This window comes from Capricornis sumatraensis, chromosome 9 (genome assembly GCF_032405125.1).
Source record: "Capricornis sumatraensis isolate serow.1 chromosome 9, serow.2, whole genome shotgun sequence".
Taxonomy (NCBI): Eukaryota; Metazoa; Chordata; class Mammalia; order Artiodactyla; family Bovidae; genus Capricornis; species Capricornis sumatraensis.
Genome location: NC_091077.1, coordinates 51,498,657 through 51,624,776, shown reverse-complemented (window position 1 = coordinate 51,624,776; position 126,120 = coordinate 51,498,657). Strand labels below are relative to the sequence as shown.

Below are 126,120 nucleotides of genomic sequence, written 5' to 3'. Positions count from 1 at the left end.
CCGAGTCGCTCTGCCTGGCTTCGCTTCCTTGCCGCCGCCGCCGCTGGTCCAGGGGGAGGGAAGAGGAAGCAGAAGGCGAGGGGGAGGAGTGCTCAGCAAGTCCGGCTCCGATTCCGCACCGAGGTGGCGGACGGCGACCGACCCAGTCAGCCCAGACGCTCCAACCACTCCAGCCCCAGCTCCTGCACCCCGGACCCGCCAGATCCCCGCAGACCGCGGGAACACGGCCACTCCCTTTCTCCCTGCCCCCACTGTCCTGTTCAGCCCGTCTCCACGGTCCCTCGGCTGCTGCACCGGTCTTGTAAGCAGATTCTAGCAAAGACTGCTAAATCGCTAGGACTCGAGCTATCAGCTCCCAGGAAAAGATTTCCAAGCGCAGTTCAAGAAAATACACAGAGGGCCTCAGCTAAGTACTGGTATCTGGGCGGCGGCTTCACGTTCAAAGAAACAAACGCGAGAGAGGCACTCTGGAGGATGACGGGGATTATTTTTCTGACCCCAGCATTTTCCCTGAATACTCCTAAATACTGCAGAAAGTGTTTAACTTCTAGAGCAGAGGGAGGGGGTGGGAAGTGCAGACCTAAAACTAGCATCCTGGGATCCAGCACTCGATTCTGCTCCTAGCTGAATGGCCTTTGAGTGTGTGCCTTGCCAAATAACCAATATTTCAGGTTTTAAAATTCTTTAAAATATTGGTTCCATGAGGCTGCAGGCTAAGCTCTTACTTGACCACTTTTGATCATAGTGGGGAGAATCTGGTCAAATTTTAAAGAGTTTCTTCCTTCAAGCTTTTCCTCATTTTACTTCAAATCTTTTTCATTTATCACCCAAAACATTTTCTTTGTTCTTCCAAGTGATTTAATTTTTTTCTTTAATGGATGACAATGTCAAGAGCCTGCAAAACCATTACATCAAGATTGTTACTCTCGATTTCCCAAGCCTGTCCAGAAGTTGGAATCCATTAATGCATTGCAGTGAAAAGTCTGCTGTTATTAAGCAAAATGTGGGAGGTTAGGATTTATCTTACACTACCAGGCAGCAGTTTCAATGGCTGCAGCTCACATTCCACAAATACGAGGCTCCTCTACACCTGCTGGTCTCTGCAGGTGTAATACACCCCTTGTATTGCTGCAGAGGCAACAAAAGGATAACCAGTTGCCTTCAGTGAACAGAAAGGCAGAAGGATCAGAAGAAGCCTGTCTGTGCTGTGTCATTGCCTCTTCTCTGTTCTGAGCATCCACTTTCCCCAGGCCTTCTCATCTATTCTACAAGAGTTTAAAACTCATTGCCCCACTTGTTTCGAAAAAAAAAAAAAAAAAAGCACTCCTCTTTTTTCAGCATCCTCTCACCCCTTGATCTTCTGCTGTGGGTCATTTCCTAGCTATGAACTGCAACAAAACTAGAACAAGACCTGACATTTGACATGCTTTGCTCCTTCAGGGGGTGAAGGGGCCAAGGCACCCAGGTTTCAAAGGCCTGGACTAGGGCATCTCTTCTCCCCACACACGGGTACACCCTCTGACAGCTCCACAACCTAACTCATTTTACTCCAGAGACGCTCCCAGCTTCCTTCTCTCTCTTCCTTCTGTGTCTTCTATGTGCTGCTTCTTATTTGCCCTCTTTGTTCCCTCAAGGGTGCAGAGAGGGAAGCAATTTCCATCGCATTCTATCTCCTTTCCTAGGCTTCTGACTTCTCCCTCTGTCAGCTTCCTTCCAAAATGTCCCTATAGTAACTCTGTCTGTATTTGCTGTGGTAATTTGATCTCAGAAAGCCTTAAACTTTCAAGTGCATGAATTGTAGGTCTGGCCTATGTCTTCACCCATTACTTATTTCTGAAAATAAATGGCTTATAAGTGGAATCAAGTTAGGAGTTGTCAGGAAGAATGACCTTTTCTTCCCTCATCTCCTCCCAGGCTTTCATAGTCACTGCCACCTCTGCCCACAACTCGGGAACCTGGTCACTAGGCACTGCCCATACATGGACCTGTGCCCCTGACAAGATCACAGGCTCTTAAGAAGAGATGAAAATGACAGACGCTTGGTAATGTTTTTAATGGAAGCCCCCAAGCGTCAACTCAGGAGAAAAATCAGGCCTCTCCTCTTAGTAATCTTGTCATCTTCCAGCAAGGACATCTGCCAGGTTGTCCATCTTGATGTGTCAGGATCATAAGCTTCAACTAGTGCTTACTCCCTCAGTGGCTGAGAAGGCAAACAGCACCAGTGCAAAGCAGCCACCTTTTCAAAGATGTACTGAAGAGATGGTGTACTCTGTATCTGGCATTACAATGACTTAGTTCCTCATATACTGTACATGTCTCATGCCAACCTTACTAGTTATTGGAATGGGACTGTTTAGACTGCTGGCAGGTGCCCTGTCCATGAATATTAGTACTAATGCCTCAGCCACACCACTATGCACTCCTTCCTTTCCTCAGACCTTCAAGAACCTCTACAGAAAAGCAGAGTAGCACAGTGTAGTAATACAGATTTTGAAGTCAGTCACACCCCTGCCAATGACTAACCATGTGGCCTTGGTCATGTTCTATAACTTAAGCTTTAGCTTACTCATTATAATTGGGGAAGACAATTTTAAGTAAACTCATAGAATCATTACAATTACATGAAACGATATATATAAAACAATCTTAGGGAGATTAAAGAGGTACATACTTCCTGTTAAAAAATAAGTCACAGGTATGAAACATACAATATGGGAATATAGTCAATAATAATGTGATATCTCTGTATAGTGACAAATGCTAACTAGGCTTATTGTGGTGATCATTTTGTAACACAGAGAAATATTGAATCGCTATGTTGTGTACCAGAAATTAACATAGTGTTGTATGTCAATTATACTTCACAAACACACAAACTCATAGAAGAAGAAATCAGATTTATGGTTACCAGAGGTGAGAGGGTAGGAGACGGGGAGTTAGATGAAGCCAGTTAGAAGATGGGCTGCATACAAACCGCCAGTTATAAGGTAAGCACTAGGGATATAATGTATAAGATGATAAATAATATAATTGATACTGCTATATATTATATATGAAGGCTGTTAAGAGAGTAAATCCTAAGAGTTCTCATCATGAGGAAAGAAATTTTCTTTTTCTTTAATTTTCTATCTATATGAGAAAATGGATGGTCATTAAACATTATAGTAATTATTTCATGATGTATGTAACAAATCATCATGCTGTACACCTTAAACTTATACAATGCTGTATGTCAGTTATAGCTCAATAAAACTGGAAAGAGAAAAACAACCTACATAGTAATTGACAAGTGTTATTATCATTATTATTGTTATTATCAAAATGCAATAACTTCTTATCATCAGATAACCTCCTTAGTTGACAGTCTGTATATAGCATGGCCCTTTAAAGTATCAAAGATTAGCACCTGTAACTATGCCAGACAGGAAGTCGGTGATGATGGGGAAGATGAATGTGTACCAAAGTTAAGCTTATCCTATATTTTGAAAACAAAAACCAGTCCTTTTCTATATCACCAAAGAAAAGGGACTTAGGTCATGAGAATTCCTTCAAGGGATTTGTTTCCTCACAGGAGATTCACCTTTTTTAAGATATGTGAAGATACGCTAGCAACAGAGTACAGAACTGTTGCCAAACATGCTGTAATGTCTAACGCCCAGTGTAGAGATTGGCACAGAGATACTTAATAATGTTTCTTGAACAGAACTAAATTTACAACTTCACTGTACAATTATCTCAAATAAAAATAGCTTCATCTTTTCTCTCCGCCTTTCCAAATCTTATCTATATTTCAAGATCCATCTTAAAACCTACCTAATCCAGGAAACATTGTCTATTCTAAACATAAGGTCTTTTTATCTCTCTAAATGCTGACATTCAGAATTCTAAATGTGTCATTTTTTAATTCATCCAAATGCTTTAATATTATTTCTTTATCTTAATTATAACCAACCTACAAGCAGAAGCCATGTTGTATGTGTCTGTATCTTTTTCACAGTGTAGGAAACCTCTCAATAAATAAGTGATGGGCGTTTCCGCTTCCTCAGATCCTTTTTTAGCAGATATAAGAAGAGCTACCGCTTCCCTTTTTTCCCCCAGATCTCATGGTGAGAGGGTTCAACAGTCCGCAATGACTTAACTTCCTTTAAAATTTGAAATTCAAAATATTTCAAACCTGGAACTAATTGTAAAGTTGCTGGACTCTTTAAGAAAGGATCTGTTCAGAATTATTATATTATCACTCTTTCTACTTTATAATTATAAATTATTTAAAAAAGATATTCCCTGCTCATAACTAAGAAAGAAAGTAACATGATATGAGAAGCACCACACACACACACAAAAAAACAAAAAACCATGATTTTGTTTACCCCCATGTTAGCCAAGAACTCTGAAATAGTCTCCCTTAATTATATCCCTTAATTGTATCTGTGAAATGCATCTATCGTGACGTCATTGGACACAGGAGCGAAACCAATCAGAACACAACCCAGTTAAGCCTCTGAGAAAATACTGGTGCTCAGTGAACTCTCCTAATTCACATACATTTTCCTTTATTATCAGTGTCATTACAAGTCATTTTACTTTGGGGAAGCAAACAATCTAGAGTCTTCTGACCACAAGGTGTTCTCATTAGTTGGATCAGGCTTTGGGCTGACCATTATGGGAATATCAGTCAAATAGGGAAGGTTATAATTTTCAGCTTTAAGGTGTGTATTTTTGTTGTTCCACCAACTGAGCACATGATGTATAATTTAAAAACAGAGACAAATGAACATCCCAATGTTTAGTGTGGTCCAAAATAGTTTTAAAATTCCATCTTGTTATAAAGGAACTGCATTTCTGATCTTTATACATCTTGAAAAGGAAAATGTTTACAAATATGATTATAGCATTCTTTACAGGTACAGCATCCAATGATTGGAGAGATTAAAAAAGATTTTTCATTTAACATGATGGTTGAATTTTTTCCACAGTCCCTTTCCTCCAGAGGGAATGCATTAGCTTTTAGGGAAAGATCCTCTAAGTCTTTAGTTCTAAGAAATTAATATACTGTTGATTCGAGACTGAGGCATCTGAAAATTGCTTAGAATAAACAAAGGAATTCAAACTATCTTTGGATAAATAATAAAAAGGGAGAAATATACTAGAGCTTGGGGGCAGATAGTGTAATATAACAGATACAATCAAAGTATTCAATTAGAGAGCTTTGCTTCTCTATCACTATTTTCAATTGAGATGGCCTACCAAAAATCACAGAATGTTAAAGGTTGAGAGAAATTTAGAAAGTATCTCACTCAAATTCTTTACTTTTCATTGAGCAAAATGTTTAAGTGGAACTTGAACCTCAAGATCAGTGAGGAGATAGGAAACATAAAAGTGCTATAAGTGAGCCAAGTAATAAATGATTTTCTAGAGTTCTAGAGGAACTTACAGATGTGACTAGAGTACCAAATTTCCTGTTTTTTAAAAAGTGCCACTGAGTCTGATATAAATTCCTTCAAAACTATTGTTACTAAAGTAACTGTTTTTGAGCACTTAGAGACAAAGGCATTCATACTAGGGACCACTTTGGCTTAACTGAAAACTGGTAACATCAAACCAACCACATAAACTTTTAAAACAATTCCACATGGGCATTTTAGATTTTCAGTTGCTAGAATAATTGACAAGGAAAATGCTACAGGCACAGTCTATTTGGAATTCATGAAGACATTAAATAAAGTCCCCCAATATATCCTTACAGACAAAAAGAAGGAAGAAAGGCTATGGACAGTATAATTAGATGATTTCATAATTATTTGGATAACAGTGACAAAAAGTGTTTATTAATGGAATGTTTCAGCCTGAAAGGAGAATTCTTGTAGGTGACTGCAGAGATTTACCATTGATCTTAGCACTTAGTTATTCAACATTTTATCAATGACTCAAAGCAAGGAAGCATCAATTGTCCAGGCCAATGCAGCAACAAGCTGACCTTTCTGGAATGAGAATACCAACTGCCTGGAGTAAGACATGTTTCTAATTCACTAAAATTAGAACCAATATTCTATTTGAGACTCAATGCATGCCAGAAATTGGTAAGTTTGTATTTAAGTTAATTTCTGGCTTCCGGTATTGCCATTAAAACCTGTTCCAAGTTTCCATTCATCACTCAAGGCCTTTTATTTTAATAGAAAAACTTGTTTTGGCCCTGTTTCTCCTCTTCAATTCTTGGGATTTTAGCCATAGAATAAAATAAGATGGTAATTTGGCACTAAAAAAATACCCTTGTTCCCAAGTGGATTTTAGCCAAAGCAGTCATCGATTTGTACACTTTTTTTTTTCAAAAAATATAGATATTGGTGAGGTACCTGGAACTGGAACTGTTTTCCAGGATTGACCTAAGCTTGGTCTAAATGAAGGTCACAGTGTCTTCTTTCTATACCCATTGTGTTTGCTGCTTGGAGAAAACAAACATACACCTCCACCTAAAAAGAGTGGATTCTCAAAAGTATCTATCCATATATACAGAATATCAAGTAATTATTGGCTTTTTGGTTCCTTCTTGCCATGTTGATGCCTTAGCACTACATTTACATATTGTTTCTATACATATTCGGAGAAGGCAATGGCACCCCACTCCAGTACTCTTGCCTGGAAAATCCCATGGATGGAGGAGCCTGGTGGGCTGCAGTCCATGGGGTTGCTGAGAGTCGAACACGACTGAGCGACTTCACTTTCACTTTTCACTTTCATGCATTGGAGAAGGACACGGCAACCCACTCCAGTATTCTTGCCTGGAGAATCCCAGGGATGGGGGAGCCTGGTGGGCTGCCGTCTATGGGGTCACACAGAGTCGGACACGACTAAAGCGACGCAGCAGCAGCAGCAGCAGCAGCTATACATATTATTTCATTTAATGCTCACAAGAGCACAGTCCCCAATCAAGTTGGTACTGATGAAGAAACTAGATACCCAAAAGGTGAAGAAATTTAACAGAATCTTCAGGAAGCTCTTTTCCATGCCCTTTTTTCTTGAGCTAGAAGTACCACCTCTGACCACTACACAGGCACTCTTAATTAAGAATTATGAAAAAAAAAAAAAGAATTATGTTACTGCCTCCAGCAAAAAGTTCCAAGTATTTTATATGAGCTCCTATCCAATTCCTTTTACAACTATAATTTTTTGATCTTTTACAGACTTCAGTTGGAATATATATATATATATATATACACACATGTGTGTGCGTGCTAAGTCGCTTCAGTCATGTCTGACTCTGTGCGACCCTATGGACTGTAGCCTGCCAGGTTCCTCTATCCATGGGATTCTCCAGTCAAGAATACTGGAGTGGGTTGTCAGGCCCTCCAGGGGATCTTCCCAACCCAGGGATCAAACCTGTATCTCTTATGTCTCCTGCATTGGCAGGCAGGTTATTTACCACTAGTGCCACCTGGGAAGCCTAAACACACACACACACACACACACACACACACACACACACACACACACACACACACACACAATGGTTGGCCTTAGCAAAACTGCGATATGAAACAGATTTGTGTTTCATTTCTTCTTTCAGTTCCATCTTCCCACCTACAGTATTGTGCCTAAGTAATTGAGTTTTACAAATGAACCTCTTTTTTGGCCATACTACATGGTTTGCAGGATCTCATCTACAATATTCTGCCTAAGTAATGGGGTTTTACAAATAAATTGGATTAGGGATCTTAGTTCCCTGACCAGGGGATGAACCTGGGCCCCCTGAAATGGAAACACAGCATCCTAACCACTGGACCGCCAGGGAATTCCCAGACTTTTCTAATATCTCGTTCATGTATTTGTTGTGATGGATATTGTTACATAAATTCTTCAGCAGTTATGTGTACATTATAAGGTGGGTAAAATATAAATTCTCTAAATTAGCCAAGTTGAGATGTATCCTGTGATATGAAAAGATCTTTAAGGTATTTTGATGAGCAATTACTGTTATCTAAAACTTTTACCAAAGTTAGAAACCTCTCAAAGTTACAAGAGACTTATAGATTCTTCATTTTTGTGGTATCCTCAGAACTTTTTACAATGCATCTTTTAGGTAGTAAGATTCTAGGATTAAACTCCAGTAGCAATTATAGACCCAACTCCACTTGAAGGTTTTTAATCACATTATATGCTTAGGTCATGCACCTAGGGAGGGTCCTCTTATAATAATCCTGCTTAATGTAAAACCAGACTCTTAAGATTCAAGATCTGGCTCTACCGTTTATTATGTATCCTTGGGAAAGGTTTTTGCGCTCTCTCGCGCACGCTCTCTCTCTCTCTCTGTAGATCTCAGTAAAATAGGGGAAAACAGTACTTACTACCAACAGTTTCTGCTAGGCATTTATTGAGATAAAGCATGTAAATTTTCCATTTTATGCATTTTCAATGATTATTAGCCAGAAAGAAAGAGGGCACAACATAGGGATAGAAGTCTCATAAAATTATCAAAATAACCTGAGGAGAAAGAAGGGATGAGTGAAAAGAGCAAAACCCCAAGTTTCTGCATTCTCTTTTTGCATTCTTGACTGATGGAATTCAGGAGAAAAATCTAGTACTGAGAAGGAAAATCTAGTACTGGTTCTATTTATTTAGCATCTCTGATCTAATGGTCTCAAAGATCTTAAAATCACAGGATCCCCACCAGCTTGCCTACCCTCCATGGCTGACAAGGAAGCAGCCTTTGATGACGCAGTAGAAGAATGTGTGATCAATGAAGAATATAAAATATGGAAAAAGAACACTCCTTTTCTTTACAATTTGGTGATGACCCATGCTCTGGAGTGGCCTAGCCTAACTGCACAGTGGCTTCCAGATGTAACCAGACCAGAAGGGAAAGATTTCAGTATTGATCGACTTCTCCTGGGGACACACACACGTCAGATGAACAAAACCACCTTGTGATAGCCAGCATGCAGCTCCCTAACGATGATGTTCAGTTTGATGCTTCACACTACAACAGTGGAAAAGGAGAATTTGGAGGTTTTGGCTCAGTTAGTGGACAAATTGTATTAGAAATCAAGATCAACCTTGAAGGAGAGGTAAACAGGGCATGCTATATGGCCCAGAACCCTTGCATCATTGCAACAAAGACCCCATCCAGTGATGTTCTTGGTTTTGGCTATACAAAACATCCTTCTAAACTAGACCCTTCTGGAGAGTGCAACCCAGACTTGCGTCTCTGTGGACATCAGAAGAAGGCTACAGGCTTTCTTGGAACCCAAATCTCAGTGGGCACCTACTGAGTGCTTCATATGATCACACCATTTGCCTGTGGGACATCAGTGCTGTTCCAAAGAAAGGGAAAGTTGTGGATGTGAAGACCATCTTCACAGGGCACACAGCAGTAGTAGATGTCTCCTGGCATCTGCTCCATGAGTCCTCTTTGGATCAGTTGCTGATGATCAGAAACTCATGATCTGGGATATTCGTTCTAACAATACTTCCAAGCCAAGCCACCCAGTTGATGCTCACACTGCTGAAGTGAACTGCCTTTCTTTCAATCCTTATAGTGAGTTCATTCTTGCCACAGGATCAGCTGACAAGACTGTTGCTCTGTGGGATCTGAGAAATCTGAAACTTAAGTTGCATTCCTTTGACTCACGTAACGATTCCAGGTTCAGTGGTCGCCTCACAATGAGACTATTTTGGCTTCCAGTGGTACTGACCGTAGACTGAATGTCTGGGATTTAAGCAAAATTAGAGAGGGACAATCCCCAGAAGATGCACAAGATGGGCCACCAGAATTGTTGTTTGTTTATGGTGGTCACATTGCCAAGATATCTGCTTTCTCCTGGAATCCCAACGAACCTTGGGTGATTTGTTCTATATCAGAAGATACTATCATGCAAGTGTGGCAAATGGCAGAGAACATTTATAATGATGAAGACCCTGAAGAAAGTGTGGCTCCAGAAAGACAAGGATCTTAGATCATGTCTGCACTTCTTGTGATTTTTGGACTCCCCTGTTCTTTCTCTCTACTCTGAGATTGATTTAACACTGGTTTTGAGACACAGACTTACTTTGGTTATCCCTCTATAATAAATTCTATCAACAATGTTATTAGTCCAAACAGAAGGTGTTTTCTAAATATTAACTGTTGGCTTCTTGATTCAGCAGAGCCACAGACATATATTTAAATTTTCTTTAGGAATTTTCTAGTAAGAGAGGTCTAAGTTCAGTTCAGTTCAGTTCAGTCACTCAGTCGTGTCCGACTCTTTGTGACCCCATGGATCGCAGCACGCCAGGCCTCCCTGTTCATCACCAACTCCCGGATTTCACTCAAACTCACATCCATCGAGTCAGTGATGCCATCCAGCCATCTCATCCTCTGTCGTCCCCTTCTCCTCCTGCCCCCAATCCCTCCCAGCATCAGAGTCTTTTCCAGTGAGTCAGCTCTTTGCATGAAGTGGCCAAAGTACTGGAGTTTCAGCTTCAGCATCATTCCTTCCAAAAAGTAGCCACAAAAAAGAGGGAATATCGTGTGTGGTTATTTTTCTTATGCTATATGCCCAGGTTTTTCAGACTCATTTAAGTAAAGGCTAGAGTGAGTAAGAAATAGAGCCAAGTGAGGTAAGTGTCTGAGCCATGAAGTATAAATACTACAAGACGTTGTTTTTATTCAGGAAATAGAGGAGATTCAAGTCATACAAATTCCTACATGCTGAACTTTCCAGGATGCACATTTTCTTACATAGACCAGTCTCCTCTCAGTTTCTTCAGTTAAGTCAAAACAATGTGTTCCTCCTTCCCCATATATTTTTGCTTGTTGGTGTATTTCTTGAGCTGTTTTAATATTATTTCTTTACTTTCTGTGAAATGGTTTTTTTTTAAAATTTGGGACTACCAAGTTGTAAAGATGTATGTTTTTACTTGATAGTTATACCACACGTAGACTGTCCAGTTAAGTTGAGAAGAGTGAATCAATAGCTTGTATTTGTTTTTAAAATGAAATTAATCCTGGATAAGAGTTACTTTTTTTTCTTTTAAGGAGTTAGTCCTTGACCACTAGTTTGATACCACCTCAATTTTGGGTGACCTGTTTCACAGCAGGCCTGTTACTCTCCATGACTAACTGTGTAAGTGCTTCTAATGGAATAAATTGCTTTTCTACATTAAAAAAAGATCTTAATATCATTTAATTTATACATCTACAACTTGAAGTGGGTTAATATCTACTTTAGGCTTCCAGCCCTGAGCAGAAAAATATGTATACACACATGCATACCAAACTTTCCAATTAGTTAACACTTTAACTTGAGACTTTTTCTTTATCTAAATCTATTGGGAAATTTTTCAATAAACTCAGTAAACCAAAGACAATAAGACGGTAACTGTAATGAAGATATAAAACTGAAGCACAGAATGGTTTGATAATTTACTAGGTATAAGAGGTGGTTTCAAGCAGATCTGGGGTGGGGGGGAATCTCACTTTCTCCCTTTCCAGTTCAACGTTACATCTATTATAACAGAACTGTCACCCTAAGATATTCAATATCCTTTATAATTAAAATTTCATCATAGCCTCCCATGATTGGTTTTCTGCTATACTCTCAAGCTAGACTAGTATTCCTCTGATCCAATTATCATAAGCCCATTTGAAATCTCAACTGTATATGAGACATTTATTGGTTCATAAATCAATGTATACATAGGATATATTAGACAGATAAGCCTCCTAGGATATGTAGATTTAGTGCTCCTTAAGCTAGCAGGAGTTGAAGAATAAAGAGGATTTTCATATTACAAAAAAGTCCTTCTTTCCAAGTGTCAGCAATGATGTGTTAAGAAAGTAGCTGCAACCCTGAAAAAAATCAGACCGTGAGTTTCTTGAGTATACATCCCTGGATGAGAAACTAGCTATAATTCTGAGAACTTGGAAATTTTAGGTTGGGGGTAGGGACAGAAAATTAAATTATCATGGATTATTCCCTATGCTTATTCTCCCCCCAATATATTTTTTTAAATCATGGGAAATTTAATAATGTTACAATACATAGCCAAATTAAATTATCAAATTTAATTCTCATTAAAGAATTTGTATATGTATCAAGGTTACTGAGCTAACATTAAAAAGCAAATGGAATAAACCCTATAGGAAAGCAGGAGCACTTTATAATCCTCCATCAATCCTCATTCATCATTTATCTTAATGGCAGAAAAGTCTGAATATCCAGATAAAAAAAATTCTTTTGTTCCCTGATTTAGATGAGTTTAGTAACCTTAAACGTTAGCATACATAAGAATTTCTCTTTAAAGTGGTACCATAACCCTGTATGCGAGACAGCAAAAGAGACACAGATGTATAGAACAGACTCTTGGATTCTGTGGGAGAGGGTGAGGGTGGGATGATTTGGGAGAATGGTATCGAAACATGTATACTATCATGTAAGAAACGAATCGCCAGTCTAGGTTCAATACAGGATACAGGATACTTGGGGCTGGTGCACTGGGATGACCCAGAGAGATGATATGGGGAGGGTGGTGGGAGGGGGGTTCAGGATTGGGAACTCATGTATACCCATGGCGGATTCATGTCAATGTATGGCAAAACCAATACAGTATTGTAAAGTAAAATAATAATAATAATAATAAATTAAATAAAAGTATCACAAAAAATTAAAAAATTTAAAAAAATAAAGTGGTACCAATACAACTAGGGAAAAAATACTTGGAAAGATTTACGTGATTTGCAAGTTTTCACTAATTAAACATGTTATTCACCACACACATACACTTTGGACCCTAACCCTAGAGTAATATGTGATGGCACTATATTTCCATTTATTTTATCTCTGTGCTATTTTACTATTAAGGCTCAGAATTTGTAAACAAGAAAATTGCCTTATGTTAGTGTGTCAGAATCTTATTTGCAGAAATAATTCAGAGCTGAACAATCTCACTCATTCTTATTAAAAGAAAAATTCTTTTTTCTGATATTGGGAACCTTTTCATTCATTCAACATTTATTGAAAATTTACTTTGTGACAAGAACTAAACACTAAACCTCTGATGCCCTTTCCTGGTATCTCATATACACTTTTAATTTATTTATTATATTAAAATTATATTATAATCAACTAAGGAAAAACATCTGGGGATCACTAGCAAGTAAAAGTATATTTGTTTATACTGCTGTAAAAAGCTTTTATTGTATATGTATACGCATATTCACATACATATACAATACATGTGTGTATACATATACAATGCATACATGTGTGTATATAGTCACTTTTTGAATAAGTAAATATAGTATGTCCATATATTTTAGGTTTTAAAAAGATGTAAATTTTGGTTATATTTCCTGCATGAAATATTTTTATTTTTTCCTTGGTCTATTTATTTTATTTAGGTTCAATAACATTAAAAAATACATGTGGCTTATACAAAACTCAATTCATCCAGAAAAGGCAAAAAAAGTGAAAGTCCTTTCAAATCCCATTCTCCTGTACATCATTAATAGATAATTGTATATTCCTCCAGACTTTTATGTATACATGTACATATTTATGTATACATAAATATGTACATTATATATATTACCCAAGTGTAACCACATTCTACATACTACTGTTTATTTTTACTTAACATTTATGATGTCACCACAGATAACTCTGGGGGGTTTGTTTATTTGTTTTGTTTTTTGGCCCTGTGATGCTACCTGCGAAATCCCAGTTCTCTGAGCCAGATTGAACCCGGGTCCTTGGCAGTGAAAGCACAGAGTCCCAACCACTCAACAGCCAGGGAATTCCCCAGATAACTTTGTTTTACTCCTGGTAATGGCTGTATAATATTCAGCCATTATGAATATTTCATAATTTATTTTTACTATATGATTGAATATTTAGGTATATTTCTGAAAGTATGTGCATGTATGTATGTGCTTATGTCTTTATTTTGAGAGGTGCTTAGTTAGAAGTATGGACATATAAATTTTACTCAGACATGGCAAAATACTGTCCAAAATTTCTGTGCCAATTTACACTCACAATCAATGGTAAAAGTGCCAATTCACCTCTAATTTGTCTTTAAAATTCTTAGTTCATAATACAGTAAAGAAACACAGAATCATGTTCACAGCAATATTTTGTTTTCCTTATAAAAGTTCTCATAATTATTTCATATTACTCCTATAAATTATACCTAAATTCTCATTGAGAAAGTCAGTTTACTTCTTTGAATTTATTTCACTTAAGCTGACTTGTTTCATCATACTGTTTTTACTTATTTATTTTTATCTTTTGGTCGCACTGCATGGCATGTGGAATCTTAGTTCCCCAACCAGAACCTGTGCCTTCTGCACTGGCAGTGTGAAGTCTTAACCACTGGACCACAAGGGAAGTCCCCACATCACAGTGTTTTTATGTCACTTTTACCCTATATCCGGTAGGGTTGAAAGTTGTTCCTTTAAGAATATACATTCCTTAACCGTGTAAATCTTAATTATATTGAATTTGTTAACAGTGCTTTCAGGTCTACTAGATCCTTCTACTTTTCTGTCTGTTCATTCTATTAATTTTTGAGAGCTTGATATTGAAACTCCAACTAAAAATCTTAATTTATCTACTTAAAAAATAATTATAATATATAGTGGAACTGTATGTAACTTTGTTCTGTATTTTCCAAGTCTCTTGTAAATGTGTTAATAATTTGATAATTTAAAAAATAAAGACTATTTAAGGAAAGCAAATACATTTCTTGATATCTAACTCTCTCAAACATTCATTCAACCCTTTATCTGGAGATTAAAAAATTATTAAATTTAATTCTGGATTAATGTGATATTTCAGCAAAATCTTTAAAAAAAAAGGTCTGAAGCTCAATCCAGTATACCTAACTAAGCTCATAATAGGCCTTCTGAACAAATACATATAGTAACTTTCTGAGGGCTCTTGAGAGTAAACAAAAGCAAGGAGATCTGGTGGGGAGCCAAAATTTGGAGAAAGGGTTTAGCGTGGTGTGAGCTTCCTTCTTTTGTTGCTTTGCTCTGAGGACAGGCCATGGTTGTGGCACAACATGAGGAAGCTAAAGCTCTGACAGATAGACCTCATTTTCTCAGGCATGAGGAATAATGAAGAGTCAGTAGCAACCACAGCAATTGGAGGAGAGAAGGATCCTTAAGTGGAGAGAGCCAGATAAAGTGAATTCTTCACACATCTCTGTAGACCCCCGAACCACATATAGAAAACCAAGGCTAGAGCTAAAAGAACGAAACTTAAATTTGAACTATTGCCCATCACAAGCCAAAGAAGTTTTGTATTTTCAGTCTAATCATTTATTCTCTCCTAAAACAAAAACATGAACACCCTTCAGAAAAATGTAACACAGTGCAGAGTCTCCACAACACTTATCCAGGATACAATTCAAAATTACGTAGCATACAAACAACTAGTAAAATGTGATGTATTTTCAAAGGTAAAGACCACCAGGAAACCAAACCTGAGATGATGCAGGAGTTGGAATTACTTTAAGGTAGCTACTCTAACTATATTTAATAACATGAAGAACACCATACCGGTAATGAATGAAAATAAAGAAAATCTGAGCATAGAAAATATTAAAAAAGAACCAAGTGAAAATACTAGCACTAAAATATCATGTCTGAAATAAAAATTCATTGAGTAGGCTTAATAGAAGAGTGGAGATAATAGAAGCAAAAGTCACTGAACCTGAAATTAGAGTAAGAAAATGATCAAATCTGAAGGAGAGAGAGAAAGAATTTAAATCAAATAAGCAGAGCTTCACAGACCTAATAGAATATAGGATATATAGAGAATATAGGACATATATTCCTATATATGAGGATATAAAAATATGACTATTAAGGACAAAAGTTAAACTCTACAATGATAAAACCAGAAAATATTCAAAAGTTTCATATGGAGGTGATAGAGTTCAGAAAGAGAGAAAACAGAGAATATAGCCAAAAAATATTTGGCTCTATTAGGAATTAAGGACAAAAATTTTTCCAGATTTGGTGAAAGACAGAAATTTACAGGTTTAGTAAACTCAGGTAATCCCAAACAGGAAAAATATGAAGAAAACCACAAGCAAGCACATCATAGTCAAATTTCTGAACCAAAGATAAGTAGAAAACCTTGAAATCAGTACACCTCACCCAAAAAAAAAGGTAACAAAAACAATCGTATCATAGAAAGGTAACAATGACTTAAATGACTGTAGACTTCTCATCAGAAAACACAGAGGTTAAGGACTTCCCCGGTGGCACAGTGGGTAAGAATCCACCTGCAGGAGACACAGGTTCAATCCTTGATCTGGGAAGATTCCACATGCTGCAGAACAACTAAGCCCACGTGTCACAACTATTAGCCAGCACTCTAGAGACGGTGCTCTGCAACAAGAGTAGCTACCACAATGCAAAGCCCTTGCACAGCAATGAAGAGTAGCCCCTGCTCTCCACAACTAGAGAAAACCCATGCAAAGCAAAGAAGACCCAGCGCAGCCAAAAATAAATAAAAGGAAACACAGAGGTTAAAAGACGATGGAATAAAATCTTTAAAATGCTGAAAGAAAGAAAAAACTATCAATTCAGAACTCTTTATCAGTCAAAAATGCAATAGAAATAAATACATTTTCCAATAAAAAAACTAAGAGAAATCACTGCAGCAGATACACATTAAACTTTTCCAGGCTGAAGTGAAAAGATACTACGGGGAAATCAGACTCTTTGGAAACAAGGAACTGCACTGAAAATGGTAAATGTCTGGATGAATAAAAATGACTTTTTATCTTCTTAACTTCTCTAAAGCACATAATGACTAAGCAAAAAATATAACTGTATCTTGTGTCTTGGGTCAATATTGTACAAGTTTAATACAAATGAAAACTATAGTGTAAGCAATGGCATGAGAGGAGCTGAACAGTTTTATATGGTTACAGGTTACTATGTTTTATGAAAGTAGAACACAAGTAACTCTAAGTAGACTGATAAAAGTTAAGATACATACTATAATCCTTACAGCAACAACTAAAATATGCAAATAGATTTAACTAAAAATACCTATATCCAAAAATTAAACAGAATTCTAAAGAATATTCAAATAATTAAAAGAGACAAGGAAAACCAGAAGAACAAATTCAGAGTGGAAGATGAAAGACAATATATTGCTGCTAAGTCGCTTCAGTCGTGTCCGACTCTGTGCGACCCCATAGATGGCAGCCCACCAGGCTCCCCCATCCCTGGGATTCTCCAGGCAAGAATACTGGAGTGGGTTGCCATGTCCTTCTCCAATGCATGAAAGTGAAAAGTGAAAGTGAAGTCGCTAAGTCGTGTCCGACTCTCAGCAACCCCATGGACTGCAGCCCACCAGGCTCCTCCATCCATGGGATTTTCCAGGCAAGAGTACTGGAGTGGGGTGCCATTGCCTTCTCCAAGACAATATATTAGAGAACACAAATTCAAACATATCAACAATCACACAAATTAACTTCAGTCAAAAGATAACAGTTACCAAGATGAATAAAAGAACAAGAACAAAACATATTCTTTGTACAAGGGCACATTTTAAATGTAAAGAAACAGAAAGTAAATGGATGAGAAGAGATATGCCATGCACACAGTAAATATGAGATTGGAATGGCCAATTTAATATCAGATAAAATATACTTCAAAAAAGAGTATTCAGTTCAGTTCACTTGCTCAGTCATGTCCGACTCTTTGTGACCCCATGAACTGCAGCACATCAGGCCTCCCTGTCCATCACCAATTCCTGGAGTTCACCCAAACTCATGTCCATTGAGTCGGTGATGCCATCCAGCCATCTCATCCTCTGTAGTCCACTTCTCCTCCTGCCCTCAATCCTTCCCAGCATCAGTGTCTTTTCAAATGAGTCAGCTCTTTGCATCAGGTGGCCAAAGTATCAGAGCTTCAGCTTCAACATCAGTCCTTTCAATGAACACCCAGGACTGATCTCCTTTAGGATGGACTGGTTGGATCTCCTTGCAGTCCAAGGGACTCTCAAGAGTCTTCTCCAACACCACAGTTCAAAAGCATCAATTCTTCTGCACTCAGCCCTCTTTATAGTCCAACTCTCACATCCATACATGACTACTGGAAAAACCATAGCCTTGACTAGACGGACTTTTGTTGACAAAGTAATGTCCCTGCTTTTTAATACGCTGTCTAGGTTGGTCATAACTTTCCTCCCAAGGAGTAAGTGTCTTTTAATTTCATGGCTGCAATCACCATCTACAGTGATTTTGGAGCCCCCCAAAATAAAGTCAGCCACTGTTTCCACTGTTTCCCCATCTATTTGCCACAAAGTAATGGGACCGGATGCCATGATCTTAGTTTTCTGAATGTTGAGCTTTAAGCCAACTTTTTCACTCTCGTCTTTCATGTTCATCAAGAGGCTTTTTTAGTTCTTCACTTTCTGCCATAAGGGTGGTGTCATCTGCATATCTGAGGTTATAGATATTTCTCCTGGCAATCTTGATTCCAGCTTGTGCTTCATCCAGCCCAGCATTTCTCATGATGTACTCTGCATATTAAGTTAAATAAGCAGGGTGACAATATACAGCTTTGACGTACTCCTTTTCCTATTGGAACCAGTCTGTTGTTCCATGTCCAGTTCTAACTGTTGGTTCCTATCTGCATATAGGTTTCTCAAGAGGCAGGTCAGATGGTCTGGTATTTCCATCTCTTGAAGAATTTTCCACAGTTTATTGTGATCCACACAGTCAAAGGCTTTGGTGTAGTCCATAAAGCAGAAATAGATGTTTTTCTGGAGCTCTCTTGCTTTTTTGATGATCCAGCAGATGTTGGTAATTTGATCTCTGGTTCCTCTGCCTTTTCTAGAACAGCTTGAACATCTGGAAGTTCATGGTTCATGTATTGCTGAAGCCTGGCTTGGAGAATTTTGAGCATTACTTTACTAGCATGTGAGATGAGTGCAATTGTGTGCTAGTTTGAGCATTCTTTGGCATTGCCTTTCTTTGGGATTGGAATGAAAACTGACCTCTTCCAGTCCTGTGGCCACTGCTGAGTTCTCCAAATTTGCTGGCATATTGAGTGCAGCACTTTGACAGCATCATCTTTCAGGATTTGAAATAGCTCAACTGGAATTCCATCACCTCCACTAGCTTTGTTCGTAGAGATGCTTCCTAAGGCCCACTTGACTTCGCATTCCAGGATGTCTCGCTCTAAGTGAGCGATCACATCATCATGATTATCTGGGTCATGAAGATGTTTTTTGTACAGTTCTTCTGTGTATTCTTGCCACCTCTTCTTAATCTCTTCTGCTTCTGTTAGGTCCATACCATTTCTGCCCTTTATTGAGCCCATCTTTGCATGAAATGTTCCTTTGGTATGTCTAATTTTCTTGAAGAGATCTCTAGTCTTTCCCATTCTATTGTTTTCCACTATTTCTTTGCGTTCATTGCTGAGAAAGGCTTTCTTATCTCTCCTTGCTATTCGTTGGAACTCTGCATTCAAATGGGTATATCTTTCCTTTTCTCCTTTGCTTTTTGCTTCTCTTCTTTTCACAGGTATTTGTAAGGCCTCCTCAGATAGCCATTTTGCTTTTTTGCATTTCTTTTTCTTGGTGATGGTCTTGATCCCTGTCTCCTGTACAATGTCACGAACCTCCGTCCATAGTTCATCAGGCACTCTGTCTATCAGATCTAGTCTCTTAAATCTATTTCTTACTTCCACTATATAATCATAAGGGATTTGATTGAGGTCATACCTGAATGGTCTAGTGGTTTTCCCCACTATCTTCAATTTAAGTCTGAATTTCTCAATAAGGAATTCATGATCTGAGCAACAAAGAGATATTTCAAAAAAATATAAAGATCAGTAAATCAGGAAGATTGTAATAATTATAAATGTGCACATATGCCTAATAGTAGAGCCTCACAATGTATGAAGCAAAATGGACACAATTAAAGGGAGAACTATAATAATAATAAATACTTTAACACTACTCTCAGAGCAACTGATACAACTACACAAAAATATCAGTGAAGACCTAAATAATTACTTATAACTTATAAATCACTACACCTGACAACTGCAGAATACACATTCTTTTAAAGTACATTTGGTACATTCACCAAGATAGACGGTATACTGAGACATAAAAAGAAAGTGAAATTGCTCAGTCATGTCCAGCTCTTTGCGACCTCATGGACTGTAGCCCACCAGGCTCCTCCGTCCATGGAATTTTCCAGGCAAGAGTACTGGAAGTGGGTTGCCATTTCCTTCTCCATGGGATCTTCCTGACCCAGGGATGGAAGCCTGGTCTCAGGCATTGCAGTCAAACGCTTTACCATCTGAGTCACCAGGGAATAAAAATAAACCTCAAAAGACTGAAATTGGGCAGAGTATCTGCTTTGAACAAAACAGAATTAAATAGAAATCAGAAGTAATAAGATAGCTAGGAAAACCACAAATACTTGTAAACTTAAAGACACTCCTAAGTAATCAATGGGCAAAAGAATAAATCAGAGGGAAATTGAACATATTTTAAAATGAGCAAAAATAAATATACAGTATATAAAAATTTGTTGAACACAAATAAACAGTTTTCAGAGGGGAATTTGTAGCCTTAATTTTTTTCTATTAGAAAGAATTTTAAATTAGATATAGAATATACCTAAAGGATATAGAAAAATACACCCAAAAATGTAAGAAGGAGCAAAGTAAACCCAAAGTCATAGAAGAATGCAAATAATAAAGATGAAGAAATTAATAAAACAGAAAGCAGAAAAATAATAGAAAATGTATCAGAAAGTCAAAAGCTGGCTCTTTGAAAAGATCGACAAACTTCAAGCTAGACTGATCAAGAAAAAAATAGAACACAAATCATCAATATCAGGAATAAAAGGAATGCTATCACTATAGACTACACAGACATTAAAAGATGAGAGATACTATTAATAATTTTGTGCTAACAAACATAACAAATTGGAATAAACAGACAAATTCTTTGAAAAATACATCTTAAGACTAACTCAAGATGAAACAATTATATGAATAGTGTTTTCATTTTTAATTTAAAAATCTATCAAAGAAATTGAAGTCTTTCTATTGGGTCAGATAATAGCACAGCCTGACAAAGATATCACAACAGAAAGAACAGAAAAGAAAAAAAATGAGAAAATCACATATAGATATCTTGTACAAATACAGGTATAAAAATAACAAAATATTAGCAAATCTAATCCAACAATATGCTTAAAGACAATAATCATGTCTAAAGGTTTATCCCAGGAATGAAAGGTTGTTTCAACATTCAAAAACAATCAGTATAATTTACCATATTCGTAGGTTAAAGAAGAAAACTTTATTTTCACTTCAATTGATGTGGAAAAAATTTTTGACAAAATTCCGTAACTACTCATGATAAAATTCTGAACAATCCAGAGAGAGGAATTTCCTCAATTTGATAAAACATTTATAAAAAAATCTGACTTCCATAATACTTAATGATGAAATATTGAATACTTATGCCCTATAGTTGGAAATTGGAGAAGGCAATGGCAACCCACTCCAGTACTCTTGCCTGGAAAATCTCATGGACAGAGGAGCCTGGTGGGCTGCAGTCCATGGGATCGCTGAGGGTCGGACACGACTGAGCGACTTCACTTTCACTTTTCACTTTCATGCACTGGAGAAGGCAATGGCAACCCACTCCAGTGTTCTTGCCTGGAGAATCCCAGGGACAGGGTAGCCTGGTGGGCTGCCATCTATGGGGTCGCACAGAGTCGGACACGACTGAAGTGACTTAGCAAAGTTGGAAATAAAGCAAGGATGCTTGCTCTTATCACTTCTATTCACTATTGTACTATATGTCCTAGCCATTGGTATTAAGTAATAAATAAAAATATTAAATGTAATCCTGGAAGAAAGAAGTAAGAATCTCTATTTCCAGATGATATAATTAGAAAATCCTAAGAAATCTTATACAGCTCATTACAAACTTATAAAATTACAATATCAAAACAATTTACTACTGGTGAAAGAAAAAACATACAGATCAAAGGGATGAAACAGAGTCCAGAATAAGGTCAACAAAATATGGTCCATTGATTTTTTTGTAAACATGCCATGATAATTGAAAAGAGTAGGTCTTTTCAATAAATGGTCTTTGAATGGAGAAAAATAAATCTACATTACCTCATACCATCCAAAGATATTAGCTTGAATGGCTCACAGAACTAAATCTAAAAGCTTCTAGAAGAAAACACAGAGAAAATTCTTTGTCAACTTGGAATAAGCAGTTTTCTAAGGAGAATACAAAAGACATAAATCATAAAACAAAAAATAGTTTGCCCTCATCAAAATTTAAAACTTTGGTCTTCAGAGGACACTATTAAGAAAATGAATGGGTAAGACACAGAATGGGAGAGAGTATCTGCAGTACATATATCTGATATAGGACTTGTATATAGATTTTTACAATTCAGTAATAATGAGGCACACAAACCAATAAAAAAGGGGAAAATAATTTTAACATACTCCTTAGGAGAAGACATACAAGTGGAGGCACATTTTTAAAAATGCACAAAATCATTAGGGAAATGCTAATTAAAACCACAACTGAATAATGGTTCACACTCATTAGAATGGTTGTGATAAAGGACCTTTTTTAAAAAGATTGACCAAATGTTTGTGAAGATGTGGAGCAACTGGAACCCCCATATGGTTGCTGATGAACATGTAAAATGATGCACACTTTTACAAACAATGTGTCAGCTTCTTAAAACATACACCTACCAGAGAACATAGCCAGTCTACACAGAAGTCTTTTTCTTAATAGCTAGAAATTAGAAAAAACATTCCATTGACAGGTGACTAGGCAATAAAAATGTGATATATCCATACAATGGTATACTACTCAATGATGAAAAGGAATGAACTACTGAAAATACCCAGCAACATGAATGAATCTCAAAATCATTATGCTGAGCTAAAGAAGGTAGATACAAAAACTTGTTACTGAACAATTCCATTTATATATTATTCTAGAAAATGCAATCAATTTATAGTAACTGAAAGCAGATCAGTGGTTCTTTGAGGCCTGAGTTGGAGGGAGAAATAACTGCAAAAGAACCACAGAAAACTTTTAGGAGTGGTGAAAATATTCTATACCTTTAGGTTAGTGATAATTTCAAGAATGTAAACAATCATTAAAACACATTGAATCAGGGAATTTAAAAAATAAACCAGTGACTATAATAATAATAAAAAAACACAGGCTCACAGATGTAGAGAACAAATTAGTGGGTAGCAGTGGGGAGAAGGGAGGAGGGAAGGGCAAAGTAGGGACAGATGATTAAGAGGAAGAAATTCCTATGTATAAAACAAATAAGCTACAAGGATGTACAGTACAACACAGGAAATAGATCCAATATTTTATAATAATTATAAATGGAACAAATCCTTTAAAAATTATAAATCACTATGTTGTACACCTGAAAATTATATAATATTGCATATAATAAACCTCAATTTTTAAAAACAAAACTCACTGAATCAAATACTTTAAATGGATATAGTCTATTAAGATATAGCTATATCTATACTATACATTATAACTATACATTATAGTTATTAAGGTAACTATAATAAGTTGATAAAAAATAAAGCCATAAAATATCACTATAAAATTTTAAGGTTCTTAAACAAGTATGGAAACTGGCCTTATGTTTTCATCCTGACCAAATTATCTGGAATACTGGAGTGGGCACTATCCCTTCTCCAGGGGATCTTCCCAACCCAGAGATCGAGCCCAGGTCTCCCACATTGCAGGCAGATTGTTTAACAACTGAGCTACTAGGGAAGCCTTGAAGTACTTGATAACAACCTTTACAGTAAAAAAGGAATTATTCCCTTTCCTTAAGGGCTTCCCAGGTGGCACTAGTGGTAAATAACCCACATATAATTAACTGCTTGTCTAAATTTAGATTAATATCTTGTGGATCCTGGTGATTTTAGAGTTTTCATATAATATTTTAAATATTATTTTAGCTGTATAACAAAATCTATTGATGTTATAAGGAGAAAATAAAATTTTCAAACACAAAAATGTGATTTAAGTTTCTTCTGTTCTTGTATTTCCAAAAACCCTCAAATAAGCTGTTAAACAGGAGAATATTCAGCCATCACATGGACCAAAAAAAAAACCTCTTAAAATAAATTCCATCAAACCATTCTAGGGCACAACCTTCAATTGGGCATTTCAAGAGAACTATAGATAAAATATTAACTTACAAATGAATCACAGAAGGAATAAATAGTGGATTTCAGAGAAGAGGCAAATTTAAGTGAGGCAGATGGCAGCTGATATGTACGTAAACTATAGATTAAATTTTCACAATTTATTCCTCTGTTCATCTAAATAGGTAGAATAATATCATAGCTACAAATATTAACGTGAACTACTATCAACTCTTCACTTACTATATAGACTTTTGTAAATCTTCTTGCTTGGTGATAAAATCTCTTATATGAATAAAATGTTTCTGAGCCCACGGGTCATAGATTATGAAAGACACCATAAAAGAGGCAAACACTAGTGTTATGTCCTCAAAATTATAAGGTTCTTTGCTTTCCACAGAAGTAAAAAGAGTGCCATGACAATTCAGACCTATTTGATTTTCAGTTGAATGAAAGTTGAAAGGCATTACAAGTCATCAATTGTGATTCAGAATGAATCCAAATGCATGGCTATAATCTTCTGAGATTATAATCATAATCCTTGATGGTAGAGGACAGGTGCTTGGGAGGAACATTTAATCTTACACACATTAATAATTAACAATCTTGCTCAGGCTACTATCATTAATCTAAAGAAGATATCTTTTAAATGTTTTGATGGAGATATAGAATATGCCCTCCTTTCTAAGAGAGGAAGCCAAATATAAAACTGTTATAAAAATATAAAGCCAAATATAAAGCCAAATATAAAATCTATTATATGACATTTTTCAAGTCAAAACAGCAGGAATGGGAAACTATTAACAGTTATGTTATTTACATCCTGGGTGTCTGTGTTATTTCTAGTTACTGATTCGGGGAATAGACAAAATCTGGCTCAGCTAATTAATTGCAATTATTATTGGACATGACTGAACAGTATTTTCCAAAATAGTTCCAAATGTGGCTAGAAATAGGGACAAAAAATAATATGTCTGAGTAAGAATAATTCATGACCCACAACTATTACAGAAATAGATCCAGCAAAAAGGGCTAAAAGTACTAATTAGTAATTAGACTTTGAGAAGTCAAGGATTATGTTGTAACACCTAAGATAACCACCAAAATGATAATAAAAAGAATTTTTAAAGTTTAAAAAACACAAAACATGTCAACTTTCAAGCTAATAGCAGGATGTCTTCTATGCATCTTCCTAAGGAATTTATCTGAAAATCAAGCAAAGATCAATGTACAAACTTGTTCACAGCAGTGACATTTATAATAAACACTAGAATCAAATGTTCAGCATAGGAAAATTATCTATGATGAACTATCATACAGTCATCTAAAATGTTGACCTCTATAACAAAAAAGAAACAGATTCATAGAGAACAAACTAGCGCTACCAGCGGGAAGAGAGAAGAGGAGAGGGGCAAGATATGGGTAGGGGATTAAGGGCTACAGACTATATAAAACAGGTAAACTACAAGGATATGTTGTATAACACAGAGAATAGAGCAAGTATTTTACAATAACTATAAATGGAATACAGCATTTAAAAACTGTGAATTACTATGTTATTCATCTGAAACATACATTATTGTATATCAACTATATCTCAATAAAAATGTAATCATTTAAAAATGCCTATACTTTCCCAAATTTTACTATATTCTATAATATATAAATTATTTATATATTATTTCAACTATTTTTTAAAATACACATGGAACATTGTTTTTTTTTAAAGAGCTGTAAACATAATTGTGACTGTACTTAGGTTTTAGAACTATAGGTAATTTCTTTTTATAAAACATCTACAATGATCATGTGGTACTATTTAATAGAAAAGTTATTTTTAAACCTTTTTCTCAACCTTATCAGCTACCTATTTCTTCATGATAAAATCTGATATTCTAAACATTAAAGAATCTTACCTGATTCTTATGTATTTTTCTAGCCTCAACTTCTTCTTTGCTTACACATATACAGTATATTCTGACCAAATAAAAGTATTTTCAGTTTCTCTTATGCTTTCTCATTCCTCCAGGGCTTTATGGATTTTGCTCTGCCTGAAATACTCATTCACAAATCTACCTCCTTGCTCCCCAAATCATCCATTAATCCTCTACTATAGCAATATCTTACATGGGAAGATCTCTCTACATGTCCCCACCCTCAACCAAACAACATACTAAGTTAGTTGCTTTCCCTCTGCATTCCAGGGTAGCATGTATTTGTTTCATTGTTGGTCTAATCTGTTTGTATTATAATTGATGGTTTACCTATTTATTGTTGAGATATATTTCACTATTATGGATTATATCTTATCTGTCTCGACATTTTGAGTGTCTCATGCTTTAAAAAGTATGTCAGATGGAGTGACTAGAATAAAGAAATATGGAAATTGTATGTCAAGCAAAGTCACAAGTACCACCTTCAATAAAATTTGATTATCTGAATGTTTTTGTTTGCTTTTTATTGAAATATGGTTGATTTACAATGTCATGTTAGTGTCAGGTATACAGCACAGTGATTCAGTTACATAGATGTAATGTGTGTGTGTGTGTGTGTGTGTGTGTGTTCTTTTTCAGACAATAGGTTATTGTCTGAATATTTTAAGTGAAAGCATGTGCTCTCTTGGTTCATAGTAGATCTAATGTACAAATTACTTTTTTCACCAAAATCAGTAATTGCTGGTTCTTTACCACTAGCACCACCTGGGAAGTCCAAAATAGTAATAAAAGATTTAAATCCCCCTATAAAACATTGACTTCCCTGTTGGCTCAGACAGTAAAAGCATCTGCCTAAAAAGCGGGAGACCCAGGTTTGATCCCTGGGTCAGGAAGATCCTCTGGAGAAGGAAATGGCAACCCACTCCAGTATTCTTGCCTGGAAAATCCCATGGACGGAGGAGCCTGGCAGGCTACAGTCCGTGGGGTTGCAAAGAGTCGGACATGACTGAGCAACTTCACAACAATAAAACATTTCAATACTACTTAGATGCTAATATCCTGGTGATAAAATTGTATACTAGGGAATCCTGGGTAATGGAAGCTTAAATTATTCAGAGCAGCCATCTTACTGAAAGCAAGTAAATATTCTAGATAAAATATTAAAACAATTATCTTAAAAGCACTGAAAATCTGATAAGAGTGAGAACTGCTAAGACTAAGTCAGGAGGAAACTTAAACCCAGAGAGGTGAGCAGAATTTTGAACTTGCTTTTTGTTTTGAAAGCATCTTCCAACATAAACTTGGTTGTAAATCCAGATAATTTGTAGGATAAGGAAGACAGAAATTAAGGACCAGAAAGTACATAAGAAGAGCAATCTTATAGGATCTCCAAACTACAGTAATCTGGAACCCAAGGACCATACCCTCCAGGAGATGGTGTAACAAAACTAAACCTATCCACTGCTGGGAAATTTCACTTGGAGCCAACCAAAACAGAAGGAAAACAGGAAAGGAAAAAAAAACTTACAAGGTTGTGGTTGGACACTGGATATCCTGTAGATTTTCAGCTGGGTATACATAGAGCCTAAGCCTCCAAAGATCCTCAAATCTTGAACGTAAGGTAGCATACAACTAGTATTATTCAGACACTGGCATGTGTGTGTTCAGTCACTTCAGTAGTGTATGACTCTCTGTGACCCCATGGACTGGACTGTAGCCTGCCAGGCTCCTCTGTCCATAGGATTCTCCAGGCAAGAAAACTGGAGTGGGTTGCCATACTCTTCCCCAGGAGATTTTCCTGACCTAAGGATTAAACCAGTATCTCCTGCATTTCCTCCATTGCAGACAGATTCTTAATGCCTGAGCCACCTGTGAAGCCCCTCAGACACTGGCAGATGTAAATAAAAATCTATCTTGAAGGTACTTTCATACAAGATCTCAGGATATCCTAAGAAATATTATTGTCAGGGTAATGACCATCAGAAGTCAGGGGAAATCTGGAACACATGGAAATATGGAGCTGTGATAAAAAACTATTTGATGCAGCACTCAGCAGAAACATACTTTCAGAATGCAGACTGTAGAAATATTAGAGATTTAATATATTTAAAGAAATAAAAAGCAAGTTTGAAAATCTTTTCAGAGATGTAAAATAAATTTAAAATAACCCAGCAGATATGAACAATAATATTAGAATTTTTAAATGAAAAACAGAATAACTAAAAATAAAATTCAAGGGACACTTCTAGTAGAATATTAGGCACAAAAGAAGACAAAATTAGCAAAACTGAAAGAAAAATAATAAGAAATTACTCACAAAAGAGCACAATAAGACAACAGTGAAACCCAAAAAGTAGGTGATAAATTTAATATGCCAAAGTGAAGGAAATGCTTACCTAGAATTCTATACCCAAGGAAAAATATCTATCAAGAATGACATCATAGGCAAACAACAACTAAAACAGTTCATTACCAACAGAAGTAGAGATAGAGAGTTATTTCATAATGTTAGAAGTTTCCACTTAACAGGAAAATATTACAAATCTAAATTGGGTTAAGTATCTAAATAAAATAAAAAGCCTCAAAATATATGAAGTAAAAATGTGACAAAAATCCAAGAAGAAATAAACAGTTCATTTACAATGAGACATTTTAACATAACTTTTTCAGTCACATAAAGTAAGCAAATAAAGAGAGTAAAAAAGAATGCAGAATATTTGAACAACACAACTGGCAAAAGACTTAACAGACATATACAGAGTACTTTTACAGGCAATTTCATAATATTACCCCTTTCATAAACACAGACATTCGTGAACATTTACAAAAATCAACCATTCACAGCCTGACATACTGTCAGACACGACTGAGCAACTAAGCATGCATGCATGAAAACTTGTCATGGATTCATTGAGATTTCTTTTATGGTCCAGATTACACTTAATTTTCTTACCTGCACCACATGCTCATGTGTATTTTAAAGACTTTTCATTCTGCAGTTACTGGGTGGTTTTGTATGCTCGTTAACCCTCTTATTCAAATTCTCTGTATCCTCATTGTTGTATTTTTTTGTTTTTTTTTGTTTGTTTTTTTTTGTCTCCTTACTCTGTTTCTGAACAAAGTATGTTAAAATTTCCCATTCTGGTTATAGATTTCTCTATTTCTCCTTAAAGTTTAATTGTTTTTGCTTAAGGTACTTAAACATGATGTTATCAACACATTAAATTTTATGATTGTTTTATCTTCCTAATGGACTAACCCTTTTATTATTACATAATGCCCCATCACTTCATGGGAAATAGATGGGGAAATAGTGTCAGACTTCATTTTGGGGGGCTCCAAAATCACTGCAGATGGTGACTGCAGCCATGAAATTAAAAGACGCTTACTCCTTGGAAGAAAAGTTACGACCAACCTAGATAGCATATTCAAAAGCAGAGACTTGACTTTGCCGACTAAGGTCCGTCTAGTCAAGGCTATGGTTTCTCCTGTGGTCATGTATGTATGTGAGAGTTGGACTGTGAAGAAGGCAGAGAGCCGAAGAATTGACGCTTTTGAACTGTGGTGTTGGAGAAGACTCTTGAGAGTCTGTTGGACTGCAAGGAGATCCAACCAGTCCATTCTGAAGGAGATCAGCCCTGGGATTTCTTTGGAAGGAATGATGCTAAAGTGGAAACTCCAGTACTTTGGCCACCTCATGAGAAGAGTTGACTCATTGGAAAAGACTGATGCTGGGAGGGATTGGGGGCAGGAGAAGGGGACAACAGAGGATGAGATGGCTGGATGGCATCACTGACTCGATGGGCGTGAGTCTGAGTGAACTCTGGGAGTTGGTGATGGACAGGGAGGCCTGGTGTGCTGCGATTCATGGGGTCGCAAAGAGTTGGACATAACTGAGTGACTGAACTGAACTGAATGCCCCTATTTATATCTATAAGGCTTCTTGCCTTCAGGTCCACTATAAGTGATACCTTAGAGTTAGCTATACAGTTTCCTTTTGATAAGTGTTTACACGGTATGTCTCTTTCCATTCTTTTACTTCCCACTTTTTTTTTATCCTTTTTGTAAAAGTGTATCTCTGATAACTGACATATGGGAGTATAATTTCTAACCAGTATGACCATTTTTAAAATTGGAATGTTTAGTCTATCTACATCTAATGTAACTACTGATATACCTGGATTTTAATCTCTACTTGTATTTATCTAATTTGCCTTTCCCCTACTTCTAGCCTTCGTTTGGACTAATTAAGTATATTTTTATCCATCTTCTCTCTGCTACTAACTTATTGTCTACTTTTCTTTACTATCTTAAATGGATTTTCTTAGAAAATACAACATTCATCCTGGACTTATTAAAGTCTAATATAATTTTTACTTTCACTACTTTCAGGACAATGTAATGGCCTTAAACCCTTTTAATTCCATTTACCTCTTTCCATATTTTTGTTGTTGTCCTCATATATTTTAGTTCTTCTTATATTTTAAATTCTACTGTGCATTATTATTGTTTTAGTCAGTTAATATTTACTTCCTCTTCTTCCCTCTTTTTCCCCTTCCTTCCTTCCTATATTTCTGAGCTTCTAATTAGGAAAACTTCCCATAAAGAAATCACTTACTATTTCCCTCAGTGCAGATCTGATTGGGATGCATTTCCTCAACTTTGTTTCATTTGAAAATATTTTTATTTACTTCTTTTTTTAATATATATTTATTTTAATTGGAGGTTAATTACTTTACAATATTGTATTGGTTTTCAAGGATATTTTTGCTGGGTATAAAATTCTAGGTTTTTCAGGTTTTCTTAAATCCCTTGAAGATGTCATTTCATTGTTTTCTGTCTTTTATTTTTCCATTGAGACTTCAGTTGTCCATCTTCCTAGCGCTCATTTAAAGGTAATGTTTTCTTTTTATTTTCTGGCAGTCAAAATATGGCTCACTGAAAAGCCTAATAAAACCAACACATCTACGGCAAAGCTTATCCAAAAAAAAGAGAAATAAAAAATACCACACTAGCAATACAAAAAGAAACATATGGTTCCTATGATTTCAAAATAATAAGAAGAAATATTATAAAATAGCATTAAGCCCACACTCTATAAATGTATTTTCACATTTATTTGAATGCACAAAATTATTGAAAAACACAATGAAGCAATTGTTATAACTAGAAACAGAAGATCTGTATAGTTTCATATCTATAACAGATATTTATTTATAATTAAAAACTTTAATGCAGAGAATGCTAGTCCAAAAAGGCTTCATTCTGAATTCTTCCAAATGTTTACAGGAGGGAAAGAAACCACTGATTTACATACACAAAGTTTCCAAAGAACTGGAAAAAAGGTAATACCTCTCAGTTTACTATATGAGACCAGCATAGTTTTGATACCAAAACCTGACAAAAACTTTATAAGAATGAAAGATTACAAGTCAATTTCTATCGTATACACATTTTTAAAATTCTAAGCAAAATGTTAAGAAACTAAATCTAGTGATATAAAAAGAATAATACATCACAACAGACCTACATTTATGCTAAGAATGCAAGATTGGTTTGTTACTATTAAATCAACCAATATCTGGAGACAAATAAAAACAGAAACTGTGATCTAAAAATCTAAGGGACACAGCAAAAGCAGTTCTAAAAGGGAACTCTACAGAGATACAAGCCTACCTCAGAAAACAAGAAAAATTTCAAATAAAACCTAACCTTACACTGAAAGGAACTATAAAAGAATAACAAACAAGACCCAAAGTTAGCAGAAGGAAAGAAATCATAAAGACCAGAGAAGAAATAAATAGAATAGAGTCTAAAAAAAAAAGGAAAGATGAATGAAACTAAGAGCTAGCTCTTTGAAAAGATAAACAAAATTGATAAACGTTTAGCTAGAATCATCAAGAAAAAGAGAGGAGCCAAATAAATAAAATCAGAAATGAAAAAAAAGTGACAACTGATATCAGAAATACAAAGAATCACAAGAGACTGCTATGAACAATTATATGTAAATAAAATAGACAATCTAGATGAAATGAATAAAGCAAAAATAAACAAATGGGACGACACCAAACTAAAAACATTTTGCACAGGAAAGGAATCTACTGACAAAATGAAAAAGTCACCTACTGAATGGGAGAAGATATTAATATTTGCAAATGATATATCCAATAAGTGACTAATATCCAAAATACAAAAAGAACACATATAACTCAATATCCAAAAAATGACCTGATTAAAAAATGGGCAGAGGATCTGAATAGGTGTTTTTCCAAAGAAGACATGAAGATGGCCAACAGATACAAGAAAAGATGTTCAAAATCACTAATCAGCAGGGAAATGCAAATCAAAACCACACTGAGATATCACCTCATACTTGTCAGAATGACTATTATTAAAAAGACAGCAAATAAGAAAGAAGTATTCACAAGCATGTGAAGAAAATTGAACCCTGATGCACTGTTCATAGGAATGTAAATTGGTGTACCATTATGGAAAACAGTATGATGTTTCCTCAAAAGATTAAAAACAGAACTACCATATAATCCAACAATTCCACTTCTGGACACTTTTCTAAAGAAAATGAAAACACTAATTTGAAAAGATATATGGACCCCCTATGTTCATTGCGGCATTGATCACTATTAATATCCAAGATATGGAAGCAACCTAAGTGTCCACCAATAGATGAATGAATAAAGAAGATGTGGTGTGTGTGTACACATATATAATGGAATATTAGTCATAGAAAAGAATAAAATCTTGCCATTCATGACAATCTGGGTGGATAGTGAGGTTGTTATGCTAAGTGAAATATGTCAGACAACAACAAAAACTGCATGATTCCACTTACATTTGAAAAACAAATATAAAAAAAAAACAATGAATAAACAAAATAGAATCAAAATCACAGATATAGAGAAGAAACAAGTGGTTGCCAGAAGGGAGGAGGGTGGGAGATGAGTAAACCAGGTAAATTAAGGGAAATTAGGAGGTACAAACTTTCAGCTATACAGAATAAATGAGTCACAGGCAAAAAAATGTACACTATGGGAAACACAGTCAGTAATAATATAATACCTTTGTATGGGGACAAATGGTAACTAGACTTATTATGGTGACCATTTCATAACATATAGAAATATCAAGTCACTATGTTGTACACCAGGAATTAAAACAGTGCTGTAGGTTAATTATACTTCAAAAACAAACTCATAGAAAAAGAGATCAGATTTGTGATTACCAGAGGTAGGGGTAGGGAAGAGGGGGAATTGGACAAAGGTGGTTCAAAAATACTTAATCTTAAAAAGCCCTAATTTTGAAAGCAATTTCAAACAAATGAATCTAACTCTATGTAGCTTGTGGCTTAACTACACAGAGATGAACTATTCCAAGATACTTTAAAACATGACAGTTTATACAAGAGGCTTCCTTGATGGCTCAGTGGTAAAGAATCTGCCTGCCAATGCAGGAGACATGGGTCTGATCCCTAGGTAGAGAGGATCCCCTGGAGAAGGAAATGGCAAACCACTCCACTATTCTTGCCTGGGAAATCTCATGGACAGAGGCTACAGTCCATGGGGTCGCAAAAGAGTTGGACACAACTTAGCAACTAAACAACAATTTGTACAAGCCTAGTAAAATGCAGCCTACAAATGAAAAGAATGGCAAAAACATTAAACTGTTACTGTAACCACATTGTTGGTGTAGTGCTGGTACTGTTTTCTGAGTCTGTTCTTTGAGTAGTGTGTTGTAATAAATTAGTAATTATGTTGATATAAATGAACACTAAGATTTTTATGGTGAGAGAAAGGAGATACAAATGTAAGAGTAATGAAATTAACTAAAAACCTTAACTTGAATTGGAAAGATTAGTATGAATTTGTGATTTTACTTTTAAAAAAATACATATCCCTTAGTTCAGTAACTGAAAATACCTAGAAACGTTGACTCATTCCTGTAGGAATGAGCACACCTACCACCCAGATTATATGTCTGAATAATATCTCCCACAAAAAAGAATTGAAGGATCCTTGGGGAATGGTTGATTCCAGGTCCGAGGCAGGAAATTTACAAAATGAATCTGGGTATTTATAACACCAGAGAGCAGACATTCTCTTAAAAATGAATGAAATGAATCCCTCACTGCAAGGAAAATGAATGATAGCATTTGTTGCAAATACTAAAATTTAAGATTTTGAGTGACAGTTATAATTTTGGAAAACTTTCCTCTACCATGGTGAGCCTGTAGCTTCCCAATAATAAAAGACCATCTGATGAGAGCAATGGTGGTATTGATAAATATCATTTTTATTGCATAATAAAATGTATCCACATTTGGAAGATCTGTATAACTCAGAGAGCCAACATTTCCCAAACAACCAATTGTTGTTGTTGTTGTTTAGTCATTAAGTCATGTCTGACTCTTTACGACCCCATGGATTGTAGTCTTCCAGGCTCCTCTATCCATGGGATTTCCCAGGCAAGAATACATAAGTGGGTTACCATTGCCTTCCCCAAACAACCAATAAACCTGATTTTAAAAGTATATAGTGGAAGGAAGGGACAAATGGTCTAAGCACTTTAAGATTCACCTTGTAGACTTTCCATATTCACTTACTACATGAAAAAAAGAAACCTAGCTCAAATCTAGAGTTTAAATTTTAAAAATGAGATATGAGTACATACCACTATAATGATGAAAATGTAAAAGGCTGGTAATACTAGTAATACTAATTATTCAAGAATGTGGAGTAACTGTGTGGAGTAACTTAAAACTCTTAAGCTGGTGGGAGAATAACTTGAAACAACTAATTTGGGAAACCACTGGCAGTATCTATTAAAGTTGAGAACACTCATACTACAAAAACAAGCAATTTTTACTACTAGATACACTGTTAACAGAAATGCTATGCTAACATGTGCACCAAAAGACATAGGGAAAATATCCATAGCAGAATTGTCTCTAATAGCAAAAATAAACTTGAAAAAATGTCCATCAACAGAAAAATGGATAAATAAATTGTGATATACTCATACAACATGATAAACAGCAGTTTAATGGATGGATTCTTGCTACACACAGCAGGCCAGATGAATGTCACATGTATAATACTGAATTAAATTAGCCAGACACAAAACCATAAGAATACTATATGATCCTATTTTTATGACATTGAAACTCATTACAATAGTGATATTTTCAGATGAGAGTAATGAGGTATTAGTGGTTCAGTCATGTCCAACTCTTTGCAACCCCCATGGACTATAAACCACCAGGCTCCTCAGTTTATGGAATTCTCTGGGCAAGAATACTGGAGGGGGTAGCCATTCCCTTATCCCGGGATCTTCCCAACCCAGGGATCAAACCTAGGTCTCCTGCATTGCAGGCGGATTCTTTACTGTCTGAGCCACCAGGGAAGCCCAATGATAGAGGAGGCTGAGGGGGGCTTGGGGTGCTGGTAATGCTCTTCTACTTCCTTATCTTCATGGTGATCACATGATTGTGTTGGCTTTGATTATTCAGCAAGCTGTACATGTATGATATATGAACTTTTATGTATGCTAATATATGATATATGAACTTTTATGTATGTCATACTTCAAATAACATTTTAAAAATAAGATTTACATGAATCAGCTAGTACTAAGTGGAAATTTTGGGGCTTTAAATTCATAAATCCATACATTAGAAACAACAAAACCTGAAAAACAAAAAGCTAGAAATCAAATAGCAAACTGATTATAAAGAAATATGAGAAGGTAAATAATGTTAAGAGCAGAAGTCAATGAAATAGAAAGAAAATATACAAGAAAGAGAATCTCCAAAACTTAGTTAGTCCTTGAAAAGGCTATTATAATAAGTGACTGCCAAGTCTAACCAGGAAAAATGAGAGCTGACAGTAACATTAGGATTGGAAAGAAGAATATCACTACAGATCCTGTAAATGTTAAAAGATTACAAAGAGGACATTATAAAAAAAACTTTATGCCATATTTAGTGTATATTTTAGCTTAAATATTTGAAAATTTAGCTAAAATTAATGTATTTCTGGAAAAGAGAATTTATAGAAATGAAACAAGAAGAATAAAATTACTAATATTTCTTTTATAGTAAAGAAACGTGATTTCATGATTTAAAACTTTCTTACAAAGAAAACTTAAGGCCCAGAGAATATCCTTAGTGAATTCTATGAAGTATTTGAGAAAGATATGTCACCAATCTTAACATGACCAGAGACTAGAAAGAAAGGAGAGGAAAAAAGAAAAACACTTCCAACTTGTTTAATTAGGCCAGCATAACCTTGATAGCAAATCCTTAAAAGAAAGGAAAATGACATGCCAATCTCAAGTGATGAATACATTATTAAGATGTCTTTATTGGTTGTTTTCATTTTATAAGAACATCATTTTGATTCTAAACAAAACAGCTGTAATCTTTGCTTAAAGATTCCAAAGAGTAAGCATAATGTACCTGAATTCAGAGAGTACGTTTTTGAGGTATGTCAATAGAGTTCAGTTATGAAAATAGTGTATGTGTACATGGCAATCAGATGGCTCTATGAACAGCCAACAATTTGAGTTGGGACAGAAAGGCTTTTCTCTTTCTCTGCAGCACAGAAGACTACATGATCTCATATTCATCCCTAGATTCTAAGACAAGTCCCAGATGAATACATAATGACCTTCTGTGTTTTAAGATTGAGGAGGAAATTCTTATCCTAATTATTTTTCACATGGGACTTCCTTGGTGGCTCAGATGGTAAAGTGTCTGCCTACAATATGGGAGACCCGGGTTCAATCCCTGGGTCAGGAAGATCTCCTGGAGAAGGAAATGGCAACCCACTACAGTATCCTTGCCTTATTATTGCCAATTATTTTTCATAAATGCAGTATAAAAGAGACATGTAACTTATTTATATCTTGACCCATTCTCTTCTCATCAATTAAAATTGGGAACAAAGTGAGTAACCACCTTTATCATTAAGTTTTGGTTTTAAAGAATAATCCTTACCAATAAATTCTTCACTTCCCATGCTTTAGTCAGAATCCTAGATTGTGATCTATATTCATTTGACATTCTGCCAAATGATATTTCTGATATTCACATTATACGCATTTGAGCAATATAAAAACCTCTTAGTAATTCAGTCTACTTTCATCCCAACCCAGCTAAAGAGTATTTAGACTGAAATATTACTGCAAATATTGAAGGCAATGAAAATCAATAGGTCATTAACATTATCATACATGCTGTCAAAACTTTCCCACTCATACATCTCCCCAAAGCATTGCTTTTCTCTTTTCTATTCAAGTTATGATGCTCTTCTCTCCTTTTCATTAGTTTGAGGTTTCCATATTATACAAAGAATACTATGGTGCTGTCTCCATATATTTGAATCTGAACATATTTCATATAGCCTGCATGCTTCCTTAGATTCTGCACTGTAAAGTTTTTCAAAGTGTGGTTATCAGCTTCAAAGTCAAAATAGACATAAGGAAATATCCAGTTAACCTATGGGCAAGTCTACTTGGGGAATATACGTTAGCAAATAAAAACACCCAGAAAGCCAAAAATAGGCTACCATCCTGTTAACAAATGACACTGCAAAGGGGAAATATCTTATGCCCCATAGATCCTGGCAAAAGAGGAGTTGCTTTAATTTGGTTTAGTTTAATTTAGACTGGTATGTTAAAAATATAATTTTCATGTGAAATTTTTAATAAAGTCAGTTTATGCTGTTGTGCATTTTTGGGACACTAATATTTACTATCTTTAAAAAACTGCCAATGCAGTTTTTAATAGGAAGTAGATATGTCACAGATATCATCTAAAAAATTAAATTATCAAGAATCTTAACAGAAAAAAATTGACATGAGACTCATATTGCTTAGCTGTTGCACAGTAGGTCAATTTTGTTTATATCTGTTAAATATTATCAAAGGAGAGATGCAGATAAAATGTTTTCCTGAATTTCTTTTTTTCCCGAATTTCATAAGCTGTTTTTTTTAGTATTGTAAACTATACTAATGTACTCTAAAATAAGAGAGAAGAGCTTAGAGTAGAACAAAATGTAAGTACATATACATCAACATGATTCTGTGTGATTCGAACACAGTTAAAATTATGAAATTGCAGGCTTTTCAAAAGATAGATATTTCTAAAACTGAAGCAAGAAATACCTTATTTCTAGAATTCTGTAGTTGTTCTTAAGGCATTCAATGAACACCATGACAAGCATTCTTTTCTAAAGCATCAAAAGACTGGATCAATATGCACTTCGAGGAAAAAGTAAGTGATAAATGCCTGTGTTGAATTACAAATACTCCAGCTTCATAGAAGTTATTTTTGTCCATGTTTTTATACAGTAAACTTTCTTTATATGTAAGGAAATATCCAGCCCATAAAAATTAACAGTGAACCATCGATAAAGCAAAATATCAACGATGATGGAAAGATTGCTCAACTGGATGGATGATATGGCACAGTAGTCCTCCATGACAAAATAGTATATATCTGTTACTTTATCACTCACATAAGTTTAAACACTCTGTGACAGGGGACATATTCCTCTGTTATTAGCTATATTCTTTCCTTCTAAGTGGATAATTTTCCTTCTAACTCTCAGATCCATTGATCTTCCTAATGCTTACTTATGTTTCCTTTGCAGTCTAGCCAAAATTTTTCTCTCAAACAATTCCTAATTCTCAAACTTCATGGACATTACTGATATTCTTATCTCTCCTTGTTATAGAAAGCAATGAAAAAAAGAAAGAAATGGTGAATTCTCTTAATAGAAGGAGAGTTTATACATTGTGTTTTGATACCTGAAATACTAATATTCTGTGCACCAATTTTCTCCCTTAAAATTAGCTGCACTTTAATTTTCATTCATGCAAATTTCACAATGTAATTATGTGCATTCCTGCTAATCACTTTGTCATCTACAGAAACTGGACTGGTATTTAGCCCCAGAAAACAGCATTGATGTTGTTCATGCTAGCTTTAGACCAGAAAATCCCTATTGTGTTGTTTCATGATTATATATCATAAGGAAGAAAATAGTTATTGAAATAATGTATTTGAAAAGGGCCTTTAAACTGCCAGCTATATATAAACATAAAGTAAAAAAGTAAATTTTTCTCTACCACTCAATTCATAGATTCACAAATTGAATCATTTATTCATCAATAGGTATTGACTAATCATATAGTATATAATGGATTCCATTGTATCATGCTGTAAATATTAAATATGCAAAATTATAAAGATGCGGTTAACATCATTATTTGAAGTAGAGTAACTTATAACCCAATTTCCCCCTTATTATCTGAAATGGTATGGTAAAATGTTCCCCTTCCCTAACTTCTGCACACCTTCCTCCCTTGTATCCATGATCTCTATAAGAAGTCGGAAAGAAATACTGGGAAATTGCTAATCCATTGCTCCCACTTCACTTAGAAAGTTTTGAAATACCAAGGGCCACTGTAGATGAACTGAAGTATTCGAATAATTTAATCTTTCTTAGGTGCTGCTGCTGCTGCTGTATGTGCTTAGTCATGTCCGACTGTTGCAAACCCATAGACTGTCAAGTCCCACAGACTACCTGCCAGGCTCCTCTGTATATGGGACTCTCCAGCCAAGAATACTGTAGTGGGTTGCCATTTCCTTCTCCAAGGGATCTTCCTGACCCAGGAATCAAAGCCGGGTCTCCTGCATTGCAGGCAGACTCTTTACTGACTGAGCTATGAGGGAAGCCTTCTTAGGGACATTACATCTTAACATGGTATTTACTTATTTCAAATTTTACTGGCTTCTAAAATAATAAGAAAATTAAATCCAAGTTGAATGGACTTTAAATGGGAAGTGCACCTTGAACACACAAATGTTTCTGACATGGCAATTACGCATCTGTCTTCTTTGTGAAATGCATCAATAAGAACACATAATAAAAGATTGTCAAGTCCTATACCCAACTGTATCATCTTTCTGTCAGTACAAATAAGTGTTCTGAGACATGCTTATTATTTCTATATATTTACAAATACTGTGTGGAACTATTATCTATGTTTTGGAATATCATTATCAAAAAAGACTACTTTGTCAAAGTGGTAATCATTGTAAAATATAGCCTAGGGAATACTCTGCATTTTATTAAATGGTATAGCATTCACAATCCAATTCACTGCCTTCTCTACCACAAAACCTTCTCTGATTCCCTCTTCCCTGTCTAGATGTTCTCTCTCTCCCTTCTTTGAATATCTGTTACAATTTATTTTTACATGTTTTAGGTTATCATCATGTTTAAATCATGTATTTGTTATGGTTTGAGTAAATGTCTCATCATCCATGGTATTAAGTTTGTATTATGCAAAGACTCTTCCATAATTTTCATTCTCAACTTAGGTATCAGAATGCCTTAAACATATCTGTCGCTCAAAATATGTTTTCTAATGAAAGGATATTTGTTTCAAGTAATTCCTTAAAGAAATTCATAAAAGGAATTATTCAAAGACATCCCAGGTTGTTTATTACCTGTGCCAGAAACTTTGGTGGTTTATTCTTTTCAATTTTAAAACTTTATACTGTATTACTTTAATTGTTCTTTAATAGATTTGAATTTCTTACCTTGGTTTTTCAAAAATAAACTGTAACCTCTTTGAGGCCAAAAATGATCTCTTTTAACACCTGAATCTTCCCAGAATCCTTAGTACAGGGGATGCTGAGCAGGAGTGTTCAATTCTATGGATTACATGCTGCCAAAGACTCATAAGAAACATTTTAGAAACACCTAGTGACCATCTCCTGGTCAAGGGAATCAAATTCCATAAAATATGCTTACCATGGCATTGACATTTGCATGATCCCCTTTCCTATTCCGAATCTGGATACAGGATATTGGTACATTCAGTTCTACCCCAGAGGCCAGATTTCTCAGGTCAGCAGCAGTGTATTCCCCGTGCAACAGCAAACTGTTATCGTAACCAAGTCCCAGGGAGGCCCAATAGAGATAAGTATGAGAAAGTCTTTCAACTGTAGTGACATCTATTGTGGCTGATGACATGCAAGGATTCGAAGCCACCTTGCTTCCATACCTCAGCTCCTCTGGAGAGTGACAGCAGCTCTGAGTGCAACAACCTGCACTCTGGCTCAACTTGCTACACACAAAGAAAAGTAAACACCCCAGAAATAAAAAGGAAATACAGGCCAGGGCAATTGTTAAGTACAGGTTCTGGGCAGAAAGGCGCCCTCCTGTTTCCCAGCCATCTTCAAAGTCTGGAAGGACCTGAGGGGCAGAGCTGCTCAACAGCACACCCAATGTGACAGAGGTGGAAAGTGATGGGTCTCCATGGTCCTGAACCACCACCACCACCTTCTGTGTAACTGCATCAGTGGGAAGAACTAAACGAGCAGTACGGAGCTCTCCCACGTTGGCTGAAATTCTGAAAAGGCTCGGGTTAGAAGCCTGAAAGATGTAGTAGGAAAGCCAAGCATTGGAGCCACTGTCTGCATCTTCTGCTACCACTTTTGTGATCAAGTATCCTGTTCTGGCAGAGCGGGGCACGATTTCCACTGGGACACAGCCATTTTTGGGCAAGGGAAACAAGATGACTGGAACATTGTCGTTCCTATCTACCACAAACAAGTTCACAGTCACTGTTGCACTTCTGGGAGGAAAGCCACCATCCCGGGCTTCCACTTGGAAGTGAAACCCCCTGAGCCGTTCAAAGTCAAAGGAAATTTTGGCAGTGATGGCCCCACTGAATGAATCTACTGCCACCAAGCTTGAGGCTGCCTGCCCTTCAGAGATAATATCCAACAGCTCATAGAAGACAAGGCCATTCTTCCCCAGATCTGGGTCCTGGGCAAACACATGTCCTAGGGAGGCCCCAGGGGCATTGTTTTCAGCCACAAAAAGTTCCTGTTTCGATTTAGGAAAACTTGGTGTGTTGTCATTCACATCAGCAACTGACACAGTCAGTGTCCTAAGAGTGCTAAGTGGAGGTGAGCCACCATCCGAGGCAGTGATCAGAACCTGGTATTCACTGACTTGCTCCCGGTCCAGCGGCCCATCAGTCAGCAAGCTGTAGTAGCTGCCAAAAGAAGCCTTCAACTTAAAGGGGCCTCCACTGTACATGCTACAGGTGACTTTACCATTGAGACCAAGGTCTTCATCCCTTACACTAAGGAGAGCAATCACTGTGCCAGTGGCGGCGTCCTCGGAAACGGGACTGTAGAGAGTGAGAAGGTTCACCTCAGGGGCGTGATCGTTCACATCAGTCACCTCCACCAGCAGTTTAGCGGTGCTGGCTAGACTGAATGCACCTTCATCCCTTGCCTCAATGTATGCCTCCAACAGCGTTTCAGGAGGACCTAGCGAAGCAGCGACCCGCACTTCCCCATTTCTAGGGTGCACGTGGAAGTAGTGTCGCAGTTTGGCTTGGGTGCTATTGCTTAAGGAGTACCGGATTTCCCCATTGGAGCCTTCATCCGGGTCCGAGGCTTGCACTCGGAATAACACAGTCCCATTGGGTGCAGTCTCTGGCACCTTGGTGCGGTATACTGAGCGCTCAAATACAGGTGCATTGTCGTTTGTGTCCACCACGACGATGGTGACTTGTACCTCACCGGAGCGCGCTGGCAGCCCGCCGTCCCGAGCGGTGAGCACTAGCCGGTGGGTGGCACGCTGCTCCTGATCCAACGCTTTCTCCAACACCAGCTCTGGGAATTCGCTGCCGTCGACCCGCGAACCCATGTCCAGGCGAAAGTGCCGGCTGGGGCTCAGGCTGTAGCTTAGCAACCCGTTGCTTCCCTCGTCGGCATCTTCGGCATTAGGGAGAGTAAAGCGGGCTCCGGGCATAAGGAACTCAGGAATATGGAATTGCACGTCGCCGGCAGGGAAGTGAGGCGAGTTGTCGTTGATGTCCAGAACGTGAACATGGACCTTGTGGAGCTCTAGCGGGTCCTCGAGCACAAGCTCATAGATCAGGACGCAGACAGCTTTGGCCCCGCACAGCCGTTCGCGGTCCGCCGGCTCTCGGACCACCAAGCTTCCGCTGGCCAGATCAACCCCGAAGTAAGTCTCGCCGTGGCTGGAAAGGAAGCGAAAGTTCCGCAAGGACAGAGAGGCCGCTGACAGCCTCAAGTCCTGGGCAACACTGCCTACGACTACGCCCCGTTCGGTCTCCTCCGACGCTGAGTATTCGAGCTGCCCCGCTACAGAGCCGCAGGAAATCCACAAACATAGAACCGCCGCCCTCCAGCCCACCATCCCCCTCCCTCTCGGCGTCCTCGCTCCACCAGCGGTGACCCGGGACCAGGCTCCGGACTCCCGGAGAGTGCGAGCCGTGGTAAAAGGAAAAAACCGAGGGCCGGTCGGCCGCCGCTGCCCGCTGGAGGTGCAGAAGCAGCCGACGTTCGCCTTCCGAATGCGGTAATTGCCCGGGACCGGCCGGCTGAGAGCAAGGCTTGCTAGACCGGAGGTTCGGCAGCCGTCTGGGAAAGCGGACCTGCGGGAGCGGAGGAGCGCAGCGCCGCCTAGGGGTGCAGAGGGGAGGAAAATCGCCGGGCTCCGGAAAGAGCGGTCTCCGTTCCCCGCCCACTGGGAACTCGCCCCGCGCCCAGGCAGCGAGCGCAGGGCGGGGCAAAGAGATGCTCCGAGAAACTAACACATCTTCCCTTAAACTGCGTTTCCTAGGACAACGCCCTGACCGCCTCAGTCTTAACGTCTACAAACTCTACCTGAAGACGGCTTAAAACTGGGGCTGAGCTCGGCTGGGCGTCTCTCAACGACTATTTTGAGAGCCGAGCATCGGGTCCCGGGCGCTCGGACCCACTGACTCCCTACAGTGCCGGCAGAGAGGGAGGAATTCCGAGAGGAACGTCCGGACCTTACACGTTGGGAGGCGGGACCACGACCAAGAACCACTACGCCTTCTAGGCTTAAGGAAACAGGAACCCTCAAACCAAGTGCTATGGTGCGTTCCGTGCTGGATTCTCAGCCTCTCCGCTGCGAGTTTAAGTCTCTCCTGCCCTTTCTTATATCCCCGCAGACGCCAAGATTTCTATAGCGTGAACCAGCGAGGGGCATATGGGGATCATTCCCCGGCACTCTCGCTTTTCAAGGCACAAAACTAGGCGAGCGCAATTCCGGTTCAACGTTCCCTCTTTTTTTCCAAATCAGCAGCTTTTCTTCTTTCCCCAGGAGCCCCTAAGGGGAGTGCTCTGCAAGCTCTGGGCGAGGAAAGTGGTTAGAACCCAGTCAATATCAAGCATTAGAAACTCAGAAAGATTGACAGCTCATCCCCAAACTGGACCTGGACATACAAAATGAAGGGGGATATACTGAGATACTCCCCAGAGAGTGACCAGGAAACTGTTCTGTAAATTTGCTCTTATTCAGAAAACAGTGGTGTAAGAGCAGACCTGATGCCGGTCGGTTCCCCAGCTTTGTTTTTAGCCGGTCTTCGGCACGGAAATTGGGACAGTGATCTGTTCTATGAAAAACAGCTCTTGCCCACAATACTTCCAAATTCCACCTAGCACCCTATAACCAGTGGCTTCTCCTGAGAGGGTGGAGAGCTGAAAAAGCTTAAACACTAAACACTAAATTCCTCACTCAAATCCTTCTTTTAATACAATTTCAGTGTCCAAAGCCCCAAGAACCAAAATTTGAAAGACAAAAGCTGAATACAGATAAAGAAATGAAGCTCTCGGGGCATTATATTTACTGGTCAGAAAACTGCCTAAACATACGGCTAATTACTGAAGCTGAGTACTGGATACATGGAGTTAATTACACAATTCTCTCAACTTTACTGTATGCCTGAATATTTCTCTAATAATTTTTTAAACTGTCACTTAAAATGTAGGTGGGGCAGGCAGGGATAAATAGGCACCTCCAGGTTTCTGGTTTTAAGACTAAGTGTGATTGGTAACTTCACTGTGCCACTAAACACCAATCACCTCCTCTGTCCATCACAAACCCACCCCTTATTTCTTTCAAGGAAGGAGGGTAGGGCTGCCTCTTGTTGTTTTAGTCACTAAGTGGTGTCGGACTCTTTAGGACCCCATGGACTATAACCCACCAGGCTCTTCTGTCCATAGGATTTCCCAGACAAGAATATTGAATGGATTACCATTTCCTTCTCCAGGGGAATCTTCCCAACCCAGGGATCGAAATTGCCTCCCCTGCAGTGGCAGGCAGATTCTTTTACCACTGAGCTACCTATTTATTTTATTTATGAGCTGCCTATTTATTTAATATATATGATAATTATAACAAAGCACAAATGCTTCTATTATACTTCAGTTTTTAAAATAATTCTGCCTCAAAGCCTGTCATAAAGTAATCATTGAAATGTGGCATGTCAAAAGTTACTCCTCTGCTATCAAGGACTATAAAATGAAAAATAATACATATCACTCCTCCCCTTGGGTTTCCTTGGTGGCTCAGTGGTAAAGAATCCACCTGCAATGCAGGAGCTGCAGCAGACACAGGTTCAATCTCTGGGGTCGAGAAGATCCCCTGGAAGAGGGCATGGCAACCCATTCCAGTAATCCTGCCTGGAGAATCTCAGACAGAGAAGCCTAACAGGCTACAGTCCATAGGGTCACAAAGAGTCGGACACGACTGAAGCAACAGCACACACTCAGTGTTAACTGATATAAACTAGAGTTTGTGGGAAAGTAATATTTAGATATCTAAATATTTGGATATCCAGAAGATGAGAAAGTCTTAAAACTTTTTTTCTTATGTATAATATTACTGCTGCTGCTGCTAAGTCATTTCAGTCGTGTCCAACTCTGTGCGACCCCATAGACAGCACCCCACCAGGCTCCCCCCATCCCTGGGATTCTCAAGGCAAGAACACTGGGGTGGGTTGCCATTTCCTTCTCCAATGCACAAAAGTGAAAAATGAAAGTGAAGTCGTTCAGTTGTGTCCAACTCTTAGTGACCCCATGGACTGCAGCCTACCAGGCTCCTCCGTCCATGGGAGTTTCCAGGAAAGAGTACTGGAGTGGGTTGCCATTGCCTTCTCTGATAATATTACTAGTTAAGGTTAAAATCATGAATTAACATAACTTCTCTATAGCAGAACCCTTCCTTTCTAATATTTCATTTTGCCAGTACATGGCATTTTCTTTTTTTTTTGTGTGTGCAATGAAGTTTTATTAAAGTAGAAAGGAGATAGAGAAAGCTTCTGACATAGACATCAGAAGGGGGTGGAAAGAGTACCCCTGGCATTTTCTATAGTGTCTCCTAATTCAAGTATTTTCAAGCTTTTAATTAGGTGCAAGTGCAACTTTAAGAGGACTCTGTGCAAAAACATTGTTCTGATTCCTGCTTGGGTTCTATTGCAAAGACTATTATTATAAAGCTCTCCCACCAAACTTGGTTGTAATCTGTAAATTCAAGAGATTGCTAGTCATAATGCATAAGTTCATGTTAGAGATCCTGAAGCCAAACAGGAGAATGATCTGAATATCCACCAGAGTTTGTCAGTAAGATGTTATTGTACTCAAGATTTTCTTAGTAATTAAGATTATTCTTTTGGGAGTATATTCTGTACTTATGGGAAGTAAATTTAAAAACTGGACATCACAACCACATTAAGCAAATTTTTATCCCATAATATTGCATTATGAAGGTTTCAAATCAAGCCTAACAGAGTGTGAATTGTTTGAGGGTAGAGATCTGTATCACTCAATTTTGTCTCTGAAATATCTAGCTAAGCTGTAGGCACATAAATTAAGTGGCTCAACTACTCTCAGTACACAACAGCCTGTGTCAATCATTGTTTTTTTTTTTAACCTAAACACTTTACCAATAGCACATTACTATAGAACATCTTTCTCAAGTTTGTACAAAGTTTTTCTCCATAACATATTATATAAAGTGTCTCAGACATTTTTTTCATGAATCTTCACTCTAATTAACTCTATGCTGTGTTTTCTTACTCCTTTTTATAACTATGCTAATTTTTCTAGAATTACCTTTTTATAAAATCTTACTCTATTTCATCTTCAAAGTATAGTCCTCAGAACTTAAAGTCATGCTCCAGATTGGTCATAATATCCAAGGAGACGAGATCTTGCCTTTTCATTCTAAATACTCCATATCAAGTAAGGGTCTAAACTTGCATCTGGTTCTTTAACAGCCACATCACATAACTTTTTTATGATGGATTTAAAGCTAAAATTCATATGTGGTTTTTTCCTAGATGTTATTAAGCCACAGATCAAAAAATCCTAGACTTTTACAGTTAATTTTTTAAAGCCAAATTGGCTGAATGTCATTGTATTAAGAGCTAGCCAGTCTGGTTCAATCACATATTTTATCTATATCAAATTTCATATTCCTACATATTCGGTAAACAGTCACACCAGATCTTCCTCTCAGCTGATGAAAAAAATTTCATCACATGCGGCTGAAAAGGAAGGCTTGCAAACACTACCAATCACCCTATCTGACATCAGCTTTATAGGAGTGCCTAACCTAAAATAAAGATCTGACAAAGGCACTATCAACATTCTCCAAAAAAGAATCTACATAAATCTCACATTATATTATAGTTTCAAAATGAAGTATTTCCAGATCATAATTATTTATATGTTTTTTTAATTTTGATAAAAATTTCACAGCTATCACCCCCTAAAATGGCCATTTTTATTTTAAACAATAATAATACCAGAATTATTGCCATGAAAAATCATAACAGCACACTTTATGTAATAGCCGTTATTCAATACTGACTTGGAAATTCTAGACAACACAAGATAAGGAAGTGTGTGTGCATATGCGTGTGTGTTAGAGAGGAGGATAAAACAGACTGTTACTAATAGATGATAAATTTATAGGTAATAAAATTTTCTATTCATAAAGTCCCAGAGAATTTAAGAAAAATAAATTGAACTAAAAGAGAGCTCAATGAGATGACTAAGTTATAAAACATAGTTTTCCTACATATCTGCAATAACTAGACAAAAAGAGGGATTTCAATCAATTATGGATAAATGAAAATGGATTTCTTCTCCATAAAACCTACCAAAAACAACAGGAGAATAGCCAACAAAAAGTAAAACTGTGTCTTTGATGAAACTCCTTAAAGCATTTGAACTTCAACCATAGTATATATGAAGAGAAGTTACCAAGCGCTAAGAAAATTGGACCAAGATGCCAGAAAATGCTGAGAGAGTATTCTTGCCACTGGAGACCTTGGAAAGAGCTGGTAGATTAGAGATTTCCAAAGTAGTACTTCACACTGAGATATAAAACAACAGATCCCTTATTTGAAACAAAAATATCTAGGTGCCTAAATTAAATCAGGCAGGGCTTTTCCATAATCCTATTTGTCAGCACAAAATAGGAGAAAAAGCAGGAGTGAATGCACTAGTGAGCAGATGCACAATTATTTCAAGAGTGAACCTAAGTATGTGGTAAAATTAAGAGAAAACTGTGGAGGACAAATTGCTCTGTAGCTGCCAGTTCTCATTATTGGGAGATATGTAAAAGCTAAGGTATACACAAACCCCTCTGCTGCTGCTGCTGCTGCTGCTGAGTCGCTTCAGTCGTGTCCAACTCTGTGTGACCCCAGAGACGGCAGCCCACCAGGCTCCCTCGTCCATGGGATTCTCCAGGCAAGAACACTGGAGTGGGTTGCCATTTTCTTATCCAATGCATGCACGTAAAAAGTGAAAGTGAGGTCGCTCAGTCGTGTCCGACTCTTAGTGACCCCATGGACTGCAGCCTGCCAGGCTCCTCCGTCCATGGGATTTTCCAGGCAAGAGTACTGGAGTGGGGTGCCATTGCCTTCTCTTACAAACCCCTCTAACAAATGGTAAGCAGGAAATGCTCACCTTAGTCCAGAGCACTACTGGCCCATCCATCTACATTTTCACCTGCAGAGAGCTGGTCCTAAAGGAGCTCCTCTCAAAGATAAATACTAATCAAAAAAGAGCCAATGCAGGACCTATATAAATATTACAAGAAGGAATAAGAAAACAAATATGAAAAATAACAGATAATAACACAGAGATCTCTAAAGGTCTCTAGTCAAAAGATTCATGAAACAATTTTAGAGTCTCGGAGAATTAAGAACTCAGAGATACAGAATTTCAAAAAGAAAATGAAAATGCCACAGAAGACCACGAAAATGGAGCTGATACAACTCATGAAATAAGTGGAAAAGAAATATAATATCAGAAATAATAGAATATAATAACAGAAATTAGAGCCACATTGGAAATAGTAAAAAAGTGAACAAGCTCTGCTTGGTATTAATACATAGTCAAGAACAATAAGAAACACTTGAGAAGGCTGAGAAAAGTTAAGTAGAAAGAACAAACTTCCAGTTTCACCTTCAACACGTAAAGAGCTTAGAATTTATCACTTTTTTTTTCTTGTAATATCAACAAGAAAAGCTAGATACATGACTTTTCCTGAACCCATCAGAGAACTGAGTTTACAGGAAAAACCTCTACTCTAAAATCTGGAAAGAAAAAAAGTGAAAATGAAGTCACTCAGTTGTGTCCAACTCTTTGTGACCCCATGGACTGTAGCCTACCAGGCTCCTCCAGGGATTTTCCAGGCAAGAGTACTGGAGTGGGTTGCCATTTCCTTCTCCAGAGGATCTTCCCAGCCCAGGGATCAAACCTGGGTCTCCCGCATTGTAGGCAGATGCTTTACTATCTGAGCCACCAGGGAAGTCACAAAAATCTGGAGAAATAAGCAAATGCAGAGTCAAGCAAGATCTGTTTCCATGGAGCAGAAGCCTCTAGAGGCACAGCCTAGTAGAAACACCTAAATGGAAAATTTGACAAATTGCTGGAGGCTGAGTTGTGGACTATCTTAAGAGTGAGAAACTCATGGAGGTCACAGTTGGGGTGAAGGTGGAGCATGCCTACTTTTATGGACTTTACTTTCAGGAATCCCACTAGGTTCTCAAAGTGAACATCCAAGAAAGATCTCCTTGGCTCTGGCAGGGAGAGAGGAATAGTATTCCTTCTGAGGTAGGCCTAGAAGCTTCTCCTTTCTTCTTTTAAAAAACCAATTGTATGTAACAATATGTATAAACATATTTCTGGGCTTATAATATATAGAAATGAAACAAAATTGCTAATTATAGTACAAAGGAAGTAGATGGAAGAACAGCTGTATTGGATAAGGAAATTTCAATGCAGGGCAATAAATTAACAGAACCAGAAATGGGAAATGAGAAACACTATAAATATATAATTGCTTTCCTTTTTCCCTCAACATCTTTAAAAGACATAAAATTATATAATGTAATAATTGTAACAATGTACTGTTGGGTTTGTAATGTATAGAGATGTGTATTGCTTTCCTATAGCTGCTGCAAAAAAGTTACCACACATTGGGTGGCTTAAAACAGTTTTTCTCACAGTTCTGGAGGGGAGAAATTCAAACTTAAGGTGTTGGCGAGGCTGCACCCCTTCTGGAAGCTCTAGCAGAGATTTCATTTCTTGCCACATACAGCTTTTGATGGCTGTGTTCATGACTCCACTCTGCTTCTATCTTCACATGGCCTTACCTCTGTGTCTGTGTCCTCCCTTATTCTCTCTCTTATAAAAAAACACTTCTCGTTGGAATTAGTGCCCACCAGGGAAATTCAGGATAAACTCCTCATCCCAAGATCTTTAACTTAATTACATCTTCAAAGTCCTTTTTTTCCCCAAATAGGTCACATTCACAGGTTCCAAGGGTTAGGAAGTGGACATACCTTTTTGGAGGCCACAATTCAACCCACTACAAGATGTAATACATATAACAATAGAACAAAGAGGAAGAAAGAAAAAGAGTTATATAGGAGTAATATCTTTATACCTTAATAGAATTAAGTTACTATAAATCTGAAGGAGATATAGATATTATAATATATATAATAAACTCTAGAGAAACCATTGAGAAAATAACTGAAAAATACAGTTTAAAACCCATTGAAGAAATTAAAATGTTACATTTGAAAATACTCACTTAATAAAAATATTGGTAAAGGAGAAATATAAAAACAAAGAAGAATTAAGACATAAAGAAACCAAAAGTAAAATGGCAGACAAGAGACAATTGCAGAGCAGTTTGCCTATATGCACGCCTCTTGTGCCATGGTAGAAAGACTTTTTCCCTTCCCCATTAAAAACAGATACAACAAGACTTCCCTGGTGGCACAGTGGAAAAGAATCCAGCTGTCAATGCAGGGGACAAGGGTTTGATTCCTGGCCTGGGAAAATTCCACATGCCCTGGCACCACAACTACTGAGCCTTCACTCTAAAGCCCATGAGCTGCAACTACTGAGCCTGTGTGCTGTAACTACTGAAGCCTGCAGTTCCCTAGAGCCTGCATACTGCAACTGCTGAACCCTCAAGCTGCAAGAAATGAAGCCCATATGCCTAGAGCCTATGCTCTGCAACAAGAGGAGCCACCACAGTGGAGAGTAGCCCCCACTCTCCACAATCAGAGAAAGCCCACCCACAGCAATGAGCACCCAGTGCCACCAGAAAAACAAAACAGATGCAACACACCCCGATGTTCAGAGCAGCACTGTTTACAACAGCCAACACATGGAAGCAGTCTAAGTGGCCATCAACAGATTAACAGGTAAAGAAGATGTGGCGTGTGTGATATACATCCACAATGGAATACTGCTTAGCCATGGAAAGAATGAACTCCTGCCATTTGCAGCAAACCTGGATGGATCTAGAGAATATCAGACTAAGTGAAGGAAATCAGAAAGGCAGATATTATATGATATCACTTAAAAGTGCAATCTGAAAATGCAAATGAATATATTTACAAAACAGAAATAGACTCACAAAGATAACAAACTCAAGGATACCAAAGAGGAAAGGGAAGGAGGAGGGATAAATTAGGAGTATGGAATAACATATCATTGTTCGTTGTTAAAAGATTCATACTATGAGTGAGTGACTGAAAGTTATTCAGTCATGTCCGACTCTTTGCAACCCCATGGACTACAACCCACCAGGCTCCTCTGTCCAGGCAGGGATACTGAAATGGATTGCCATTCTCTTCTCCAGGGGATCTTCCTGACCCAGGGATTGAACTCAGGTCTTCTACATCACAGGGGGATTTTTTACTGTCTGAGCCATCAGGACAGCCCTACTATATGTAAAATACGGAATTCCCTGGTAGTCCTATGGTTGGGACTCTGTGCTTTCACTGCCAAGGACCTGAGTTTGATCCCTGGTTGTGGAACTATGATTCCACAAGCCTCACAGTGTGGAAAAAAATAATAAATAAAATAAAATAGATAAACAAGGATTTACTGTAATAATTTTCACACAGCAAACAATTTTCTATAATGAAAACTAATCTGAAAAATTATACACACACACACACACACACACACACACACACATTATGTGGGCTTCCCAGATGGTGCTAGTGGTAAAGAACACACCTGTCAATGCAGGAGACAAAAGAGATGTGGATTCGATCTCTGGGTCAGGAAGATCCTCTGGAGGAGGGCACGGCAACTGACTCCAGTATTCTTGCCTGGAGAATCTCCATGGACAGAGGAGCCTAGCAGGCTAGATTCCAGTTCAGCTCAGTTGCTCAGTTGAGTCTGACTCTCTGCAACTCCATGGACTGCAGTACACCAGCCTTCCCTGTTCATCACGAACTCACGGAGCTTGCTCAAACTCATGTCTATTGAGTCGGTGATGCTATCCAACCATCTCATCCTCTGTTGTCCCCTTCTCCTCCTGGATTCAATTTTTCCCAGCATCAGGGTCTTTTCCAATGAGTCAGCTCTTCGCATCAGGTGGCCAAAGTATTGGAGTTTCAGCTTCAGCATCAGTCCCTCCAATGAATATTCAGGACTGATTTCCTTTAGGATGGACTGGTTGGATCTCCTTGCAGTCCAAGGGATCCCAAGAGCCTTCTCCAACACCACAGTTCAAAAGCATCAATTCTTCAGCACTCAGCTTTCTTTAAAGTCCAACACTCACATCCATACATGACTACTGGAAAAACCATAGCTTAGACTAGACGGACCTTTGTTGGCAGGGTAATGTCTCTGCTTTTTAATATACTAAGATTGTCATAGCTTTTCTTCCAAGGAGCAAGCATCTTTTACTTTCATAGCTGCAGTGATTTTAGAGCCACCAAAAAATTCTCTCACTCTTTCCATTGTTTCCCCATCTATTTGCCATGAAGTGATGGGACCAGATGCCATGATCTTAGTTTTCCGAATGCTGAGTTTTAAGCCAACTTTTTCACTCTCCTCTTTCACTTTCATCAAGAGGCTCTTAAGTTCTTCTTCACTTTCTGCCATAAGGATAGTGTCATCTGCATATCTGAGGTTATTCATATTTCTCCTGGCAATCTTGTTCCAGCTTGTGCTTCATCCAGCCCAGGATTTCACATGATGTACTCTGCATATAAGTTTAAAAAAGCAGGGTAACAATATACAGCCTTGACGTACTTCTTTCCCAATTTGGAACCAGTCTGTTGTTCCATGTCCACTTCTAACTGTTGCTTCTTGACCTGCAGACAGATTTCTCAGGAGGCAGGTAAGGTGGTCTGGTAGTCCCATTTCTTGAAGAATTTTCCACAGTTTGTTGTGATCCACACAATCTAAGGCTCTGGTGTAGTCAATAAAGAAGAAATAGATGTTTTTCTGGAACTCTCTTGCTTTTTTGATGATCCAATGGATGTTGGCAATCTGATTTCTGGTTCCTCTGCCTTTGCTAAATCCAGCTTGAACATCTGGAAGTTCATGGTTCACATACTGTTGAAGCCTGCCTTGGAGAATTTTGAGCAGTACTTTGCTAGCGTGTGAGATGAGTGCAATTGTGCATTGCCTTTCTTTGGGAATGGAATGAAAACTGAACTTTTCCAGTCCTGCGGCCACTGCTGTTTTCCAAATTTGCTGGCATATTGAGTGGAGCACTTTCACAGCATCAACTTTCAGGATTTGAAATAGCTCAACTGGAATTCCATTACCTCCACTAGCTTTGTTCATAGTGATACTTTCTCAGGCCCACTTGACTTCACATTCCAGGATGTCTAGCTCTAGGTGAGTGATCACACCATCGTGGTTATCTGGGTCGTGAAGATCTCTTTTGTATAGTTCTTCTATTCTTGCCACCTCTTCTTAATATCTTCTGTTTGTTTGGTCCATACCATTTCTGTCCTTTATTGAGCCCATCTTTGCATGAAATGTTCCCTTGGTGTCTCTAATTTTCTTGAAGAGATCTCTAGTCTTTCCTATTCTATTGCTTTCCTCTATTTCTTTGCATTAATCACTGAGGAAGGCTTTCTTATCTCTCCTTGCTATTCTCTGGAACTCTGCATTCAAATGGGTATATCTTTCCTTTTCTCCTTTCCTAAAACGTCAGTGTTCACTCTTGCCATCTCCTGTTTGATCACTTCCAATTTACCTTGATTCATGGACCTAACATTCCAGGTTCCTATGCAATATTGTTCCTTACAGGATCGGACTTTACTTCTATCCCCAGTCTCATCCACAACTGGGTGTTGTTTTTGCTTTAGCTCCATCTCTTCATTCTTTCTGGAGTTATTTCTCCACTCTTTCCCAGTAGCATATTGGGCACCTACCAACCTGGAGGATTCATCTTTCAGTGTCATCTTTTTGCCTTTTCATACTGTTCATAAGGTTCTCAAGGCAAGAATACTGAAGTGGTTTGCCATTCCCTTCTCTAGTGGGCCACATTTTGTGAGAGCTTTCCACCATGACCCGTCTGTCTTGGGTGGCCCTACATGACATGGCTAATAGTTTCATTGAGTTAGACAAGGCTGTGGTCCATGTGATCAGTTTGATTAGTTTTCTGCAATTGTGGTTTTCATTCTGTCTGCCCTCTGATGGATAAGGATAAGAGGCTTATGGAAGCTACAGTCCCTAGGGTGTCACACATGCATGCATGTATATCTGAATCACCTTGCTATACACCTGAAAATGTTACAATATTATAAATCAACTATACTTCAATAAAAATAAAAAGAACTTTTTAATTGGAGTTGGATAGGTGCCACATGATGTGCATGCTCCAAGCAGAGCATCTGTTGAGCCTGAAACAGGGAAATGTAGCCCCACATTGTATATATACCTAGCAAAGGCTGTATGGACTCTTCATCTCTTGATAAGGAAATGTTCCATTCCTTATCAAGACCCATTCTATTTTCTTAGGTGTAATTTTTTGTTGTAAGCTCACGTATTTAAATAAACAACTCATTTTTGAAAATGTACAAACTGTGTAGCCATAACAATCCCACTTTAAAACAATTTTATTACTTTACAGCACAAATATTTCTCAAACTTGATTGACTACATTTGACAATACCTTCTTTTTTAAAACAAGTTACATATGTACACCATACTGGTTCACAGTTATTATAAAATACAGGCTATATTCCTTGTGACGTACAATATATCCTTGTAGCTTTTTTATTTTATATATAATAGTTTGTACCTCTACAAACTACTATGTTTGTATTCCCTCCCCTGTTATCCTTCCCCATTTCCCTCTCCCCACTGGTAACTACTAGTTTGTTTTCTATATCTATAGGTATATTTCTTCTTTGTTACATTCATTAGTTGGTTTTATTTTTTAGAGTCCATAAATAAGTAATATCATACAGTATCTGTCTTTCCCTATCTGATTTGTTTCACTTAGTATAATACACTCGAGGTCCATCCATGTTGTTACAAATGGCAAAAGTTCATTCTTTTTTATGGCTTCATCTTCTTTATCCATTCATCTGTTGATGGACACTTAGGTTGCTTCTATTGGCAATTGTAAATAACAGGTTGCCATGAGGGCTTCCCTGGTGACTCAGACAATAAAGAATCTGCCTGCAATTCAGGAGACCTGGGTTCCACCCCTGGGTCGGGAAATTTCCCCGGAGAAGGGAATGGCTACCCACTCCAGTATTCTTGCCTGGAGAATCCCATGAACTGAGGAGCCTGGCAGGGTACAGTCCACTGGGTCACAGAGTCAGACATGACCGAGTAACTAAGCACACAAACATGCTGCTATGGACACTGGGGTACGTGTATCTTTTTGAATTCGTGTTTTCACTTTAAAATATATATATATATCCAGAACTGAAATTGCTGGGTCACATGGTAGTTGTATTTTTAGTTTTTTGAGAATATATCATACTGTTTTCCATAGTAGCCACCAATTTACGTTTCCACAAACAGTGTACATGGGTTCTCTTTCCAAGACCCATTCTTATGTAGCTGAACAAGGGTTGAAAGACTGTGCACATGAGACTGCCCTTCGCAACACTAAGTCATAAAACAAGCTTCAATAAATTTTTTAAAATTGATGCCATACAAAGAATATTCTCTGCCCACAATGATATGAAACAAGAAATCATAACAAAAGGAAGTTTGAGGAATTCAAAAATATGTGAAAATTAGATGACATATGCTAAAATAACCAATGGGTCAAAGAAGAAAGAACAAGGAAAATCAGAAAATACTCTTAAATGACCAAAAATGGAAACACAACATATGAAAACTTATGGGATGCAACTAAAACAATGCTTATAAAGAAACATACAGCTGTAAATGTTGACATTTAAAAAGAAGAAATACCTCATATCAATAACCTAATCTTCTACTTCAAGACACGGTAAAAAAAAAAAAAAGCAAATAAAATCTAAAGCAAGCAGAAGATACAAAATAATTAGCATTAGAGCAGAAATAAATGAAACTAAGAATGGTAAAACAACAGAGTAAGATAATAAAGCCAAAAGTTGGTTCTTTGAAAATATCAACAAAACTGGCAAAACTTTAGCTAGGTTGACCAAGAGAAACAAACCAGAAGACTAAAATTACTTAAAACCAGAAATGAAATAAGGGGCATTACTGGTGATCTCACAGAAATAAAAAGGATTATAAGAGAATACCATGAACAATTGTATGCCAATATATACATAGATTATATAAAAGACAAATTTATATAAAATACAAATACAAAACCTGAGTCAAAAAGAAATCGAAAACCTGAATGGATCTATAAAAAGTAAAGAAACTGAATACATAATGATAGAAATACACACAAAATGAAAACAAATAAATAGGACCAAAAGTTACTACAAATGAATTCTACCAAACACTTAAATAAAAATTAACACCTGTTCTTTACAAACTCTTTCAAAAATAGAAGAGAAGTAAACACTTCATTCTGAGGGCAACATTATCCTGATACCAAAACCAAAGACATCACAAGAAAAAAACTGGAGACCACTATCTCCCGTAAATATAAAAACATACATTATCACCAACATACTAGAGAACCGTACTCAGTAAAGAAATTATTCACTATCACCAAGCGGGAGTTATTCCAGGAATGCAAGGTTGATTTAACATCTGAAAAATCAATAAATATAATACACCACAGCCAACATAATATTCAAAGGTGAAAAGTTGAAAGCCTTCCTGCTAAAATCTGGAGCAAAACAAGAATGCCCACTCTGACCACTTCTATTCAACATAGTATTGGAAGTCCCAGCTATAGCAATCAGACAAGGAAAAGAAAAAAAAATCCAAATTGGAAGGTAAAATTGTCACTATATGCAGATGACATACTCTATAAAGAAAACCCTAAAGAATCCACAAGAAAACTATTAGAACTGATAAACGAATTCAGCAAGGTATAGGATCAAGATTAACATACAGAAATCTACTGCATGTTTTACACTAACCATGAAATATCAGAAGGAGAAAGTTTTTTTAAAATTCTGCTTAAAATCAAATTTTAAAAAATGAAATACCTAGAAATAAACCTGACAAAGGAGATGAAAGACTTACTCACTCAATGAGAGCTATAAAACATTGATAATGAAAACTGAAGATGATTTAAATAAATGGAAAGATATTACACGTTCTTCGATTGGAAGAATTAATATTGTTCAAATGGCCATCCCACCCAAAGCAATCTACAGATTTAATACTCTCCCTATTAAATTATGCATGATGTTTTTCACAGAACTAGAAGAAATAATCCTAAAATTTATATGGAACCACTAAAGATCTGGAATTGCTAAAGCAATCCCAGAAAAAAGAACAAAACTGGAAGCATAACCCTTCCAGACTTCAGACAATATTATAAAGCTACAGTAATCAAAACAGCATGGTAATGGCACAATATATGGATTAACAGATACATAGATTAATGGAACAGAATAGACAGCCCAGAAATAAACCCACACACGTATGGGGAAAAAAACTTTAACAAAGAAGGCAAAAATATACAATGGAGAAAAGACAGCCTCTTCAGGAAATGGTGTTGGGAAAGCTGGACAGTCACATGTAATCAATCAAATTAAAACACTCGCTCACATCATACACAAAAATAAATTCAAAATGGTTTAACAACTTAAATATGACACACCACCATAAAACTTCTAGAAGAGAACATAAGCAAAATATTCTTGAACATAAATCATAGCAATACTTTCTTAGATCCATCTTCCAAGGCAAAAGAAATAAAAACAAAAATAAATAAATGAGACCTAATCAAACTTACAAGCTTTTGCACAGAAAGGAAACCATCAACAAAACAAAAAGACAAGCTATGGAAAAGGATAAAATATTTGCAAACAATGTGACTGACAAGGGCTTAATTTCTAAAATATAAGAACAGCTTATATAGTTCAATATCAAAAAATAACTAACAGTTAACAAATGGACTACTACTGCTACTGCTAAGTCGCTTCAGTCGTGTCCGACTCTGTGCGACCCCATAGACGGCAGCCCAGCAGGCTCCCCCGTCCCTGGGATTCTCCAGGCAAGAACACTGGAGTGGGTTGCCATTTCCTTCTCCAATGCATGAAAGTGAAAAGTGAAAGTGAAGTCACTCAGTCGTGTCCGACTCTTAGTGACCCCATGGACTGGAGCCCACCAGGCTCCACCATCTATGGGATTTTCCAGGCAAGAGTACTGGAGTGGGGTGCCATTGCCTTCTCCGAACAAATGGACAGAAGACCTAAATAGACATTTCTCCAAAGAAAGCATACAGATGGCCAAAGGCACACAAAAAGATACTCAATATTGCTAATTATTAGGGAAATGCAAATTAAAATTACAAAGAAGCATCACCTCACACCGGGCAAAATAACCATCATCAAAAAGTCTGCAAATACTAAATGATGGGGAGAGTGTGGATAAAAGGGAACCTTCCTACAGTGTTGGTGGGAATGTAAATTGGTGTAGCCATTAAGGTAAACAGTATGGAGGTTTAGTTTATCCAAACACAGAGTTACCATTGTCATTGTTGTTGTGTTATACAGCAACTATTGTTGTTGCTCAGTCCCTAAGTCATGTCCAACTTTTTGCAATCCCATGGATTGCAGCACATCAGGTTCCTCTGCCCTCCATGATCTCCTGGAGTTTGCTCAAACTCATGTCCATTGAGTCAGTGATGCCATCCAACCAACTCATCCTTTGCTGCACCCTTCTCCTTTTGCCTTCAATCTTTCCCAGCATCAGGGTCTTTTTCAGTGAGTCAGCTCTTTCCATCAGGTGGCCAAAGTATTGGAACTTCAGCTTCAGCATCAAACATTCAGGGTTGATTTCCTTTAGGATTGACTGCTTGGATCTCCTTGTAGTCCAAGGGACTCTCAAGAATCTTCTTCAGTTCAGTTGCTCAGTCGTGTCCAACTCTTTGTGACCCAGCTGCAGCATGGCAGGCTTCCCTGTCCAACACCAATTCCCAGAGCCTACCTAAATTCATGTCCGTTGAGTCAGTGATGCCATCCAACCATCTCATCCTCTGTCGTCCCCTTCTCCTCCTACCCTCAATCTTTCCCAGCATCATGGTCTTTGCAAATGAGTTGGCTCTTCACATCGGTGGCCGAAATATTGGAGTTTCAGGTTCAGCATCAGTCCTTCCAATGAATATTCAGAATGTAGTTCTTTTAGAACTGACTGGTTGGATCTCCTTGCAGTCCAAGCAACTCTCAAGAGTCTTCTCCAACACCACAGTTCAAAAACATCAATTCTTCAGTGTTCAGCTTTCTTTATAGTCCAACTCTCACATCCATACATGACTACTGAAAAAACCATAGCCTTGACTAGATGGATCTTTGTTGGCAAAATAATGTCTCTGCTTTTTACTATGTTGTCTAGGTTGGTCGAAGGACATGAGTTTGAGTCAACTCTGGGAGTTGGTGATGGACAGGGAGGTGTGGCATGCTGCAATTCATGGGGTCACAAAGAGTCAGACACGACTGAGCAACTGAACTGAACTGAACTGAACTGAACTAGGTTGGTCATAACTTTCCTTCCAAAGAGTAAGCATCTTTTAATTTCATGGCTGCAATCACCATCTGCAGTGATTTTGGAGCCCCAAAAATAAAGTCTCTCACTGCTTCCACTGTTTCCCCATCTATTTCCCATGAAGTGATGGGACCAGATGCCATGATCTTAGTTTTCTGAATGTTGAGCTTTAAGCCAACTTTTTCACTCTCCTCTTTCACTTTCATCAAGAAGCTCTTTAGTTCTTCTTCACTTTCTGCCATAAAGTTGGTGTCACCTGCATACCTGAGGTTATTGATATTTCTCCTGGAAATCTTGATTCCAGCTTGTGCTTCTTCTAGCCCAGCGTTTCTCATGATGTACTCTGCATATAATGCATGCTGTTCCACATAATGCATGCTGTCTCATAGCTCAGTTGGTAAAGAATCTGCCTGCAATGTAGGAGACCTGGGTTCAATTCCTGGGTCAGGAAGATCCCCTGGAGGAGGAAATGGAAATCCACTCCAGTATTCTTGCCTGTAGAATCCCATGGACAGAGGAGTCTGACAGGCTACAGTCCATGGGGTCGCAAGAGTTGGACATGACTTAGCGACTAAACCACCCACCACCACCACCACCACTTTGCATATAAGTTAAAAAAGCAGGGTGACAATATACAGCCTTGACATACTCCTTTCCCAATTTTGAACTAGTCTGTTGTTTCATGTTCAGTTCTAACTGTTGCTTCTTGACCTGCATACAGATTTCTCAGAAGACAGGTCAGGTGGTCTGGTATTCCCATCTCTTTAAGAATTTTCCACAGTTGGTTGTGATCCACACAGTCAAAGGCTTTGGCTTAGTCAATAAAGCAGAAGTAGAAGTTTTTCTGGAACTCTCTTGATTTTTCAATGATCCAGTGGATGTTGACAATTTGATCTCTGGTTCCTCTCTCTTTTGTAAATTCAACTTGAACATCTGGAAGTTCACAGTTCACGTATTGTTGAAGCCTGGCTTGGAGAATTTTGAGCATTACTTTGCTAGTGTGTGAGATGAGTGCATTTGCGCAGCAGTTTGAGTGTTCATCAACAACTTAAGTGTTTATCAACAAATTACTGGATAAAGAAAAGTGGTGTAAATATATACAGTGGAATGTTACCTACTCAGCCAAGAAAAATAATAAAATAATGCCATTTGCAGCAATATAAATGGACCTAGAAATTGTCATACTTAGTAAAGTAAGTCAGATAGAAAAAGACAAACATCATATGATATCACTTGTATGTGGAATCTAAAAAAATGATACAAATGAACAAAACAGAAAGATTCTCACACAGAATACAAACTTATGATTACCAAAGGGAAAAGGCAGGCATAAATTAGGAATTTGGAGTTAATAGATATACATTACCATATATAAAACAGATAAACAACAAGGATCTCTGTATAGCACAGGGAACCATATTTAATATCTTGTAATGTTGCTATTAGTCATGTCTGACTCTTTGCAACCCCATGGACTATAGCCCACCAAGCTCCTCTGTCCACATAATTCTCCAGGCAAGAATACTGGAGGAGATAGCCATTCCCTTCTCCAAAGGATCTTTCTGACCCAGGGATCAAACTCAGTCTCCTGCATTGCAGGCATATTCTTTACAGTCTGAGCCACCAGAGAACCCCATTTTATTTTCTTGGGCTCCAAAATCACTGTGGATAGTGACTGTAGCCATGAAATTAAAAGATATTTTCTCCTTGCTGTCAGAATAGAAACTCCCAGCCCTAATTCTCCCACAAAAATACTAATTAGTAATGATATGTGTAATGAAATACCCTTACAAGAAATCCATAATAAAGTTAAGAAGTTGGAGTACCCAAATGAATTTAAAACTTGAACAGCTGTATTGAAACAAATAAGAAGAGTAATTTTACTTTACTCACATCAGCCCTTCCCTGAAGCTGGCATAGCTCAGCACCAGGAAAAAATACCCTGTTCCACTCTCCTGCCATCAAGGGGAAAGAGAAGAGCAGAGCATGTGTCCAATGTTTCAGCTCCTTGGAGAACTTCATGAGGGACTAGTTTCTATATATTGCCCTACTCAGAGAACTGATAGGACCGGCATAGTTTGGATGCCTGGGAGTCATGAAGAATAAGCAACGTCTTTGCTAGCAAAAAGGCAGCTAGCTCCTTTAGGAAGGAGGGAGAAAGGGCGTGAATCCAACCCTTCTGGGTTTTGGAGGGCTGCTCAAGGAACTAGTATCTGTCTCACTTGACTTGAAACTGTCAGGGAACCACCATAGTTTAGATGCCTAATGGCCACTGAGAACAAACAATAGTAGCTTGCTGCTGTAGAACAAGAAAAATTGAAATGCTACAGAAAGACAGTAGAAGGAGCAAGACAGATCATTTAAAAATATCTGATAAAGAGATGTGAAAAGAAAGAAAATAGTGAGCCCACACTCTAGAGCCCACAAGCCGCAGTTATTCATCTCATGTCCTGCAACTACTGAAGCCCGTGCACCTGGGGCCTGTGCTCCACAACTAGAGAAGCCACTGCGATGAGAAGCCCACACACTGCACTCGCTACAGCTAGAGGAAAGCCCAAGCAGCAACTGAGACCCAGCATAGCCAAAGATAAAGAAATACTTTTTTAAAAAATAAAGAAAGAATGGTGAGAATTTCCCAAACCTGGAGAGGGGTTTGGACATCCAAGTTCATCAAGCTGATAGCTTACCTCAAATTTTCAATGCAAGACAATCTTCTTCAAGACAAATTACAATAAAATTGTATAAAATCAAAGAAGAAAAAAGACAATTTTTAAAGCAACAAGAAAAAAAATTGTATCTTATATAAGACAACTCTCATAAGGCTATCAGCAGATATTGCAGCAGAAGCATTGTATGCCAGGAAAGAATGGGAGGATATATTCAAAGAGCTAAAAGAAAAAATGCCAACCATGAAAACTTGACCCTACAAAGCTGACCTTCAAAAATGAAGATGAGATAAAGACTTTCCCAAACAAACGAAAGCTGAGGGAGTTCATCACCTACTATTAGATGTGCCTTACAAGAAATGCTGAAAGGAGTTCTTCAAGCTGAAATGAAAGGCAGCTAATAACATGAAACCATATGAAAATACACGATACACTGGTAAAGGTAATATATAGTCAGACTCAGAATAATCTAATACTGTAATATGATGGTGTGATAACCATTTAACTCTAGTATAAGGGTTATAAAACAAAGGTGTTAAAAATAAATATAGCTACAATAATTTATGATACAGAATATTAAAAAGATGTCAATTATGGCAACAAAAACAAAGTAAGGGGAGAGGAAAAAGAGTAGTATTTTTTAATATGATCAAAGTTATCAGCTTAAAATAAACTTTTATCTGTAAGATATTTCAAGTAAGCCACAGGGTAACTACAAAACAAACAAAAAACTACAATAGACACATACACACGAGATAAAGAAAAGGGAATCAAAGTATACCCCAGTGGAAAATCATCAGTTCACAAAAAAAGATAGCAAGAGAGGAAGAAAAGAACAAAGGAACAATGAAACAACCAGAAAACAACGAACAAGATGGTGATAGTAAGTTTTTACTTATCAAGAATTACTTTAAATGTAAGTGGATTAAATTATCCAATCAAAGGGCACAGAATGGCTGAAAACGTTTAAAAAAAAAAAAAAAGACACAACTACAAGCTGCCTCCAAAACATTCACTTCAGCTAATACACAGGCTCGAAGTGAAGATATGGAAAAAGATATTCCACCAAAAGAGAGGGGAGAGTTAAACTATCCTTAGATAAAATCAACTTTAAGTAGAAAACTGTAACAAAAGACAAAAAGGTCACTAAAACTGATAAAATGATCATGTCATCGAGAAGATAAAATAATCATAAATACATATGTACCTAACATCAGAGCACATAAATATAAAAACAAATACTAGCAGATCTGAAGGAGTGAAGGGAATGATAGACAACATTACAATATCCACTTTCATCAATGGATAGATTCTCCAGAAAGAAATCAATAAGAAAACATTGAACTTGTACTATACTTTACATCCAATGTACCTAACAGATATACATGTAGAACATTCCATCCAAGGGCAGCAGAATATACATTCTTCTCAAGCACACATGGCACATTCTCCAGGATAGATCAGATATTAGATCCAAATCAAGGGTAAGCAAATTTTAAAAGACCAAAATTATATGAAGTATCTTTTCCAACCACAGTGGTTAAATATGTGGAAATTAAACAATACATTCCTGGAAACCAATGGATCAAAGATGAAATCAAGGGAAAATTAAAAAATATCTTGAAACAAGTGAATATGAAAACACAACACATCAAAACTTATGAGGTGGGCTTCCCTGGTAGCTCAGTAGTAAAGAATCAATGTTCCAATACAGGAGATTAGGGTTCAGTCCTCAATCTGGAAAGATCCCACATGCTGCAGAGCAGCTAAAGCCCCTGCACCACAACTGCTGAAACTACTAAAGCCGCCATGCCTAGAGCCCACGCTCCACAACAGGAGCCATCACAGTCAGAAGCCAGCATGCTGTGACTAGACAGCATCCCTCACTCGCTCACACAGCAGCAAAGACCCAGCACAGCCAAAAATAAATAAATAAAATCATATTTTTAAAGAAACTTATGAAATGCAGCAAAAGCAATGCTAAGAGGGAGGTTTATTGTGATAAATGTCTACATTAAGAAAAAATGATCTCACTTATGTGGAATCTAACAAACTTATAGATACAGAAAACAAATTCGTGGTTGCCAGATGCAAGGGGTGGGTGCAATGGGTGAAGGTGGTCCAAAAGGACAAACTGACAGTTATAAAATAAATAAGTCCTAGTGAAATAATGCACAGTATGGTGATTGTAGTTAATAATGCTGTATTATATATTTGAAAGATGCTAAAGAAAGGATCTTGAAGGTTCTCATTGAAAAAAATTTTTTAACTATGTATAGTGATGAATGTTAACTAGATTTATTGTGGTGATCATTTCACAATATATACAAACACTGAATCATTACATTGTACACCTGAAATTAATATCAATTATACTTCCATTTTTAATTAAATTAAATTTAAATGTTTTTAAATGAATTTAATTAATGAATGTTCAGTATAAATCTTGAGAAGATATCCCTAAATAAACTTAAGAGACTTTAAAATCCATAACAGGAAACAGAGAAATTTTAAAAATACTTTTATATGGCAAAATATACTCTAAACAAATCAATATATAGGAGGAAAAATATCTGTGATATAGATGGGAGATAAAAGCTAATTATTGACAGAGAACTTTCCCAAATTAAAAAACAACCAAAAAATTTAACTGACAAATCAATGAAAACCAAATGCTGATGACATTATGCTCAAAGCTGTACAGGAATTAAAATTAAAGTAACGAAGATACCATTTTATACATATCACATTGGCAGAAGTAAGACCTCTATTGCTTTTTTTTTTTCTCTATTGCTTTTAAAGATAAAAGGGAAAGTGCTCAAACTTGTTGGTAGAGATCATAAGAAATTCAAAATTTTGGGAAAGTAATCTAGAAACATATATCTAAATTAAAATTATTCATACTCTTAGATTCATCAATATCTGAAAATGAACTTTATACAAATTAAGGCACAAATATTTTAGGAATATGTAAAATGATATTACAGCACAGTTTGCTGCTGCTAAGTCACTTCAGTCGTGTCCGACTCTGTGCGACCCCATAAGACGGCAACCCACCAGGCTCCCCCCATCCCTGGGATTCTCCAGACAAGAACACTGGAGTGGGTTGCCATTTCCTTCTCCATTGCATGAAAGTGAAAAGTAAAAGTGAAGTCGCTCAGTCGTGTCCGACTCTGAGCAACTGCAGCCTACCAAGCTCCTCCATCCATGGGAGTTTCCAGGCAAGAGTACTAAAGTGGGTTGCCATTGCCTTCTCCACAGCAGGGTTTATGAGGGCAAAAAACACACAAAGTACTCATCAACTGGTGAATAACTGATAAATTATATAAATGATATCATATAAATGGTACATCCACACTATAGAGTACTACACAGCTATTAAATGGCTCAGGGATTTCCACAAAGTACTGGTGACTGTGAAATGTAAAATGCAGTATCTATGCTAACAAAATTTCCAAAAGAAACAATAACAAAAACCCACCACGTGTATGCATGTATGTGAATAATTATGTAACTGCAAATAAAAATGTTAAAGGAAAATCATAAGGTTTTTCAGATTGTATACAGACGGGAATGGTGATGTGCCAGAGTAAAATAAGGAAGGAGGAAACAAAAAAGATTCTTTAAGAAGGAAGAAAAATGCACCTTTAAGAAAACCTTTAAAAAGTTATGGCCCCATTCAAAACAAAATCTGTATGTGGGTATATCTATAAATTTTAAAGACACAGATTTTAAAATGTTTAACTATGGTTTTCTAGATGCTTAAGTACTCACAATGTGGAGTTTCTTGAAAAATGCTTATATAAGCAATAAATATTTTAAAACTGTTAAGAATTCAACAAAAGCAAATAATTAGTATTATGACTAAAACTATGGTTTTTACTAATATTTAATTTGAAGATTAATGGAACTCATGATGTCAGTAACACTCATTAAAACCATAATGACGAGCAAATTAAAGAATGACCTTAAAACTGAGATTGAAGAATCTTAAACAGAAAACTGTGAGGATGGCTAAAACAGAAAGAAAATTTAAAATATGACCTCACCTTTTTCAACTGCTCTAATTCTGCTTCTATTTCACCTGGTCCCTCCGCAGAACTCAGACAAGGAGGAAGACTGGGGCTGAAGGCCATGAGGTCTGTCTTGGGCGGCCCCTCCCCAGAGCACACCCTCTGCTGCTTCTGCTGAGAGTAAGACCAGCTCCCCACCGCGCTGGAGCACACAAGCCTGGGCTTCACCGGCCCGCACGTGCCTTCTCTGGGCGGCGCCGAGCACCGCAGCGCCGTGTACAGCAGCAGCGTGAGCACAAACAGGCTGGACACTGCGCAGATGGCGATGATCAGGTACACGTTCACATCCACTAACGCCGTCTCTGCGCCAGCTGCACCAGACAACGCCCGCGAAGAGGCCTTGGGCGCCTGGCCGCTGTCCTCCAGCGACAGCAGCACGGTGGCCGTGGCCGTCAGCGCCGGCTCGCCGTGGTCCTTCACCAGCACCAGCAGGCGCTGGCGCGGCGCGTCCGCCTCGTCCAGGGCGCGCGTCGTGCTGATCTCGCCGGTGTACAGCCCCACGCGGAACGGGCTGCGCGAGCCGCCCACGGCCGGCTGCAGCTCGTACGACAGCCACGCGTTGTAGCCCGAGTCGGCGTCCACCGCGCGCACCTTCGCCACCACGTGGCCCGCCTCCACGGACCTCGACACAATCTGGCTCAGCGCGCTGGGTCCTCCACCTGGCCCGGGCGGCAACAGCGCAGGCGCGTTGTCGTTCTCGTCCAGCACGAACACCTGCAGGGTCACGTTGCTGCCCAGGGGCGGCACGCCCGCGTCGCGCGCGCTCACCTGGAACTGCAGCAGCTCCAGCTCCTCGTGGTCCAGTGGCTGCAGCGCGTACACCTTGCCGCTCTCCGCGTGCACCGACACGTAGCTCGACAGCGCGCGCTCGCCCACCCGCCGCTCCACCAGCGAGTAGGACACCAGCGCGTTCTCCTGCGCGTCCGCGTCTCGCGCCGACACGGTGAAGATGTGGCAGCCGGGCGGGTTGTTCTCCTTCACGAACACCGTGTACTCGGGCTGCGGGAACGCGGGCGCGTTGTCGTTCACGTCGGCCACCTCCACGGACACGCTGGCTGTGGCCGAGAGCGACGGCAAGCCCCCGTCCCTCGCAGTCACCACCACCTCATAATTCGCCACGCTCTCGCGGTTCAAGGTGTTGTCCAACACTAGTGAATAGTAATTCTTGAAGGTGGACACCAACTTGAACGGGTTATGAGGCATCAGGGAGCAGGTCACCTGCCCATTGGCGCCGGAGTCACGGTCGGACACGCTGATCAAGGCGATGACAGTGCCCACCTGAGCGTCCTCTCGCACCGGAAGAGCCAAAGAAGTGATGGTAACTTCTGGAGCATTGTCATTTATATCTACTATTTCCACCAAAATGGTACAATGACCCGCCATTGGAATATTCCCTTTGTCAATCGCTTCCACGGATATTTCATACAATTTATTTTCTTCGAAATCCAATTTACCTTTTGTTCTAATTTCTCCACTGTCGGGATTTATGTAAAACGCATATAATACTGCAGGTGATACAGGTCTTCTAAATGAGTAGGTTATGTCTGCATTTGTACCATCATCAGGGTCTGTGGCATTTAGTTTGATCACTAATGAGCCATTAAGTGAGTTCTCTAACATTCTCACTTTATAAATTAGTTGGTCAAATTCTGGTGCGTTGTCATTCACATCCAGGATTGTAATCAGCAGCTGAACTGTGCTGGTCAACTCGGGTTTACCTCCATCACTAGCTGTCAATAATAAACTATGTTCCTGAATTTCCTCTCTGTCCAGTGATTTCCTTAACACAAGTGATAACGAAGACATTTGTTCACGACTGTTTTGTGTGTCCAAAGTGAAATAATCGTTGGGATCGACTCGGTACGTCAAGGCGGAGTTTACTCCAATATCTGCATCAGATGCGCCATCTAGCGGGAACCGAGTTTCCGGAGGTCTAGATTCAGCAATGATTATTCTTTTTTCACTTTCTGGGAACACAGGCGGGTTGTCGTTAATATCTGTAACTTCCACCTCCACATGGAACACCTGCAGCGGCCGGTCCACGATCACCTCCAGATGGATGCTGCACTCCGCGCTCCGCCCGCACAGCTCTTCCCGGTCGATCCGAGAATTCACAAACAAAATGCCATTCTGCAGATTTACCTCCAGAAGATCCCCGCGGCCTTTGGACGCCACCCGGAACAGGCGGGGCACCAGCTCCGCCAGCTCCAGTCCTAGGTCCTGGGCGATGCGGCCCACGAAGGTGCCGTGTTTTGCCTCCTCGGGAACCGAGTAATGGACCTGGCCGCTCCCCGACTCCCAGGCTGCAAGGAGCAGAAGAGCGAGCAGCAAAAGCTGAGCTCCTGGGCCTTCTCTCCAGGAAAACAGCATGGTACACTCAAAAGCCTTCAGAGATATCTGAAGTCTATAGGCTACCTTACTTCAAATGCCCCTCCAGGTCTAATTTTACGGCCTTCTATTGCGGGAGGATTCACGGCGGTTTTCCACTATCTGCCAATTTTCTCCAAGAAGGAAGGAGCGGAGGCGCTTTCTTCGCGGAATTCTTTTCAGTGAAGAGCGACACCATGCGCATGAATGTGTAAGTGTAATAACGACTCAGTTCATAATTTTCGTTGCCGTAAGGGATTTATTTTTTCTTCTTGCATTTCATGACATTTTTCACTGCAAATACGTAATGGAAGATTAAATGTTTTTCTCTCCAGCAACAGTAAATCACTGTATTCTGTTCAGCATTGGCTTCTAGTTGAAATCGGTTGATGAGTTCCATCTTTCCACAAAAACATTTTTGCATGTGTAAAACGTAGTGCAGAATTTGTAAAAAGAGGTAGTAGTCCACATTCGCTTTTGGAAATCAGACTATAGTTATTCATAGCTTTGTGGGACTGTCCTTTTCCTGTAATATTTTTGAGACCTACTCACACAACTCCCTTGACTCCAAACAGAAACATAATGAATCACATAAGAATGAAATAAATGAACATGGAAAATTCGGTAACTGATATACCAGATTTTCAATAAATACAATATTTTTAACTTCCCCCAAACATGATTGTAAATTTGGATAAAATATTTGTATTGGAAGAAAATGTCTATCAATGTAAATATGTTTGTATGTGAGTGTGTATGTACATAAACACACAATATTGACCATTTAGATAAAACAATACTTTGAAGTCCTGGATTTTCTTTGTATAAAACATGCCAAGAACTAGTATCTCATGTATTTGCTAAAAATGAAATTACTACCAGTAGGTTAAACTTCCCTTTTCTTTCTCCCTAACTTATACCATTACTGGGGAATTTCCTACTATCATTTAAGTTGACTCTGATTTTCCAAGTAACAAGAAGTAGATACAGATGTTAACACACCTCTAGCAAGGAAGAAAGGGAGGGAATCTTACTTTTATCTTTACCAAGTCACCAAGTTCCGTGCCAACAGGGCTAGGAAAGAAAGAGTATAGCTCCATAACTCTCTTGCCTGTTTTGTGCCCAGCTCTGCGGGAAATAAGAGCTGGGTTCATTTCTGAATCTTTGCTCCCCTCTGAAAATGTGAGTATTTGATATTCTCTCACCATCATTCTCCTCATTGCTCCATTACTTTTATTAACACACCTTTACTTTTATAATGGGAATAGTTTCTTGATTCTAATTGTTTTTATGCATCAGGCCCCAACTTGTCTTTTTTACCTCTCAATCTAACCTAGACTACACAGTCAAGCGTTTAAAACATGCCTTTCCAATAGTTCAGGAGTTTGCTATTGACATGTACACACTGCAATATTTAAAATGGATAACCAACAAGAACCTACTGCATAGCACAGGGAACACTGCTCAATATTATGTGGCAGCCTGGATGGGAGGGGAGTTTGGGGGAGAATGGACACATGTGTATGTATAACTGAATCCCTTTGCTGTCTACCTGAAACTATCACAACATTGTTTATTGGCTATACTCCAACACAAATTAAAACTTTAAAAAATAAAACATGCCCTTTCAGATACCCTATGGGTGCATATCTTCTTATATCACCCCTCTTTAACATTTTCTTTAGCTTTCAATATGCAGCCTAACTATTCATTTTCTCCATGCTTTCTATTGAACTCCTCAGTTCATTAGCCACTTAACATTACTATATTCTCTACAAGTTTATGCTCACCTTTACCTCAATTGACCCCTCAAGTGAATTCATAATTTCTGCCCATAGAGATTCTTCCATACTTTCTTCTTTTTTCTCAAATTCCCAACCTCATTCCAACCATGTGGTTCTCAGATGACTTACCCAGAAAGATAAGTCATCAAATACAAACTCAATGGCTCTCTTCTTATGTCAACATTTCTCTTTATATTCTCCATTACTCATTCACTACTAAGGAAAAATCATGCCACCTTTAAGGCCAACCCTACTGTCTTATTTTCTCTATTCTCATTCATTTTTCATCTTCATTCCTTCTCTGCCTGTCTGATTTTCAGTATCTCCCTCTTTACTTACTTCTTTCCTTCACATTAAAAAACACTCTGGAAAGGCTTTGTGTGGAAGAAAATTACAAGATGTAAAATACACTTTTAGAAGATTCACCTGATAATTGTATCAGAGCAGTAGCATGCCATAATGGGTTGATGATCCTCCAAAACTGGGTTTGAGTCACTTTGCACAATCTATGTGGCTTAAGTTTCAGACTTCTTATCAGTAGAATGCTAATAATATTGTACCTGCACTGTAGGGGTGATTTCATAACTAAATGAGATAATACAATTAAAGATCTTAGAACAGGTCCTGGAAAAAATAGGGGGCGATAAATATTCTTTGGTTGTGCTGGGTCCCAGACCAGGGATCAAATCCAGTCTTCCTGCTTTGGGAATGCAGAGTCTTAGCCACTGGGCCACCAGACAAGTCGTGAATAACTATTCTTATATTTTACGGAATCAAAGAAATGTTACTAATTGTAAGATGTGTCATTATTTGTGTGCTACCAAGAAAAAGAATCAGTTGTTATAAACCATTAATTATAAGGTGCATCCTGGTTTAGATAGAATTACAATATTTTAAATGGCATATTTTATGTAAATAACAACAGTACTGTAGCCAATCACAATGGAAAGAAAGAAGGTACTCTATGGGAGCAATAACATAAATTACTCACTTTTGAATTGATAACAATTTTTATTATTGTTACAATACTGGAAAGGGGATTGTACTGCAACTAGATTGGTGATCAAGAAGAATATTTTACAAGTCTATGCAAGTAAAGAGCAGTAAAGGAATCTAGTTTATGATATCTGGGAACTCTCTACACTAACCTTGCAAATTTCATTTAATTATGAAATTGAGTACAAATTTAAAATAAATTTATCAGAACTTAGTTTTTATTCGAATGTACTTATTTCTTTAAAGGCTAGAAATTCATAGATAATATGAAAAATTATAAAGCCAGGAAACTTTAAATCTGGTTATCTGTGGCCTCCATTTTATCCTCTCCAATTATTTAATGCTTGAAATGCTGAAAATAATTGGAAAAGATAAAATGGAATGCTGGGAAAGAGTGAAGGCAGAAGGACAAGGGGACGACAGAGGATGAGATGCTTGGATGGCATCACCGATTCAATGGACATAAGTTTCAGCAAGCTTTGGCAGCTGGTGATGGACAGGAAAGCCTGGCATCCATGGGGTCGAGAAGAGTCACGCGACTGAACTGAATGCTTGAAAATTTGGGCTAATACATGAAAACTACAAAATGACTAACATACTTAAATGATATCAAGGACTTACTTCACTGGAAGGATTTAAACAATCTTCTCCAGATGCTGGAAGACAGGGGCTGAAGGCCATGAGGTCGGTCTTGGGCGGCCCCTCCCCAGAGCACACCCTCTGCCGCCTCTCTTGAGAGAAAGACCAGCTCCCCACCGCGCTGGAGCACACAAGCCTGGGCTTCACCGGCCCGCACGTGCCTTCGCTGGGCGGCGCCGAGCACCGCAGCGCCGTGTACAGCAGCAGCGTGAGCACAAACAGGCTGGACACTGCGCAGATGGCGATGATCAGGTACACGTTCACATCCACTAACGCCGTCTCTGCGCCAGCTGCACCAGACAACGCCCGCGAAGAGGCCTTGGGCGCCTGGCCGCTGTCCTCCAGCGACAGCAGCACGGTGGCCGTGGCCGTCAGCGCCGGCTCGCCGTGGTCCTTCACCAGCACCAACAGGCGCTGGCGCGGCGCGTCCGCCTCGTCCAGGGCGCGCGTCGTGCTGATCTCGCCGGTGTACAGCCCCACGCGGAACAGGCTGCTCGCGCCACCCGCCGCCGGCTGCAGCTCGTACGACAGCCACGCGTTGTAGCCCGAGTCGGCGTCCACCGCGCGCACCTTCGCCACCACGTGGCCTGCGCCCACCGACTGCACCACCACCTGGCTCACCGCGCTGGGGCCTCCTCCTGGCCCGGGCGGCAGCAGCGCAGGCGCGTTGTCGTTCTCATCCAACACAAACACCTGCAGCGTCACACTGCTGCCCAGGGGCGGCACGCCTGCGTCGCGCGCGCTCACCTGGAACTGCAGCAGCTCCAGCTCCTCGTGGTCCAGCGGCTGCAGCGCGTACACCTTGCCGCTCTCCGCGTGCACCGACACGTAGCTCGACAGCGCGCGCTCGCCCACCCGCCGCTCCACCAGCGAGTAGGACACCAGCGCGTTCTCCTGCGCGTCCGCGTCTCGCGCAGACACGGTAAAGATGTGGCAGCCGGGCGGGTTGTTCTCCTTCACAAACACCGTGTACTCTGGCTGCTCGAACGCGGGCGCGTTGTCGTTCACGTCGGCCACCTCCACGGACACGCTGGCAGTGGCCGACAGAGAAGGTGAGCCCCCGTCCCTCGCTGTCACCACCACCTCATAGTTCGACGCACTCTCGCGGTCCAGGACGCTGTCCAGCACTAGCGAATAGTAATTCTTGAAGGTGGACACCAGCTTGAAGGGGATATGCGGTGGTGTGAGTGAGCAGGTCACCTGCCCATTGGCGCCGGAGTCACAGTCGGACACGCTGATCAAGGCGATGACAGTGCCCACCTGAGCGTCCTCCCGCACTGGGAGCGACAACGAAGTGATCATTACCTCAGGGGTATTGTCATTCAGGTCTAGAACTTCCACCAGGACCGTGCAATGACCAGCCATGGGCGGAATCCCTTTATCAATGGCGTTAACCTGGATTTCATACTCATTATTCTCTTCAAAATCCAGTTTCCCGTAAATTCTAATTTCACCTGTTTGTGGATTTATTAAAAACATACATTTCTCACTCAGTGGCAGAATCATTCTGATTCCATAGGAAATTTCTCTGTTTGGTCCTTCGTCTAGATCAGAAGCGTTTAGTTGAATGATTCTGGTGCCGTTTGGGACATTTTCAAACAGCACCACTTTATAGCCAGGCTTATCAAACTCAGGAGCATTGTCATTAACATCCAGGATGGTTATTTGAATCTGAACAGATTCTGTCAGCTGGGGTTTACCGCCATCCAGAGCGGTCAGCAACATATTAAGTTCTGGTATTTCTTCTCTATCCAATGACTTCCGAAGAATGAGTTCAGGCAGTATACTTTTGTCAGTTTTCGTTATTAGTTTAAGAGTAAAATACTCATTTAAACTTAACCTATAGGTCAGGAGGGAGTTTAGGCCGATATCCGCATCAGAAGCGCCCTCTAGAGGAAAACGAGACTCCAAAGGCGCAGATTCAGAAATGAGTACCTTTTGTTCTCCTCTGAATACTGGAGGATTGTCGTTAATGTCCTTCACCTCCACCTCCACATGGAATACCTGCAGCGGCCGGTCCACGATCACCTCCAGGTGGATGCTGCACTCCGCGCTCCGCCCGCACAGCTCTTCCCGGTCGATCCGAGAATTCACAAACAAAATGCCATTCTGCAGATTTACCTCCAGAAGATCCCCGCGGCCTTTGGACGCCACCCGGAACAGGCGGGGCACCAGCTCCGCCAGCTCCAGTCCTAGGTCCTGGGCGATGCGGCCCACGAAGGTGCCGTGTTTTGCCTCCTCGGGAACCGAGTAATGGACCTGGCCGCTCCCCGACTCCCAGGCTGCGAGGAGCAGAAGCGAGAGTAGCAGGCGCCGAGTTTCGAAGCCTCCTCGCCAAGAAAACACCATTGCAGATAAAGGGATCTCTGAGGTGAGACTGTCAGTTTTAAGGGATAGTTCGCCTGCGAACATTTAAGACCAGTCTCCCTTTCTGTAAGTATACCTTCAGTAAATTTTACCCAGCTTTCCGGTCAATATGGAGTCTATCCTATTCTGTGGATTGTTGGAATCTGGACTTGGAGAGTTTTCCCTTTTCACCTTTTGAGTATACAGCGACATCATGTGACTGATTATGTAAGTACAAGAAAGATCCTGGGGTTCTTTTTGGTTTAGCCACTTCTGGGTTCACTTTAAATCTGTATAAACTTTTTGAATAGTTTCATGGATCATTTGCAAATGCCTATTTATTTAATATATATATAATATTCTTAACAAAGCACAAATACTTCTATTATACTTCGGTTTTTAAAATGATTCTGCTTCAAAGTATATCACAAAATAATTATTGAAATGTTGCATGTCAGAAGTTACTCGTTAGCTAGCTATCATGGAAAATAAAATGAAGAATAATATACATCATCCCTGCCATTGGGCTTCCCAGGTGACAAAGTGGTAAAGAATCCACCTGCCAGTGCAGGAGATGCAAGAGACTTGGGTTTGATCCCTGAGTGGAGAAGATGCCCTGGAGTAGGAAATGGCAACCCACTCCAGTATTCTTGCCTGGAACATTTCATGGACAGAGGAATCTGGCAGGCTACAAGTGCATAGGGTCGCAAAGAGTCGGACATGACTGAAAACACCGCCCTGGCTCTTATATTGCTTGCAATTCACATTCATAATGATTTTCATCCTTCACAAGCACTTCATTCTAAGTCTTTATGAGAAAGTCAAGAATTTCCTTGTCTAGTAAAGGAGAAAATATTTCATTCATATAAACTATTTTATTCATAAATATGGCCAATATTAGAATTCATCATAAATATGGAAGATGTTATTTTTGGTTCCTTGATGCTCACATGTGATGACTTTTCATACAACTGGTATCATTCTTATAATATGTTGAAAAATGAATTGTGGGTGCAGATTCTAGAATATTTTACTCTAGCAGGATTAAAGTATTTTCATGTAAAATGTTGAGTCAAAACCTCCAAAGTTCATGGTATTCTGAAGTGGTAGTAGAGCACTAATCTGACAAAGATCTCATGAAATGTTTTGGAGCCCAATCTCATTGACTAAAGTCAAAAGAATATGAACTTCATAGTGACCATTTAGTTTCCCTCTATATCCTTCCTTCTGGGCCAGTTAGTAGTTATATAAAATAAGCTTCTCTTCAGAAGACCACAATGGTGACTATGATTCAAGGGAGAATCAAAATATTTCTCAATATTTTATTCAGTAATTCAAGACTAGCTTTAAGGGAAAACAAAACACAGATAAGATCTTACAGCTAGTTGTAAAAAAAAGAGTAAGCATATTATTTAGAAGCTCATTTAAATTTAAATCAGAATCTTTAAACCAATAATTTCTCACCATTCTTTTAATGCATAATAAAAATACTGAGAAGTGAAACTTTTAAAGAGCCAGAAAATAATAACCAAGAATGATTCTACAAGCATAAAATAACTTAAATCAACTACCACACTCACTCTGAATTAATGAAACACATATTTGAATTTTGATGCTATGGGACTATTCAAACTGTCTATCACCATCAAGCTTATTCATTTTATATCTTCCATTTTCAAAAAATGTGAATGTACCATAATTCACAAGGAACCTTACTGTAATGTATTCAGGAGATGCAATGCATCCTCGCTCACTGTTAGACATAATTAAATGATTAAACAGATAGAAAAATCCAAAGTTAGCTCAATACTTAATCAAACTACAAAATAGAATGAAATAACAATTTTCCATTCTAGAATGTAATCTTAAATTTTAAATTAAGTATAAAAGACACTAAATTTGTAGAAATTAATCTACACAACTTGGAATTATCTAAAATGAGTATTGATTGCTTATATATTATGCAATAGTAACAATTTGCAAACTTTTAACCTGTACTTAAAACATTCCAATATGTTTTATATTAAATTAAAATGATGTTGAGTCATTCCAAGAAGTTAGTTTGGATATGGGTAATAATACATGCCCTACCTAACATTCACATTTATTTATATTTATAAACTTTCATAAATGATATGATTAATTACTTTTGAGCCTGAAATATTTTATATTTTAATCTTATTGACTAATTTTGAATAAAGAATGTTTTTAGACAATTAATCCTGAGATACAAAGTTTTATAAATAGAGGCCCAAGGATGAGCTTCAGCATGGAGTCCTTGACTATTATCCCAAGGGTTTGCTGTGTGATTTTAAAGGGAGAATGACTTTCATCAGCTTCTCAAAAGAGGTCAGCAATTCCACCATCCTACATGTGGCTAAGAACCACTGAATTAGAAGGATGACCTAGAGGCAAATGATTTTTGCTAGAATCTTCAGATATGGTACATGGGCATGTATATACATGGGTATACTACATGGAAAGACACTTTTACAAATGCCAGCAATAAAGCACTTAAGGATAGGAAATTTAAAATGAAAGAAATTGATAAATGTTAATAGGCTTCACTTTGATAGAATTAACTTTTTCTGTCTAGATAAATCCAGAAACTTAGGAAATAATGCCAACTAGCATATATTGCCGATGTTATAGGCCTATATGCATGCCTTTAGCAAGTTTGAATGACTTGATTCAAGAGTATTAATAACCTTATTTGCCTTGTTACTCTGGCAGCATAAACCTGGGAGCTTTGTTTCAGTACGTAGTAGACAAATTTCTCCCCAATTCAGAAAACAAAATTACAAAATTAAAAATGGACAGGAATTTAAGTTATATTATTTCAATGAAATAAGCACACTAAGACAAAAGGCTGCATTCTTTTACCACAAATAATATGAAAACAGGTTTTATCTTATTGTTAGAAGAAAGGCTGAGGATTATTTAATGTACAATATATGTATGATGAATGTTCAAAACAAAAAAAAAAGAAAAGAAAAGAAAGAAAAGAAAATCCTTTCAGAACTAATTAACAGTGTTAATTTTTGGTAGAAGACTGAAGTGACAAAAGTCATTGGTCTAATAATGTGAAAGTCTCAAACCTAAAACTTGTTTAAAAAAGCAAAGAGGATGAGTAAAATTTTAAAAATCCATAGTGATTACAATAATTAGGATTAAAGATGATGAAGTGATTTGGGTAGATGAGTTGAAAGTAAGAAATTATTTCTAATAAAGTTATGACAAAGTCATTCTTGAATCTTTTTTAACATGTTCTTACAAAAGATTAGGAGAAATAGGGTATTTACTGGCTAAAAAGCATAATACTTTGTATGATTAAAATAGGATGTGTGTATCCTTTGGCATTTCGCTAACGTTCTTTAAAGGTTACTCGAAGTATAAGACATCCATGAAATAAACTGGATTTTTTTTAAAACAATTAACATAAACTTCAAGAAGAGGGGAAGGATCTATAGAACTCACCAGACCAGAATGATGTGATCCTGCCTCCTGCCTTTCTTCCCCGACTTCTCTATCCAGACCCGGAGGTAGACTGGGGCTGAAGGCCATGAGGTCGGTCTTGGGCGGCCCCTCCCCAGAGCACACCCTCTGCCGCCTCTCTTGAGAGAAAGACCAGCTCCCCACCGCGCTGGAGCACACCAGTCTGGGCTTCACCGGCCCGCACGCGCCCTCGCTGGGCGGCGCCGAGCACCGCAGCGCCGTGTACAGCAGCAGCGTGAGCACCAACAGGCTGGACACCGCGCAGATGGCGATGATCAGGTACACGTTCACATCCACTAATGCCGTCTCTGCGCCGGCCGCACCAGACGACGCCCGCGAAGAGGCCTTGGGCGCCTGGCCGCTGTCCTCCAGCGACAGCAGCACGGTGGCCGTGGCCGTCAGCGCCGGCTCGCCGTGGTCCTTCACTAGCACCAGCAGGCGCTGGCGCGGCGCGTCCGCCTCGTCCAGGGCGCGCGTCGTGCTGATCTCGCCGGTGTACAGCCCCACGCGGAACGGGCTGCGTGCGCCACCCGCGGCCGGCAGCAGCTCGTACGACAGCCACGCGTTGTAGCCCGAGTCGGCGTCCACCGCGCGTACCTTCGCCACCACGTGGCCCGGGTCCACGGACCTCAGTACCACCTGGCTCAGCGCGCTGGGTCCTCCACCTGGCCCGGGCGGCAGCAGCGCAGGTGCGTTGTCATTCTCGTCCAGCACGAACACCTGCAGGGTCACGTTGCTGCCCAGGGGCGGCACGCCCGCGTCGCGCGCGCTCACCTGGAACTGCAGCAGCTCCAGCTCCTCGTGGTCCAGCGGCTGCAGCGCGTACACCTTGCCGCTCTCTGCGTGCACCGACACGTAGCTCGACAGCGCGCGCTCGCCCACCCGCCGCTCCACTAGCGAGTAGGACACCAGCGCGTTCTCCTGCGCGTCCGCGTCCCGCGCCGACACGGTGAAGATGTGGCAGCCGGGCGGGTTGTTCTCCTTCACGAACGCTGTGTACTGTGGCTGCGCGAACGCGGGCGCGTTGTCGTTCACGTCGGCCACCTCTACGGACACGCTGGCTGTGGCCGACAGTGAAGGCGAGCCCCCGTCCCGCGCTGTTACCACCAACTTATAGACAGACACGCTCTCACGGTCCAGGGTGCCATCCAGCACTAGTGAATAATAGTTCTTGAACGTGGACACGATCTTGAAGGGGACGTTGGGCGTTAGAAAGCAGATTACCTGTCCATTGTCCCCAGAGTCTCGATCAGATACACTGATAAGCGCAATGACAGTGCTTGGCTGAGTGTCCTCTCGTACTGGTAGAGACAGGGAAGTGACAGTGATTTCAGGGGCGTTATCATTGGCATCTAAGATTTCAACCCAGACTGTACAGTGACCTGCCATTGGGGGATTCCCCTTATCTGTGGCCTGTACTTCAATTTCATAAAACTTGTTTTCTTCATAGTCTAAAGTTCCATTGACCTTCACTTCTCCGTTATTTTCATCTAGTGTAAATAAAGGTTTTCCATTGGGCTTAATTGACATTAAGGAGTATGTTACCTCCCCATTGACTCCTTCATCTTCATCTGTGGCATTTAACTGTATCACAAGAGTTTCTTTAGCTGAGTTTTCCATCAGTCTCACCCTGTATTCTGATTGTTCAAATTCCGGATCATTGTCGTTAATATCCAAGACGCGGATGAAGAGTTGAACAGTGCCAGTGAGCTCGGGTTTCCCTCCATCTGCAGCCGTCAGTAGTAAATTAAATTCCGGAATTTTCTCTCTGTCTAAAGACTTCTTTAACGTAAGTGACAGTTTTTTAGTCGGCTTACTATTTATTGGTAATTCTAAAGAAAAGTACTCATTTTTGCTTAGTCTGTAGGTCAATTGAGCATTCTCTCCTATATCCGCATCAGAAGCTCCCTCTAGAGGAAACCGAGAGTCAGGTTGTTTAGATTCAGAAATCATCAGCTTTTGTTCTCTGAGAGAGAACACGGGAGGGTTGTCGTTAATGTCCTTCACCTCCACCTCCACATGGAATACCTGCAGCGGCCGGTCCACGATCACCTCCAGGTGGATGCTGCACTCCGCGCTCCGTCCGCACAGCTCCTCACGGTCGATCCGAGAATTCACAAACAAAATGCCATTCTGCAGATTTACCTCCAGAAGATCCCCGCGGCCTTTGGACGCCACCCGGAACAGGCGGGGCACCAGGTCCGTCAGCTCCAGTCCCAGGTCCTGGGCGATGCGACCCACGAAGGTGCCGTGTTTGGCTTCTTCAGGGACGGAGTAGTGGACCTGGCCGCTCCCTGCCTCCCAAGCTGCGAGGAGCAGAAGCGACAGCAGCAGTCGCCCATTGCCCAATCCACTTCTTTGAGTCGCGGACATCTCATATACTGACTTCCAAAATACGATACTTTACACTTACAGTACCATAGACTCCAGTTCCGGGTTAAATATCTTGCTGAATCTTTGAGAAGTTTCAAAGGATCCTTTAACGGTAGCATCCGGCATGACGGAGTCTTTAAATGGGGAGTTTCTGGCTGCTCAGACTAACCCTTGAATCAACTACTTCCTCCAAGTAAAGAGCGACACCTTGTGCCTGAAATTGTGAGTATTGTACCCTACATCCAACACTACAGAATTTTACTTGAAGAGAAAAAAGTAAGTTCATGCGTTTCAAGCTATTTTATCCCCCAAATCGTATTTCCAAAGTGCTTATTTGTGGAACATTCAGATTTTAAGTCATATTGAAATTGACATATATGGAAAAGGCGTTTTTTTTCTTGATTAACGTCAAACCGAAATGTTTGTTCCTATGTTTGATTTAGAGTGCTTTTACTTATCTACACGTATACACACACCGAGAGAGAGAGAGAGAGAGAGAGAGAGAGAGAGAGAGAGAGAGAGAGAGAGAGAGATCAATTCTATAGGTAGCCTTATGAAAAAAGAGTCAAACATTTCCTCATATAAAAATTGTTTTACTTCTAGTCTCCCTTGTTACTTCAGCTGCTAGGAAACTCAGAGACAAATCTGAAGCTTTAATAACAATTCTTTAGTCTTTAAGCCTATGTATTGTATTTTTATCTATGTGCACTATGTGTACTTGCTTTCTATTTATATTTTTATTTAGTTCTAATTTTTTATTGTTATTTACATTTAATTGTGTTCCTGTTACAAGAAACTTCATATCCAGTAAAGAACAACAAGAAAAACAAAAATATATTTCAAATTTGGTGATTTCAGACATGGAATTCACAAGAGAAAAGTCTGTTGATGTAAATGAAATTTATATTTGGCATATATGATTTCTCATGTAAGCTGCATTGCTAACAATATAATAACAGGTTATCAAAATGATTACTTTGTTACTTTATGTAATGGTGTCAGTATATGAAAGACTACTTCTTTCATACTGAACTTTTTTACCATTCAATGAGATAAAAATTGCCATGAAAACTTCTGTGCCATATTGGTATTTCCACTCAACAACATTGGCTTTTATATATTTATCAAGATATAGTAATGAAAATAGCTGACCTATTTCTTCTTTAAAAAAAATTCTGGGTTTGAGACTGTAAGTTTATCCAAAATAAGGGAAATTATTTTTAAGCACTTTGCCTCTAAGTGCCTAATATTGTGCAAAAGAAAATAGAAAATAATCGATTTAACCAAAAGCTAAATGACCTTAGTGTTAATGGAAATTCAATTTCATAAAATATCAACTAGAAAATTGGAACTGATGAATTTTCATTGCCTGAAGTTGTAATTTAGTTACATGTCCTTTATTGTTTCACATTACTTTGAGATTTGAGGAAGGAAAAAAGGGTACAGTGAAAACTGAGAGAAGAAAGTCAGGATAAATATCACTCTAACTTGAGTATTTTGTTGTACAGTTTTGATGGTTCGTATCCAATCTAAAAATATTACAGTGAAAAAATTGCTAGTATATTTATTTGTATTGTTAACATTTTCTTTTATCTTGAATACACACATATGTTCTATTGCTAATTTCAAATCTTGTTTCATTTATTTCAAATTTGTTCTTTTCCCAACATTATTATTCTGCTAGAACTGTCTTTAAAGTAAATTTAAAATTCCGTCTTAAAAAACTAACAAAATAGACTGATGACCATTTGTGACACTGAATTCTCTTATGCATTTATTAATAGAAAACAACCAGTCAAACAGGCCTATTTTCAAAGTATACCATTAGGCTAGAGAACAGTAGATCTAACATGATATTTGAAGCCTGTCAGATTTGGTAGAAGAAAGAAGCAACAGACTTCCAACCACTTCTGTAAGGAAACTTGAGATTGAGATGTTACATGCAATGTGAAGTTTTTAAAGGTAGAGAAATAAATATGAGAAAGTTTATCTGAGAGATTATATTACATGTCTAAATTCAAACCAGATGTTACACAAGTATATTAAGTGACACTGGAAGAACACCAAGTCATAAAATAGTTGGATATATTGTATGAATCAATGTCACATCTTTTGCATTTTGTCTGTGATACTTCAGATTTCATCATCTCAACTAGCTCCTATAGAACAGATCTTTGAACTCATCTTTGGGGATGGGCCTGAGATCTGGTAATAGGCTGGTAATAGATCTGGTAATAGGCTGGTGCCAAGAAATCACATCTATATAGTTAACATTGATTTTGTAAGACTGACTGAAAAGACTAAGGAACTTTGACCCTGACCTTTTCAAAATCAATATGGTTAGTCTTAAATTCCAGCTGTATGTCCTGCTAGTCAAGTATGTTCTTCCAGTCCCCATCATCCACTAATATTCCATAATAGATCTAGTACTACTATTTATTGAAAACATAGAACCAAAAATAAATCTTGAAGCCACTCCTGGAAACCAGTAGGTTTTCCAAAATTAATGGATTAGAAGTACCATTCAGCATTGTATCTACAAAACTACAGAATATAAGCAGTGATGTTCACTCTGTGCTATCATGACTCATTGAAATATACAGTTATTTGATCACAGATTATTTGTTCAATTGGCACAATCTCTCAGGCAACAGTAAGACTGAAGAAGAAAGAAAGACCCACACATGTTCAAAGATTTTTATGGGAAATATATACCTTTAAAGCTATTACTGAAGTATATAATTTTGGAAACACTTACTGATCCTTCACTGGTAGTCAGGATCCAAGAAATAATCATATTACCACTTAAATGTGTCAAAACATAATTATTATTGTATTAGTGTAAAAAGGATAGGTATATGTATATATATATATATATGTATATATATATATATATAATTTGGGTTTGGTGTTCTGCAAGACTGTAGCAGAGCACAGTCTTCTGCTTTTCCTTATATATTAAGTGATTTTGCTTATTTATATCACTTCCAAACAAGTGATCAACAGTGCTTATTGGACAACCCTTAATTATTAATAATGCAAATCTCCTATCTCAATATGGCATTGACTAAGACAAATGATAATGATGACCATGAACATTCTGAGAAAAGAATCACTTAGCAACATAAAAAAAAATTAATTCCTATCTCAGTTATGGTATTGTTCACTGGTGGCTCAGAGGTTAAAGTGTCTGCCTCCAATGTGGGAGACCCGGGTTCGATCCCTGGGTCAGGAAGATCCCCTGGAGAAGGAAATGGTAACCCACTCCAGTATTCTTGCCTGGAGAATCCCATGGACGGAGAAGCCTGGGAGGCTACAGTCCACGGGATCGCAAAGAGTTGGACACAACTGAGCGACTTCACTATACTACAATCATGAAGATAATCATGGAGGTTTTTTCCTAAGTAAAACAGGAGAATTAACATGTATACAGCTTGTGCTTGATTTTTCTAGCCAGAACTATGGTTGGATGGCATCACCAATTCAATGGACATGAGTTTAAGCAGACTCCGGGAGACTGTGAAGGACAGGGAAGCCTGGTGTGCTGCTGTCCATGGGGTTGCAAGGAGTCAGACACAACTGAGCAACAGAACATTGGATGAAAGATTTACTCTAAAAAGTTGTACAGTTAATAAAAGAATGGCTCTTTAAGAGATGTGCATTTGAATATCAACTCCATCATATATTAACTGGATGGCAGTGGACAAGACAGACAAGCATCTCACCATCTCTTATCTAATCTTTAGAACTTGGATAGTTGAATGTACTTTAGAAGTTGCTATAAGATTTAAACAAAGTTATTATTTAAGCCCTTTATACGATATCTTACAGAAATATCTCAAATAGTGGTGGTTGATTATAGTTAGTGACCAATGTTGTATCCTTGACTCTTGTAGTCTGTAGCTGTGGATGAAGAAGATTCCAGTGCCATAAACCAAGATATGACTTTTCCTTTTCTGAAGATTTTCTAATGTTCATCTTTATGGAAATCATCCTACTTTCTGGGTAGAAAATAGCTATCTCAGAATTTCTATTAACTTTACCCTATCTATAATGTGGTTCTCCACCTACATGTAAATATATCATATATAATTTATTTATCCATACCATACAATTAAAGAATCTCTAGTTTTCACAATTGAGCCAAAAAGAACAAAATAAACTTCCACATTATTTGATTCACACCCTTACAGCTCTAATTTCAAGTTCTCTGTGACCTCTTTAGGGAAAACCATTCACACGAATATAGCATTGGAGCAAAAAGAAATTTGTATCAAATATATCTAAAGTACACAATGTTTAAAAAAAATTTAAGTACACAATGTTATTTTGAAATGTTGTCAATAGCACCATTGTCAAGTGGAAGTGTCAAGTGCCTTTATGGATATTCCATGGTTATTAGGCTTAAGTTATTTAAAGCACTGTTATTTTGAAGTCCAAGCCGCTTGGTGAACATGGACAGAAGTATCACAGTTCTGCATATATGAGAAGACATTTTTGAAACTCAAAGCACAAAGGAGTATGAATTTTCCCACAGCCTCATTATAGGTACCATGAATGCAAGAAATAGAAGTATAATAAATGCTCAAATAAATCTTCCAAATAAAAATCAGCAAATTAACATGGAGGAGAGCAGCAAGCTACTGGGAAATTAGCAAACCCATCATTATATTAGAAAAAAAAATAGTTTGTATATCTCAAGCATCTGAAGACTATGAAGAAAAGTTTAAATCATGAAGGGATTAAAGGCAAAAAACTAAAATCATACCTAAAAAAGGCTAAAATTCTACCTACTTTATGAAAGAAGCATGCTATTGATTATAAAGAAATGAAATTATTTATAAAATTAAGCCACCTTAACAGCCCATGCCTGACAGTAATACAGAAGTTTATAGAAAGGTAAGAATTCTAACATGTTTAAACTCAAATTAACCAAATTATGGAACTATGAATTATTGTGGAAAATTTGAAGGCACAAACATGAGTGGAGGGCACCAAATAATATAGAATAAAAAATAAACAGGAAGAATGAACTTGCTGCAAAATTGAGAAGTAGAATATTTGAGCCTCACCCACATGCTCCATTTCCATCAGTGACACTCTCCTTCTTGGCTGACTTAGCCTTGCTCATTTACAGGAAGCTGTGACAGTCTACTTCATCATTACTATTATTATTATTTCCAACAACTAAATAATATTCTCAAGTGTGTTTAAGAAGATTGCGGTGAAAAGAAATAAAAAAGACTGGATTTCCATTCTGCTTTAGAATAAGCCATCACAAGAAAAAGACAACAAATATTTCAAGCAATGGACTTGTAGTAATTTGTTGGTGAACTACTATGTGATTGACGTTAATAGGCATGATACATCCCAGAATTACTGTACTTACATTCTCGCAAAACTCCTGTTGGTCTCCAATATCTCCAGAATTCAAACCTGGGGGAACACTAGGACTGAAGGCGATGAGGTCGGTCTTGGGCGGCCCCTCCCCAGAGCACACCCTCTGTCGCCTCTCCTGTGAAAAAGACCAGCTCCCCACCGCGCTGGAGCACACCAGTCTGGGCTTCACCGGCCCGCACGCGCCCTCGCTGGGCGGCGCCGAGCACCGCAGCGCCGTGTACAGCAGCAACGTGAGCACAAACAGGCTGGACACCGCGCAGATGGCGATGATCAGGTACACGTTCACATCCACTAATGCCGTCTCTGCGCCAGCCGCACCAGACAACGCCCGCGAAGAGGCCTTGGGCGCCTGGCCGCTGTCCTCCAGCGACAGCAGCACGGTGGCCGTGGCCGTCAGCGCCGGCTCGCCGTGGTCCTTCACTAGCACCAGCAGGCGCTGGCGCGGCGCGTCCGCCTCGTCCAGGGCGCGCGTCGTGCTGATCTCGCCGGTGTACAGCCCCACGCGGAACGGGCTGCGTGCGCCACCCACAGCCGGCAGCAGCTCGTACGACAGCCACGCGTTGTAGCCCGAGTCGGCGTCCACCGCGCGCACCTTCGCCACCACGTGGCCCGCGTCCACGGACCTCGACACCACCTGGCTCAGCGCGCTGGGTCCTCCACCTGGCCCGGGCGGCAACAGCGCAGGCGCGTTGTCGTTCTCATCCACCACGAACACCTGCAGGGTCACGTTGCTGCCCAGGGGCGGCACGCCCGCGTCGCGCGCGCTCACCTGGAACTGCAGCAGCTCCAGCTCCTCGTGGTCCAGCGGCTGCAGCGCGTACACCTTGCCGCTCTCTGCGTGCACCGACACGTAGCTCGACAGCGCGCGCTCGCCCACACGCCGCTCCACCAGCGAGTAGGACACCAGTGCGTTCTCCTGCGCGTCCGCGTCTCGCGCCGACACGGTGAAGATGTGGCAGCCGGGCGGATTGTTCTCCTTCACGAACACCGTGTACTCGGGCTGCGCGAACGCGGGCGCGTTGTCGTTCACGTCGGCCACCTCCACGGACACGCTGGCCGTGGTGGACAAGGAAGGCGAGCCCCCGTCCTTCGCGATCAGTGTTAGAGCATATTCTGACACTTCCTCTCTGTCCAGGGAACTGTCCAGCACTAGCGAATAGTAATTCTTGAAGGTGGACACGAGTTTGAAGGGGACATGGGGTGTTAGTGAGCAGGTCACCTGGGCATTGCTACCTACGTCACGGTCGGTTACACTGATTAGAGTGACGACTGTCCCTAGTGGAGCATCCTCTGGAATAGAAAGCAACAGTGACGTCACTAGTAACTCCGGAGCGTTATCATTGATGTCCAAGACTTCTATCAAGACTGTGCAGTGACCAAACATTGGAGGATTTCCCTTGTCAACTGCTTCTATTTGAAGTTTCCATAATTTAGTTTCTTCGAAATCTATTTTGCCATTTACTCTTATTTCTCCGCTGTTTGAATCTATGCGAAAACAGGCTTCTGTATTAGAGGAAACATCCGTTGCAAAGGAATAAATAATGTGGCCGTTTGAACCCTCGTCCAAATCTGAGGCGTTAAGTCTAATGATCAGTGTGCCGTTTCTTGCATTTTCCAGTAATTTTATACGATGAACTGCTTTGTCAAAAACTGGGGCGTTGTCATTTGCATCCAGCACTGTGATGTTTATCTTTACAGTGCCTGTCAGTTCAGGTTTGCCCCCATCCGTTGCTTTGAGCACCAAGAGAAGCTCTGAAGCAACTTCTCTGTCTAAACGTTTTTTTAGTACTAGTTCGAGCGGTTTTACCTGCTCATCGTTGCTCGGTACTTCCAGAGAGAAATACTCGTTGGGGGTCAGTGTGTAAGTCAACAGAGCGTTCTCCCCGATATCTGCGTCTGAGGCGCCCTCTAGTGAAAAATGAGACTCAAGAGCCCTAGCTTCGGAAATAAAGAGATTTCTGTGTGTCGCTGGGAACACAGGCGGGTTGTCGTTAATGTCCTTCACCTCCACCTCCACGTGGAACACCTGCAGCGGCCGGTCCACGATCACCTCCAGGTGGATGCTGCACTCCGCGCTCCGTCCGCACAGCTCCTCCCGGTCGATCCGAGAATTCACAAACAAAATGCCATTCTGCAGATTTACCTCCAGAAGGTCCCCGCGGCCTTTGGATGCCACCCGGAACAGGCGGGGCACCAGCTCCGCCAGCTCCAGCCCGAGGTCCTGGGCGATGCGGCCCACGAAGGTGCCGTGTTTGGCCTCCTCGGAGACTGAGTAGCGGACATGATTGCTCCCAGTCTCCCAGGCTGCGAGAAGCAGAAGTGAGAGCAGGAGGCGCCGGGCTCGCCGGCCACCAGATCCTGAAGCTAACATCGCTCCTGGTTAGTAAATCACATTTCCTGAGTCGAAATATGTAGTCCTTTCGAGATCTTTCTTTTGAGTCTTAGTCCTGATATCCCAACTAATCTTAACAATGTGGGTGTGTGTATAGTCTTTAAAGCACCGGAACAGTGACGGGTCTTTCTGTTCCGGGAATAATCTTTACTTTTTTGCGTTAAAACAATCCTCTCCTTGGAGAACAACGACATCCTGTGGGTCAAAGTGGAAGTGCGTTTGGCGTTCATACTATTTCTTTCACTTGGCTTCTTCCTTGATTCCTTCATATTAGTCTGCTTTTGTCAGCCTTTAATTCTTTCATTCCTTGTGTGTGACCACTAACTCTTTAAAGGTGGTTTGGTTTTAGAAGTTAGAATTCCAAGAAGAGTTCTATTTTTGATACAGTCATCTAAGAGAACATACTACGGCACTATTACATATATGAACGTGAAAAAAATCCGTGTTGTTACTAGTGATACAGTTTTTTAAAGATTTTCAGAACTTGATCATTTTGAATGGCCTCTTACTAAGTTTATTTAATTGCTAACACTATAATTTTCTACTGCTTAAACCTTATAATGTGTTAAATTACTCTAGTCCAGTTGTGTACAAGATAACTCAAAATGCCAACTGTCTGTTACCTTCTCAACATGATGATGTTTCGAATCAATGCTAATATGAAACTTCTAAGTTGTCCAAAAACTTATTTGCTCTGATGTTAATGAATTTACCAAATACTGACTCCTGGAAATATGAAACATGTTTATCTTTGTCTCATTTAAAAGTTTTTTTCAATTACTAAATTTGCCCAGGGTGAATGTCATCATTTCCATCCTGAAGGACAACTTAAATTTGTGTTATATCCACTGTTATCTGTAAAAATAATCTTTCTAATCCCCCCTAAAACCATACTGATCAGAAATCCAAATTATATTTGTCACTTTGTTCATACCCATTTTATTGCAAAATTGGCTTAAGGAGACTAGGGTGTAAAGAGCATTCTAAATATCATGTAAGCACTCAGTTTTGTTTTCCTCTTTTATCTCAAATTTTTTTAAAACAATGAAATCTGCATAACAACTATTCATTGATTGCAATAAAGCTTATCAGTGTTGTTTTAGAAAAAATGTTTTACTCATTCTCAAGATTGATAAGGAGCCAACTATCCAATATTTGACATCTTTCCAGGAAGAGAACAGTCATTTGGAAAATCCCATTTCTCTCCTTAAAAAATTTATAAGTGGTTATCCAAAGAAATCTCACATTTCATGTAAAAGTGAGCTACAATATTTATCCTGAACACTTTATAAACTAGTGAGTCAATAATTATAAATCTATGCCAAAGATTTTTCATTCTAATTACTTCTCTTTTATTAATTGTGGAAACCATAAATTCAAGACCAACATATTTACCTAAAGACAGCAGGAAAATTTTAGCATATAGGTGTGACTAAATTCAGAAAGAGATATGACAAGAAAATAAACCTCTGCATGTTTGCTGATAGAAATACTCCAGTTCCTACGGGAATGACTGCATGCTGAAGATCTGTTCCACTTTTGGCTTAAAGAGGTGCTTCACTGATTAAGAACATATGAATGATAGCTTTTAAAGCTCCCACATTCCAAGGCTATCATATAGCTAAATTACTACAATATATTAATAAAACTGTAGGTTCTTCACTCATCTTGAAACAGGCTATCACAAATGCTAAGCCATTGAGAGCCAGGGATACTAATAATTTGCCTCATTTTAATGCCATCTAATACAGAGCACGTTAAACAGAGTTATAAAAATAAGATGTTATAGTTTCAAAACAAACGGACTAACTCCTTTTTTGGCAAGAATGTTATAAGCAATCCTTGGGGATTTCCCTAGTGGTCCAGAGGTTAAGATTCAGTAATTCCCCAGCAGCAGGCTCTGGTTCCATCCCTCCTGGAGAAATTAAGATCCCTCTCTCAAGCTGGGTGGCTCCCAGGGGGAGGGGGTGAGAGTAATCCTTGACTCAGGAAATTTATATGACTTCAATCTAAAAATCAGTCCTTCTGAATTGAATGAAAGCAACTGTCCACAAAGTTGTTAAAAATATTTATGTAGGGCTTCCCTGGTGGCCCAGTGGTAAAGAATCTGCCTGCTAATATAGAAGATATGGGTTCCATCCCTCCTCTGGGAAGATTCCACATGCTGCCAAGCAAGTAAGCCCATGCACCACAACTACTGAGCCTGTGCTCCAGAGGTCTGAAGTGGCAATTACTGATCCACGAGCTTCAACTACTGAAGCCCATGAGCCCAAAAGCCTGTGCTTTGCAAAGGGAATTCACTGCAAAGGGAAGTCACTGCAATGAGAAACCTATGCACAGCAATTAGAGGGGAAGCCCTACTCACCACAACTAGAGAAAAGTCTACACAACAATGAAGACTCAGTACAACCAAATATTTTAAAAGATAAAAAAATATATTTATCTTAACAACAGAGCCACTGGAAGATATTGTCACATTAAAATGTAAAATCAGTATAAAAAAATAAAAACAAAAATGAAAAATATTTTTAGTCCAAAACACTTAATTCCATTGATTAGGACATATTTTATGAACTCTCTCCCAGTCTACATACTCCAAGGTGTAAACACTAAAGTTCAAGTATGCATTAAAAGTTATGTTGCACTACACATATTCTTTATTTAAGGAGCAAAACCCACAGTTTTCCCACAAAGGGAATTGATCATAGCAGTCTTTTTGTTAATGCAATAGGGTCATTTCAAATTTTAGATTTAATAATAAAGTACTTTTCTTACAAATATCTGTAACATAAAAAGATACTGGTTTTTGGAAAAAAACATCAAAACCTGCAACCTACACCAAATATTTGTACTGGAAAATATAAATGAATTTACTATATATGGCATTTACTAAAAATTGAAGTATCAACCAAAAGGTGATGCAGAGGGTACTGTAAAAATACAAAGTGAATTTTTAGAAAAAGAAAACAATATTACAAAACTTATTACAAGAAATGTTTGAGATATTTTATAGAAATATAAGTTCTTTAGACAAAAGATAAAGATACTGCAAGAAATATATTTCAGGCAGGAAAACGGGGTAAAATAAAATATTCACGCAGCAAATCATGACAATAAAAAAGCAATAACCCACCTTGATAGAGTGGTCGCCTCCAATAGACTGTTCTTCCACTTCCACCTCTGGTTGCGGACACGGCGGAAGACTGGGACTGAAGGCGATGAGGTCGGTCTTGGGCGGCCCCTCCCCAGAGCACACCCTCTGATGCTTCTGCTGAGAGAAAGACCAGCTCCCCACCGCGCTGGAGCACACCAGTCTGGGCTTCACCGGCCCGCACGTGCCTTCGCTGGGCGGCACCGAGCACCGCAGCGCCGTGTACAGCAGCAGCGTGAGCACCAACAGGCTGGACACCGCGCAGATGGCGATGATCAGGTACACGTTCACATCCACTAACGCCGTCTCTGCGCCGGCCGCACCAGACAACGCCCGCGAAGAGGTCTTGGGCGCCTGGCCGCTGTCCTCCAGCGACAACAGCACGGTGGCCGTGGCCGTCAGCGCCGGCTCGCCGTGGTCTTTCACCAGCACCAGCAGGCGCTGGCGCGGCGAGTCCGCCTCGTCCAGGGCGCGCGTCGTGCTGATCTCGCCGGTGTACAGCCCCACGCGGAACGGGCTGCGTGCGCCACCCGCGGCCGGCTGCAGCTCGTACGACAGCCACGCGTTGTAGCCCGAGTCGGCGTCCACCGCGCGCACCTTCGCCACCACGTGGCCCGCGCCCACTGACCTCGACACCACCTGGCTCAGCGCGCTGGGTCCTCCGCCAGACCCGGGAGGCAGCAGCGCGGGCGCGTTGTCGTTCTCGTCCAGCACGAACACCTGCAGCGTCACGTTGCTGCCCAGGGGCGGCACGCCCGCGTCGCGCGCGCTCACCTGGAACTGCAGCAGCTCCAGCTCCTCGTGGTCCAGCGGCTGCAGCGCGTACACCTTGCCGCTCTCCGCGTGCACCGACACGTAGCTCGACAGCGCGCGCTCGCCCACCCGCCGCTCCACCAGCGAGTAGGACACCAGCGCGTTCTCCTGCGCATCCGCGTCTCGCGCCGACACGGTGAAGATGTGGCAGCCGGGCGGGTTGTTCTCCTTCACGAACACGGTATACTCTGGCTGCGCGAACGCGGGCGCGTTGTCGTTCACGTCGGCCACCTCCACGGACACGCTGGCCGTGGCCGACAGTGAAGGCGAGCCCCCGTCCCTCGCGGTCACCACCACCTCATAGTTCGCCACGCTCTCGCGATCCAAGACGCTGTCCAACACGAGTGAATAATAATTCTTGAAGGTGGGCACTAGTTTGAAGGGGCTTTCAGGTGTTAGTGAGCAGGTCACCTGCCCATTGGCGCCGGAGTCACGGTCGGACACCCTGATCAGGGATATGACGGTACCTACTTGAGCATCCTCTCGCACTGGGAGAGCCAAAGAAGTGACAACCACCTCAGGTGAATTATCATTTTCATCCAGGATTTCCACTAGGATGGTGCAGTGACCAACCATGGGTAGGTTTCCTTTATCTGTCACATCTACATGAATTTCGTAAGTGTTACTATCTTCGAAGTCAATGGCATCGTTGATTCTTACTTCTCCCGTTCTTTCATTAATTAAAAATTTCCTTCTTATGGTGGGTGGAACCAAAGAGCTAAATGAATATATTACTTCCTTGTTTATCCCTTCATCCGCATCAGAAGCATTTAGCCAAATGACTAATGTTTGGTTCGCTGAATTTTCATACATCTTAACTTCGTACACGGTTTGGTCAAATACAGGTGCATTGTCATTGGCATCTAACACCAGGATCAGCAGAGTAACAGATCCGGTAAGTTCAGGTTTGCCTCCATCAGTTGCCGTTAACAACAACCGAAGCTGAGGGTTTTCTTCACGATCCAGCAGTTTGCTTAAAACAAGCACTGGTAATTTGCCTTTGTCCTTTTTGTTTATAATATCAAGAGTGAAAAACTCACTTGAACTGAGTCCGTAAGTAAGCATTGCATTCTCTCCAATATCCGGATCAGATGCGCCTTCTAGAGGAAATCGAGAGTCAAGCGGTTGAGATTCCAGAATTGAGAGCTTTTGTTCTGAGGTGGAGAAAACCGGCCGGTTGTCGTTAATGTCCTTCACCTCCACCTCCACATGGAATACCTGCAGCGGCTGTTCCACGATCACCTCCAGGTGGATGCTGCACTCCGCGCTCCGCCCGCACAGCTTCTCCCGGTCGATCCGAGAATTCACAAACAAAATGCCATTCTGCAGATTTACCTCCAGAAAGTCCCCGCGGCCTTTGGATGCAATCCGGAACAGGCGGGGCACGAGCTCCGCCAGCTCCAGCCCCAGGTCCTGAGCGATGCGACCCACGAAAGTGCCGTGTTTAGCCTCCTCTGGGACCGAGTAATGGACCTGGCCGCTCCCAGCGTCCCAGGCTGCAACAAACAGAAAAGAGAGAAGCAGGCGCCGGGTGCTCAGGCCGCTGGGTCTGTAGACCAACATCATACCCTTCTTCTGTTTTACAAGTCAATAACTGGGTCGTCTAGAACACACCCGCACGCTCCGAATTTTCCTATTCCATATCTTACATTCAATTTTATCGAAATGACTGAGATCTCCGAATGTAGCTCCTTCCTCGTCCTTGAGAAACAGGATTGAGTCTGTTCTGAAAAGCCATTTTTGTGGAAGACAGCGACATCCGGTGGCTTAATGTGTAAGTACAATTCCATGAGTTTAACAACTCATTCGTATCTTTTCATTCTATTTTCACAAATTCGTATCTTTATGAACTTTCAAAGACACATCATGTTTCTTCTGTATATAATAATCATTGTCCATATGCAGTGCAGCATTTTCTTGAATGGAAAAGCACCCAGAAGTAATTCCTTCCAACCGTGATTGCCATTAGCTAAATTTGAAGACAACTTTTCCTATTTGTATAATACTGAGTGTACTAGCATTTTGTTGGATAACGAATTTAACTCTTCAACTTCTAACACAATTCTCTCTTCATCATTATTTTGACATTAAATAAACCTTATTCAGACACTAATTTCAATCATCAATTCTCTGTGAGGTATTTGCAACTTCTAAATGCCAATCATCACTGGAATGCAGAGAGAAGGTCACAGGCTTCAACATCAGAAATTCCTCTCTTCTTATTCCTAGTCTTCAACTTACTAGCTGTGTGACTTAGGCAAAATAATCTAACCTCTCCATCTCAGTTTCACTTTGATAACATTCATAGAAGATTAATAATATGGTGGTCACATGAATTATGATATATGAAGTGCCTAGGATAGTACTTTAAGGAGAGTGAATGTTTCATAAATGGCTGTTACTCTCAGAGCTCACTTTAGCCACCTTGTTTTCATAATGCTCAAGACCAAAATTGGCTCTTTGGGAAAAACTGTTACCTAGAGAATGGTGTCACCCTATAAAGCCTTTACTACTGCTACTGCACAGGCTGAGCAGTGTTCCTATCTTTAAGGAACAGAAAAGTGCTTGTATTGAGAAATTAGTTATAGAGGGGGAAGTTTCAGTTTTTTATACACATCTTACATGAGCAAAAAATCTTAATTATGATTTAAAATAAAATAATTTTATACTTTGATTTCTACTTTCAGAGACAACTAATTTCATCTTTGTCATATTTATGTTTTTTCAAATACCCCAAATATAGAGTTTTGGCATTATCTAATAATTTTGTGTTTCAATAGTTTTCATTGCCTGTGGTAAAAATATTTTATCTCAAAATTCTTGGAATCAAATATTTAGTAACTGAAATTCTCAATTAATACACCTACACTAACGATAAAACCTGAAGTTTCTCCTTTTCCAAAAAGGAAAACTTAGGAGTTTTGTCTGATCCAAAGGATAATTTCTTTAATTATGTTTTTATTTTTTAAAGAAATCAATAATTTTGAACTCTTACAGTTATTAAGAGCTGGAAAGTAGAATATTTATGAATATGAAAATTTATAGAAATGAGGGTCAATTAATTCACTGATGTATGTATGCTGCTAAATTCTAATTTTATGGTCCTATACTCCTCTAGAATGATTCTAGTGTCAAAGTCTATTCAAATCCTGATTTTAAGAGTTACTTTTCTTATAAAACATAATAAAAATTTTAATGAGTTCATCTATCCATCCATAATAGCAATATTCAGTGTGAGCTATCAATACTATCTGAAGTTTAAAAATAAGTTTATCATTGATTAATCATCTCAACACAAGATAATGATATAAGGTAAATTCTATTGCTGTTAATGAGCATTTTTGAACCAATTAATAGCATAAATGTCCCAATATAAATCTCCAATAATGAATAAAAAGTAGTGTAGTTAAGTTACATCTTGTCAAATAATAAGAACTTACTTTCCCAGGCAACTCATTAGAGCTATTGCATCTAAAACTTCAGTTGGATAAGAGTTACCTGGAATGCTTGTTAAAATACAAATTTTACTGGTAATTTCAGAAATTTGAGGTGATGTCTGGGAACCAGAATGTTCAGTTTTGAGGCTGACCACAGCCCCCAGTCTGCCTGGATACCCTCTATGTTTGTCTGCATTCTTCTATAAATCTATATAGTGCCCCTTTCACTCTCAAAAGTGTCTAAATGTCATAACCTTAGTTAGCCCTATCTTGACACTACAATTCAGGGACTGGCATAGGGGAGCTTCATTGTTGGTCTCATGATTCTGGCTTAAAGTGAAGAATGTTATCTACAGATAAACAGAGGGGTAGTTACTAGGTAGGCGAAACACTGAAGTGTCTTCTAAGCTCTCAACTCTCTGTTTTGGACTTTCCCCCTGTTTTGAAACTTCCCAGTTCCCTGAATTATACTGTGCTCATGCTTCCTGATGATCCAAAAAATCAATTAGTAAGATGTTTACTGATTTGAAAATTTGCACACAATGATAACCCATGTTCTGGGAGGGAATAAAGATTAGTATAAGGGACTAAATTACTAATTACACTGATACAATTAAAAATGATAAAGAATAAAATGTATAATTATAGAAGATGTAATAAGTACTTAATGAATAATACTAGGTCTAAGATACTAGAAGAGTGGTGGGAATTTGGGGGGGAAGCAAATGACATTTCTAGTATCCCTCAATCCATATAACATAATCAAATACCTGGACCCACATACAGGTGGCATATGGAAACTGAAAAAGTACACAGACAGAAATAATTGAAAGTATAAGTCTGGATTTAAAGTGAGTTATGCCAATAGACATAGGTTTTATGACAGGAGTTCAGAAAATACTCAAGTTTTGAAATAAATAGAATGAAAAAAAAGTAGACTGCTTTGTAGCATATACCAAATGTGTTCTTTGGAAAAAAGAAAAGCACTGAAGTGTTTTAAGAGATTTTACTATCACATTTATGGTTATATGGTGGCTCTACTCTCAAAGCCATTCTGATTTTCCTCTGCTGAGTTTTTAATTAAGAAATACCTTGTAAAACACCTGACACAATAAAGAATAAAATCCCTGAGTAGAAATACAAGATGCATTACAAAACTACAATGCAAGAATAAAGGAAGTTTTTAAAATATAAATTAGAAAAGAAAATGAATGGAGGACCACCAATTTGAAACTCACAAGCCACAGTCCAAGAAATGTAACTTTTACATGTAATAAATTTAAAGGTGTACAACCTCATCTACAGATTTCTGTCTTTTGGACTATTTAAAGGAAAAAAAAATCCTCTTCTAAACTGCTTAAGTTCCATACAGTTAATTTTAAGAGAATTCAAAGTGCAGAATGTAGATACATTTCTAATGCTTGAGCATTATTATATCACTAACAGAAAAAAAAATTAAAGCAGAAAGTCTTCTTGAGGAAAGAGAGTACCTTTCAGGAAGTATTTTCAATATCAGATAAAACATGAATTTCAGGAAATTCTCTAAGTGGTAGAAAAGATTCTTAACCAACATATTCTTGTGAACTACATTGTCAGACAATGTAAAAAAATTTTTTTTAACAAGAGGGAATGAGTTATATTTGAAACACATATTCAAAATGAGATTCCTAAAGTAAAGCCTCTCTTTTCTAGGTATAGAGGAAGTTGCTCATTGAAGTTACAGATACTAATTAGTGCTGACCACCATGTCTCCAAAAAGGTAGACAACTACAAAGTTAACAAGGTCATGGTTACTCATATACCAGCTCTAGTAAAGTAAAGTAAAAGTAAAGTTGCTCAGTCGTGTCCAACTCTTTGCGACCCCATGGACTGTAGCCTACCAGGCTCCTGTGTCCATGGGATTTTCCAGGCAAGAGTACTAGAGTAGCTTATCATTTTCTTCTCCAGGGGATCTTCCAGAACCAGGGATTGAACATTGCAGACAGACACTTTACCGTCTGAGCCACCAGGGAAGCCCACTCACTATACCTGCTATGAGGTTGCTTAAAAACAAAAGAATTTAGACTACAGTACTTAATGGTAAATGGTGTTGCCCTTTACTTAAAGTGTAACGACTAAATCTGTTTACACCTAATAGTTTTCAGCTAAGGTGGCAACAATGGATCAGGAATTCAATATGCCCAGAACAGGTTCTAAATAAAATGAATTAAGTCCCAATAAATATCTGTTTAATGCATGGTTTATAATAATTCTCTATTAAAGTACAAACAAAAAACAAAAAAAATAAAGGTATTCACTTTCTGCAAATAAATTTAAACATCCTGGCAGAACTAGGATAAATGGATGAAAACCATTCTAATATACCTTAGAAGATACTTAAGATATGTTTCAAGACAGAATGCAAAAATGAACAAATAAAATATTAGAATAACCCACCTTACCAGGGGAGTCCAAAGAAGCCTGTGGATCGTTGGCTACAGATCCAGGACACGGAGGTAGGCTGGGGCTGAAGGCCATGAGGTCTTTCTTGGGCGGCCCTTCCCCAGAGCACACCCTCTGTCGCCTCTCCTGAGAGTAAGACCAGCTTCCCACAGCGCTGGAGCACACCAGCCTGGGCTTCAGGGGTCCACACAAGCCTTCGCTGGGCGGCGCCCAGCATCGCAGCGTCGTGTACAGCAGCAACGTGAGCACCAACAGGCTGGACACCGCGCAGATGGCGATGATCAGGTACACGTTCACATCCACTAACGCCGTCTCTGCGCCGGCCGCACCAGACAACGCCCGCGAAGAGGCCTTGGGCGCCTGGCCGCTGTCCTCCAGCGACAGCAGCACAGTGGCCGTGGCCGTCAGCGCCGGCTCGCCGTGGTCTTTCACCAGCACCAGCAGGCGCTGGCGCGGCGCGTCCGCCTCGTCCAGGGCGCGCGTCGTGCTGATCTCGCCGGTGTACAACCCCACCCGGAACGGGCTGCGTGCGCCACCCGCGGCCGGCTGCAGCTCGTACGACAGCCACGCGTTGTAGCCCGAGTCGGCGTCCACCGCGCGCACCTTCGCCACCACGTGGCCCGCCTCCACGGACCTCGACACCACCTGGCTCAGCGCGCTGGGTCCTCTGCCTGGCCCGGGCGGCAGCAGCGCGGGCGCGTTGTCATTCTCGTCCAGCACGAACACCTGCAGCGTGACGTTGCTGCCCAGGGGCGGCACGCCCGCGTCGCGCGCGCTCACCTGGAACTGCAGCAGCTCCAGCTCCTCGTGGTCCAGTGGCTGCAGCGCGTACACCTTGCCGCTCTCCGCGTGCACCGACACGTAGCTCGACAGTGCGCGCTCGCCCACCCGCCGCTCCACCAGCGAGTAGGACACCAGCGCGTTCTCCTGCGCGTCCGCGTCTCGCGCCGACACGGTGAAGATGTGGCAGCCGGGCGGGTTGTTCTCCTTCACGAACACCGTGTACTCGGGCTGCGGGAACGTGGGCGCGTTATCGTTCACGTCGGCCACCTCCACGGACACGCTGGCCGTGGCCGACAGCGAAGGCGAGCCCCCGTCCCTCGCAGTCACCACTACCTCATAGTTCGCTATGCTCTCACGATCCAAGGCAGTGTCCAGCACCAGCGAATAGTAATTCTTGAAGGTGGACACTAGCTTGAAGGGGACATGAGGCGTCAGAGAACAGGTCACGTGTCCATTTTCACCTTCATCTCCGTCAATCACACTGATCAGGGCGATGATTGTCCCCAGCTGTGCATCCTCTTTGACGGGGAGCCAGAGAGTTTTGATAGTCAACTTAGGAGCATTGTCATTAGCGTCCAAAACTTCCACAAGAACTGTACAGTGACCAGTCAGGGGTAGGTAGCCTTTATCAGTCGCCTCTACTCGGATTTTGTAGGTTTTTCTTTCTTCAAAATCGATGTGTCCTGCAACTGTAATTTCCCCACTTACAGGGTCTATGTAGAACTTAAAATCTATATCAGGAGAAGCGTCACTAGAGAATGAATAAATAATATCCGCATTCAAGCCTTCGTCTAAATCTGAGGCGTTAAGTTTAATTACCAACGTTCCATTAGGGACGTTTTCTGCTAATTTCACAGCATAGAGTGTTCTATCAAAAACTGGAGCGTTGTCATTGGCGTCTAGCACGTTGATGAGTAACTGAACGGTGCCAGTCAGCTCAGGTTTGCCTCTGTCAGTGGCTGTGAGCACTAAATGAAGTTCCGGAGATTCTTCCCTATCTAAAGGTCTGCGTAATACAAGACTGAGAGGTTTTACCTGTTGGTCGGTGGTTGGTACCTCCAAAGAGAAATACTCACTGGAGCTCAGCCTGTAAGTCAACAGAGCGTTCTCCCCGATATCTGCGTCTGAGGCGCCCTCTAGTGGAAACCGAGAGTCAAGAGGCCTGGATTCCGCGATAAACAGATTCTTTTGTGTCCCCTGGAACACAGGAGGATTGTCGTTAATGTCCTTCACCTCCACCTCCACGTGGAACACCTGCAGCGGCCGGTCCACGATCACCTCCAAGTGGATGCTGCACTCCGCGCTCCGCCCGCACAGCTCCTCCCGGTCGATCCGAGAATTCACAAACAAAATGCCATTCTGCAGATTTACCTCCAGAAGTTCCCCAAGACCTTTGGAATCCAACTGGAACAGTCGGGGCACCAGCTCTTGCAGCTCCAGCCTTAGGTCCTGGGCGATTCGGCCCACGAAGGTGCCATGTTTGGCCTCCTCCATAACTGAATAACGAACCTGGGCACTCCCTGTCTCCCAGGCTGCGAGGGTAACAAACAGTAGTAGTAGATTCCGGTTCCCTTGGTTGCCTTGACTTGCGCACAGCATTTCAAATAGTCGAGCTTATTTCTTCTTAGCGAAAAATTTCTCAATATTAAGGGAAATCTTCTGATTCCGTCAGTTCCATTCTGCTGTGTTCGTCATTGTTCTGCACTAGGAAACTATAAAAGACTCGAGCATCTTTCCTAAGCCTCAAAGATGGCGGTAGCTTTGGATCAGAGAATTTCTCGGCGGAGAGTGACATCACGTGGCCCAAAAAGTAAGTACATACTCCATGGCTGAACATTTTACCTTATCCTGAGAAATTTTACTTCCTTCTCTGAATTTTTTCTTAATCTTTAATGAAATAGAGAACAGTATTTGTGTCTTGTTGGAGGCATTCAAGCAAACTAAGTACCTCTAAAAGTTTAGTATAAACCAAAATTGTGAACTTTTGTCACCTGAGAAAACATTCCACACAAGTTTAAAATAATCACAGAAATGAAGTAAAAATAAAAATGATCGAACAACCAGGAATTTTAATGTGGAGATGTAATTTTGGGTCTTGTAATTCAGGATCTTCCACATTTATAGATTTAGGGTTTTGGCTATAACATTTTGGTGACTATTTCCGGGGTCTCTAGGAAACCCTACCGTTGAGAAAGAAACTCTCTCATGTCTGAAAAAATAATTTAGGAAATTGAGCAATTAACTGGGTATTTTCTTAAGTAATTTTATGAATGTATGTAAAATAAGAACAGAATTTGCTTCACTATATTGTGTACCAAGATACTATTCTATATTTTTATTAGAAATTATATAACTTGTTTCCATAAATATGTTGCATGCCTATGTCTATATAGTTCAATTTTTCCAAGCCTTAATATTTATGAATATCTTTTTTAAAATCCCCAATATAGTTTATATTCTGTCTTTTCATAATATATTTTAATTTCATTATTGTTCATCTTTATTACTTAGGCCAGTTTCTGGTTTTGAAGCTATGCTTGGGATTCTTCCTTCTTAGTATCTACTTAACAAGGAAAGTTCACTTGTGAATTCTACTCTCATTTCAAACAGCAAATAGATTACTAGCATCTATATTTTAGTGCCTCTCAAGAGTCATAAGTCAACTATACTCCAATATAAAATTTTTTTAAAGTTTAATTGGTAGAGGAAAAATTATCAGTTTATGGTGCCACTGATGCTTCTATATATCTTTCTTTTCTTTCATATACCTACAGCAAGCTAAGAAACATTTTAACTTAATGCTGTTATCCTTGATTATTGCAGTAGCTTCCTAGATTTTCTTTCCATCCAAACTTTTGAAATACAATGTTGACTTCTTTGCTTAAAATCTTTTGCTAGCTCCCAACTAACTTCTGAAGAATCCAAATTTCTTAATCTACTACTCAAAGTGACTTAGTCTAGTACTCAAAATTAAGAGATATTTTCATATCACTTTTTGCCTTTATTTTATGTGAACCATATGTTTTCATCAAAATGGATTATTCCATGTTTCCAGTCAATTGAGGCCTGTGGGTGTCTTCAAGTTTGCTTAATTTTCTCCTTCACAGAAGTGTTCAGGGGAAATTTACTCATTTGAAAACACCATGACCCTTCCAAGTGTTCCTTTAAAAATGCAAACAAGGAATGCTTTTCTTTCAACTGCAGCCCCACTTTTATACCTGTTTTAATATCTTCTTTCAACTTGTATGACTCATGTAAGTTATTCTATAACACTCTATATATGGCTTACTTCCTTAGTAGGAAGTAAGTACTGCTAATTTTTAAATCATCAATAAGACATATTGTGTATTTCTTTTTAAGGAAAAGGAAACACTACTGATGGAAAAGAACAAAGATTTCAAACACATTCTCAGACTTCTGATTTTTTTTTGGGGGGGGTAAACATGAATTTATATATATATTTTTTTTTGACATTTCTTTTTTTTTTTAATTTTAAAATCTTTAATTCTTACATGTGTCAGACTTCTGATTTGAAGCAATTTATAAGCATGGAAAAATACATCACTGTCCACACAAGATAGTCTAGACTTTCCCTAAGGAGGTTTTATCTAAATAACTTTCTAGATCCAAAAAGATTTTCTATACCCAGAGTGCTAATTGAACTTTCCAAAACCTGTAACAACTGATTTTTAGATGAATTTTTTATTCTACCCCAAAGAATTCAAAGCATTGAGACATTCTAGGTTAATCTGAAAATAACTTCACAAAGATGATTTTTACATAAGAGTAATATGGAAGGTCATAATGACTTTCAAATATTTTAGTTTTTCCATTCCCAAATATGAACTCCTTGTGCTCTTTTGAATAATAGTAATCAAATTGTCTTATGCACATAGTACTTGCCATAGTTTTATAAGCAATTTTTAAAATATTTACTTGATACAAAAATTCTATACAATAGAACTCATTCATCATTCATAGGATGTGAAGCCAAGGAAATGAAATAACAGATGCTTTAATAAACATTATATGAAGAAAAATTCATAGAGATGAAATTTGGATACAGGATGCTTCAGGGTTCACAGTATTTAATAACTGAGCTCTGGTGCCTTTCAGTTAAGAAATATTTAATAGCTAAAAGCTCTGCATTGATAAAATAGTGAAAAGTATTAAAATACAGATGTAGATTTTGACTCCCTCTTTGTGATAAGCATACTTCCAAACTGAAATTCAAATACCAATTAGAGAGTTGGAGGAACACAGAACTAAAATGATTGAAATTATGAGAGTTGTCAAGTAAATGGTAGGTGGTGGAAACAGTCTTTGTTTCTAATTAAGGGATTTTTAAAAAATAAACAGGAGGAGAATTGAGTGATTAAAGTTATACCTGAGAATCAGATAAGCATGGATTAGGAAATCTAAGAGCACCATCACTTTCACAAGGTTAAAGCTCCATACTTGATTCAAGCAGTAGAATAAAAATAAGCATATATAACAATACACAGCCATTTAAGTTGAAGACTAAAATTAAAACTATTCCTTTTATGTCATGTACTTTTAATAACCAAATATAGGCAGCGATGGCATTGTAAGAAATATAAAATAAACTGCAAGATAACACTGATTTTAGATTACTTACAATTGATCAAAGGAAATAACATGAGATCACAAATTATTATATTGCTGACCATAACTGATAATAAGATGAAGAAATATGTTAACAACAAGAATTGAGAATACCAGAAACCCTTCATTCTATTTCACTAAATTCCACCATTTTCTCCAAAGGAAGATGCTCAAAATCTATGGCTGTCTGATTAACATCAAGGCAGGTCAAAGAGTTATAAGAAAAAATATTTTTAAAAGACAAGAAGAAGCAAAATAATGAAAACATGAAATGGCAAACTAATAAACTTTCTTGGACTTTCAAAATTTTACTCTATAACACTAAAAAGCTTTATTTGAATTAATGGGTCCTAACATCTGCATTGGAGAAGGCAATGGCACCCCACTCCAGTACTCACGCCTGGAAAATCCCATGGCCAGGAGCCTGGTAGGCTGCAGTCCATGGGATCGCTAAGAGTCATACATGACTGAGTGACTTCACTTTCACTTTTCACTCTCATGCATTGGAGAAGGAAATGGCAATCCACTCCAGTGTTCTTGCCTGGAGAATCCCAGAGACGGGGGAGCCTGGTGGACTGCTGTCTATGGGATTGCACAGAGTCAGACATGACTGAAGCGACTTTGCAGCAGCAGCAGCAACATCTGTATGTTCTATGTAATGAAAATTTATAAATTTGTCATTTGGTCACCAAGAATGGCATTAATACATACTTCTTCTATTCAAAATATTTTTCTAAGTCATATATAAAATAAAAATCAAGGTGAAATATTTTCCCACACTACTCCAACTCATCTACAAAGGGCTGATAGTATTTTATTCAATATTAATAATTGGAGTTAAGTAGATTTTATCAGTCTAAAAGCAATTATTTACTATATTTACATCCTCAAAACATATTAAATGATTGACATGATAAAAATTATCTGATAATAAAGCATATATCTTGAAATGGTAAAATGATCTATTTGATATTGTATTGACAGGATTTTGTATGGTGAGTTTTTTGTGTATTTTCTCTTTTGGGGTTTTTTCTTTGTTTGGCTGAGTAGTTTGCAGAGTCTCATTCCTCCTATTAGGGATTGACAAACTTTGGTCTCCAGTAGTGAAAGCACTGAGTTCTAAACATTGGACCTCCAAGGAATAACCTTATAGGTCCTATTTTTATTATTCCTGTTTTTTATTACCTATTTTTACAACTTCTGGTCTATAATAAAAATAGGATGAAAACATTTAAATTTTGAGAAGAAATTATTATTCTTTATAACTAAAGTCAGATATGCACGACATTACTCTAATGGCAGAAAGCGAAGAGGAACTAAAGAGCCTCTTGATGAGGGTGAAAGTGGAGAGTGAAAAGCCTGGCTTAAAACTCAACATTCAAAAAACTAAGATTATGGCATCCTGTTCCATCACTTCATGGCAAATAGTCATGTGGAAATAGTGACAGATTTTATTTTCTTGGGCTCCAAAATCACTGTGGATGGTGACTGCAGCCATTAAACTAAAAGATGCTTGCTCCTTGGAAGGAAAGCTATTACAAAGCTAGACAGTTATTAAAAAGCAAAGATGTCACTTTGTCAACAAAGGTCCAGATAATCAAAGCTATGGTTTTCTCAGTAGTCATGTATGCATGTAAGAGTTGGACCATGAAGAAGGCTGAATGTGGAAGAATTGAGGGTTTCGAATTGTGGTGCTAGAGAAAACTTTTGAGAATCCCTTAGACAGCAAGGAAATCAAATCAGTCAATCCTAAAAGAAATAAACCCTGAATATTCATTGGAAGGACTGATGTTGAAGCTCCAATATTTGGGCACCTGATGCAAAGAGCCAAAGAGCTGACTCATTAGAAAAGACCCTGATGCTGGGAAAGATTGAGGGCAAGAGGAGAAAGGGACAACAAAGTATGAGATGGTTGGATAGCATCACTGACTCAATGGACATGAGTTAGAGCCAACTCCCAGAGATGCTGAAGGACAGGGAAGCCTGGTGTGCTGCAATTCATGAGGTTGCAGAGTTGCACATGACTTAGCAACTGAAAAACAACATAACTAAACTGCTTGATATGCCAATAGAGAAACTCTATATAAAAAAAAGTCTTCCCTGGTGGCTCAGACAGTAAAGAATAAACCCAAATATCAGAGACCCGGGTTGAAATAGTACATATAAAGTTGTAGATATATCTGTATATCTATATACCAACAGTAAGAAGGAGAAGAAAATGAAATGAAATGTATGGACTCTGATCTTAAGTGAGTAAATTAAAACTAATCACCAAACAATACTTCAGTATTATCAAAACATACCATGTGAAGGTTAAAAAGTACACACATCATGTAATCATGAAAAATAAATGCTATGTGGAGCAATACATGTACACTGGATGTTCTTAGTGTTCATAAAGTGAGGTATTGCAAAGGATAAAATCATATCCAATAAGAAATTCATCCAGGGAGGGGAGAGAAAGAGCGAGAGAGAAGGAGCCAGGGAGGCGAGAGCGGCTGGCGGGCGGCAGGCGGCGGGTGCCCATCCTCCGGCGGCAGCTGCGCGGAAGCCCCGCACGTCCCCGCGGCCTTCACCAACTCTCGGGGCGCGCGGGCCGGCGGGCCGGGGCGGGCGGGGGTCTCCCGGAGGCCGCGCGCTCGGAGCCGCCCGAGGGGCTTGGGCGGGGCGCGGGGTCCGCAGTGCCCGGCTCCTCCCTCCCCCGCCGGGAGCTGGCGGCGGCGGCGGCGGCGGGGGGCTAGGGGAGCGGCGCCCGGGGCGGGGGCGCGCGGGGGGCGGGAGGAGGCGGCGGCGGAGGGGCGGGGGCCGCCATGGACGACAAGGCGTTCACTAAGGACCTGGACCAGTGGGTCGAGCAGCTGAATGAGTGTAAACAGCTTAACGAGAACCAAGTCCGGACGCTGTGTGAAAAGGCTAAGGAAATTTTAACAAAAGAATCAAATGTACAAGAGGTCCGTTGTCCTGTCACCGTCTGTGGAGATGTGCATGGTCAATTCCATGATCTTATGGAGCTCTTCAGAATCGGTGGGAAGTCACCAGATACAAACTATCTGTTCATGGGTGACTATGTAGACAGAGGTTATTATTCTGTGGAGACGGTAACTCTTCTTGTGGCATTAAAGGTGCGTTATCCAGAACGCATTACAATACTGAGAGGAAACCACGAAAGCCGACAAATTACCCAAGTATATGGCTTTTATGATGAATGTCTGCGAAAGTATGGAAATGCCAATGTTTGGAAATATTTTACAGATCTCTTTGATTATCTGCCACTTACAGCTTTAGTAGATGGACAGATATTCTGCCTCCACGGTGGCCTCTCTCCATCCATAGATACACTGGATCATATACGAGCCCTGGATCGTTTACAAGAAGTTCCACATGAGGGCCCAATGTGTGATCTCTTATGGTCGGACCCAGATGATCGTGGTGGGTGGGGTATTTCACCACGTGGTGCTGGCTACACATTTGGACAAGATATTTCCGAAACGTTTAACCATGCTAATGGTCTCACACTGGTTTCTCGCGCTCACCAACTTGTAATGGAGGGATACAATTGGTGTCATGATCGGAACGTGGTTACCATTTTCAGTGCACCCAATTACTGTTATCGTTGTGGGAACCAGGCTGCTATCATGGAATTAGATGACACTTTGAAATATTCCTTCCTTCAATTTGACCCAGCACCTCGTCGTGGAGAGCCTCATGTGACCCGGCGCACCCCAGACTACTTCCTGTAAATCTCTCTTGGGAAAACCCGCCTTTGTATGTGGAAGCATATCTGGCTTTATATATATATATATATATATATATATATATATATATATAAACAAAACAACAAAAAAAGCAACAGTAATCTATGTGTTTCTGTAACAAATTGGGATCTGTCTTGGCATTAAACCACATCATGGACCAAAATGTGCCGTACTAATGATGAGCGTTCAGCACAATTTGAGACTGAAATTAGTTCAACACTATTCTAGATCGGTTGGTCTTAACAGTTTGCCTGCTGTATTTGTAGTAACCATTTTCCTTGGGACTGTTCAAGCAAAAAAGGTAACTAACTCCATCTCTTGTACTTACTGGGAAATTTTAGTTGAGAGTGTTTAACTGGCATGGATTAATAGGGTTGGATTTTTATTTTTAAGAAAAATTCACAAGCTAACTTCCACTTAAGTCATTACCATTTATTTTATTGAAATGTATAATTAACTGAAAAAAGGATTCTTGGGAGTACGTTGTCATAACATTTAGAGATTTCCCTTCTTTAAAAATAAATTACTGTTTTATGTTGATCTGCATATTTCTGTATATTTGTCATGATAGTGCTTGCATTCTACTTGGTGTACTGAGCAAATAAACTTCCTGTTTTAAACAAAAAAAAAAAAAAGAAAAAAAAAAAAAGAAATTCATCCAAGGAAAATTTTAATTTGATGAGAAATCTAACTTGTGGAAATAGTTAGTAATGTCTGATAGTACTGAGAAATTGCAACTAAATTCACTATATACATGTATATAAAATTATCACCTTTTACCCCTTATGGGGAATCTTATACAACAACTATCTCTCAATAAATCTGGGGAAACTAATGATTAATTGTAGATATTTATAAACCACAATAATGTTTGAATATAGGACAGTGAAATTTGCAATACATTTAAAAAAGAAAATATATGAAATAGCTTTAAAGTAATTATGAAATTTCATTGTAAATAATTATAATATAAATGGAAAAGACTTACTTCCGTGCAATGATCAACATTTAGGTCTTGCTGTTTGCCTATGGCTTCAGCACCTGGGAATGGAGGCAGGCTGGGGCTGAAGGCCATGAGGTCGGTCTTGGGTGGCCCCTCTCCAGAGCACACCCTCTGTCGCCTCTCCTGCAAGTAAGACCAGCTTTCCACCTCGCTGGAGCACACCAGCCTGGGCTTCACCGGCCCGCACGCGCCCTCGCTGGGCGGCACCGAGCACCGCAGCGCCGTGTACAGCAGCAACGTGAGCACCAACAGGCTGGACACTGCGCAGATGGCGATGATCAGGTACACGTTCACATCCACTAACGCCGTCCCTGCGCCGGCTGCACCAGACAACGCCCGCGAAGAGGCCTTGGGCGCCTGGCCGCTGTCCTCCAGCGACAGCAGCACGGTGGCCGTGGCCGTCAGCGCCGGCTCGCCGTGGTCCTTCACCAGCACCAGCAGGCGCTGGCGCGGCGCGTCCGCCTCGTCCAGGGCGCGCGTCGTGCTGATCTCGCCGGTGTACAACCCCACCCGGAACGGGCTGCGTGCGCCACCCGCGGCCGGCTGCAGCTCGTACGACAGCCACGCGTTGTAGCCCGAGTCGGCGTCCACCGCGCGCACCTTCGCCACCACGTGGCCCGCCTCCACGGACCTCGACACCACCTGGCTCAGCGCGCTGGGTCCTCTGCCTGGCCCGGGCGGCAGCAGCGCGGGCGCGTTGTCATTCTCGTCCAGCACGAACACCTGCAGCGTGACGTTGCTGCCCAGGGGCGGCACGCCCGCGTCGCGCGCGCTCACCTGGAACTGCAGCAGCTCCAGCTCCTCGTGGTCCAGCGGCTGCAGCGCGTACACCTTGCCGCTCTCCGCGTGCACCGACACGTAGCTCGACAGTGCGCGCTCGCCCACCCGCCGCTCCACCAGCGAGTAGGACACCAGCGCGTTCTCCTGCGCGTCCGCGTCTCGCGCCGACACGGTGAAGATGTGGCAGCCGGGCGGGTTGTTCTCTTTCACGAACACCGTGTACTCGGGCTGCGGGAACGTGGGCGCGTTATCGTTTACGTCGGCCACCTCCACGGACACGCTGGCCGTGGCCGACAGCGAAGGCGAGCCCCCGTCCCTCGCAGTCACCACTACCTCATAGTTCGCTATGCTCTCACGATCCAAGGCAGTGTCCAGCACCAGCGAATAGTAATTCTTGAAGGTGGACACTAGCTTGAAGGGGACATGAGGCGTCAGAGAACAGGTCACCTGTCCATTTGCTCCAGAATCTCGGTCAGATACGTTAATCAAGGTGATGACTGTGCCTGGCTGAGCGTTCTCTGAGATAGGAAGGGACAGGGAAGTGACAGTCAATACTGGAGGATTGTCATTAGTGTCCAAAACTTCCACAAGAACTGTACAGTGACCAGCCAAGGGTGGGTAGCCTTTATCAGTCGCCTCTACTCGGATTTTGTAGGTTTTTCTTTCTTCAAAATCGATGTGTCCTGCAACTGTAATTTCCCCACTTACAGGGTCTATGTAGAACTTAAAATCTATATCAGGAGAAGCGTCACTAGAGAATGAATAAATAATATCCGCATTCAAGCCTTCGTCTAAATCTGAGGCGTTAAGTTTAATTACCAACGTTCCATTAGGGACGTTTTCTGCTAATTTCACAGCATAGAGTGTTCTATCAAAAACTGGAGCGTTGTCATTGGCGTCTAGCACGTTGATGAGTAACTGAACGGTGCCAGTCAGCTCAGGTTTGCCTCTGTCAGTGGCTGTGAGCACTAAATGAAGTTCCGGAGATTCTTCCCTATCTAAAGGTCTGCGTAATACAAGACTGAGAGGTTTTACCTGTTGGTCGGTGGTTGGTACCTCCAAAGAGAAATACTCACTGGAGCTCAGCCTGTAAGTCAACAGGGCGTTCTCCCCGATATCTGCGTCTGAGGCGCCCTCTAGTGGAAACCGAGAGTCAAGCGGCCTGGATTCCGCGATAAACAGATTCTTTTGTGTCCCCTGGAACACAGGAGGATTGTCGTTAATGTCCTTCACCTCCACCTCCACGTGGAACACCTGCAACGGCCGGTCCACGATCACCTCCAAGTGGATGCTGCACTCCGCGCTCCGCCCGCACAGCTCCTCCCGGTCGATCCGAGAATTCACAAACAAAATGCCATTCTGCAGATTTACCTCCAGAAGGTCCCCGAGGTCTTTGGACGCCACCCGGAACAGGCGGGGCACCAGCTCTTGTAGCTCCAGCCTTAGGTCCTGGGCGATTCGGCCCACGAAGGTGCCGTGTTTGGCCTCTTCCAAGACCGAGTAGCGGACCTGGCCACTTGCTGTCTTCCAGATCGAAAGAATTATAAAAAATAGCAATAGCTGCCGGTTCCTCAAGTCACCTAGATTTGAGTACATCTCAAATTGTTGGGATTTTCTTCCAACCAGTGTATCTTGTTCTAAAATTTAGAGGAATCTTCTTATCTCCTCTTTATTTTCATGATGTGTTCGCGATTGTTCAACCTCCGAATATTAAAACAGAGTGGAGACTCTTTCCAATGTGACTTAATTCTGTCTTGAATTGAGAGAATTTCACAGTAAAGAGCGACATCATGTGGCCCAAATAGTAAGTACGAATTTAAAAATCAGCTTTGTATTATTAGGACGCGAGGTTTTATTTCAACCTCTGAATTTTTCTTTATTTTTCTTAAAGTGTAGGACCATATTTCTCATGCTTGCTTAAGGCTTTATTAGAAGACTTATGTGCCTAATATTTAATATGACCATAATTGTGGCTTCCTCATGCCTTGAAAATATGTTCTTTACAAAACGCTTAAAATTAGGATAAAAATATTAGTGACAAATTGAATTATGTTAGCAATACTAAATTTTAAAATCCTTAGTTGACAGTTCAGAAAATTCAGTTTTTCTGAAATAAATTTCAATCTATTTTAAGAAAATTCCTGGTCTCTCTAGGGACCCAGGATCTCAAGAATCTAATGGAAGAAAAACTTAGAAAGGTTGTTTGTTTGGGGAAGCAAGGAATATAAGGAAATAATCCATTCTTAAGAAAGCAGACTTTAATCAAGCTTGCGGTGTTTTATCCTTTTTACTTCTACTTAACAGAGTGAGGTGTTTTTTAAAAGTATTTCACCCCTATGTTCCCAATGCAAATAAAATAATTAACATCTGTATTCTAATGCTTTCCAAGTTTTACCTGTGCCTAAATGGGTTTTAAATATTGTTGCTGTCCTGAATTATTGCAATAGCTTCTTATTGTGTCATCTTGTCACAACTCCTTTATCCTTCTCTTAATCCTGGCAGTCATCTTAGTGAAAAAAACCTTTTATTCCTATTGATTCACATTTTTGATAGCTTTCAAATAACAAGAGGTGAGTCAAAACTTCTTAGTGAAGTACTCAAATTACCCAAGAAATTTTTCTCATATTACTTTTCCTGCTTTATCGCATACTCTTTCCTATGGGAACCATATGTTTTAACCAAAACAGACTACTCTCTGTGTCCAGGCACATTTGGGATTTTGTATGTACTCTTTTCGTTAAGTTCCTCTGTTCCCAAGAATACCTATTATAGTCAGTATTCTCTCAAAGGAAACTTTTCCATTTACAAACCGCTAAAAATATCATACCTCTTGAAGGGCTTCTTCAAAAAGAAAAATAGGCAGTTATTTCTGTTCAATCCACTCACAGTGATTTACATTTCTTGTACCTGTTATAATATTCAGCCTTCTAAGATGATCATATTTATGTATGACAGATATCTTTATTTTTCTACCAACTTCTCGAAGCCAGGGGCTGGGTCTTGTTAACTCAATGATTCTTGGCACAGCATCATTTTCAAAACTTACACTACTATCCATTTCTTGCATGTAGAGAAATGGTGAATACTTTAAATCATAATACAGAATGAATAATGAAAGCATTAAATTAGAAGAAATAAACTCTCCATGAAAAGCAGCCTACCAAATAAAAGTCAAACATAAATAAGGGGTTTTCAGTGTCTGAGAACTCAATGCACATTTTACATGAATTTACTTGGTCAAAGTCCACATTCTATTAAATTATTGTCAAATATTTGGATCCCTGATAAGCTGAGCAATAACATGTGTATCACATGGTAGTTGAAAGAGTGTGAAATTTCCCCATTCACTTTTTCATCCCAATCAGAAGTATTCTGGAGGCTCAGAGGTAAAGAATCTGCCTGCTAATGCTGGAGACATGGGTTCGATCCTTGATCCAGGAAGATCCCACATGCCCAGAGCAATTAAGCCCATGAACCACAACTATTGAGCCTGTGCACTAGAGTCCAGGAGCTGCAAATACTGAGCCCACCAGCTCTAGAACCTGTGATCTGCAACAAGAGAAGCCTTTACAATGAGAAGCCCATGCTCCACATCTAGAGAGTTGCCCTTGCTCCCCAAAACTAGAGAAAACCCCACACAGTAATGAAGATCCAGCAAAGCAATAAATAAATAAAAATTTTAAAAGAAGAATAATAGTTATCGGGCTAACTATTATAATGTACTTTGTCTCTAAATAGTTTAAAAGGCCAACAGTAAATGAGCGCCACAGACTCTTGGACTCTTGGAATCACCAGGCCCAAAAAGGAATATAGATTTAAGATATGTTGAAGACAGTCATTAAACAAAGTGGATAATCAAGAGTGTTGGCCAAGCAGAAGCATCAAAGAAAAGAGAGAGAAGAAGAAGGAAAGGAAGGAAGAAGGAGGCTGAAGGATAGAATTATAATAAAGTGATGTTGAAATAAAATGAGGGTGAAATAACTCTCCTGAAGGTCAAATGCAAAGTAATCAAAGTTTACAAAATTAATAAGGAAAAATACTACCAATGTATATTTTAAATGTATCACAAATGATAATCTAAGGAAATTTTGAGTATTGCGACAAAAATCTTGACGTGTAGAATGATGTTTTAATGTCTGATTCCACTCTACTCAAGTTTAAAAAACAGATTATAATAATTAATGAAGAAGAAAAGATATATATAATGCAAAATTACTCAATTTGTTGAAATAGGAAAATTTAAACATAAACCCAAGAAAAATAATGAAAACATTTTTTAAAATCAACTGTTAATTATGAAAACTCAGACTTACTTTGGAAAGACAATCATCCTTTAAATCCTGATGCTCGCCGATATCCGCCGCTACTGGACAGGCTGGTAGGCTGGGACTGAAGGCCATGAGGTCGGTCTTGGGCGGCCCCTCCCCAGAGCACACCCTCTGCCGCCTCTCCTGAGAGAAAGACCAGCTCCCCACCGCGCTGGAGCACACCAGCCTGGGCTTCACCGGCCCGCACGTGCCTTCGCTGGGCGGCGCCGAGCACCGCAGCGCCGTGTACAGCAGCAACGTGAGCACCAACAGGCTGGACACCGCGCAGATGGCGATGATCAGGTACACGTTCACATCCACTAACGCCGTCTCTGCGCCAGCTGCACCAGACAACGCCCGCGAAGAGGCCTTGGGCGCCTGGCCGCTGTCCTCCAGCGACAGCAGCACGGTGGCCGTGGCCGTCAGCGCCGGCTCGCCGTGGTCCTTCACCAGCACCAGCAGGCGCTGGCGCGGCGCGTCCGCCTCGTCCAGGGCGCGCGTCGTGCTGATCTCGCCGGTGTACAGCCCCACGCGAAACGGGCTGCTCGTGCCACCCGCGGCCGGCTGCAGCTCGTACGACAGCCACGCGTTGTAGCCCGAGTCGGCGTCCACCGCGCGCACCTTCGCCACCACGTGGCCCGCGCCCACGGACCTCGACACCACCTGGCTCAGCGCGCTGGGTCCTCCGCCAGACCCGGGCGGCAGCAGCGCAGGCGCGTTGTCGTTCTCATCCAGCACGAACAGCTGCAGGGTCACGTTGCTGCCCAGGGGCGGCACGCCCGCGTCGCGCGCGCTCACCTGGAACTGCAGCAGCTCCAGCTCCTCGTGGTCCAGCGGCTGCAGCGCGTACACCTTGCCGCTCTCCGCGTGCACCGATACGTAGCTCGACAGTGCGCGCTCGCCCACCCGCCGCTCCACCAGCGAGTAGGACACCAGCGCGTTCTCCTGCGCGTCCGCGTCCCGCGCCGACACGGTGAAGATGTGGCAGCCGGGCGGGTTGTTCTCCTTCACGAACACCGTGTACTCGGGCTGCGGGAACGTGGGCGCGTTGTCGTTCACGTCGGCCACCTCCACGGACATGCTGGCCGTTGCCGACAGCGAAGGCGAACCCCCGTCCCTTGCGGTCACAACCACTTCATAGTTAGCCACGTTTTCTCGGTCCAAGGTGCTATCCAGCACTAGTGAATAGTAATTCTTGAAGGTGGACACCAGTTTGAAGGGAACATAGGGCGTCAGAGAGCAGGTCACCTGCCCATTGGGACCTGAATCCAGATCGGACACGCTAATTAGGGCTATGACAGTACCGAATTGAGCATCCTCTTGGACTGGCAAGGATAAGGAAGTCAATGCAATCTGAGGGACATTATCATTTTTATCCAAGACTTTCACTAAAACGATGCAATGACCAGCCATGGGAGGGTGGCCTTTGTCCGTCGCTTCAATACGGATTTTGTATAAATTCATAGTTTCATAATCTAAGTTCCCTTGAATAACTATTTCGCCAGTATTCGCATCTATTCTAAACTGGTTACTAACAGTGGCTGGAACAAGATTATTAAAAGAATATGATATTTCCCCATTCGCTCCTTCATCCCTATCAGAAGCATTCACTCGGATAACGATTGTTCCGTTATCTGAGTTTTCAAAGATCTTTACTTCATATTCAGATTGTCCAAAATTGGGAGCATTGTCATTCACATCCAGTACGGTAATCAGCAGCTGAACAGTGCCAGTGAGCTCAGGTTTGCCTTGGTCAGTGGCCATGAGGAGTAAGTTATGTTCGGGCACTTCCTCTCTGTCCAAGGATTTCCTTAACACGAGCCCAATTTGTGTACTGTCATCACTGTTTGTTTTCACATCCAGTGCGAAATTTTCGTTGGAAGTGAGTCTGTAGGTTAAGATAGAATTTGACCCCACATCTGCATCCGATGCGCCCTCTAGTGGAAACAAAGAATCTGGCAGCCTAGATTCGTAAATCAACACTCTTTGTTCCTTTACCGGGAACACAGGCGGGTTGTCGTTAACGTCTTTAACCTCCACCTCCACATGGAACACCTGCAGCGGCCGGTCCACGATCACCTCCAGGTGGATGCTGCATTCCGCGCTCCGTCCGCACAGCTCTTCCCGGTCGATCCGAGAATTCACAAACAAAATGCCATTCTGCAGATTTACCTCCAGAAGGTCCCCGCGGCCTTTGGATGCCACCCGAAACAGGCGGGGAACCAGTTCCGCCAGCTCCAGTCCCAGGTCGTGGGCAATGCGACCCACGAAAGTGCCGTGTTTGGCCTCCTCCGGGACCGAGTAGTGGACCTGGCCGTTCCCTGCTTCCCAGACTGCAAGAAGAAGAAATGAGAGCAACAAACACCGGGATCTCAGTCGACCTTCAGGTGTAATAACCATTTCAAATACCTGCTGGTTTATTTCCATCAGGAAATCTTGTCTAGGCATTAAGATGAAACATTGTATGATCCCGAGTCTGTTAATTCAATTCTTCTGCGACTGCCATCATTCAGCACTCTTGGAAGGATGCAATAATGGGAGGAATGGACTTGAAGAGCAGCTAGTGTATTCATGGTAGACAGCGACATCATGTGGCTCCAAAGGGTAAGAAATAAATTCATGCTATATATATTATACATATATGTCTTTTGCCTTACTTTTATAGTAAATCTCCTCATGTTTGTAAATATCTCATCTGTCTTATTACTTTAGAGTAAGGGTTCAGAATATTCAGAGTGGAACAACTTTCCTTCTAGTAATGTAAAAACTGTATCAACCAGTTTAGAAAGTTTAAGTGGGAATTAGAAGTGCAAATTATCCTCCATATTTTGTGTAGAGAACATGTGCATATATTTCTGTCACAAGATATGCTATTATATTTTGCTCTGATAAAAAAGTATAATTTTAAAGTAACAAATTTTACCCAAATTTTAAAGACATTATAGATGATCAAAGTTCATTCTTTGTTAATGAACATCAACTGCTCCTAATAATGTTCCTTTTATTTGATAACAGAGGATGAAAATTTGGGAACATAATCTTTACAGCATTTCTTAATTTCTCTACAGCTTCTATTAGGTCTCCCCCTCAAAACATTTTCTTTTGCATACTTCTCCATCACTGCAAAATCTTGTGGAATTTCTACCTATTGTGCTATGTGCTTTGATCCTTCAGCTGCTCCTAAATGACCTTATCCTTTTCTTTTGACTTCAAGCTCTTACATGGTTTCATTAAAATGCTCTTATCCACTTCCAACATTTCAAACAAGACATTTGTTGAAAGCATTCCCCAATTCACATCTTCCTTCCTCTTTTCAATGGTTGTGATAATCATTTTTAGCTATACATGCTAATAACTCCCAGAAAATAATTTGATTACAATTTAAAGGTTATGAAGATAAATTCTTAATACTCCCCAAATTCAAACCCTTAAATTCACCTTTTACTTAATGGCATTAACATTTTACATGTCACCTCTATGGATTTTTTTTTATTACTCCATGTCCCCTACTTGTCCTAGTCAAAGTTGGCCTATAGCCCATCTGTCTTTTCACATACCACTATATTTATCTTCATGGGTACAGCTTTTATTGGATTGCACTAAACAAATAAATTCCAAGATGTTAGAACCACTTCTATGTGACCTGAGATGTGATCACAAGCCAACATTTCTGGTGTTATTTTTAACTATTTTCCAATATTATCTCTATTTTGCAGACAACATAGATCACTTACTTGCCTTCTTCCTCAATAAAATCCTTGTTCAATTTTAAAAAATTATCTCCACCTTTACCTGTAAAAAATGCTCCACTCATATCAAAATCATGCCAAAATGTCAATTTTATCATGAATTCATCCTTACTGTCATCAACTGTAGATAATTAAACTCTTTCTCTAAATGATACAATGAAAGTCATAAAAAGATTTTTCAAATAAACACACACCAACACTCACCCTTCTCCAGAATTCTGACGTACCTGTATAATCCTCACAGACAACTATAATACAAAATACCCCCAATATGAGAACACCTTACATAAATTATATAACATATCCTATATCTAATATTTATCCTGATAAGTAGTAGTCCTTATCACTGACTATACAATTTCTATTACAATTATTCGTAGTAAGTTATGAGTTCATTTGCTAACCAATACTAAGCAAGCCCCCCAAGCAAAAGTTCCTTTGCTTACAGGAAGATAAGCCTTGACAAAATCTATATTGCCATATAGTCTTGTTAGTTGAAAGTTTTCTATAATGGTTAAGGTATTTCATAAATTGCTGCCCTAAATGAAGAGTCTCTTTGAATATCAACTTTTAACATAGTTTAAATATCAACTTTCTCTTTCTATTGAAGTTCCTAGCAATTTCCAGAAGGTTGCTAATATAATCTGATTAATTGGAAGAGTAGCAATAATTCTATTTATTGGCTCCAGGTAGAAAATTATACAATGTTACTGAAATCATATATGCAAAATAAATTAATTTGGAAAAGGGAAATACTGGTCTCCTCTAAGAAATATCTTACATTTTTGTTCAGTTATTAACTCAAATAGTTCATCTAGTCAAGGAAAAAGATTATGTACAGAAAAAAAAAAGTTTATTAACAGCTTCCTCCCCAGCAAATAAAAATTTTAGTTATAAATCAGAGAGTTTATATTTCAAAACTGAATTAACTTGATTTTTAAAAAGCTGACAACTGGTAACTACAAATTCACACAATGGTGAGAATGCCTTCTCCATTTACAGGACTTCCCAAAAGTAATGAGGTATTAGAAATGTTTAAATAATATGTTATAAATATATTTAAGAATTAAATATATGTGAGAATATATAGAAATAGAAAAAGCAATAAAAAGGGAAATTGGCATTTTGTCATATGAAATGTGGAATATTTATTACTGCCTAAGCTCATACTGTTTTTTCAAAAAATGTAGAAAAATAGTTCTCTGTATTTGATATGAAGAGCACTATTGCCTATAGCAGAGAAAATGTATGGCTTTGTTGTAAAAAAAAAAGTATTAGTAAACAATAAACTCAAGAGGGAGGGATGTTTATATCATACAGTATTTTTTAATCTAAAAACAAAAGGCAACAATAAAAGCAAATGTCTTCTAACTAAAAAAAAAGTTAAGATTTTCCCAGCTGTGAAAATTCACAATTATTTCTCACCAATATAATAACTTGTGAATTGAAAAATAAAAAATAAGAGAATAATTAATCATCCCTCCACTTAACATTGGTGTTGGGAATTATGATACAGCTGCAAAATGGGACAACATGGACTAGAAAAAAGAATGAAAAATCTCCTTAAGTAATAGACAAACTATATTAGATGGATGAGGAAAGGAAAATCAATACAAACATTATGTTTTAAAGTGGGAGAAGAGAGTTTATTTGTACATAAAAAATTCTCTAGGAGAATAACCAAGAAATTAGAACATTTGAAATATTTGAGCAGGTATATGGTGGAGAATTCTGACAAAATGTGGTCCACTGGAGAAGGGAATGGCAAACCACTTCAGTATTCTTGCTTTGAGAACCCCATGAACAATATGAAAAGGCAAAAAGATATGACACTGAAAGATAAACTCCCCAGGTCAGTAGGTGCCCAAAACACTACTAGAGAAAAGTGGAGAAATAACTCCAGAAAAAATGAAGAGATGGAACCAAAGCAAACACAATGCCCAGGGGTGGATTTGACTGGTAATAGAAGTAAAGTCTGATCCTGTAAAGTACAATATTGCATAGGAACCTGGAATGTTAGGTCCATGAATCAAGGTAAATTGGAAGTGATCAAACAGGAGATGGCTAGAGTGTACACAGACATTTTAGGAATCAGTGAACTAAAATGGACTAGAATGGGTGAATTTAACTCAGATGACCATTATATCTACTACTGTGGGCAAGAATCCCTTAGAAGAAATGGAGTAGCCCTCATAGTCAACAAGAGAGTCAGAAATACAATACTTGGGTACAACTTCAAAAACAACCAAATGATCTCTGTTCATTTCCAAGGCAAACCATTCAATATCACAGTAATCCAAGTCTATGTCCCAATCAGTAATGCTGAAGAAGCTGAAGTTGATTGGTTCTATGAAGACCTACAAGACCTTCTAGAATTAACACACAAAAAATATGCCCTTTTCATCATAGGGGACTGGAATGCAAAAGTAGGAGGTCAAGAGATACCTAGAGTAACAGGCAAATTTGGCCTTGGAGTACAAAATGAAGAATGGCAAAGGCTAACAAAAGAGTTTTCCCAAGAGAATACACTGGTCATAGCAAACACCCTCTTCCAACAACACAAGAGAAGGCTTTACTCATGGACATCACCAGATGGTCAATACTGAAATCAAATTGATTATATTCTTTGCAGACGAAGATGAGGAAGCTCTATATAGTCAGCAAAAACAAGGCCAGGAGCTGACTGTGGCTCAGATCATGAACTCTTTATCGCAAAATTCAGACTTAAATTGAAGAAAGTAAGGAAAACCACTAGACCATTCAGGTATGACCTAAATCAAATCCCTTATGAGTATACAGTAGAAGTGACATATAGATTCAAGGGATTAGATCTGATAGAGTGCCTGAAGAACTATGGATGGAGGTTCATGATATTGTATGGGAGGCAGTGATCAAGACCATCCTGAAGAAAAAGAAATGCAAAAAGGAAAAACGATTGTCTGGGGAGGCCTTACAAATAGCTGAGAAAAGAAGAGAAACTGAAGGAAAAGGGGAAAAGGAATGATAAAAACAGCTGAATGCAGAGTTCCAAACAACAGCAAGGAGAGAGAAGAAAGCCTTCCTCAATGATCAATGCCAAGAAATAAAGGAAAACAACAGAAAGGGAAAGACTAGAAATCTTTTCAGGAAAAAGAGATACCAAGGGAACATTTCATGCAAAGATGGGCACAATAAAGGACAGAAATGCTATGGACCTAACAGAAGAAAAAGATATTAAGAGGTGGCAAGAATATACAGAAGAACTATACAAAAAAGATCTTCATGACCCAGATAACCACACTGGTGTGATCACTGGACTAGAGCCGGACATCTGGCAATGTGAAGTCAAGTGGGCTTTGGGAAGCATCACTATGAACAAAGCTAGTGGAGGTGATGGAATTTCAGTTGAGCTATTTCAAATCCTAAAAGATGATGCTGAGAAAGTGCTGCACTCAATATGCCAGCAAATTTGGAAAACTCAGCAGTGGTCAAAAGGTTGGTTTTCATTCCAATCCCAAAGAAAGGCAATGCCAAAAAATGTTCAAACTACTGCACAATTGCACTCATCTCACACACTAGCAAAGTAATATGCAAAATTCTCCAAGCCAGGCTTCAACAGTATGTGATCTGTAAACAATGGAAACAGTGAGAGACTTTATTTTGGGGGACTCCAAAATCACTGCAGATGGTAACTACAGCCATGAAATGAAGAGACTTGCTCCTTGGAAGAAAAGCTACGACCAACAAAGACAGCATGTTAAAAAGCAGAAACATTACTTTGCCAACAAGTCAAAGCTATGGTTTTTCCAGTAGTCATGTATGGATGTGAGAATTGAACTATCAAGAAAGCTGAGCACCGAAGAATTGATGCTTGTGAACTATGGTGGTGGAGAAGACTCTTGAGAGGCCCTTGGACTGCAAGGATATCAAACCAGTCCATCCTAAAGGAAATCAGTCCTGAATATTCATTGGAAGGACTGATGTTGAAGCTGAAACTCCAATACTTTGGCCACCTGATGAGAAGAACTGACTCATTGGAAAAGACCCTCATGCTGGGAAAGATTGAGGGCAGGAGGAGAAGGGGAAGACAGAGGATGAGATGGTTGGATGGCCTCACGAACTCGATGGACATGAGTTTGAGTGGACTCCAGGAGTTGGTGATGGACGGAGAGGCCTGGCGTGCTGTAGTCCATGGGGTCACAAAGAGTCAGACACAACTGAGCGACTGAATTGAACTGAACTGATTAAGTGGCTTGATGCTGGAGGTGGAATGGACACATTTTAAAACATTTTAAATCATAAAATATATTTTATAATAAAAATGAATAAAATTAAGCCACTAGAGCTAAAAATTTTAAATTATAAATATCAAACTCACCATGAGGATGCAAAGGCTAACATTTAAACAAGACTTCAAAGAGTCATTCAATGCACAAATATTCCTGGAAAAATTAATTCAATTTGTGTAGTCACCCTGCTTATTTAACTTATATGCAGAGTACATCATGAGAAACCCTGGGCTGGAAGAAGCACAAGCTGGAATCAAGATTGCTGGGAGAAATATCAATAACCTCAGATATGCAAATGACACCACCCTTATGGCAGAAAGTGAAGAGGAACTAAAAAGCCTCTTGATGAAAGTGAAAGAGGAGAGTGAAAAAGTTGGCTTAAAGCTCAACATTCAGAAAACAAAGATTATGGCATCTGGTCCCATCACACACATGGGAAATAGATGGGGAAACAGTGGAAACAGTGTTAGACTTTATTTTGGGGGGCTCCAAAATCACTGCAGATGGTGACTGCAGCCATGAAATTAAAAGACGCTTACTCCTTGGAAGGAAAGTTATGACCAACCTAGATAACATATTGAAAAGCAGAGACAGTACTTTGCCAACAAAGGTCCATCTAGTCAAGGCTATGGTTTTTCCAGTGGTCATGTATGGATGTGAGAGTTGGACTGAGATGTGAGAGAAAGCTGAGTGCCAAAGAATTGATGCTTTTGAACTGTGTTGTTGGAGAAGACTCTTGAGAGTCCCTTGGACTGCAAGGAGATCCAACTAGTCCATTCTAAAGGAGATCAGTCCTGGGTGTTCTTTGGAAGGAATGATGCTAAAGCTGAAACTCCAGTACTTTGGCCACCTCATGAGAAGAGTTGACTCATTGGAAAAGACTCTGATGCTGGGAGGGATTGGGGGCAGGAGGAAAAGGGGATGACAGAGGATGAGATGGCTGGATGGCATCACCGACTCAATGGATGTGAGTCTGAGTGAACTCCGGGAGTTGGTAATGGACAGGGAGGCCTGGCGTGCTGCGATTCATGGGGTCTCAAAGAGTTGGACACGACTGAGCGACTGAACTGAACTAAACTGAACAAAAATACTCAAATAGGGGCTTCCCTGGTGGTCTAGTGGTTAAGAACCCACGTGCCAATGGAGAGGACACAGGTTCCATCCCTGGATGGGGAAGATCCCACATGCCCTGGAGCAAGTAAGCCTGTGGGCCATGACTACTGAATCCAGGCTAAACAGCTCTCTCGTAGCAACTACTAAGGCTGGCACACCCTAAAGCCTGTGCTTCGCAACAAGAGAAGCCATAGCAGTGAGAAGCCTGTGCACCACAACCAGAAGGTAGCACTCTCAGAAACTAGAGAAAGGCCAAAGGCAGAAAAGAAGACCCACCGCAAACAAACAAAATCAAGCAAACAAACAAAACCAAATAATAGATAGTCAGTGGAGGAAAAAAGGGCAAGTTGACACAATGTGTTACAATATCTCTATGTAGTTACAGAACTGGACTTTGACCATAAATGGTAACACCAAAAATGTATCTTACGAGTATCTTCCTAAAACACTTATTAAAATTTGAAAATTAAAATGTTCATTAAAAATTTAATTCTGGAAACATTTTCTATGGTGAACTGAAAACCAGTTCATTAACTCAAGCCTTAATCCCCATAAAAAGGGCATTGTTACTGAAATAAACACTATAGTGCAAAGCAGTTGTCTTCAACAAAGTAAATTTTAAGCATAACTGTAAGTATAGAGAAATTAATTAGTACCAAGAGAATTTATATCTAAAAGGATACAATAACTACTTATAAAGCCATGCTTTAAAAATGAAAAGAGAAGATAAAGGATATTAAATATTTAATATTAAATACATAATGAAAATCTGGAGAAGGCAATGGCAACCCACTCCAGTACTCTCTCCTGGAGAATCCCAGGGACGCGGGACCCTGGTGGGCTGCCATCTATGGGGTCGCACAGAGTAGGACACGACTAAAGCGACTTAACAGCAGCAGCACATAACGAAAAATTTCTATAAGGTTTTTGAGACTCACTGTGTCCGTAGAAATGGGACCCTGAGGCAGGCTAGGGCTGAAGGCCATGAGGTCGGTCTTGGGCGGCCCCTCCCCAGAGCACACCCTCTGTCGCCTCTCCTGAGAGTAAGACCAGCTCTCCACCGCGCTGGAGCACACCAGCCTGGGCTTCCCGGGTCCACACGCGCCCTCGCTGGGCGGCGCCGAGCACCTCAGCGCCGTGTACAGCATCAGCGTGAGCACCAACAGGCTGGACACTGCGCAGATGGCGATGATCAGGTACACGTTCACATCCACTAACGCCGTCTCTGCGCCAGCTGCACCAGACAACGCCCGCGAAGAGGCCTTGGGCGCCTGGCCGCTGTCCTCCAGCGACAGCAGCACGGTGGCCGTGGCCGTCAGCGCCGGCTCGCCGTGGTCTTTCACCAACACCAGCAGGCGCTGGCGCGGCGCGTCCGCCTCGTCCAGGGCGCGCGTCGTGCTGATCTCGCCGGTGTACAACCCCACGCGGAACGGGCTGCTCGCGCCACCCGCCGCCAGCTGCAGCTCGTACGACAGCCACGCGTTGTAGCCCGAATCCGCGTCCACCGCGCGCACCTTCGCCACCACGTGACCCGCGCCCACCGACCGCACCACCACCTGGCTCACCGCACTGGGTCCTCCGCCAGACCCGGGCGGCAGCAGCGCGGGCGCGTTGTCGTTCTCGTCCAGCACGAATACCTGCAGAGTCACGTTGCTGCCCAGGGGCGGCACGCCCGCGTCGCGCGCGCTCACCTGGAACTGCAGCAGCTCCAGCTCCTCGTGGTCTAGCGGCTGCAGCGCGTACACCTTGCCGCTCTCCGCGTGCACCGACACGTAGCTCGACAGTGCCCGCTCGCCCACCCGTCGCTCCACCAATGAGTAGGACACCAGCGCGTTCTCCTGCGCGTCCGCGTCTCGCGCCGACACGGTGAAGATGTGGCAGCCGGGTGGGTTGTTCTCCTTCACGAATACGGTATACTCTGGCTGCGCGAACGCGGGCGCGTTGTCGTTCACGTCGGCCACCTCCACGGACACGCTGGTCGTGGTGGACAAGGCAGGCAAGCCCCCATCTCTAGCAGTCAGTACCACATCATAGTTCGCCAAGAGCTCACGATCCAAGTTGCTGTCCAGCACCAATGAATAGTAATTTTTGAAAGTGGACACCAGCTTGAAAGGAACGTCAGGCGTCACAGAGCAGGTGACCTGTCCATTGGCACCAGAGTCGAGGTCTGATAGACTGATCAGGGCAATGACGGTGCCCAGTGGAGCGTCCTCTTGCACAGGCAGAGATAGGGAGGTTATGACCATCTCTGGGATATTATCATTTTCATCCAGCAGTTTCACTATTACTTTGCAGTGTCCAGTTAATGGGAATGAACTTTTATCAACAGCATCAATGTTAATTTCATATAAATTACAGTCTTCATAGTCCAGTTTTCCTGTAACTGTTATTTCCCCACTATTAGAATTGATGGCAAATTTAGATTTTACATTGTCAAGAACAAGGTTGTTAAAGAGATACATTATTTCCTTATTAATACCCTCATCTGCATCTGAGGCGTTCAGTTTAATAACTAGTGTCCCATTCGGTGCATTTTCCAGTAATCTGACATTATAAATTGATTTATCAAATTCTGGAGCATTATCATTTGCATCCAAAACATTGATCAATAACTGAACTGTACCTGTTAGTTCAGGTTTTCCTCCATCAATTGCAATCAGCAATAAACGATGTTCTTGCGTTTCTTCCCTATCTACTGGTTTCTTCAAAACTAGCTCTAAAAAGTTTGTTTCCTCTTCGTTTGTTTTAACATCCAAGTCAAAATACTCATTTGCTTGTAACTTGTATCTCAATTCTGCGTTTCTTCCGATATCCATATCAGACGCGCCCTCTAGCGGAAACCGGGAATCCGCTCTTCTTGACTCTAGTATAAATAGTGTTTGTTCTTGTCGGAAGAACCTTGGCGGATTGTCGTTAATGTCCTTCACCT

The 126,120-nt window shown here is 39.9% G+C and overlaps 11 protein-coding genes and 1 pseudogene across 11 annotated transcripts in view; 2 read left to right on the top strand and 10 right to left on the bottom strand.

The window, feature by feature from the left end:
- Positions 1-8,682: 8,682 nt before the first annotated feature.
- LOC138086102 (histone-binding protein RBBP4 pseudogene) lies at positions 8,683-9,950 on the top strand (annotated as a pseudogene).
- A 31,005-nt stretch (positions 9,951-40,955) lies between these two features.
- On the bottom strand, positions 40,956-43,409 carry PCDHAC1 (protocadherin alpha subfamily C, 1). The gene has a single exon (XM_068979645.1). The coding sequence runs from the start codon at positions 43,407-43,409 to the stop codon at positions 40,956-40,958; it is 2,454 nt and encodes an 817-aa protein (XP_068835746.1).
- A 23,658-nt stretch (positions 43,410-67,067) lies between these two features.
- On the bottom strand, positions 67,068-69,569 carry PCDHA13 (protocadherin alpha 13). The gene has a single exon (XM_068981098.1). The coding sequence runs from the start codon at positions 69,540-69,542 to the stop codon at positions 67,068-67,070; it is 2,475 nt and encodes an 824-aa protein (XP_068837199.1). The 5' UTR covers positions 69,543-69,569.
- Positions 69,570-72,928: 3,359 nt separating this feature from the next.
- On the bottom strand, positions 72,929-75,307 carry LOC138086305 (protocadherin alpha-12-like). Its single transcript, XM_068981097.1, has one exon. It carries the CDS (start codon positions 75,305-75,307, stop codon positions 72,929-72,931), a length of 2,379 nt encoding a protein of 792 aa, XP_068837198.1.
- A 3,378-nt stretch (positions 75,308-78,685) lies between these two features.
- On the bottom strand, positions 78,686-81,172 carry LOC138086304 (protocadherin alpha-11-like). Its single transcript, XM_068981096.1, has one exon. It carries the CDS (start codon positions 81,170-81,172, stop codon positions 78,686-78,688), a length of 2,487 nt encoding a protein of 828 aa, XP_068837197.1.
- Positions 81,173-85,869: 4,697 nt separating this feature from the next.
- Positions 85,870-88,943, bottom strand: LOC138086303 (protocadherin alpha-10-like). The gene is made up of 2 exons (XM_068981095.1): positions 86,562-88,943; positions 85,870-85,884 (listed from the first exon to the last, which is right to left on the bottom strand). The coding sequence occupies exons 1-2, from the start codon at positions 88,941-88,943 to the stop codon at positions 85,870-85,872; spliced, it is 2,397 nt and encodes a 798-aa protein (XP_068837196.1).
- A 168-nt stretch (positions 88,944-89,111) lies between these two features.
- On the bottom strand, positions 89,112-94,491 carry LOC138086302 (protocadherin alpha-10-like). The gene is made up of 2 exons (XM_068981094.1): positions 92,098-94,491; positions 89,112-89,159 (listed from the first exon to the last, which is right to left on the bottom strand). The coding sequence occupies exons 1-2, from the start codon at positions 94,489-94,491 to the stop codon at positions 89,112-89,114; spliced, it is 2,442 nt and encodes an 813-aa protein (XP_068837195.1).
- Positions 94,492-94,515: 24 nt separating this feature from the next.
- On the bottom strand, positions 94,516-101,189 carry LOC138086301 (protocadherin alpha-9-like). The gene is made up of 2 exons (XM_068981093.1): positions 98,802-101,189; positions 94,516-94,629 (listed from the first exon to the last, which is right to left on the bottom strand). The coding sequence occupies exons 1-2, from the start codon at positions 101,187-101,189 to the stop codon at positions 94,516-94,518; spliced, it is 2,502 nt and encodes an 833-aa protein (XP_068837194.1).
- A 5,837-nt stretch (positions 101,190-107,026) lies between these two features.
- LOC138085568 (serine/threonine-protein phosphatase 2A catalytic subunit beta isoform) lies at positions 107,027-108,020 on the top strand. Its single transcript, XM_068980025.1, has one exon. The coding sequence runs from the start codon at positions 107,027-107,029 to the stop codon at positions 107,954-107,956; it is 930 nt and encodes a 309-aa protein (XP_068836126.1). The 3' UTR covers positions 107,957-108,020.
- Positions 108,021-108,920: 900 nt separating this feature from the next.
- LOC138086300 (protocadherin alpha-7-like) lies at positions 108,921-111,350 on the bottom strand. Its single transcript, XM_068981092.1, has one exon. The coding sequence runs from the start codon at positions 111,348-111,350 to the stop codon at positions 108,921-108,923; it is 2,430 nt and encodes an 809-aa protein (XP_068837193.1).
- A 2,693-nt stretch (positions 111,351-114,043) lies between these two features.
- Positions 114,044-116,488, bottom strand: LOC138086299 (protocadherin alpha-6-like). The gene has a single exon (XM_068981090.1). The coding sequence runs from the start codon at positions 116,486-116,488 to the stop codon at positions 114,044-114,046; it is 2,445 nt and encodes an 814-aa protein (XP_068837191.1).
- A 7,551-nt stretch (positions 116,489-124,039) lies between these two features.
- Positions 124,040-126,120, bottom strand: part of LOC138086298 (protocadherin alpha-5-like) — a 2,445-nt gene continuing 364 nt past the window's right edge. The window contains exon 1 of the mRNA XM_068981089.1: positions 124,040-126,120. This exon is cut by the window's right edge and continues 364 nt beyond it. Within this exon, the coding sequence (XP_068837190.1) occupies positions 124,040-126,120 (2,081 nt within the window).

What these genes read in the sequence shown, in the direction of transcription:
- PCDHAC1 (XM_068979645.1), bottom strand. Translation starts at nt 43,409, where the DNA reads ATGGTGGGCTGGAGGGCGGCGGTTCTATGTTTGTGGATTTCCTGCGGC.
- PCDHA13 (XM_068981098.1), bottom strand. Translation starts at nt 69,542, where the DNA reads ATGCTGTTTTCCTGGAGAGAAGGCCCAGGAGCTCAGCTTTTGCTGCTC.
- LOC138086305 (XM_068981097.1), bottom strand. Translation starts at nt 75,307, where the DNA reads ATGGTGTTTTCTTGGCGAGGAGGCTTCGAAACTCGGCGCCTGCTACTC.
- LOC138086304 (XM_068981096.1), bottom strand. Translation starts at nt 81,172, where the DNA reads ATGTCCGCGACTCAAAGAAGTGGATTGGGCAATGGGCGACTGCTGCTG.
- LOC138086303 (XM_068981095.1), bottom strand. Translation starts at nt 88,943, where the DNA reads ATGTTAGCTTCAGGATCTGGTGGCCGGCGAGCCCGGCGCCTCCTGCTC.
- LOC138086302 (XM_068981094.1), bottom strand. Translation starts at nt 94,491, where the DNA reads ATGTTGGTCTACAGACCCAGCGGCCTGAGCACCCGGCGCCTGCTTCTC. An exon ending in GAGGCGACCACTCTATCAAG is followed by an intron (nt 89,160 to 92,097) that starts GTGGGTTATTGC and finishes TTTGACCCACAG; the next exon opens with GATGTCGTTGTTCTCCAAGG.
- LOC138086301 (XM_068981093.1), bottom strand. Translation starts at nt 101,189, where the DNA reads ATGCTGTGCGCAAGTCAAGGCAACCAAGGGAACCGGAATCTACTACTA. An exon ending in CTTTGGACTCCCCTGGTAAG is followed by an intron (nt 94,630 to 98,801) that starts GTGGGTTATTCT and finishes CTGTTTCTCAAG; the next exon opens with GACGAGGAAGGAGCTACATT.
- LOC138085568 (XM_068980025.1), top strand. Translation starts at nt 107,027, where the DNA reads ATGGACGACAAGGCGTTCACTAAGGACCTGGACCAGTGGGTCGAGCAG.
- LOC138086300 (XM_068981092.1), bottom strand. Translation starts at nt 111,350, where the DNA reads ATGTACTCAAATCTAGGTGACTTGAGGAACCGGCAGCTATTGCTATTT.
- LOC138086299 (XM_068981090.1), bottom strand. Translation starts at nt 116,488, where the DNA reads ATGGAAATAAACCAGCAGGTATTTGAAATGGTTATTACACCTGAAGGT.